The 144,179-nt window shown below is 37.9% G+C and overlaps 2 protein-coding genes, 1 long non-coding RNA gene and 1 pseudogene across 3 annotated transcripts; 2 read left to right on the forward strand and 2 right to left on the reverse strand.

The window, feature by feature from the left end:
• The first annotated feature begins 2,872 nt into the window (after nucleotides 1-2,872).
• On the forward strand, nucleotides 2,873-13,580 carry LOC134663103 (integrator complex subunit 8-like; annotated as a pseudogene).
• Nucleotides 13,581-14,417: 837 nt separating this feature from the next.
• On the forward strand, nucleotides 14,418-17,744 carry LOC134647580 (uncharacterized). The gene is made up of 2 exons (XR_010096835.1): nucleotides 14,418-14,693; nucleotides 17,480-17,744. It is a non-coding gene; the product is annotated as an uncharacterized LOC134647580 (long non-coding RNA).
• A 1,552-nt stretch (nucleotides 17,745-19,296) lies between these two features.
• Nucleotides 19,297-23,462, reverse strand: LOC134647497 (uncharacterized). Its single transcript, XM_063501848.1, has 6 exons — nucleotides 23,335-23,462; nucleotides 22,670-22,815; nucleotides 22,017-22,187; nucleotides 21,533-21,661; nucleotides 21,013-21,151; nucleotides 19,297-19,543 (listed from the first exon to the last, which is right to left on the reverse strand). The coding sequence occupies exons 1-6, from the start codon at nucleotides 23,460-23,462 to the stop codon at nucleotides 19,492-19,494; spliced, it is 765 nt and encodes a 254-aa protein (XP_063357918.1). The 3' UTR covers nucleotides 19,297-19,491.
• A 149-nt stretch (nucleotides 23,463-23,611) lies between these two features.
• LOC134647498 (cell adhesion molecule Dscam2-like) lies at nucleotides 23,612-85,707 on the reverse strand. The gene is made up of 27 exons (XM_063501849.1): nucleotides 85,548-85,707; nucleotides 71,187-71,336; nucleotides 69,386-69,503; nucleotides 67,651-67,861; nucleotides 56,399-56,606; nucleotides 42,075-42,228; nucleotides 40,219-40,367; nucleotides 30,786-30,876; nucleotides 30,226-30,407; nucleotides 29,971-30,116; nucleotides 29,706-29,841; nucleotides 29,465-29,584; nucleotides 29,193-29,369; nucleotides 28,759-28,903; nucleotides 28,531-28,679; nucleotides 28,083-28,290; nucleotides 27,778-28,003; nucleotides 27,455-27,689; nucleotides 27,107-27,234; nucleotides 26,863-27,031; nucleotides 26,431-26,557; nucleotides 25,744-25,916; nucleotides 25,469-25,651; nucleotides 24,977-25,156; nucleotides 24,528-24,716; nucleotides 23,988-24,272; nucleotides 23,612-23,748 (listed from the first exon to the last, which is right to left on the reverse strand). The coding sequence occupies exons 1-27, from the start codon at nucleotides 85,705-85,707 to the stop codon at nucleotides 23,612-23,614; spliced, it is 4,536 nt and encodes a 1,511-aa protein (XP_063357919.1).
• Between the last annotated feature and the right edge of the window lie 58,472 nt (nucleotides 85,708-144,179).

Genomic DNA, 144,179 nt, shown 5'->3' on the forward strand with positions numbered 1-144,179 from the left:
GACCACGGGGACAACGCCGCCCTCGAAACGTCGGAGGTAAATCTTAAAACTTATATATGCGATTAAGTCCCTTTGTACAATTTAATAATATGTAATAATCATGAAAGTTTAAATCAGTGTTAAACCTATTTTGACGACAACTTGACAATGTATTAAATGTAATACAATCCTTTTGACATGTACATTTCTGAGTTCTTGGCAATGTATCAAATATAATACATAACAGTTTCATGTAAAGATTCTGTGTATTAAATGTTTTAAAATGCGACCGCAACGGAAATATTTATGCACTATGCAGATAGTTGTTGCGTCAAAATGTAGATTATGTGAAAATACATATTAATATAAATTATTGTTTGTTTTGTTTGTTTTGTTTTAATCTAAGAAATAAGTGCAAAACTTCCAGTACTAAACGATATTTGTTGTTTCTGCGGCGCCATGTTGATTATTAAAGTCCGTCAACCAAATCTTGTCAGTAGTAAAAGGCGGCAAATTTGAAAAATCGCGGGTTAGCAACACTGTGTTCGAATAATTCCAAAATGCGTGTCATCTGTGTTTTATCTGTGGAATGTGGATCGTGAACGACAGCCGTCACCTTATTTGTTTTCATTTGGTTTTCATTCTGAATCGTTTCTGTTTCAAGAGATATTTCTGCTGTCACCATTAAATACCAATACATTAAATAAGAATAAGCAAAGCTAAGGGGCCTACAATGTACAATCATGCTCGTTGACGGTAAACATTACTAAAAATTGAGGTTATGACAAGTACATACTGGAATAACTCTTTCGAACTTTTAAGATTATGTTCAGTTTTTTTGTTTTAGGGTTAAAAGGCATAAATAAAATTAAAACGTATGCCTAAATCTATCCAACAAGACCATAAATTGTGTCCTGGAAACCGTCCATAGGCCCACATGTCTAATATTTTCAGCAATCAGTTGTAACTATTTACAAAGATGCAATAATACTACAGAGTATTATGCTTGGTTGAAGTGACCCGGTAACATTGGTAACTTCATTATATTTTTTCAATTAATGACCTGAATTATAGTGTAAGCTAAAGTGACCCTTATCTTATTTACCTTTAAATTAAATAAACACCCAAATATCAGTTGTTTTATTTTTAATATGTAATCCTATTGTACAATATATACCAATCAAAAAAATTACACAGGTATGTCATATTCATCCAGAAGAGTACACTAATTTACATTAACAAGTGGCATATTATATTGTAAATAACAAATATATGCACTATCTAATTATCTGCATTTTGATATGATTTTATTTTAGTAAACATAGAAGACATAGATAGGGAACAAAGAGAATATAAGCACTACGATAGGCAGTTGTTTTTGATATCTTCAAATTTGTTCATCATTTTGATTAACATTGTTTTAACATCGCTTTTAAATTGTCCGTCCATGTTTCAAATTTTTTCAATAAACCGCGAGTGACAATTTGAATTAACGTACGCAGGGCGCGCTCAGCGGAAAAAAAAATCTTTTGGTTCGATGTACATTGCTGCTATTCTTAGCGCAATACTGCTCTTTGAGTGTTGCCCTACTTTAGTTTGCTTTACATTGCTACTGACAAGATTTGGTTGACGGACTATACTAATTAATTTACAATGACACTTGTCTCCATTATTTTTTTCTATAATAAATGAGGGTAGCCCAACATATTTATGGTAGAATTATTTTGTTAGGTAATAAAGTGAACCTGCTAGATTTTTTTTAAGTTCCAGTTATCACGGGTGTTACAATGCCAAGATAAGGGTTAAAGGTATTACTGGTATTAGATAGATAATACAGGCAAATAACATCTTATAAATCGATGAACATTGGTAGCATGCACGAAAAAGTGTCACGTCGTGGACGGATCTCCATGGTAACGTTGTGGATATATCTCCATGGTAACGTTACGGCCACGTTTTCTTATGACGTTATCACGCAAAATTATCGTTCGTAAACCGACTTTACAGACAACCATGTTTTTTGCAGAAAATTAATTCTTTAAATTCGTCGCCTTTTTCTAAAATTCACCGGCCAAGCTCACAAGGTTTTGATTTATTATATTTAAGCAAATTAAAACAATGCTCCCAACGGGCAAACTGGCGTCGAAAATTGGCATATTTTCATCCACGCCTCCTCACTTTGGCCCTAGCTGCGAAAAACCAAAATCAAAATTTATTTGTCTGTCTCTGTCGCTCGAATAAATATATTTATGTGATTATATTACCTAGTATATATTCTTTGGTAGGCCCGTAGGCCCTCTGATTTGTTGATCACAGTCATACATTCGAATCAAGTGGGATTGTTAAGCCAATTCATTTTTGCGTCCATATACTTACCACACAATTAAAAGTCGTTACATACTACCGCACCGCACCCATAAGTGAGAGCGAGAAACAGATATTTCTTTCTCGCTCTCACTTATGGGTGCGGCGGATCGTGACCTAGAACGGTGCGGTAATGTGTTGTTACGGCATTAAATAATCAATTCGATCAGATAGTGCTAAAACTTGTCCCGTCTTTTACAATTACTGAAAGGTTTGTAGAGGCTTTTGTGATCATGTCAAATTTTTATTTACAAGATTCTTGATTTTTTCCAAAGATTTTTTCGTAACTAGTTTCTGAACAGATTTTGTCATGTCAGTGACACTGACAGCTATAGATGCTGACAGCACGCAGATGACACTGACAGTCGGCCGGCTTGTTTGTTGTCACTTGTCGGCAGTCGGCAACTCGGCATTTGTTCGGCGCGGCATAGCATCGTCTTTTGTCGATTAATTTATGATTGTCTTGTCGGCTCGGCTTTGTTTATTATTTTGTAGGTATTATTACATTTTATAATAAAAAGAAATATAATAATTATAAATAAAGCACACTGGTAACTGAAGTTTATGTAATCTGTCAACATGGTTGTGGATTTATTACGGCCGGGTTCTATGCCCATTTCACAAGACAAGATACAATTTTTCGAGTTTTTGTTAGACCAAAAACTTTTAAAAGAGCATCTACGATACCCTAACCCAGGTAAGTACTTGACGGGAACTTCATTCTCATGCCTTTTTAATGTGTCGCTTTGGTTTGATTATGAGTAGGTAGGTTTTCAGATTTAAATCATACTAGTAATTTTCAGAGCCCTCTGCTACTGACTTGATAGTGGAATTCCTGTCAGTGGACGTAAGCAATGACATTCGGGACGGTCCAGCCACTTGTGAGCATGTGTCCATGTCACCTTTGCAATCTTTGCATAGCTCTTGTCGACCTAATATCACAAGAAAGCAGCTTGCCCTTAAAATACTTGCTCTCAAAGTTGCATCCTCCCTCAATTGGAATTTAGGTAAGTTACATGGTAAGCTAAATGGTAAGAAATTTAATAAAATACAATGTGTAATTTTTCATCATTTCAATGAAAAATATATAACAAAAAACACTGCAATCTGGTTCTAATTAGTGTAGTATGTGTAGTATGCCTCACCCACACACGTACGTAGTGGTAGTATATAATAGCATGTACGCGTTAGTTTAACAGAATATATTCGTATTTAGACACCAACAGTTGTATCATTGACGCCACACCTTACATGGCGATCCTGCCAGTGCGGCCTCGTGCTGCACTGGCAGCGCGCTGCTCTTGCCAGTCAAGGACGTGGAGAAAAATCAAATTTTTAAGCTGAAGGACTATGTTAAACAAAATTGTGTTGGACATTTGTGATTAAAAATGAGCAAAGTGAAAATGGGATAAGTGAATATATTAAAATCGTGCATAATTGGACAGTAATTGCCAGGACTAGATACATATTATTTAAAACGAACTCTACACGCGGAAGGTTGTTGTAAAACATTGGTGGATGACTTTATTGCGGATTAGTATCATAAAAACGGTAAAAGTGGACAGTTTTGATACTTCAACAGAAAGACTCCAATAAAAAGTAAAATGCTGACGGGGGCAAAGCTAGTAATGATGGTTTGCAGCAGGGAGTTGTTGGTGTCCTTGGTCGAGTGTGGCGTCTGGAGGTCCAGGGACTACAAGGAAAGAGTAGGTTGGTGTGTGGAAAAACGATAAAGTGATAAGTGTAGTTTAGTGCTGTGCCGTGCAAAAAGGGACATTTAATTATTTAAATTGTTTATTTTTTATGTTAGCTCCATAGTTCAATTTTTTTTAATAATACTTAGATACCTACATTTTAACGTTTTTGTTGGACTTTATATTAAAGGTCCGTATGTTAGTTTTTTAATGTGACTATTGAATAAAATCCTATTTTAGTAAGTATAACTATGCCGCTTGATGACAAAACCATAATATATGGGTGGTCTAAAATACATAGTAATACATACATGTGATAGTTTCGTTTTATTATATTTCATATATCTTATACTTAGTAAAATGACATGCTTTTATTCCTTATAACTTACAAATATGGCACATAACATAACGGCGGCGCGTGCACTCCTTAAAGGGATCGGTATGCGGCGTCTGTTATTTCATCTCTAATTTCATAGTTCGTGCACTGATTTAGATTACTTAAACATTATTGTAATGTTATAATGATATTAAATTGAAAGAATAAGTAGTAAGTAATAATTAAAATATTTCAAATCTCAGATCTTAAAATATAAAAGTATGTCAGTACCGACTTTTAACCATAAGTACTTTATTTTTAATTAGAATTCGAATTGTGTTTTTTTTTTATGATAGCGAGTTACAATTGTATCGGACAAGACTTTTTTTTTAATTCACGGATCTGACATATTTAACAAAGAAAATAATGACCAAGTATTATAATTATGGATATTATGACTTTTAATAGTAGTTTATGCAACAGTGATATAATAAGGGTTCTTAAAATTCAAGGGTCGAAGTTACAAAACGAGACGTAGTCGAGTTTTGTAAAAAAAGACCCGAGAATTTTAAGAACCAATTATGAGCTGTTGCATACATTACTTTTTCTATGACAGCTGCAGCAAAAAAAAAAAAAAAAAAAAAAAGAGTTATTATTAAAAAAAAAGTTATTATTTAAAAAAAATTTAGTTATTATTTAAAAAAAAAAAGAGATATTATTGTAAATGAAAACATACCTCTTTCAATCAAGATGATCGGAACTTGTATCTTTAAAAAAAATAAAGCAGTTGTATTATACTCATAAGATGACTGCTAGCAGTCATCTTATGAGCCTATAGACAAAGCATTCAAATGACATTGCTTTAGATATCACTGTCAGTCATTTAATTGACACATTTAAGTGCTGGAGTAGAAAAAGTAAATAGTGGTATTGCAAAGAAGATCTGTGGTATTGTAGGTATGGGCTTGTTTAAGAAAAGATTTAACGTTGGTTTTTAAAGAGGGCAAGTTTCGTATAAATGTTAGTAAATGAATGTTTGTGGTAAGTTTAAGAAAGGTAAGGAATGTGAAATAATGGTTAGCATGGTTGTCGATTGTATTATTAGTAAAATGGAATTTGTATGTTATTGGAAAAGTGATAAAATATTGATGTATGGGAAAACTTAAACACGTAAGTTTTTCAAAGAACGATTAGCCTGATCAACTAAGAGTTGCTGAAATTCTTATATGTTAAAGTTTTCATGGTGTTTGAGTTATTATGTGGTTGCATTTTGAGTGATGGTTTATTTTGAGTGGGAAATGAAAGAAAGTCATTGAAAAATAAATAATTATGTACCTATCGCATCTTCGGTGGCCCGAGAGGCGGCCTTGAGCGATTAGGTTAGCAAGGGTACGCCAGGATACAAGGCAGGCACGGAATCCTTGGAGGTCTGACCATGATTCGGTCGAGTATCAATCGTGGAGACTCCTTGGACACACGGAATGATATTATGTATGGGTGTGTTAAAAGAACTGCCTGTATGAATAAATAAATAGTATGTGTGCGCGCTTAAAAATAAATATCCTTGTATCCTGAGCAAATAAATAAATAATTATAGTAAGGTCGGCCGACCACGTATGTAAAAGCGTTGCGTACCCTTGATCTTTGATTTCAGTGAAGCATAAAAGATGGCACTATAAATAAATAAATAAAATAAAATAAAACAAAGAAAATATATTTAAATGAATGACGTCATAATAAAATAACTTGCAAGGAACTGATAATGTACAATAAAAAATTTGAAATGATATTATAAGGTACCAATGACGAGTAACAAACCTATGTTTGTAACTAAGTAAGACTTAAAAGGACGAAGAAACGAATTGTATTGACGAATACACTACCAAATTTGGAAATAGTTCTTGTAATTTTTTGAATTTAGTTCAATAAATATGTCTAGTGTAGTTTTTAAGTGTTTATCTTTTTTTTTTTGTGTGTTTTCAATTTTATTAGAGTTAACATATATATAGTAGTTTTTTTTAAATAAATTTTGTTTATCATTCATTTTAATATATATTTTATAAATAAGTAAATGAAGTTATTTTTGTGTATTTAAGTAGGTATATTTCATAGAGTAAGTTATATAACGGTAATTAAAATAAAGTGGTTCGATTCGTCATTAAGGCATTCATAAATATTTGCTTATATTATAATTTTGTATGCCATAATTTTGCTATCAATTGTATGTTTTGATTGTAAGTTAAATTGTTTTGATTTAATAAGCACATTAATTTCATCTGTGTCTAATTTTCTTTTAAATTTGAGTTTATCTACTTACTGCTTTGATTGTTTTCATGTACAATCCTTTTTTTTGTAATCATTGCTTTACTACAATGTATTCAATGCTTACGTAAAAAAAAAAGATTAAGTTTTATATTTTAATCATTTTTTTTTTCTTCAAGGGGGGAGGTGTAGTATGTGTAGTATGCCTCACCCACACACGTACGTAGTGATAGTATATAATAGCATGTACGCGTTAGTTTAACAGAATATATTCGTATTTAGACACCAACAGTTGTATCATTGACGCCACACCTTACATTAGTATTGTTGACTATCCCTACTTAATATTATTTAATGTGAAAGTAACTCTGTCGGTTTGTTACCTCTTCACACTTAAACTGCTGAATCGATTCAGATGAAATTTAGTATATAGTGGTAGTTTGAGGGCGGGGGAAGGACATCAGATTATTGATATCAATCATCATCATGATTCCATGCAGGCAAAGTCGCGGGCTAAAGCTAGTACTTGATAATTAAAATAAGCCAATAAGCTTTAAACATAACCAAGTAATTTGTTATGTTTAAAACTTATTGGCTCTTTGGACATGTTTAAATTTAATTAATTGAAAAAAATTGGGTATGTTTTGCATATCATAAATTTAATGTGCAGTGTTATACTTGTCATGTCACGTTTTGTATAATTCATTATATTTTTCAGATACTTTTGAAACTAAACTAACATCTTTTATATGTACAACAGCGACTACTGCAGGATTTGGTCTTTATGGCCGCTGATGGTGCATTCTCTGTTCCCCCTCAGGTATATTCACACTAAAAGTATTAATGGGAAGTAGTGATAACATTTCTTTATTTTATAACAAAACATTATTCTACTTTCCTAATGTCAAAAATCACTCATAAATGTGCTAAACTATTTTGAAAGATGTTGAGTTTAGTTGGACTACGTGTATATATAGTTAGTATTGCAGATTTGTTTTTGTATGATTTTATGTGATGTACGATTGCAAAAACGCCTTTATTTCAAAACATTGTCATTATACATATATGTAAATTATTTTAGGAGATCTCTATGAATATGATACAGAAGCCACATATGCAGTTTGCGTTGACTTTATATCATCGATGGATCTTAAGGTACCCAGCAAAAGCAGCCTTCAAAGAAAAGTTTCCAGAGCTCCCATTTTCACACCTGTAAGTTGAAATATAATATTGATAAATATATATAGTATTGTAATAAGATTACATTTAATAATTCTAAAAATATAATATTGTATCTTTCAGCCCGAGTATACCACTGGAAAAAGGATATCCCCAAATGAATTTAAACATAAAGAAAATTTTGAGAATGAGTGAAAATGACTGCATTCAAAGCATAAAATATTTAGAGAAAGTTATCGCATATTATGATTCTCAAGGAAACAGAAATGAACCATTACAAATCAGAGTCCCAGTTATGGACACTTTTACCCAACTGTCTGAAGATATGCATAACATGGCACATAATTGGGATGCCGGCAGTTATGTTACCCAGTATGAACTTTTAATGCAAATTCATTTTGATCTCTGTTACAATTACTTTTTCTATGGACAACATGAGAAAGCTATGAAACATATTTTGGGATGCAGAAAAAACCAGAAACTGCTTGAATATGAAGTGAAAAGTAAGGGTTATGGCCATGGGCAGTATGATAAAGTGCCATGGGGAAAATTGAACTATGCAAGTGTGTCTGAAGATGACATTTTGGGATATATAAGAGCTCTCAATATGGGTCAAGATTTGTTGGATGAGAATAAGTCTTTGTTACAAAGACTACAAGAATCAGTAACTAATAGTTACAAAGGCATAATTGCTATTTTGCAAGCAGACAATTTATCTAGAGAAATACCAGTGATACATAGACAAGTTGTAGAGCTAGATATACAAGCTGCTGCTTCAACCAGCACTATATCAGTACCCAAAGATTTGGTGATCCGCGTGTCAGCTTTAAATGCAGTTAGGTATGTTTTAGAAGGTGGATTGCCTTCCACTCACCCAGATTTTCTAAATAAATTTAACACCATAGGTGCACAATTTTTCGACACACTCTTTTGGGCATTGGCTCCGGTTTTGGTGTCAAATTTATCAGAAGATGGCTGGAATAAGCTAAGGACGTTTTTTCTACATTTAGCCATTTCGTCTCAATGTAGATTGCCGATAGATAAAATAAATGAGTATTTAGAGAAGCACGTGGGCGATCGTGCTTCGGAAATCCGAACGAAGCTAATTTGCGAGGAGCATTTGAAAGCTATAATAATAGATCAGATCAACAGCAACGACAAAAATATGAACATACCTTGCGAGTTGCTCGCGAACAGTTGGGACACGACCGATTTCGAATACGATGCGCCTGAGTTGGATATAGGGCGGCTGAGGAAGCGGCTCGTGGAAGCATCCAGCACTGAAGACGTGCGAATCTGCTTGGTAAAACTGGCGGCTATATCGCCCTTATTACCGCTATGGAAGCATAACCCCTATGGTAAGCCAATTGGGAACCTGGGAGTTTCGCTAGAGGCACTTCAGCGAGGATTCCTGCAGGATTTTTGCGCGGTGATGTCTGGAGCGGCGCGGGCGCGATTGGAAGCAGGTGACACACGTTCTGCTCTCTCGCTCTTGTCAGAAGTGGAAAGCGAGGCGCGTAACCAACTAGCGGACGACAATGATCCTGCCCTGTTCGGGCTGTGCCGTGCGCTAGCGTGGGAGATGCTGCTGCTGCAGGTCAACCTGCTGCTGTCGGAATGGCCACACCATCGGCTTAACGCCACGGTGCTGACCAACAAGTGCAAGGCGGCTATCGCCGCTGCCGATAGCAATGAGGACGCTCCACGCTCACAGGTTCGTCAAACTTTTTAACAATTTATACTGATTTCAATATTTACAATGTTTCAGACGACTTGGCAGCGTAGGTATAACTTGAAAATTGCCTCCTATATTTCGAGACCGACATTGCCCTCGTGGCCCCAAAGAAAGGCTGACTAAACTAAAGTCAACAACATTAAGTTATCAACATTTTCTTTGTGAGTTTACCCGCAGTTGGTCTTGTTTATCAATTTAATGACAGTACGAGTATTGCAACTGAAGAATGGTATGTCATTGAACTGTACGACCTAGTACATTAGCTATTCCTAATTACCTAAATCTACGCCGCGCTTATTGGACGTAGGTAGGTAAAATTACCTATAAAATATTTAGCACTATAAGCGAACAAGATTCTTAGACTGGTATTATATGACAGGTGGTGCTAGCAGCGCGGCTGGGTCTTTTGAATATGTGTGAATGGGAACTGGGTGCGAATGTAGGCGAAGGTGCGGGTGCTGACGCGGCCGGAAACGCCGCCGGTGTGGCCGCCGCGCTGTGCGCTGCGTGTGCTCAGCTGCAGCGCGGCAAGGGCATGCGTAAACTGCCGCGACGGCTGTGGGATCATGGTCGGTTTATTTTGTTAACAAAGTCGTTCGCTAATGAAATAACATTTTTTTAAATTAAGGGTACACAACTTACACTATGTTATGTGTTCTACTACTACTCCTGGACATATGCCAATGAGGCTTAGGGCCACCCCACATCTGGCGTCTTTCGAGCGTCGGCGTCGGTCAGCGCTATCGAAAATGACGTCGCTGCGCAGTTGCGTCGACGTCGCGTCGACGTTGCGTCGAGCAGGGCCATAGAGTTGTAGACGCCGACGAGACGCCGACGCTCGAAAGACGCTAGATGTGGGGTGGCCCTTAGATGTACACACGACTGAAGTAGATTCCAATGCAACGATGTGACAATGTAATCATTATATTTAATTATTTAAATATAAAAATATTTAAATTTAAACACTAAATATTTCAACATTTACATTTAAAAAATGTTACTTAAATCTGTCAATATTGCAATAATAAACTACATTTTCATCTTTTGCAGTTCTGAACACATTCAACAATTCAATCGGCCAACAGAAGCGTTTCACGCACACAAGCCATCACCACTTTCCAAATTATTCGAACCACTACGTTCAAAATCTCAGCACCTATCACTTGGTCGTCCAGGGTTTAAGAGAACCGCTCGCAATCGGCGTAGTTCTATCGCTTCTCGCCAAAATATATAATGTTCTGGTCGACGACCCTTCCGTGGAACTTGTTGTGGAATATACAGACCTCTGGCCGAATAATATTGCAAATATTAATAGTTATAAACCTAAGGATGTTTTGGAGTTGCTGATTGAGCTGCTGGAGAGGAGTTTGAAATTCTACCCCTATAATATTTTTTGGTAAGTTGGTTGTCATTCGCAATTTTATACTAAAGGTACCTAATTAACAGGTGGATTTGCTGCCTACAACATTTCAATGAAAAATAAATTGAGTAACTAGTATACCTACTTAACCTAATTCAGCCTTGCAACGTCTTTTGTTGCTCTCATTTACTAAGTGGTGTTTTTCGTGTTTTAATAAAGAAACCGTATTATGTTCGGATATTTATTAAGATAAATTACAAAATATAACCTAAAGTTGCCTGGGGCATAGTCCCCAGGACGCTTGCTGCGTTTCCCCGCAGAAGTGACTATATCACCACGATCACATGATCAAAGTCAACATCCAGTGACAGTTATTAACGGTAACAGGTTGCGACTGTACGGCGACGCGGAGATGGCAGCAGGTCGTCACGCCGCCGCGCTCCGTCACTACCTATGCGCGCTCACCGTTGGCTCACAGCACTTCGCAACTCGTGCTCCCAACGAAGACGGTTTAGTGAGACGGGCAGCGCGCTGTTGCCTGGCGCTGGCCGCGCCGACCCAGGCCGCCGCGCTGTGCCAGCTACCCGGGCAGCCGGACTACACGCGCGCGTTCAAGTGTCTCACCGAGAAGGTATACACAGCTCTACTCCTTGCACCTCGTTACTCGTGCTCCCAACGAAGACGGTGTAGTGAGGCGGGCAGCGCGCTGTTGCCAGGCGCTGGCCGCGCCGACCCAGGCCGCCGCGCTGTGCCAGCTACCCGGGCAGCCGGACTACACGCGCGCGTTCAAGTGTCTCACCGAGAAGGTATACACAGCTCTACTCCTTGCACCTCGTTACTCGTGCTCCCAACGAAGACGGTGTAGTGAGGCGGCCAGCGCGCTGTTGCCAGGCGCTGGCCGCGCCGACCCAGGCCGCCGCGCTGTGCCAGCTACCCGGGCAGCCGGACTACACGCGCGCGTTCAAGTGTCTTACCGAGAAGGTACAGTGAGCTGCGATATTGCATGAAGAAATTATGAATGAATTCATTGATAAAGTTGACATGCACAGTTGCGGCTTATGGTACCTATACACCTCGTTACTCGTGCTTCCGACGAGGATGGTTTAGTGAGACGGACAGCGCGCTGTTGCCAGGCCAGGATTAGTTTTATTACGATTATGTAGGTATTATTATTTTAGTATTAGATATTTTATGACACGAAACGGATTAGGAATAAAAATATAATGCAGAAAAACTATGTTTCATTGCAAAAACCTATATTATCTAACTATACAGCAAATACTCAAAAATAAAAACAATGTTCGGTTACAGGTGAAGTTGAAGTGACGTCACAAAGTCACAACATGTCACATTTTCTTGACCTCTCCCTCCCCCTAAACGTGTGACGTAATTTTATTAATGAATGACCCCTGAGAAAAAATGCCACTAGTATTTTAGTACAGGATTTTTTTTTTCAATTGTTTCCAGTGGGAACAGGTGGGGAAAAAAATCCCAGTTGTTACCACTGGTGACTATTTGGTGGTAACTAGTGGTAAATCACCGAATTAATCAGACACAACCATTAATAACAGTATTTAAAATGTATGTGAAACGAAAATGTGTCGTCGTAACTATGGACGGAGTGATGCTACTATGGGGCTGACGCCGCACTTTTGTATTGTTATTCGTATAGCTCCTAAACTACTTTGCGGCCCACTATGAAATTTTGCGTAGAGTATAAACATAATATAAAATAACAAGCAAAAATTTTTTTGAAAAAATGCGAACTTTGTAAAAAAGTACAAATAAAAATATTTTACACTTTTTTTTTCATAAAAAAAAAGTTTTAAACGAAATCGAAATATGAGGCAATAAAGGCAATTTAAGGGTTAATTAAATGTAGCAGTTAGTTTGGTTCACTATACTTCCTCTAACTGAGTCGTGGCATTTAAAGAAATGTAAATCTCGCCTTAAGTCAAATCTTCTAAGACCCATAATTTATGAAATAGGCTTCCAATTGTAAAAATATTTTGTGGTTGTGTCGAGAACTCATACATGTGTAACATACTCGAATATAACCGAAATCGGAAACCTCAACCATTTTACCCTGTCCGCTTCACGTGAAATGCCCCCTATACAAAACGGCCAGAGGCCGTGACGTCATCGCCCATCTTGTGGTATGGACAAAACAAGAAAATTGCGTTTTTGTCGGTGAAATATTGCGTTTATGTATATAGTTGCTATACAATATTTTTTTGGATGAAGTGTAAGGAATCGAATGGTACCCTTACTTTTATCGTTTTTGGAAGTTAAAAAAAACTTAAATTTTGAAACTTTCAGGTCCTGTAAGTTTGTAATTTTTCAATATTTTATTTTTATATCCACATTATTGTGATAAATTGCTCGTTTGCTATCTATTTTACTAGATTTTGTTATAAAATTCAACATGTGTCATCATCCCTATTGCAGATTGCCAACGCGGCTGATTCGACGGACGCGTACTACGGCTGCCTATGGGACAGCACGCTACTCGAAGTCGCTATAGCAACGCACGCGCGGCGCGGCGAGGCGGGGCGGCGGGCGCGCGCCGTCACCGCCATCGGCGCGCTCGAGCTCAACGTCAACAGCGATGAGATACAGCACGAGGCTGCTGCGGTTCGACGAGCGAGGCTACTTCGCGCTCTTACTGAACAGTATGTCTCCTAGTTTTCGGCACGTGCCAATTAGATATTACATCAATATATGCCTGTTATGTAGGCCTAGCACATGTTTGGCGCGACAATATCTCGCGGCGAGATAGACTACCTGTCTTTTTCTATGTTAATGAAAGAGGGACGGGTAGTCTATCTCGCCGCGAGATACTGTCGCGCCAATCATGTGCTAGCCCGGCTGGTGTAGCGAAGAAGGGCGGCGCGACTGCCTCAGTCTACCTACTATTGGAATTAAGGCAAGTGGACTAACATTTTCAATACATTTTTGAATCGAATAAGTTTTACAATTTTTTTGCACAGTATTATACTGTTATTATTACCATAGACTATGTTATATTTCACTCTGGTTTGCCGGGTTTCAAAATCTGGGTCTCATAAGGTGGCTAATGATTAATGAAACAACTAGTATAATCAATTTCAATTTTTATTGATTGCCTTTTCATCTCTTCTCCCTTACAATCTATATTTACATTTGTATAACTAACCTCTAGGCAGTGACTGTTGAAAGATGGGCGTTTTTTTTTAAGTTGTCCCCTACACTTTTTTTCAAATTTGGGATTTTTTTAATGTTATTTCTACTCAGAATCACGAGCTCTTTCTATCCTAATAGGAGAAAAAAAGTGTCCCAAAATTTCCATACATTTTTCGATCTTTCTATTCCGCGACCGCCATACAAAGACTATGTAAAATGGTGACGGAATGGAAATGAAAACCTTAGGACACTTTTTTCTCCTATTAGGATAGAAAGAGCTCTTGATTCTGAGTAGAAATAACATAAAAAAGCGGCCAAGTGCGAGTCGGACTCGCCCATGAAGGGTTCCGTATTTAGGCAATTTATGACGTATAAAAAAAACTACTTACTAGATCTCGTTCAAACCAATTTTCGGTGGAAGTTTACATGGTAATGTACATCATATATTTTTTTTAGTTTTATCATTTTGTTATTTTAGAAGTTACGGGGGGGGGGGGGACACACATTTTACCACTTTGGAAGTGTCTCTCGCGCAAACTATTCAGTTTAGATAAAAATGATATTAGAAACCTCAATATCATTTTTGAAGACCTATCCATAGATACCCCACACGTATGGGTTTGATGAAAAAAAAATTTTTGAGTTTCAGTTCGAAGTATGGGGAACCCCAAAAAAATTTTTTTTTCTATTTTTGTGTGAAAATCTTAATGCGATTTACAGAATACATCTACTTACCAAGTTTCAACAGTATAGTTCTTATAGTTTCGGAGAAAAGTGGCTGTGACATACGGACGGACAGACAGACGGACAGACAGACAGACAGACAGACAGACAGACAGACAGACAGACATGACGAATCTATAAGGGTTCCGTTTTTTGCCATTTGGCTACGGAACCCTAAAAATCCCATTTTTGAAAAAAAAGTGTAGGGGACAACTTTAAAAAAAAAACGCCCAGATACAAGATCTCGTTTAACTCCTAACTAATGATGTCAGTCAAATAATACTTATAAAATAATAATTAAGATTTAATTGTAGTATTTTGGCAGTCTGAGATATGGTTTATATGCTACGAATTTGGCATCATAAAATTAAAAATATTAAAGTATCTATGGCAGTAAGAAGAGTTTTTTAAATTGAGATAACTATGGCAACTGTGGATCACTTTATATATTCGAGTATATTATTAAAATGTTACAATTTGCAAATGACAGATTTTTGTAATATGGTTACGATATGTATTTTTGTAAGTTGGTATAAGTAGGTACACTACAAAATTGGTGGTCGGATGTGTTTCATAAAACTTACAATGCCTGAAAAAATATTTATATTACTTACCAAAGAGATATTGTCCTTTTAATTTAGTGACCTAGTTACATCCATTGCCATCTTTAGAAATTCACACAGTTCCTAATTAATTGTATTCCATTTTAATTTAAATCTTTTTCATCATTAAAAACGGATGTACCTAATAAGTATTCATATAAAAGATACATTAAATCACGAAATAAATATATTCATCGTCAGAGTCAGTCTAAAAGTTATGCCTGCTTTGAAACATTATAACCAGTATTAACGTCATTATATTCTTAAAACGTTAGATGTTCCCTTCAAGTGGTAGGCCGTCAGCCGCCCACGACGCCCGATTACCCACGTCAATTAAATTTGAAATTTGATTAATTGAAATAAAATCAAAATTCCAACAACTCAAAAAGAACAGGTTGTCACAGTACCCCACTGCAGATTTAACTTAGATGGACTCTAACTATTATAGGTACTTATATGACTTTACTCGGCGCCTTATTGCGGCGGTTCCTTGGAGGATATAATCAAACGGAGACGCCATGTCTGTAATTTTCTGTACAAAACAGTCTGCCGATTTTTGCGGGGGAGGGGAACGTCAAATGTATGCGTAACGTAAAAATAGCCATGTCAGATAAACGTCAGTCCATACATTGTGTATGACCGTTGGCCGCCTATTTTCGACAGAGGGGAAAGCCTGTTAATGGCTACTCCGTTTAGTTGTATCCTCCAAGGGCGGTTCCTTTTATAATTACACTGTATTCGAATTTGATTTTAATAGTAAGTAACTTTTATCCAAAAATCTTTCTTATGGTATTAAATAGGTACTTAACAACTACGTAACAAAACAATTTTCGAACAATTTTGTTGTTATTTCCATTCTATCGATGATAGTTGGACTTTTTTCTCCTATTAGGATAGAAAGAGCTCGTGATTCTGAGTAGAAATAACATTAAAAAAATCCCAAATTTGAAAAAAAGTGTAGGGGACAACTTAAAAAAAAACGCCCATCTTTCAACAGTCACTGCCTAGAGGTTAGTTATACAAATGTAAATATAGATTGTAAGGGAGAAGAGATGAAAAGGCAATCAATAAAAATTGAAATTGATTATACTAGTTGTTTCATTAATCATTAGCCACCTTATGAGACCCAGATTTTGAAACCCGGCAAACCAGAGTGAAATATAACATAGTCTATGGTAATAATAACAGTATAATACTGTGCAAAAAAATTGTAAAACTTATTCGATTCAAAAATGTATTGAAAATGTTAGTCCACTTGCCTTAATTCCAATAGTAGGTAGACTGAGGCAGTCGCGCCGCCCTTCTTCGCTACACCAGCCGGGCTAGCACATGATTGGCGCGACAATATCTCGCGGCGAGATAGACTACCTGTCTTTTTCTATGTTAATGAAAGAGGGACGGGTAGTCTATCTCGCCGCGAGATACTGTCGCGCCAATCATGTGCTAGCCCGGCTGGTGTAGCGAAGAAGGGCGGCGCGACTGCCTCAGTCTACCTACTATTGGAATTAAGGCAAGTGGACTAACATTTTCAATACATTTTTGAATCGAATAAGTTTTACAATTTTTTTGCACAGTATTATACTGTTATTATTACCATAGACTATGTTATATTTCACTCTGGTTTGCCGGGTTTCAAAATCTGGGTCTCATAAGGTGGCTAATGATTAATGAAACAACTAGTATAATCAATTTCAATTTTTATTGATTGCCTTTTCATCTCTTCTCCCTTACAATCTATATTTACATTTGTATAACTAACCTCTAGGCAGTGACTGTTGAAAGATGGGCGTTTTTTTTTAAGTTGTCCCCTACACTTTTTTTCAAATTTGGGATTTTTTTAATGTTATTTCTACTCAGAATCACGAGCTCTTTCTATCCTAATAGGAGAAAAAAAGTGTCCCAAAATTTCCATACATTTTTCGATCTTTCTATTCCGCGACCGCCATACAAAGACTATGTAAAATGGTGACGGAATGGAAATGAAAACCTTAGGACACTTTTTTCTCCTATTAGGATAGAAAGAGCTCTTGATTCTGAGTAGAAATAACATAAAAAAGCGGCCAAGTGCGAGTCGGACTCGCCCATGAAGGGTTCCGTATTTAGGCAATTTATGACGTATAAAAAAAACTACTTACTAGATCTCGTTCAAACCAATTTTCGGTGGAAGTTTACATGGTAATGTACATCATATATTTTTTTTAGTTTTATCATTTTGTTATTTTAGAAGTTACGGGGGGGGGGGGGGACACACATTTTACCACTTTGGAAGTGTCTCTCGCGCAAACTATTCAGTTTAGATAAAAATGATATTAGAAACCTCAATATCATTTTTGAAGACCTATCCATAGATACCCCACACGTATGGGTTTGATGAAAAAAAAATTTTTGAGTTTCAGTTCGAAGTATGGGGAACCCCAAAAAAATTTTTTTTTCTATTTTTGTGTGAAAATCTTAATGCGATTTACAGAATACATCTACTTACCAAGTTTCAACAGTATAGTTCTTATAGTTTCGGAGAAAAGTGGCTGTGACATACGGACGGACAGACAGACGGACAGACAGACAGACAGACAGACAGACAGACAGACAGACAGACATGACGAATCTATAAGGGTTCCGTTTTTTGCCATTTGGCTACGGAACCCTAAAAATCCCATTTTTGAAAAAAAAGTGTAGGGGACAACTTTAAAAAAAAAACGCCCAGATACAAGATCTCGTTTAACTCCTAACTAATGATGTCAGTCAAATAATACTTATAAAATAATAATTAAGATTTAATTGTAGTATTTTGGCAGTCTGAGATATGGTTTATATGCTACGAATTTGGCATCATAAAATTAAAAATATTAAAGTATCTATGGCAGTAAGAAGAGTTTTTTAAATTGAGATAACTATGGCAACTGTGGATCACTTTATATATTCGAGTATATTATTAAAATGTTACAATTTGCAAATGACAGATTTTTGTAATATGGTTACGATATGTATTTTTGTAAGTTGGTATAAGTAGGTACACTACAAAATTGGTGGTCGGATGTGTTTCATAAAACTTACAATGCCTGAAAAAATATTTATATTACTTACCAAAGAGATATTGTCCTTTTAATTTAGTGACCTAGTTACATCCATTGCCATCTTTAGAAATTCACACAGTTCCTAATTAATTGTATTCCATTTTAATTTAAATCTTTTTCATCATTAAAAACGGATGTACCTAATAAGTATTCATATAAAAGATACATTAAATCACGAAATAAATATATTCATCGTCAGAGTCAGTCTAAAAGTTATGCCTGCTTTGAAACATTATAACCAGTATTAACGTCATTATATTCTTAAAACGTTAGATGTTCCCTTCAAGTGGTAGGCCGTCAGCCGCCCACGACGCCCGATTACCCACGTCAATTAAATTTGAAATTTGATTAATTGAAATAAAATCAAAATTCCAACAACTCAAAAAGAACAGGTTGTCACAGTACCCCACTGCAGATTTAACTTAGATGGACTCTAACTATTATAGGTACTTATATGACTTTACTCGGCGCCTTATTGCGGCGGTTCCTTGGAGGATATAATCAAACGGAGACGCCATGTCTGTAATTTTCTGTACAAAACAGTCTGCCGATTTTTGCGGGGGAGGGGAACGTCAAATGTATGCGTAACGTAAAAATAGCCATGTCAGATAAACGTCAGTCCATACATTGTGTATGACCGTTGGCCGCCTATTTTCGACAGAGGGGAAAGCCTGTTAATGGCTACTCCGTTTAGTTGTATCCTCCAAGGGCGGTTCCTTTTATAATTACACTGTATTCGAATTTGATTTTAATAGTAAGTAACTTTTATCCAAAAATCTTTCTTATGGTATTAAATAGGTACTTAACAACTACGTAACAAAACAATTTTCGAACAATTTTGTTGTTATTTCCATTCTATCGATGATAGTTTGAGTCCCGACTTAATTTTTAATTCCAAATAGGCCTTGATTTTTGTAATAAAATTTACAAAACTCATAGAAATATTTACAGTCCTTATTAAGACTTATCTTTATATCTATCTAGGTAACATTCTATAATTCTGATTATTTTCGCTTACAGCAGTCTTTATTGTCATTTATGTTAAACGTGTATCGTAAAATCTCTCCTTTCTTGCTCTTGGCGTTGTTGATACCTGAAAACAAATAATTTGTCAATAGTCAATAGTCAAAATATACTTTATTCATGTAGGCCTAGCAACAAGCACTTATGAATCGTAACATACTTATAAATTATCTTAAGCTAATTATCAGAGCAATTTATTGATGTTATTATTCCATAAGAATATTGGATTATTATACAAATCAAATTAAACACAAATTAAATTAAATTAAGAATTTCACAAAAGGATCGTCAAACATGAAAAAAAACTGTATAAAAAACACTAGTCTAGAATGTTTCTAGAATAAAATCTAAATGTCAAATAAATAAATAAAAAACACAAAAGAAGTATGTCCATCGGAATATCAATTTCCTCATCATTAATCAATCATACCTAAAAAAAAAAATCATTTCGAATAACAATTAATCCCAAGTTGTTAAATCATTCATGTAGTCTTGTGTGGTATAATACGCTTTAGAAATAAGTTTACGCTTTACATAATTCTTAAATTTATTAATAGATAATTCAGTAATATGGTTTGGAAGTTTGTTATAAAATCTCACACAATTTGTTTTTAATTTCTACGCCATCTCGCGTTTATGGTAGGAACTGCGAAGGTTGCGGCAAGACTAGAAGGATATAGGACTGGGTGAGTTTTCTCTCACAAGACTCACAATATCTCGGTGTGCTCTGTGTCAGGAATAGGCGCTAGATGTCGTAGCTGCAGTGATTTGACTAAGGGCCTTACACTTACACACCCATAATTTGATTATAATTTGTAGCTTATTAGGTAGGTGATATATTTATAGGTACATATTTAATGGTATACATTTAATTAATAATCGTTAACTTAATAATAGCGGAGGAGGTAGAGCGCCAATATCAATTGAATAATCGAGTGTATACTATCAATACCTACTGTCCGAGCACATGCACTTGCATGCCGCAATAGGGATGATGACACATGTTGAATTTTATAACAAAATCTAGTAAAATAGATAGCAAACGAGCAATTTATCACAATAATGTGGATATTAAAATAAAATATTGAAAAATTACAAAAATACAAGACCTGAAAGTTTCTAATTTTTATTTATTTTTTAACTTCCAAAAACGATAAAAGTAAGGGTACCATTCGATTCCTTACATTTCATCCAAAAAAATACTGTATAGCAACTATGTATATACATAAACGCAATATTTCACCGACAAAAACGCAATTTTCTTGTTTTGTCCATACTACAAGATGGGCTCCCAGAGACCTTGACGTCACGTTTCCTTGCCGTTTTGTATAGGGCGTTTCGCGAGTGAAGTGCGACTGTCGGCCTTTGACTACAATTTCTGACTTTTGTGTTACTTTAATGCAATGGGTCCCATATAGACATTTGATCCTAAAAACAAACCCGATCGATTGATACCATAAATGAAAATTAGTCATGTAGCCTGTTATAAAACTAAATAAGTTGGCGGTTTAGTAATAGTGTGAACGGGCCCTTACACACCTGGTAGCTTGCGGCGCGTGGTGTCGGCGCGGGCGCCGGCGCGCCTTGTCGTGCGCCCGCGCCGACAGCGAGCGCGCGTCGCCCGTCGACGCCGACTCCGCCGACGAGTCCGTCACGGCGCGGAACACCTCCTCCGCTACTGGAATATAGACGTTCTACTGTTTTGAGAACGTATACATAATTTGGTTTTAAAAGCGAGGGTTAAGGAACATTCAAAATAAATAAATAAATCATGTCTTATTATGTTCTTTATTGACTATCTGTATAACAGTGGTGTAGTGTCTTCTAATACATTTTGACCAGGCACAATGAAAGATCATTATACGAAAATTCAGCACTCGCATGTTACAATATATGGCATGTTATGATGTGCCTCTTAAAGTAGTTAAAGTGATCAGTTTTACTACTCTACTTGAAACTCAAATATTGCTAATAGCATTTGCCCATCTACCCAATTACATTTTGAAAATAAATGTAGATTGTAGGTATGCATTCCTGGTAGCTAATAAAATCAACGTACCTTTTGGCGTAGTTTGTGGTATGCGGTACGAGCCAGATGTGCACTCGGCGCAGGGCGAACCGCTAGAATCGGAGTCCGACTCTGACCGCCGCACCAGCAGCGTCATGGCTCGCGATAATGTGTACTCGTCTAAAACAAAAATAAATCTTAAAAATATACTGAATAAGGTAGGTAGGTATGTTACCTTAGTAAAGTTATAGACATAGTATATCTGGACGTGAACGTATTAGTACACAACCTCTAAATGGTTATTAAAATGCAGAGAGGTTTGGTTATTTTTTTGGAGTGAGATATCTAGAGAAAACCGTCGTAGGCTCAAAGGGCGTAAGGGACAAAATGGCGAAAATGAATTATGAACGCAGTTACACTTTGTAACTGCGTTCATAACTCATTTTCGCCATTTTGTCCCTTACGCCCTTTGAGCCTACGGTAATCGGTATATTTCTGTTGTCAATAAATGGGATTCGAATAGTTGTTTACCCACCTGCGTTAGTGAGCGAGCGCTGTTTGGTCGGCGGCGGCGCGGCGGCGAGCGGCGCGGGCTCGGCGCGGCCGAACGTGCGCAGCGTCGCGCCCGTCGCCGCGCCGCCGCGCGCCGCCGTCGTCGCGCCTCCGGACATGCTGAACGTTGCGTATGGGCTGATCTCGTACATTTCTGTAACCGTGCAAGCGTTGTTTGTCAATTTTGAAATCCGGACGTAGGTAGAGGTACATACTTATCAACACATAGGTACACGGATATTAGAGGAAAGTTGCAGATATATTTTCTGGGGCCTCTACAAACATGTAAGTAAATGGTTTATACCGGATCTTAAGGCTTTGAAATTGATTTGATTTGATTATAAAATGATTTGATTCTATTGACTTACCTACTTGATGATTCCAAAATAAATAATCGGGTTTTAACCGTCGTTTGCGTAGAGCGTGTTCATATCGTCGTGTTTTCGCATGGAAATGTAATGATTATTTCATTGATTTTCTTCAGACAGTCGGAGCTCATGTTCAAACTGAACTAATTTTTATCTGGCATTTTAATGATATTGTTTAAAGTTAAGACGATTATCGCTATGTTCCAGACGCTCCAGTGTATTATTTTGTGGCTTATTTTTATTAGTTGAAATGTCGATCGAGTGGTACCTTGCTGTTCTTTCGATGGTGGCGGCTGCTTGCCGGGCGACGAGGTATAAACCTGCTGGCAGTTCCGGCGGTTGTCTCGAGGTTCTATAGCTTTGTCCTCCGCTTCACCTGGTTCGTAGCCTTTACGTAAACAGGACGCAGGTTCGCTGAAACCAAATATAATATTTAAATTGCACGCCGACGTACCAAGTGAGGCTTCTGTCCAGTTATTGGCATGTTCGATTTTGATGAGGTAACCCATCTCAAAACAACTGACTACCTCCTACCTGGTTCTTCACTACTACCCCACCCTGTTGTACCTAAACTAACACACCTAATTAGGCTTCGCAAGGCAGAATACGGCTGGTGCCACATTTTCTTGAAATTTAGTGCAATTATTTATGCCTCTTCTTGTCCACGCTACGAGTAGAACAACAGCGCGGTGAGCAAAGTACAGCCCAGGCCGCGTAGCCAACATGCCAAACGCTTACGCTCCGTAGCGATCAACACGCAACTGGCACTGTCGCACTAATATGGAAGAGTGATAGAGAGACACAAAGCGTTTCGTTGTCGAAGCGATAGCGATTGTCACTTTGGCTAGGCCGGCTGGCCGGCTAACTAATGTGTGTTCGCCACCGTCGCTGCCCGGCGGGAAGTGTCCAAGTACTGGCATACGCTACGATTACCTTCGCCTCCACGCCAGTACAGTCAGCAACAACAGCGCGGTGAGCAAAGCACAACCCGTGCCAGCCATGACTAATGTGGTGTGTTCGCCGCCGCCGCTGCCCGGCGGGAAGTGTCCAAGTACTGGCATACGCTACGATTACCTTCGCCTCCACGCCAGTACAGCCGCAACAACAGCGCGGTGAGCAAAGCACAACCCGTGCCCGCCATGACTAATGTGGTGTGTTCGCCGCCGCCGCTGCCCGGCGGGAAGTGTCCAAGTACTGGCATACGGTACGATTACCTTCGCCGCCACGCCAGTACAGCCAGTAACAACAGCGCGGTGAGCAAAGCACAACCCGTGCCAGCCATGACTAATGTGGTGTGTTCGCCGCCGCCGCTGCCTGGCGGGAAGTGTGCTGGTGCCGGGATGCGCTCTGCAATTTTATAATTATGAAAGTAGTTACTAGGTGTATACTGTACCTAAAGGTAGTTATTAGTGACCTGCAAATGTAGACGCAGCCGAAGTTTTAAAAAGAAACACACACGTAACGACAAAAAGAGCTTATGTAAACTGGTATTATAAGCAGGTACCTAAGTCTTATGACGCTTTCTAGTAGGTACATATCTCAATCTTATCTTGAAATCATTGAACATTACACACATCAGCACTCACCTCCCTCCTCAGTAAGCGTAGAAAAATAATACGTCCCAACTGTAGTCCCAGCGGAACTAGTGGCCACCACTTTCAGATGATACCACGTAGCTGGATTCAGGTCGCACCACACCAGCGGTTCAGCGGGGACCGCGGAACCCGACCGCCACGCTGACTCGTCGAACCCTCGTATTGAGACTTGCAGTAGGCTCAGCGGGCAACCGTTGCTGTCCCATGTTAGGAGGTTGAGCCGGACGCAGGTGCTGTTGGTGGTGATGAGATCCTTTTCTGCTGCCGCTTTTGAAACTGGAAAGAGTAATTTTAAATGCGATGAAGGTAGTCTTCACATCTATAGTAAATTTTACTAATATTATAAAGCATAAAAATATATCCGTGACGTGGTAAACCGTTGAACAGACGACCAGCACATGACATGATTTGGCGAGATTATTGAACCACTGTGCATGCGTACTTCGCCCGGCATCGGCAGCCGCGTTACGGCCTAGCCGTCTTCGTTCACAATCTTCATTCACAAAGGAGAGAAGAAATGTGAATACTCACGTCCACCCTTAGTCGAGACGACGAGCTCATCGCTAGGCTCACTAGGCCCGGCGGCGTTGTGCGCGCGCAGACGCACCCGGTAAGCGGCGCCGCACGCCAGCCGCTCGAGCGTGTACGTGCGTACTTCGCCCGGCAGCCGCGTCACAGCCCAGCCTGCTTCGTTCGCGCGCGTCCACTCCAGCGTGTAGCCTGTGGAATGTAATGTGCCAGTTTAAATGCGCCGTTCTTATCTGCGTAGCAAATTTTTCTGTTGTTTGTCAGAACAGTCAGAACACGTACAGGAGGCGGAGGAAGATTTTCTATGCTCACAAGCGATGCTTCCGGCTACATACGTAAAGGAGGACAGGAAGTTAGCGGGTATGACCTGCTGGATGTTACGGTAGGGGTATCTACGGCACCTTACGAGTTCCGCATCAAACTTTTGTGTTTGTCAGCAATTAGGTACTTACTATGTACTGGACTAGGAGGTGCGTCCCAAGCCAATGACAATCGCGCTGGCGCAGCACCGGCCAGCCGGATCGATGGGCGAGGTACAGGACTCAACGCTCGAACCTCCCACGTCACGCGCTCCTCGCCCCAAGGGTTGCTCACTGTACACGTGTAGTTGTCAGCCAAGCTACGATCCAGTTCTGAAATAATAGTTGGCTGAATGAACACTTATTAACAAAAAAATAAATAGGTCAAAAATAAACTAGACAGTTTGGTAAGTAGTCAATCATCCCCTATTAGGTGTTGCGGACGTAAAATGCATTGTGAGTCGTGACAATTTCGTTGATAAGTAGTCAAGTTGAGATTTTAAAATCGCTTTTCCAAAGCAAAGGCGCGGAAGAAACACTAAAAAGCTGTTGAACTTAAAGATAAAAGATTACATCGATCGATCACAAAACGTGTTCGGACATGTACAGACAACAACAGCAAGAAACTCAGGCATTTGAACTTACTCTGTATAACGATGATTTGGTCCTTAACAACGATCCTGGGATCTATAGCGAGAGGTGGCGCTGGCCGCGTCCGTGACCAAACGCGCAACGGCGTTGGTGAGCCTGCAGCGGCACACCGTAGTCGAACGCGTGACCCTTCCGCTGCCACGATGCGACGGCCGAACGAGAGGATCTTTGCTGGAGCTGGAAAGTACAATGAAGTGCGGTTAGTACATAAAGTGATACAAAGAACAAGAGTCATATTCGTCAGGTTACACCGCCAATTTCCCACTAACCTCTTGGTGTAGGTTTTCTGGCGACGATGGCGCTCATCTCGCCCTCTCCAGAGGCAGTGGCGGCGGTCACCCAGAACTCGTACAGCGTGTGCTCTTGCAGTCCACGTATTTCGGCGAAAAACTCCTCTTCCTCGTCTTTGTGAATCACCATGAGATGATTATGCGGACTGACCCTGGAATTAAGCATTCAAACTCTCATATTATTAATAATAAGTACTTAACTGCTAATTATGATAGAAAAATTAATAATAGCTAACGATACATTTTCTGGTGGATTCTATGCATAATTTACCCGGATCAACCTGTTTAGCTCTGCTGCTGCATGTATAGACGGAGTTGATATGAGATGTACGGTAGCTAGCTGACGACGATCGTGCCCTCTCAGTTTGCAAACGCTTTTTTGATTACATCCTCGAACCTACCTTCGTGTTCTGGCGCATATTTCACCAACTTTGACACCTGACGCATCTGATAGCGTCAATATGTTTACTTGTTGGATCAGCAATGTACGGTGAATTGTTAATATTTCAGGTGACAATTGTCACAGTGGTGAAATAAGTGCCTGCTGTTGACGATTTAATGGTCGTCCCGCTGCGCAGTTAGCAGACAGCTCGACAAAATTCGTGCTCTTCAAGTTTGCAAACACCTTGGTAAACATAATTCTATTGAGTTAATCCTCGGACCTACCGCTGCGGCCGGCTGTAGACGGTGTAGTGCTTGATTCGGCCGTTCCGCTGCGCAGGCGGCAGCCAGCTGACAATGATCGTGCTCTCTGAGTTTGCCAATGCCTTGATGTCTGCTGGCGCACCTGGAACTGGTGGTAATTATGTTGAGTAAAAATCCATATCGTTGCTGTGGTTCGCTTAACCTTCAGAACGATAAACATTTATTTACTGCAAAACAATTTTTGTCGTCATAAACTGTTCTCTAGAAAAACCGAGAACATGTATTGTTCTATATTTTGTTCAGTATACTCGTATTAATACAAAGATGTAAAAAGCATTAACTATATGCTATCGGTCAGTAAAAGTGGCTCGCAGCACAGGTAAAAACTGCTTAACAGCCTCTTGCTCGCTAAATCTTCACCTTCCTTGATGCGATTACTGTAATCATACTAACTGTCTTCATGTGTGGTACAAGTGATTGGCGATGAAGGCGGGCCGGGCCCGGCGGCGGTGCGAGCTCGAAGCACGAGCGAGTAGTTGGCTGCCCGGCGTAGCGACTGCAGTACCGCTTCGGTACCACCTGCCCGCCGCGTCTCTACCTGTCCTGATGGGTCGTCTACTGCCTATAACAAAATGTCAGGTCAGATTACAATTTGAAACAATTATTTACTCCGTAAGTCACTACAAAGTTTTCTAACCTCGTATACAACTTCATAGCCGAGCAGCACTCCTCCCCGCAGTGCGGGTGGAGGGGGCTCCCACCACACACGCAGGGACTGTGCTGACAAAGCCTCGCATCGCACACGCTGCGGCGCTGCCTCGGGCACTATGAGTAAAAATCCGTCAACCATATATGTATTATGGAATATATTTCAATTAATTAATCACATAATTGACATAATGGAGCCTAGGTGCGTTCGTGTAAACATAAGCAACCTTCCAATTGTTGATGATGGTTTGCTGGAATGGTGCAATATTTGTTACAGAACTATGATGTAGTAGTGAACATAACCAGGCTGCAGGTAATTTTATTCATTCATTCTTACCTCCTTCCAATGTAGTAGCTGTGAGCGGCGCGCTCGCCGGCCCCGCGCCTACAGCATTAAATGCTCTAACGCGAACATCATAATGCGCGTGCGTTCGCAGCGGAGCCAGCGTGGCGCTAGTGGCGCCCCAGCCCGAAGCAGTCAGCGCCCGCGTCGCGTTGTCGCTGGCGCCCGCCTCGCGCCACGTTACTACGTAGCCCAGGAGCTGCCCGTTCCATGAGTCCTGAGGCGGTGCCTAAGGGTAACAGAATATGGCTATTAATTTTTAAAAGGGAACATTGTTAAAATCATCAAAGCTCATGCAACTTTTCTGCGGTACATACCTCCCATTTTATTAGTAACTCTCCTGGGGCCGTAGCCTGAACGTTGACATTATGAGGTGGTTCTGACGGGGCTTCTTCTTTAGTCTGCACTATAACTGACTCAGAGTAATCGCTATCACCAATAGCGTTTACTGCAGCGAGTCGCAACGCATACGCAGTTGCAGGTCGAAGACCTTCTACACGGTACTCCAACATAGTTTCTGCGTTTGGGTCTGAAGATTCTTGCCTAAAACAATGATAATTGTATTAAAAAAGTAGCTTGTCGGCATCGAAGAACTTCTTGTGATGTCCATAAACAAACTTACTTTTCGTAAACTCTGTCTGCCGGCACCTCTCTGGTAGGCGCATCGGTCCAGTCATTACTGTCAGGTCTGTGCCGGTCACCGACGACTCTGTATTGCAGGCGGTATACTCGGACCCGCGCGTTGCCGTCGTACCCTCGTCGCCAGGCGATAGTAGCGCCACGTGTGTCGGAACGCGCCACGAATAGCCCCCGGGGAGCTTCGGGGAATTCTGTGAAAAATACCTTACAGTTTTACGTCTGATTACATATCGCATGCTAATTGTGCATGTTGTAAATCAAGACTCGACTCGACTCTCGACTCGATGATAGAGGTATTTGGTGAATTTTACCCCCATTCAAAATTATATACCTACCTAAACCAATTCATATTTTTTTCAATAAAAACTGATTATATTAGAGATCGATAAGGAGGTTACATTACATATTTAATTAATCATTAGGTAATGTACCTTGAACCGCCAGGTAGATGAGCAGTTCATCTCTCCCGTAAGCGTTTTCAGCGCGACAGCGGTACACGCCCGAATCATGTCGCTCGGCGTGAGCGATGTTCAGTTGAGAACTGACACCACTGTCTGAGCGTTTCTCGGAGACAGACACTCTGAAACATAAATACGGTTTTCAAATTACTAGTCAACTATATTGCATTGCTTACACACACCATTTTTTTTAAATATTACCTGTATGTGGTCAAGTCTACACGTTTCATATTGTGTGTCCACTGCAATGCGAGCGGTGGATCACCTCGCGCTTCGCACACCAGTGTTGCTTGCCCCGTGCGCTTGACTGTCATGTTTCTTGATGAAAACTCAAAGTGTGCTGGCTCTGTAGATGTATAGCAAACACAATTATGGGGTAACCATTCAACATCAGGATCAGATAATATGTATATTCAGTAGGTACGTATATTACAGCTTTTTTAAAAACGAGAGCCTCTAAAACAGACACATGTAAAAGTAAATTTGACTATGTTAGACAAAATACATAACTAAAAACATTAAGAGACATAATTCTGTTGTTTGTTAACAAATTGTTAAAGTATGGACATAAGCAGCAGAACGTTAAAATTAAATACTTATGCTTTAAAAAGTAGCGATATTTCTGGTAATTTTACCGTTGACAGAGACAGTGATGATCTTAGATAGTCCTCTACCGATGCCGTTTTCGGCGCGGCACATGTATTGCCCCTCGTGATGATGCGCCGCCGGAGATATTGACAACGAACCGTTTGACAGGATTGAGAACTGCAGATCCAAGTTCGATACCTGCCTGAAGTCGTTTACACCGGAACCTGATAAAAGATACCGACAAGTTTGATTAATAAATTGCGTACCTATACGCCATGACAATAATATGTAGGTTTAAGTTATTAAAACAACATCTTACCATGACCTTTGAGCCAAATGATTCTAGGTTCTGGGTAGCCCTTAGTGGCGCAGTGCGCCAATATTTGAGTGCCAAGAAGAGCGGAAACATCTTGAGGCTCGTACACCCAAGACGGCGCCACTGTAATAACAAAGAACTCATATAAAAATACCTCTTCCAACACCTCTTATTTTTTAATGTTCATTGGCTTCTAAATATACATATCTAGGAGGATTCGCAAGAAGTTACCAACAATACAAACCTTTGACAGCAAGTCTCGCAGTGTGGTTCACTTCGGCAGCAGAGTTGGTAGCAACACATGTATATTCGCCGCTATGTTTTGAAGTCACGTGTGAGAAGATTAGGAAGCTGAACTCATCAAGTGACTTTTCTTGCACCTGAAACGTAAAATTGCATTGATGAAGACGGATCTATTTATACTTTCCCTATATTTTGGAACTTCTGATTTATCAATTTTCTATGGCATCCAAACACGTGTGTACCTAATCGACACATGATTTGCTGACCTGAAGATTTGAAGGGATATGCTGTCCATCTTTCAACCACGAGAAGTATACCGGTTTATCACCAGACGTAATGCCACACAGCACTTGAATTGAGCTACCTTCTACGAGGTCGGGAGGAAATGTAAATCCCGAAATCTTCGGAGGATCTGAAAATAAGCATTATTTTTTTAGATAACTGACGTTCTTTTAGTCTACTCTGATTGAATGGAAATCTTGAGTTGTTAATAGAATTCACGGTTGGCTTTTTTAACTTACTTCTTACAAAAATCTGTATATCTTTCTGCGCGTACTGTCCCGAAGGTGCTGTGACCCGGCAAGAGTAAACACCTGCATCTGCGGGTTCTGCCGGCCACAGCAATAGCTCGCCTCCCATCCCTGAGAGAGCACGCCCACCGTTGGGGCTCAAGTCCATACCACCGCGCTGCCAGACTATCTCACTGGAAAAATAGAGATAAGTCAACATTTTTGGTATTTTAAGTGTATGTTGATGTCCCCAGACATCAGTCCCCTGATCAATTAGGTCTCAATTTGGCATAATTTATAAGGTAAGAATATTTCTGTACTGCTTTATTTTATGTTTTATTGTTCTTCTATGAATATAAGTACACAATGCTCGTGCGAAATAGGTAAGTTCAGCGCTAGTATAGAAAAAAGGGACGAATTTAGGAAAATACCTAGACCAATTTACTAACCTGATCGAGAAGTCTGTAAATATAACATATAGGTAAGGGGTAACTGAAGAACAAACGACTAAAAAGGTAAAAGGAAATAAAATGAAACTTATAAGTTTACTAAGCAAATGCACCTCCATCAACCTGATTGGAAATCCAGAGTAGGGGCAGTAGACTGTAGTATTCACCCCAGCGACAACGCGCACCGGGCCCACGCTGCGAATTGACGGGTGACCTGGAAACCAACCGGAGGTCTACATTAAACATTGAATTCTATTATCAATTAAATAGTCGTAAAATATATAATTCTAGAGAAACGGCGCAGTATGGGAAAACTTCTGATAAGTCTTCTACTGGCATTTCCAAAATTAAATATTTTGCAAATCGACGAATCTATTTTTACCCTGCAGTTATTAAGGTAAGATATAGTTTGTTTCATAATCATAAGAGCTAGCGTGGGATTAGTAAGTAGGTCCTGCACGGTTAAAATTTACTATGTAACGTTAGCGTCTTGACGCTCCTTGAATGATCAATTTTGTCATAAAATACACTAAGAATAATCTTAAAACTAAATAAATTATATTAGGTAAAACTAAAATATAAGTGCCTAACTAAATAAATAATTCTATAGTAATCATGGTATAATAATATAATCCGCCTGGTACTCTCTTCCGAGATTCGCGAATGACCTAACTGTCACTTGCCTACGTCATCATGCTGTTTACAAGTTCTCAAACTTTAAAATGTGGGAGAATTTTAACCAACGGTCAAAATTATTTTAACGGCATTAATTTTAAGTTATTCATGTAGAACCATAGTAAAATAAAACAAATCTATACTACACTTTTCACTCCTACTCTTACAGTTCCGAATAGAGCAGCCAACCATTTTCGTAACAAAACATTAATTACCAAGCTTACGACGTGAAAAGTTTGGAAAACACTGCGACTGCTGACACTGAGCGAGAAGGAAATAACAATTAACACGCGTTCGACAAGGATGACGGTCAGGGACAAAATGGCGGATTGTCAAATGTGACAGCGCTATCCTGTGTTGCCAGTAGTGTAAACAGAATTACCCGAACGTCTGAAATTTCTTTGGTGAATCGGAAGATATTGCTAACGAATAATTAAAAATGACGTGTAATTGTAAAATTTAAGATAAAATACATATAAATGAAAATTATAAAGAAATATTTTAACTTATTAACCATAGATATAATGTACCCATGTAACATGTTATGTTGAAATAAAGTGGCAATGTTATTGTGACGTAGGCAAGTGACACTCTGGGAAGAGAAGACCATGTTTTATTAGACCATGATAGTAATATTTGCTCGTGTGGTGATGTAGGCGCTTATCCAGCGCGAAACACGTATGTGACGTGTGTATCGTCATCGCGGGGCGCGAGGGGTGTCCGTGCATGGAGCTCGCCCATTTGGACTTCCGCGGCGGCGCGATGTGTTCGCTCCAGCGAAATTATTAATAATGGGCTCATGCAACCTTTCCAAAATGTACCGTCGGAAAATTAATTAATTGCATCAGAAACTATCATGTTCTAAATTTATTTTGTGCGTTAGTGTTTTCCCCCGCTCGGGTGAGTATTGCAAAACTATATTTTATAGCTACTATGTGCTAATTATATCATTAGATAGTTATTTCTTCCTAATAAGGTGTGTGCCTAGCCTAATTTGTAGTTAAGATCCTTTTATTACGCTTCGCCGCTGTAATTCTGTACAATTGGTTTCCTTTGTTCCTTGTAACGTAATGAATTTCTACCCTCTTGCCTAAAAAGTGAAATCATGATTTGCAATTTCCAAATAAATGTGTAGATTAAATACAACTAGAGTATAACTTAATTGCTATAGTTTAACATTATTGTTTTTCAATATAAATTCCACTTTATATGTTTTGAATTTAATAGTTTTCACTGCATAAGTACTTACTCCATAGTAATGAGTTGATTTTGTATGTTTCTACCACATCACTGATCACTATTTAATGCTTTGAGCTTGCCTTCCTGCTTTCTGCACTTTCATCTTGCGCTTTTCCTTCACGCGGCGAAATGTTGCAGGCAGTAACGCAAAATCGGACATTTTACTAAATGTCCAATAATGATAAATTCCAGGGGTCCTACCACCTACACTACCAACACTGGCTCCGGAGTCCACCTGCTGCCCTGCTGACCCGTGAAGACCTCAAGGCCGTGACGTCACCACCACTTACATGCGCAACCACCACAGCACCAAGCGCACAGCAGGGAAGTGGCACTCGCTCTTAAGTGCGTGCAAGTGAATACGGGCTCGCTTTCAATTGTATAAAGAACCACCTCTGAGATCTACTAATCTACCTACCCTCAACTTTAGATATTTTTACAAAATCGTTTTCTTTGTTTTTAATATAGTTTTTTTTTATTATGTACTAGTTGTTTTACTGCCTAGAACACTAAACAACAGCTAAACTGTCACATTGGCGCCCAATAATAGGTTTCGAGCCGTATTCACTTGTGCTTGCTGTAGTATTATCTAGTAATCTTTGGTGTTGGTTGTTTCTTTTAGCTATAAGTCTTTCCTAGTGATCATCAAAATTGTGCTTATACACGTTAATGATTTTTGCAACTTACTAGTTTCGAATTATTCTTCTTCTACCGACATTTTGCTGATCATTGTTAACTAGCTAGTTTTTAAGTGATTTCTACTACTTTCTGCTTCTTTCTATTTCTGTGTTCTTCTGAAAATAATTTTCTGCTATTATTCTTAATTGTAATTTGTATATTGCAACACGCACCTACGGGCTAAACATGTCTTACCAAATTAAATATCTCTCATTGCAAAAGGCAGAGTTAGAGTACGAAGTTGGTGTCAGGGGTGATTGGCACATAAAAGACTTAAAACTTACTAACTATAGGTCATAGAGCCTTAAATTGATTTGTTCTAGTTCTATGGGTAAATATTTCTATTAAAAAAAACGACTGTGTCGGTCTCATTCTAGTATCACGCGATTCACGCGTTCCTATTAAAAGTATAATTTTTTTTTTATACGAATACACTAAGGGTACAGTGTTGAAACCTCTACCAGGTTCATTACTATAATCTCTTGGTATTAAAAGAAATACAGTATCTACCTACTGATTTTCTTGTACTATTAAATATATACATTTTTTAACTAACTGAGGGTACAGTGTTGAAACATCTACCAGGTTCATTACTATAATCTCTTGGTATTAAAAGAAATACAGTATCTACCTACTGATTTTCTTGTACTATTAAATATATATATATTTTTTAACTAAGAATTAATACTCCAAATAGGACCGCAAATATATAAAAGATTGAGACCGCTAAATATTTTAACATCTATCGTTGGCTATCAGCGAGTAAAAGTTAAAAAATTACAATTACTCTGTATGAAAGAGGCTGGAAGCATACTCTAATATGCAACGGCGTTCTAAAAGACGAAGAATGACAGATTGGTACAAATGTGTGAAGAATGTGGCAAATTAGTGCTCAGGGCGGGTAGCTAATGAGTCAGTATAGCGATAGAGGATTTCACCTAGGTAAAACCCTTCCCAATTAAGGGGGGTATGTAACGTTAGCGTCTTGACGCTCCTTGAATGATCAATTTTGTCATAAAATACACTAAGAATAATCTTAAAACTAAATAAATTATATTAGGTAAAACTAAAATATAAGTGCCTAACTAAATAATTCTATAGTAATATTTGCTCGTGTGGTGATGTAGGCGCTTATCCAGCGCGAAACACGTATGTGACGTGTGTATCGTCATCGCGGGGCGCGAGGGGTGTCCGTGCATGGAGCTCGCCCATTTGGACTTCCGCGGCGGCGCGATGTGTTCGCTCCAGCTAAATTTTTAATAATGGGCTCATGCAACCTTTCCAAAATGTACCGTCGGAAAATTAATTAATTGCATCAGAAACTATCATGTTCTAAATTTATTTTGTGCGTTAGTGTTTTCCCCCGCTCGGGTGAGTGTTGCAAAATTATATTTTATAGCTACTATGTGCTAATTATATCATTAGATAGTTATTTCTTCCTAATAAGGTGTGTGCCTAGCCTAATTTGTAGTTAAGATCCTTTTATTACGCTTCGCCGCTGTAATTCTGTACAATTGGTTTCCTTTGTTCCTTGTAACGTAATGAATTTCTTGTAATGAGTTTCTCGTAATGAATCTTGCCTAAAAAGTGAAATCATGATTTGCAATTTCCAAATAAATGTGTAGATTAAATACAACTAGAGTATAACTTAATTGCTATAGTTTAACATTATTGTTTTTCAATATAAATTCCACTTTATATGTTTTGAATTTAATAGTTTTCACTGCATAAGTACTTACTCCATAGTAATGAGTTGATTTTGTATGTTTCTACTACATCACTGATCACTATTTAATGCTTTGAGCTTGCCTTCCTGCTTTCTGCACTTTCATCTTGTGCTTTTCCTTAACGCGGCGAAATGTTGCAGGCAGTAACGCAAAATCGGACATTTTACTAAATGTCCAATAATGATAAATTCCAGGGGTCCTACCACCTACACTACCAACACTGGCTCCGGAGTCCACCTGCTGCCCTGCTGACCCGTGAAGACCTCAAGGCCGTGACGTCACCACCACTTACATGCGCAACCACCACAGCACCAAGCGCACAGCAGGGAAGTGGCACTCGCTCTTAAGTGCGTGCAAGTGAATACGGGCTCGCTTTCAATTGTATAAAGAACCACCTCTGAGATCTACTAATCTACCAACCCTCAACTTTAGATATTTTTACAAAATCGTTTTCTTTGTTTTTAATATAGTTTTTTTTATTATGTACTAGTTGTTTTACTGCCTAGAACACTAAACAACAGCTAAACTGTCACAACTAAGATATAAAATCGGTGTCAGCTTTCGTTACTCTACCCATACGACAAAAGATATCAGAAAATTATAAAATGCTGAAATAATTACCCAATTGGTTTCTAAAAAACACATATACCTACTTGCTGCCACGAACCTTGCTATTGGTTCAATGCGAAGGAAAATGAAACCGGCGAAACGTGATAGTGAGGGTGTTAAGTGAAATGACCTTTTTTTGCTTGATTAAAGCATGAAACTTGGCACAGTTGTTCCTTATATCAAAATAAGCCGATTAAGATCGGTAGCCCGAGGGAGCCCCCGCTTAAGCCCGAGAGGGGGGGGGGGGGTCAAGTAGCGCCCCGCCCGGCTTCATTCTAAAAATTCTAACAGGCCCCGTTTAGCTAATAGGTCATATTTGGTATCAATTTCGGATAAATAAATAACGTAGAATTCATTTCTGGTATAAAAAATTGCAATTTGTTGAAAAAAATAATAAAAAAACACAAAAAATCTAATTTTTCAAGTGTAATTTTTGTTTTTTATTTATTGTCAAAATTAAACTGCTTGGTTTTTCTACATACAAAAAATATATCAATAAAGCCTATTTAATGCAGATTTTAAAAACATAACTTTTACTAACCTTTATTAAAAGGAAATTGCATAAAAAAAACTTATATCGTCTCGCGCCGGTGAATATCTTTTTACCGACATCGGCATCGATATAGACAACATCCGAAGTGCACACTCTGGAGACCGATTAAATGTATTGTTTATTGTTGTAGATTCTATTATAAAGATAGAAAAGCGTACAATTTTTTTTAATGTGTCGTTCAGTGAAAAAGGGACCTTAAAAAAATTATCACAGCCAGCCTCGTGTTTGTATAGAAGCATACTCGTATTTAGTTAGTGCCAACCACTCCATGGACTCCATGGTCCCTGTTCTCAATTAATAAGAAGTAAACTGTAAGTATTCTTTAATATACTTGCTTATTACATTATACCACACTTTAATTTTGCGTCTTGTGTATTAATACAGTTCCTTCCCCCGACACATGAATGGGTACATTTCGTCATTCACGTATATATGTCAGTTTCAACCATATTCTGGCCACAGCAGGGTTGTCAGAACAGTTTGGAAACAGTCGTCTGCTCCTTGCTTTCATTCCCAAGAAGATGGACTGAGCAAGTTTAAAGAGGAACTAAAGTCTGACCCCAAACATATAATCCTATCCTGATAAGGCTGCTTCTATTTCAGTAGTCGATTCATGTAAATAATTATTTCGGGCATTTTTTCATTATTTAGCAACGGCTTTATCTGTAAGTATCACTTTACTTTGCTTACAAGGTTATTTCACCTATCATCATATAAAGGTATAATAAAGTTTTGGCGAATGCTATTTATTTACTGCTATTGCTCCATCCTGTAGGAGCTTGAATCCTTGTATCGGCCAGGCTAAAAAGGGTCCATGCTTAGATCTCACTTTTATACACCTTATATTAAATGGGGAACCCGGGTTCAAATTCTAGAAGGCATTTATTTGTCTGTTTATCGTGAATACTTGTTCCTGAATTACCTATGGATGTTTTGAGTGTATGTATCAAATATATATGATATATATCATGTAGTACCCACATCACAAGTCTTATTGAGCTTACAGTATTACAAGGTCGATCGAGAGAATGCTTGGAATACGAGTACGACTCCTGGTTTTTCAGGGCCCGATAGAAATAAATTAGAGTTTAATTTACCATGACGGTAAGCTTCACTTATAACCACTGATCTTTTAGTGAAACTCATTTCTTTACCACTAGGTAAATCATTTTGAGACACTGTGTTGACAAAACTTCGAAGAGTTAAAAGTCCTTATTTATGCCATCGCGAAATTGTGTAGAGAAACATGTCACAAGTAATGTTCCTCGTGAGATTCCGAATACTCCAAGAACCATGAAAAGTCCGATTCATTTAATATGATGGCCCTAGTTGCAGATGCTGTAAAACAGTCATTGCAAGGTATTGATACGCACAGTAGACACGAACGTAGTCATAGCAGCTAGACTAGATTCATGCGTACGAATATTTCCCCAACTACAGGAATTGTGGGCTCACGTTGACACAGTGGAAAACACAATTATATCACATGACACACCATTGCATCCAGGTCAGGGAATTATATTTTAAGCTAATAAAATTATCTATTCTATAAGCTAAGGAAACTATCTTTTATTTACCCTAAAAGAGCGGAAGTCTTACCCCTGTTTCGAGCATTCAGTGGAAAGGGGAGAAAAAGTGAATTCGAAGCATGGAATCTGTTCAGAGTTCAACCAAACCACTACAAGGATTCAAGCTCTTACAAGATGGAGCAATAGCAGTGGCTAAAAGCATTCCCCTAAAATACTAAAATGTTATTATATGATCGGTAATAAGTGCAATATTGAAGAAGGCAAGTTATACCGGGATATTGAAATGAAGAGTTGTATAATGTTATACCTGTTCTATGAGATTAAGTCACCGCTAAATTATTTTATTATTAAATTCCATAATGTATACCTACTTCTAACAAAAGGGAGCCATATAAATGCCCTATTACGCGCAGTGTACCAAGGGGTTGATGTTTAGGTTCAGACGTTAGTTCGTCGTCAAACTTGCTCAGTCCGTCAGACTTCTTGGGAATGGAAGCAAGAAGCAGACGACGGGTTCCACACTGGTCTGACACCTGCTTTGGTCAGAATATGGTTGAAACTGACCAGAAGTAAATGCAAACCGGAATAAAAAACGCGATGCAACTACATGAATGATGAAATGTACGCATTTATGTGTCTGGGGAAGGAACTCTATTACGACACAAGACGCAAAATTAAAGTGTGGTAGGGTAATTCGCCAGTAACTGGCCACTTTTAGTAACTGGCCACCCAAAACCAAAAATTCATTTTAGGCTAGCCAGTGGCCAGTTATTGAAAGCTGGCCAGTTTTTGGAACCTTATACTAAAATGAATTCTGTTTATAGGTGAATAGAATTCATTTCTAGTTTAGAGCGGCTAGTTATTAAAGCGGCCAGTTACTGGCAAATTATTCTATAATGTAATAAGTAAGTAGATTAAATAATACTTACAGTTTACTTCTTATTCATTGAGAACAGGGACCATGGAGTCCATGGAGTGGTTGAAATTAACTATGCTTCTATACAAAAGAGAGGCTCTATGATAAATTTTTCCAAGGTCCCTTTTTCACTGAACGACACATTTTTTTTCTAATAAAATATTATGTACGGCTTTCTATCTTTAATTATATGATCTACAATAATAAACAACACATTTAGTCGGTCTCCAGAGTGTGTACTTCGGATGTTGTCTATATCGATGCCTATGTCGGTAACAAGATATTCACCGGCGCGGGACGATATATGTTTTTTTAATGCAATTTCTTTTTCATAAAGGTAAGTAAAAGTTATGTTTTTAAAATCTACATTAAATAGTCTTTATCGTCATATTTTTTGTATGTAGAAAAACCAAGCAGTTTAATTTTGACAATAAATAAAAAACAAAAATTACACTTGAAAAATTAGATTTTTTGTGTTTTTTTTATTATTTTTTTCAACAAATTGCAATTTTTTATACCAGAAATGAATTCTACGTTATTGATTTATCCGAAATTGATACCAAATATGACCTATTAGCTAAACGGGGCCTGTTAGAATTTTTAGAATGAAGCCGGGCGGGGCGCTACTTGACCCCCCCCCCCCTCTCGGGCTTAAGCGGTGGGTCCCTCGGGCTACCGATCTTAATCGGCTTATTTTGATATAAGGAACAACTGTGCCAAGTTTCATGCTTTAATCAAACCTTTTTTTGTTACTTAAAACCTTAACTATGAGCATCATTTCAATTTAATCTTCAAAATTCAAATTGGCAACACATTCAGGAACCTGATATTAAAATGGTCACGGGTAGGAGACGTTTTTTCGGCTTTTTCAAGACAGCTAGGCATATGTGTTACTACATAATTTACCATAAACTGTCACGTTCTGTAATTTGCTTATTAATAAGAAGAAGGGAATAAAATAGGATCAATGGGAAGTTGAATAGGCGGGTGAAATCAGTCACTTTAACCCTTTGAACGCCACGTCTATGCGGCGCGTCATCGTGAACCTTGTCGGAATGCACGAAGGTTGATATTGGGTTGTAGCCGCGCACGTCATTGACATCTTTGGCGATCAAAGGGATAACAAAATATTAAAACAATAGATAGACGAATCATTTTTGATGACCTGTGTGTGACATCGTGTCTTAGTACTCTCAGGAATCACTATGCCTCCTTTCTTTCATTTAAATTGAAATACCTAATTACCTACTATTTTATTTCTTGTCACTAAATGTATCTAAATTTTAGATAAATGTTAATATTTCACATCGAATAAACTACCTATTTCTTTAAAATAAATGTTAAATAATTTACTTTCTTTATAGAGTCAGACCGAGAAAAGTCTGCATTTTGATAGCCCACGCAGTGCAATGTCATTTTAACCGTCAAACTTCTATGAATTTATGACGTGTAGGTAAATAACACTTGCATTGCGTGGGCTATCAAAATCGCTGCAGACTTTTCTTGGCATGAATCTATGGATAGGACGATCCATACTGCCGATAAAATAGCTGCCATAGAGTTTATGTCCTGATCCAATTGGCAAGATGCAGATAAGTCACATTGCAAGACACTGCTTTTATGTACATACCGTAAACGTTGAGCCGTGTGGAATGTTCAGCGGCGCCTCGCGAATTGTGCGCGCGGCAAGTATATCGTCCACCGTCTTCTGGCCGTACCGACGAGATGTTCAGGTAGCTGACCACGTCACCGTTGGCACTCATGAATTGACTAATGGTTCTGTAATTAAGAAAACATGTGGTTAAAATTAGTGCTTCATATGGTTATATTTACTTAAGAAGTTAAGAAGTATCACATTAAGGATTGGTTGCCAAGCGGACCCCAGGCTCCAATGAGCCGTGTGCATGGCAAAAAAACGCTGGAAAGACGCGAGGAAGATGATATTAAATTACAGTCAGAATACATCTACTTATGTTTATGTTATGTTGTTATGTTTTTATGTAACACTTGACTTGTCACAGTAGGTATTTAGGTTCGGTTCACAATCAAAGAGACTAGCATTCTACTTGACTGTATCTCATATCTCTCTATGCGTACTAAATTTACTTTAGATATGTGCTTTATCATGCTACCAATCTCTGTAATATATTTATGGTAACACACGACGAATTACGTCATGCTCCGTGGAAACCCCACTGTCTGTTTTGTGATTTATTGAAACGTAATGCTGATGTACACAATATGTACTGAATTAGTACATACTTAAAAAAAAATGTACCTCAATAGATCGAGAGTACAATTAACTCAACTCGGACTTGCTGTAGAGCATCTCCCCAGCAACCCCAAAATTTATTTAAAGAAAATTCACGTAAATACTTACTTTTTAGCAAATAAGACGCTGAAAAAAAAATTGTACTGTGGTTTTTAACGTTGAATCAGTTAGCCATGGCTAGTTAAATTACCTAATTGTCGCCAGGATGCAAGCGCCTCCAGCCGAATTCTCAAACGTACGAAACTTTGTATTTTTATATACAATGGGATACACACGTTTTATTTATGTTATGAACTTGGTTTCTGGTGAAAGTTCCAATGTTTTCTTGTCAACCAGCAATGGTGCATTGATCATAAACGTACCTAATTATTTTTAGGGCTCCGTACCTCAAAAGGAAAAAACGGAACGGAACGGAAACTGCTGAACCAATTAAGTTGAATTTTGGTACACATATGTAAGTCTGTGACCCAAAGACGGACATGTAACGTAATTAAATGAATTTTAAACATAGGGGGCACTTTTGGGGGGTGAATGAGACAGCTAAAAAACAAAGTTTTGCAAACTTTGCTGCCCTGACTGACCCCTGAAAGTGTGCGATAATTGTTTGAAATAAAGCCTGGAAAATAACATTGGAACTCTCACCAGAAACCAAGTTCATAACATAAATAAAATGTGTGTATCCCATTGTATATAAAAATACAAAGTTTCGTACGTTTGAGAAGTCGGCTGGAGGCGCTTGCGTCCTGGCGACAATTAGGTAATTTAACTAGCCATGGCTAACTGATTCAACGTTAAAAACCACAGTACAATTTTTTTTCAGCGTCTTATTTGCTAAAAAGTAAGTATTTACGTGAATTTTCTTTAAATAAATTTTGGGGTTGCTGGGGAGATGCTCTACAGCAAGTCCGAATTGAGTTAATTGTACTCTCGATCTATTGAGGTACAATTTTTTTTAAGTATGTACTAATTCAGTACATATTGTGTACATCAGCATTACGTTTCAATAAATCACAAAACAGACAGTGGGGTTTCCACGGAGCATGACGTGACGAATTATCTCTGCGGTGTACTATTATTAAGCTCCTGATGTCTAAATCATACATTGCATTGGCCAAAATGCCGGGCGGAGCTTTCAAACCTTGCCTTTGCGTTATTGAAGGGCTTCGTGCTCGAATGTTACAATTACTGCAGTACTCACCAGCATAAGAACATACCTTTGTGGGGTATTGAGCTCTTCTATGGGCTGCATATCCAGCAGCCAGGTGAACCGCGGTGGCGGCGAGCCTGACGCGGCGCAGTGCATTGCCAACGCCGGTCCCGGGTGCAAGGCCTGCTCGATGAATGTGTAATGCAACTCGGGTGCTGTGTCTGTGAACAATAGTCGTTATTTAACCTTTTAAATGCCAAAAATCCTATCATATATGTCAGGGGTCTGCTGTTAGGGCTGAGCTTGGCTCCCGCGGGCCGGATTGGAGCGCTGTCGGCGGGCCGGATTGGAACGCTTTGAAATTAAACGCCAAGGAAGTTTGAATTCGCGACCTTCCCTGTTTTATGTCGAATTAAGAGTAATACACGTACATTCATTAGTTATAGTATGTATGTAGTATGGATAAATGATATTTCGGATACTAGCCGCCGAGATCCGTTATCATTATTTATTACAGTCACATAAGCATAAATAAATATTCCCCGTTCATCCCCCTAATGAGTCGAGATAGGCGCAAACATTAAGCTAACCATCAACGGGAAGCCAACCGTAAATGACCGGAAAAAGGCCAAGAAAAACAATAAGACTGATGTTAGGCAGGCACATACGACGATAAAGTTTACCGACTGTTCCCATAAGGAAAACAAATACACAGGCTAGGTTTTGAGTAATCTGTCGATCAATCTGTCGATGAGTAGACAGCCATTTATATTGTATGAACATATTTGTTTTTAGGGATATATAGTAAGTATCCTACTACGAGGTTCCCTTCCAGTAAAAAAAACATTGTTACATGTACAAGTAACCTACGGATAGAGTTGTTCGGTTGTAAGTCTTGTTTTACAATCGTGCCTACCTATTGTTTATTTGTTTGTTCAGTTTTTAGTACTTATAATTGTTTTTAAAACCTCTATATTAGTAGTGTGTATATATACAGCTTTTTGAATGATACCTATCTACCTAATATTTACTTTATGATATTATAGTTATTTCCATTAGTTCATGTTTGTCTACTGTATATTTCCGCTGGTTCCGCTGTGACAGCAATCATACTCGTATCATGTCAGTATGATTGCGAACAACGGATTGTTAGATAAATCAACACGCGCCAAACACATTCCAATCAGTGTGCGCAAACATCACCAGCGATTTAGAATACTAGTTCCGAAAATACCTGATAAAAATTCAAACACGTTTTTTACTTTGTAAGAGCTTATTCATTCATAACGGGAATACAAATTTGTAATATAGGAAAATTTTTCAGTCTGCTGATTTTTCATATCAGTTAATTATGCTTAGTGAAGCGGGTATGTTGATAAAATTGGCAAATTTATAATAAAAGGACAACATTTTTAGGTGTTCAAATTATGTAGATATTTTCTGAAATTATTTGTTGATGAATACTGTCAGTCTATTTTTTCACTTTAGGTAGGTACTATTTATACAAAATGGTATTTATAAATTAATATATAACAAATGTAAAAAAATAATATAACTAATTATACAGTAGGTAATTTACAAACTACAAAACTACATACCTAAATATAAAACTAAGGATACATGCTTATATACTAAGGGTCGACAGATAGTTTTACTTAAAGACAAATTTCGTTTGTTGACTGATGCCTAGTAGTTAGGTATAGTACCTACGTATATGTAGGTATATTAAATTGCATGGTCTCCCCTATAGACAATGACACTACACTATATCAATATTCCAGTCAAAATACTCTAATATTACGAGTGTCTTCAAGGACCACACACTGCAACAATTAGATGCAGACACGCAAGTTATGGGGTCCTAAATTGCGCGCGGGCAGCGGTCGTGAGGTCTTTATTACACGGCCTGACGCCGGACGCTGCGACAGGCGATACTTTACTGTGTGGCGAATGTTACAAGCTGAAGCAGAATTAACCTTTTCGACGCCGTGTCAAACACAAAAGCTGTCACGCTGACGCCACGTCACCGAAGTGTCAAAACTGAAATTGAACTTTATAGGGTCGTTCTCGCATTTCGTGCAAATCGGTGTTTTTGGAAATTTACCAAAAATGTGGTGGCGTTTTCGAATATCTGTTAATGCAAGGTTGTAACATAGGGCCTAAAGTATATGTCTCTCCAATGAACAATTCTAAAAAGGTATGTATTTTCTTTATATGTACAATTAACACCCAATTTTTTCATTCATCTCTACATGTAACGCGTGAAGATATAACATTGACCTACATTTTAACCTTAAGATACTACAAATAGAAAATTCGTTGTTTGTTCAATAAATGACTTATTTAGTTAAGCTTTAAATCGTATAATATTAGAAGCTAGAAATAAATAATAAAAACTATACAGCCTTATAAGTGTATGGTTCAAGTAATTTCTTAATTACCGACGCGAGAAATAGATTAGCTATATTTTGCTATATAGCGAGGGTATATAGCGCCTACCACCGATGCAACACATTGTTCGTCAGTCAGTTGGCCACGTGAACTCGTAGCGGACGCCCGTATGCCGCTGTTAGCGAAAATATATACGATCTCTCCTGTCGGGAAGGAGTGTGGTTCTCGTTAGTCTTCATCGCCATCGCGTGATTTATACAGTAAGTAGCAAGTGTACATTATTATAATTATACGTAATGAAGTGTTTTAGTGTCGCCTTTCAGATGGTTTATTCTGCAAAATTAACGTCTGATGCCAACTGATGTAGGCGACAAAAACTTCCAAAACTTCATTCATATCGGTTTCATTCACTTCTTTTCCTTCGAATTTTACTCGGGAAGGTAATGAATGACTTAAGAAGGTAATGATAATATATTCGAGGCAGTGCATTTAATGGAAAGAGGCTTAGTTATTATAAATTTTACGTTGTTATAAACATTTAAAACTGTATATGATAATAGGGGAGCCCAACCGGGGAGCCTTTGTAGTCTAAGATGGTCGACCTTCACCGATATGTCTGACGGATGAAACTTACATATTATGAAAGAAAATATGTTCCTGAACATAAATAAATAGGGTTGCTTAAAGAAATATGGTCAAGACTATTTTTAATTATTTTTTGAAAAAAAAAATTCTTCAAATTTCACCGATCTGTCTGACAAACGAAATAAGTTCCAATGGAAAGTATACAACTTGTACTATATAAATCCCATATAGGTCCTATGTAGGTTGCCTATCATTTTCCGGTCACTATTATGTGGTTATAGGGTTGCTTGCGAAAATCCGGTCACAAATAAGGGTTGCCAGGCTTTTAAATAAAATAAGAAGGGAAGACTTTTAACGATAACTCATAAACGAAGTTAAGCCGTTTATGAGTTATCGTTAAAAGTCTTAAAAGTCTCTCAAGTTTGCTTTAATTTTGTTTGAATGAGTTTATTAAGCACTATTTTTATGATTTTTTTCATATTTTTTGGATCGATTTTTCAAAAGTTAGAAGGAATAACCGTTTTTTGTTCTTTCTAAATTATTATTTCCTAAATGATTCACTTTATCAAAAAATGTTGTTTGCAAACTCCTATTTATTTTTAAAGACCTATCTAACGACACCCCACACTATAGGGTTAAAACGATAAAAAAAAATTACATAGGTACAAAACGCGAATGATTGAAATATATTTTGTCTATGCTAATTTTTAAAAATTTGAAAACTATGTTTTATGTGATATGGTGCGCAGATGATCAAACCGACTTAACAAACACTTGGGGTTGACAATCTCGACTTATAATGATGATAAGTAAATGGTAAATGTACCATCTAGCTTGAAAATTATAAGTTGAGATTGTCAACCCCAAGTGTATGTCAAGTCGGTTTGATCATCTCCGCAGTGCTTAAGACACGTTTTTAATATTGTTGATTTTAATTGGTGTTAATTTTCTCGAAATAGTTTTTTTATGTTCGATTTCATAAGTTTGTTTCATTACCGTCCACTGATAAAATTACCATCTCGGCCGAATTCATTACCAGCGCGTAGTTCATTACCAGTAGCCTTATTAAATAAAAAGTAATAACGTTACAAAGGTGCCTTTAGCAGAAAAATGTTAATAAATGAATCCACAAATTGACGAAACTCAAAAGTTTACCATTTAAAAGAAAAATTACAAATCGAGAGAATCTCACCGATTTGCACGAAATGAGAGAATGAGCCTTAAATGCATATGCACGTAGGTCTATGTTGCTCTGTGGTCTGTGACCGATTAATCGGTCTTTGGCGTTGAACCTACGGTGCGGATATATCGGTCATTGGCGTCCAAAATGCCATTGAGAAATACGTCTCTATTCGTACAGTGCCTACTTATTATTTTAATTGTATTTATTTACATAGCGATCACGGTGTCGGAGTGTATCAGTGTAGATGAATGTTAAATGTTTTACAAATCGGTATTAAAGGCAACAGTCAGCAGCAACAGTTGCTAAACGGGCGAGGTGTTCAAAACCGATCTTGACGCGACTTTATTGTTAAGAGAATAAGAGCGCGTCAAGGTAATTTTGAACACCTCGCCCGCTTAGCAACTTCTGCTGCTTAATGTACGACACGTAAATACGTATAAAGCTCTAAATGTATTGGTAATGTGCGCAAACTCACATTACTGTTTACTTATCTATATATCGAACTAAAAAACAGGATGCATAATATTAGATGTTACATTCTTAAAAATACTCTATTTCAGATAGAGCAACTTCTGAGATCAAAAAAACGAACATTATTCAAAACACATATTAAAATAATAGGTTATTACATACTCAAAAGCGCTATCGCGGTAAAACCAAAATTTAAAATAAAGTATCCTGAAAACTATTAGCCTATCTTGTTACTTGAACCGTTTCCGTATATTTGGCACAGCGCCAACTTTGTTGCATTGTTAGCTTTATATTAATAACAAAATATTCCACCCCGATGGACTAATTGCGTAATTGTTGACTACCCCTTTCAGTGTAATGGTTCCTTTTAAACTGGCTTGTTTATTTCTGTTAGCGAGCATTGTTTGCAAGATTAAGATGGTATTTCAATTTCATTGTAACGTGAATCTGAAGGCGGAAACAGGAAATGTTTTGGTGTACCTGTACGGCTACCATCAGTTTGGCACTGGCATAAACGCCGTTGAAAACGTAATTTACTTTCTATACATCCCGCTCGTACTAGCATATTAGTGCTACCTGCAAACGAGACGTATAGAAAGTAAATTACGTTCTCGATAGCGTAAATGTCAGTTTTGACACTGTCAGTGACTCATGGTACGGGCTCTTAACATGAATGTAACTGATACACTCTGACATCAAATAAAGACCATAATTGAGTTGCTTAACTCCAAATTCGGGTAATCCTACCTGGCAAAAAGGTAATAGGGTAGATATTTGCTGACAGGGTCGAATGGATTTACACAAGTTTGAAGTTAAGCGACACAATTATATTACGTTGAAATAAACAGAAAATTACTTTGTTTCGTTAGTTTCGTTATAGTTAGATATTTTGTATGTGAATTTACCTAATGAAAAGTAACTTGAAAAACAAATCATTGGCGTGATCGAAGTTTTATTTTATTACGGAGAAATAAAACAGTTCATCAACTCTACGGTGTTTTGCTCATGGCTCGTGGCAATAATCAGTGGTAGGTACAACATGTAAATGTACCTAAATATTTCCGTTCACGGCAGGAATAAGTTGATAACTGGCGGGAAAAAATGGAAGAAATTTGAACCTTATGTAATTTTATTTTAAGTTCTAATTTCTTCAATAAAATATCTCGAATTATCAACTTCTTTCCGCCTAGTACGGATTTGTTCATAATTAAACAAATATTGCAAAACAAATATTCAGGCTACATGTTTTCCTGGAAGCTCCCACTAATTAATTATTGTTGTATTGTTTTACCCTCAGGTCGTCGATGCAAATGTTGAAAATCTAAAATGTTCTGCTACATTACCGCAAATTCTAATACAATTTTAATGAAGTCCCAGCCCAGCATCTGATTAAATTCTGATGTTGACAAGAAGTTAATAGCAGCTGGCATTAACATTTTGTCTGCTGTAGGTCCTAATTAGTTTATCAAATATTAAAGTTTGTTCTAATATTCGTCACAAGGGTAATTAAATTGAATAATTATTCGTCCAACAAGAGAGCAAAGTCAGTTTTAGTTGTGAGTGCTGATTTAGAGTCCCGAGGTAGCGAAAGATTTTAGAATAGAATAGAATAGAAAAACGTTTATTGCAAAAACCATCTACATACAGCACCACACATATACATTTAAGAAAGAAGATCTTATACACTAAACAGTTAAAACTATTAGTAGCTTAAACTAACATGCAATAATAATCGTAGTTTTGATGCTGCTATAGAGGCTACAAATGGACACCACTCAGCATATGCTCTAACATAATATATATGCTATAGCGCTGGTCTTCCGTGGAGCCCAGGGCAAGAAGATAGCTCAGAACAGTAAAGGCAGTGTCAAAATGTGATTCAGTACCTAATTAATATTTAACACAAATTACAAACTTATACATGAAGACAAAGAAAAAGAAAAAAAAGTGAAATTTGATATGGAAGTGAGTGGGTTGGGAATATGTAAATATATATAGTCAGGCAAAGCATGTATTTAGTATAATATTAAATATAGTTGAGCATATATACATAAAAAAGGGAACTCGAATAAATAAAGAAATATAATATAAAATAGGTGAGTTGGTAGTTGGTAGATTTTACAATTATTTGGAATCTAGACCGTAGCGAGTGACTCTAGGACACGAGATGCAAAAACACTTTGGTCTTGTGTGGCGTATACAATTTTCACCTTAGCAGTGACAATACATTAGAGGATAAAAAAAAATAGGGTAGTTAAGTTCCCTAAATACATTTTTAATTACGCAAAATAATCAGTCACAGTCCCAATCTATCGGGGAAGTACCATTCTACTCTATCTCACTACATTTCCATTCATATTCATGTTTCCGTTCCCATATCCGATTTTGTTCCCATTCACAACTGAACTGCGACTAGATTAGACTACGACTGCTATTGGACTGCAACTGGACTGTGGCTAGAGTGCTACTAGACTGAGACTGCGTCTCAAAAAACGACTCTTTCACAAGATAATTATTTCTTTGTCATCACACACACAATCATCGCCTTTTCTCATGACATGCGCCACTCAACACTTGTCACAGCGACGTGATGCATGGCCCGTCCGGTTATTGCCGCTGCGTTAATCAATAAAGCCCCACCCGGGTAGAATCGCGAGCCGGTCAATCGCGACGGGTAATTAATGCCCGGCTCATTTCGCACTGGGTTATGCCAAATGCAAGCCTTTGTTGCGTGCAGGCTAAAATGGGGCACGTATTTCGAACAAAGCCTTTGACTTGTTTCGACAGTTTTGATGGTGCCTGTCTTCCATTGATTGATATTAATGATTTTTGGCACGTTTCTGCGAGATAAACCTATACAGAAATTTAATATTCACACATTCACTAAAAATGTACCTATCTTTACATTTGGCAAAATAGCGCCGAAAAATCCGATACAGCTCGTTCTAAAAAAATACATGCATATTCGCCTATGGCTCATAAAGACATCTCGACATAATGATACACTTTGCACTAAAACGTACTGTTTATTTATCATTAATTTTTAGTGAAAATGCCTTACGTGTTTCTAATATTCTTATCACTTGAGTGACATGAGTGAGTTCTATCAACGTATCCGTATGTAAGTAGTGTCTAAATTCCGTACATATACTAGGTATTTATCTCGCCATCCTGAAACGTTATTTCCTTTGTATTTGTCCAAATTTAATCATGCTTCAGTATCCAGTGGGAAACTTTTTACATACATAGGCTCTGCGAAATTAAATCCTGGCTTTGACATGGACATGACGTATAGCTTAGCCTTTTTATCCTTCGAAAGTTACAGGTTACGTGTAAGATTGGTGATGTATTTTATTTTTTTAAGATTACTGGTTTGCAATATTATATTATACAAAATATTTTTTTTTGGTAAAAATAAATCATTTTTGGTACAAGCTGTCATCGCTAACTGTACTTTTCTTTCCACAGGCAATTAATACTCATCGAGACAATTCTAACAACTTCAAACATAATTTAGGTTGCATTGTTTTATCACACAGTTCCTATGGCCACCTCCTGTCTCCATCATCAGATCACCTCGATGGTACCATAATATTGCATTGTCACCCGACTTACATAATGTATGTACCTATGCAAATTTTCAGCTTCATCAGAAACCGGGAAGTGGGTCAAATTTAACTTGCAACGTTTGATTACAGACAGGCACACAGACAACGGGATAGGTGAAAATAAAAGCTTGTAGGTAATACTTAAATAAAAACTGTTTTCTTGGTTTTACAGCGACAAGTTATTTGTCACCATGGCCAAATAACACAAAAGTCGTTCTAGTATTTATTGCGAGTATTTCAAGCAAATATTTGTGTCACAGTAATAATTACCGACTCCAGACCCAATTATCCCCATGATTTATTGGTTATAAAAATAAACGAAGCACTCACTAATAAGGATTAGAAAAACAACATAAACCCAAACAATTAGCACGTCCCCGATAAATCCCCGAACGAAGGCAAAGCAATAAAGTGAAGTCAAAGGCAAACGATTCGATACTAACGGGATATTCCTATTTGTCGCTCTGACCTCGCCAGTTTTTGTCGAGTAACGATTTAATATACGTTCAGACGTGATTGATGAACGTCGAAACGCGTTTGATAGGTACTTTAATTTAGTTTCACGTGAAGGTTGCACAAGGGTACAGAGACAGAGCTTATCTCAAAACTTTCTGAAGATAAAGAGGTAACGGAGTAATGTCTGGTTCATTTTATTTAAAGTTGTCCCCTACACTTTTTTTAATTTGTGAATTTCTATGTTATTTCCACTCAGAATCACGAGCTCTTTCTATCCTAGTAGGAGAAAAAAAGTGTCCCAAGGTTTTTATTTCCATTCCGTTACCATTTTTCATAGACTTTGTATGGCGGTCTTGGAATGGAAAGATCGAAAAATGTATGGAAATTTTGGGACAATTTTTTCTCCTATTAGGATCAAAAGAGCTCGTGATTCTGAGTAGAAATAACATAAAAAATCCCAAACAAGAAAAAAAAAGTGTAGGGGACAACTTTAAATAAAATGGCCCGTCTTCGTGGATACATCAAGCGCCCGTAGCCGTTTACAACTTTGAATAATTATTTTATAATTCTGGCGTAAATAAGTGTTTATCAGAATATATTGTAAATACAGTTTCCATCAAATAAATCGCAGTAGCCATTGTGCTCAAAAATATGTGAACATGCACTTTAATGTCTTGATAATAGAGGCTTTGTCCAAATATTTCGAACACCTTGGCCGCTCTTATACATATATCTAATGGCGACTGTACCATCCGGTTTCCGGACAATGGTAGAAATACGAGTATGGATATTGTTTCCAAAAATAATAAGGGGACGGTATATGACGTTTTCGATTTAGAGCTCACTTTGTACAATCAATTTGTTCAAGAAATGTTTAATAACTGCATTAAATTATACGTAAATTTGTTCACGAAGAAGCCGTGTACCGGCTCTTCACGGCATAATATTTTTTATTTGCTGTAATTCTCTACAAATCGACACTAAAAGTATCCAAAAATCAAAATATGGAGTTCCGTTTGAGCAACACGCATTACAGTTTTGCCTTTAACAGTAATTGAGTTGTTGTGTGATTTTGAAAGCTAGATAACTAAACTAGCAAATTATTATCTACTTATATTTTTACTCACAAATACAACACAGAAATTCAATTCCAAATGTAAACTTTCGTACAATTTCCATACATTGACGACATCACTCAAAATTCTTCTTCGAGTCAGATGGCCGCTGGCCTTGGATCGAAGCAGACGTGTACTTCGTCGTAGCTCGTTTTTGACATTATTATAGACATTTCTGGACATTTCATCATATACGCATACGAAAATGTATACCAGTAGATAAATTGTATTTCAAAAAATAGGGTAAATAAATTTATTTAAAATTTGATTTGTTGTTATTTACAGGTCGTAACGATCGAAAACAGCAGTAAACTATCCTAAAACAATACGATTACAATTGAATTTAAGTAACTTGTTCCTTCAAAACCCGCTTAAAATGAAAAAAGTTTAAAGACTCGTTTTACTGATTGGGATTGATTTTCATTATGCTGGTATCAATTTTGCGTCATTAAAAAAAAGTATATGACTTCTGTACGTCAATGACATTTGATGTCAATTGTAATCTTGTATTTACGTTAGAGAATATTATATAATCATTTAAATATTACTTACCTATTAATACGAAGCGTAATTCGTTTAATACCTGAAAGTCTTAGTGTCTACACCTACTTTGTTGCCGTTCGTTCCGTCTATATGTGTGCGATTACGTGCTGTTCTCAATAATCAAGAAACAAGCCATAATCTTCAAGAATAAAATAACAGCAAGACCAGCATTTAGTGCTAACTAGTTTTTGCGGATTTGGAGACAAGAGATGAAGCTTACAGGCTAATACCGCTGCGGTCTGGTTATTGTATGTGTATATATCGAGTATTATATAAATTTACTATAAAATAACAATGTTTTATTTCAATGACATTATGTGCGTAGGTATGTATGTTTCGGTGATTATAAAAATTTTGTCCACACAATAATTGTGCAAAGCAGAGACTGCATCATGCTTTCTTTACGGTATAAGCGGTATGGTACCGTTATTATTTATCAATACCGGTTCGTTTTGAAGGTAAAACTATACCGGTTGAAATACAAAGTACGGTACCGGTATAAAATTACAGCAGGGACAACCATTTTTTTAGGTGTACAGTCAGCTGCAGAGAAAAGGTACGACCAGATAGATAATTGTATGCAGGGGTGGTACCTTTTTCTGCAGCTAGCTGTACCTAAACTAGGGCTTGCAAATATTCGAAACTTTTAGATATTCGAATATTCGACTTTTTCTGACGACGTATTCGAATATTCGAATAATTATTCGAATATTATAAAAAATAAGAAAAGGAACGAGAAATCGGTTTATTATCGTTTTATTCAAAAGCTTTTTTCACATATTGCTAAAACTAAGGATATTTGGCAGAAATCCACTTAATTGACTAGATTTTATCATCCTACTATTTATAAGATGCCCACAGTTATAAAAACAAGTAAAACGCCAAAATTAGACGTATTTAATATTTCTAGATATAACTTATTATAAATGCGTCGTTGCGTGAAATAATATAACTTTAACCATCCAAACACCTAGGTATGTAAGATATTTTTTTAGTAGGTAATTAATTTCATTTCATTGTATTTTGAATCTTTATTGACTTTATTTGTTTTGGCAAGTTATTATTCCTAATGGTCGGCTAATTATATAATATTGGAATATTTAAGGGAAAAAGTTAGTTGAGTACTGGGTGGATTATTGGTCAGCTAAAGGTGCATGGTTAGATTACCAAGTTGGGCAGGTTTGGTATGATTAAATTTGAGAATTGCGATAAGTGGCAAGGTTTAGACTTCAAAAATTCGCTTAACGTACGCTTGTACTGAATAACCAGAATGACCCTTTAACTTAAAACTTACGCACCGTAAAAATAACATACTTTTTGATTTCGTTTTCTTTTAAATTGAGTTAGGTTTTACTGAATATTCACGAAGTCTATCGAGAGGAATACAGTAAAAATATTATTTCCTTCGTATTTGGGTACCTACCGTTCCTCATTCACTGTAAATACCCGTAAAACACACAGAAACTGTAACTACAGCGGATGACATAGATTTTTTTATAGTAATAAAAAATATTCGAATATTCGAAACCTGAGCGGCCGAATATTCGAATATCAAAACAGGTCGAATATTCGACAAATTCGAATATTAGAATATTCGCATTGCAAGCCCTAACCTAAACCATCATTGACCGAGCGTTGGCGAAGGTCTCCGTTTCAACTTGGGCAAAAATGCTTTCGTATGTCCGAATTCTTCTCCTTTGCATATCACATTTCTCAACTGATTCTCGTGAAAATTCGGTAGTCCGATATAATTATTCGGTTTCTTTTTTTTTGAACAATTTAAAATAGGCAGAAATTGTCATAAAGGACTTAAGCGCCAGTAGGGTCTGTGACACTTAAGACCACTGCGATTATTAGGTACTTACTGGCCCCTATTTCACCACGACCACGGTGACAGGTGCGACAGTTGTCGACATCACTGTTGCTGACGTCACAGGCCTCCATAGGCTACGGTAACCGCTTATCATCGGACGGGCGATGTGCTTGTTTGCCACCAACATTTTAATAAATAAATAAACTCCATTATATTGCCACTAAAAAAATCTTATTTTGCGAAGCTAATGACAATTGTCACAAGAAACACGGCCACTGTATCGAAATTGCGACACAGAACTCATTTCCTGTCAAGACTTACCGAAAATTCTTTGAAGAGAAATGTCTGTTTTATCCGATATAATAAAGTTTTTTTTTAATAATAGGTACAATGACGGTGGCAAACACGAATACGGCCCGCCCGATGGTAAGCGGTAACTGTATTATTAAATTGTACAACGGGACTTAATCGCGTATCTAAGTTTTAAGATTTACGACGTTTCGAGGACGGCGTTGTCCCCGTGGTCTCGGAGAAGACTGGCTTAAGTTGACATCAGCATCTTCTAACCGCGCGAGTTTTTCGAACTACCCGCACTTGGTCTTGTTTATCCGCTTGAACGTTTTGCGGTTCCGTTGTACAATTTAATAATGTGTAAAAAAGTAAATCGGTAAAGATATTAGGGGTACATTAGCCAACACTGTTTCCATATATTTTCAAATTTTATTTTGTCCGCCTTAATTAAATTTTGCACCCTGCCGGAACTTTATTTATTTAAATTCTCATTTAATTGATTTTGAGCCTTATGAAAAGTCGTATAGAGTAGTAAATAAAATTTTACATCTGACTTAATGACATCTGGTTTTATTCGGTTTAACTTTAGAAAACGCGTATCTCGACAAAGCCATAATGTAGAAAATTGTCAACAACCAAATGAATTATTAGAATTTAAATACGTCACGTGTGACATGAACAGACAAGGAAAGCAAGATTAAATGTATTATTTCTCTTTCTTCTTTCAATGGAACGCTTTTCCTAAAAGGAGGCCACTAAACTCAAAACGCAATCTTAAAAAAAACTTGATGGGTCAGTGACCTATCCCAGTAAAGTGAGGTAGTGTGCGTGAAGTGCGCTTGTGTGTGAAATGGGGTAAATTGACAGAATCTGAAAATTTACCCACCTCTACCGTCACCTTAACCGTGTCTTCACTTGCAAATCGACTCGCATTAAGAGCCCATCAACGTGCACACTAGCGCCACTGGATTCGTCAATCTATAAAACTCAAAACAAAACGGCCGTTTTACTTTGGACGCATAGATTGACGAATACAGCAACATAGAAACTAGTTTGATGTATTCAAAAGGTACTTTAATACAAGATACAGTACGTAGCGGCCCCCTTTTTTTAAATATCTTTCGTTAAATTGAAATAATCACGATTATTTAGCTGTGGCGCTAGTGTGCACGTTGATGGGCTCTTAAACAGCTCCAAAATCGAAAATCCAGAGACAGTAAAAGGTAATGTGTCCATAAAATCAAATGAAGCTTGCCGTTCCACGCTGAGCTTCCAAGAAAAGAAAATCAATTAAAGGGAACTAGACTTCGGGGGCACTTTACAGTGATGGCGTTACGTTTAATCCCGCCTTTTTATGCCTTCCCAAAGGGCTGAATATTTTAATTCGTAATGAAACCTCTTTGTTTCCGGCGACTCTAAAAAGTAAAAACATTCAGATTAGATTTTCTAACTCTTCGCGTTTTATTGAAGTCGCAAACTATGTTGTTTATTTTATAGAAAATTTGCATTGTTTAAAAAATCAATTTAGTATGGGAGCAAACAGCTTGCTTGTTTAGCGATATTGTCTACAAAGATTTACCTACGTATAGGTATATTAAACCAAACAGAACACTTTTACTACTAGGTAGTAGTACCCTTTCGATTTTGTAGTAAGTACTACTACTTACGTCTTACTAGTCTTGGGTAATTGTACTAATATGGCTACCATCAGTTTGTCGCTGACATAAACGCCGTCGAGAACGTAATTTACTTTCTATACATCTCGCTCGTACTCGCATATTAGTGCAAACGAGACATATAGAAAGTAAATTACGTTCTCGATAGCGTAAATGTCAATTTTGACACTGTCAGTGACTCATGGTACGGGCTCTAGTCCACTGAAACCTTGGGTGTGTAAACGTATTACTAAAATCAATTCAACATTGCCATTCCTACCTCCGAGTCGCAGCTCTGCCGCCGCCTGCGCGCTGTCCATGTCCCGCTCCGCCACGCACTGGTACATCCCTCTGTGTGCGCGTACGACACCATGCACCCGCAGTGTCCGCTCCCCCCCTCCCACGGGCACGCCGTCGTGCAGCCAACGGACACGCGCCTCGCCCTCCACAGAACAGTTGAACATCACTGAGCTCCCGGAGTTAGCCACCTGGAAGCAATAACTTCGTATTGGAATATTAAAGACATTGAAGCAGTCTTGAAATCTGAACACAACTTACGATAATGTCTGCGAGAAAATGTAATTAAATTTCATGAAATATATTCGTCTACGTGAAACTAAACCTCTAAATTATTCCTGTAGGTATGTATTTATATTAGTAACAATTTTCTCTCAACTCTTATAGATAATATATATGATCTATCCATTCTTAGTAACTCTTATACGATATAGGCGATGCGGGTCGTTTGCTGAGGAAACCAAACTTTGTGCAGTGGAAACTTTGATATTATGCTAAAGTTTTTAAGATGCCGAAGTTTGTTTCATCATATCGCCTATTAATTAATATATTAGATAAACTCGGGTGTTTCAAAGTATATAAACATTTTCATACTCGTTTTACTTTGTGAGTTTAAGGTTATTGGCGCTTCGATTTTTTATCGCTTTTATTGAATTGTTAAATAAGGAGAAATTTATGAATAGGTTAGTACCTGAGTATTCTTAGCTAGTAGGAGTAGAAATTAGATAAGACATCTACCTGACCGGACCTGGATTTGGTCTTATCACTAGTGATCATAAATAAGTTTCAAAATGGTTTGTAAAAGGTTAATATTTCGACTTAACTTCCGTTAAGTACATAATTAACATCTTCTAACAATTTATCAAGGGAGTCACCCATGATCAGATTTTAACTTCGTTTTAAAAAGAACATCATGCAACTGCAGGTATTTTAACTCTGAAGTGGTAAAGTAAACTTGTTCTTGTGTCCCTTTGAAAACTACATAACACAATTACAGATACAATCATTCATTTGGAAAACAAATCTCATTACAACGACTGGTCCAACCCGAGCCAATCACTGGGCCATCTCGGGCACAAACAAAGGCGAGCGGGTTTGACAGGCGATCGGCGCGCACCATGCATTATTCAGCTGCCAGGACGTGACGTAACTACTGGACGGGTTGGCCCAATATGTGAATATTTCGATACCTTATTGTCCAGCGAGCTGCAAAATTGCATGGGCACATTGTGATTTCAATGAATTCATTCGTAAAGTGACTATGCAATTTTCCGACTGGTTATACTTTAAGTACCTACCCACGACTATTATTTACCCCACTGATAAAATAGGAACGTCCTATATTTATTAAAGTATTAACTCTACTTATATAATGTGGCAGGTCGTGAGTGAAAGCCGATTAGTACTCCTCGGCGAATAGTGCTAATAATTAGGAAAAAATGCAAAAACCGATAAAAGGCAATATGACCCGTTGCCGATTTAAGGGTTAAGTATACATATAATGCTTTGTTTGGAGGCTTGAAAGAAGCTGCTAAAATGTATGCACTCAGATCATCAAAAACATCAAAACGAGTTCGAAAATGGATAACTTGTGGGAACATAGGTATTATATACAAAAGATAAAAGATTTTTATTCGTGACGATCACAAAACATGTATGGACATGTACAGACAACAACGACAGAAAGAAAAGAAGAAATTAATAAGTGTGCAGCACGAAATGGACCCAACTCAGCAAATATATATATTCGTTTTCATTGGTATCTTTATAATTAATTGAAATGATATCGAATAGGTACAGTCCGTTGTTTAAATTAGTTATGTTTTTACAGACGATAGAGGACGCGCATGACGAAAAAGTCAAAAGAACGTATATTTATTTCAAAGAAACGTAAAAACTAAAGTAACATTTGAAGAATTGTTTTTGTTAATTTTTTAATAAACGGAAAGTAGATTTTAATGAAGGAGCTCACATGTAGCTAATTAATTCCAATTAATTAGGAGTTTGTTTGAATCGCGTCAAGAACTTTTAACGAACTTACGACCTTAGAATAAGGTCGATGAAATGAAGGAACTTTCAAGTCTCGTATATATTTTGATAACAACAACGTACCTAAATTACTACCACAGGCGTTATTTAAATTAGGTCTGTTTTGTGCACAAAACTTCTGCTGCTGACTGTACTTAACCCAAGAGCCCGTACCATGAGTCACTGACAGTGTCAAAAGTGACATTTACGCTATCGAGAACGTAATTTACTTTCTATACATCTCGTTTGCACTAATATGCGAGTACGAGCGAGATGTATAGAAAGTAAATTACGTTCTCGACGGCGTTTATGTCAGTGACAAACTGATGGTAGCCGTAAAGGACGAGCTCAAGCAAATCTGCAAATATAAAAATGTTTTCATATATACAGACAGATAGAAAACGTCTTCATCATCTGCACAGGTGTTCAAACCTTTATTTACGATATGAACCTATGGCAGACTGGGGCCAATATAGTTATCAGAAGGTTAGTAATATTCAAACGCTTGTTTGTAAGTACAAGAATAGAATAGCATTTTATTTACAGAAAACACGGTATATATACAAAAATCAAAGAAAGAGACATATTTACAATAGAGTGAGACAGAGATAGTTCCCCGCGCGGGGCGCGCGGAAGAGTGTGCGCGCGCGCGTGCCACTGCGCATGCGCGGCGCGAGTCGCTCTCAATAAAACTGAATTTTGCGCCGGCTGCGGTCCTTTCGCTCGCCGGCCGCCGTGGAGTCAACATCGTCTCGTCGTGCGCCGTGTCTCGCTCCGCTGCTACGCTCTCGCTGGTTGAAGACACGACGAGTCCGACGGGGATGCTGCAGGCTCCGGATATTAAACCGTCCTTCTCAGGACGATATAAAACTGCTCTTTTCAGAGCACGCAAACTGCCCTTCTCAGGGCACGTCCTGTTTCTCTGTTTAATCGCAGAGTTGTCAGTCGATCGCAAACTGTTCTTATCAGAACAATTCTGTGTTTCCGTTAAAACACACGATGTCAATCTAGTGTTCCCACAGGGTTCCCCCTCAAGCGAAGCGTACCGGCAGGCGAATAGTGCGGCCTCGGCGTGTTGTGCTCGTGCTTGTAGGTACTTGTGTGGTCGTGGTTGTGTCTGGTTCATTTCTTCGTTTCAGGATTCCTTTTTTCTGTTGTTGGTTGTTGTTGTTTTGTTGTAATGTCGGTAAACTCGGTGATACAATCGGTTGCGTAGTTTTGTTCGATGTTGTAGCTGTAGGTATACTCGTAGTTGTAGCTGTAGGTATTTTCGTTGCGATCGTAGTTGTAGTTATGTTAGGCGTTTTCGTTGAACTCGTAGCTGTAGGTATATTTGTTGCGGTCGTTGAAGTTGTAGGACTTGTAGGTATGTCCGTTGTACTCGTAGTTGTAGGTATTTCTTGCTCGGTGTCGGCGATGATGAAAGCGGGTTTTAGGCGGTCGATCGAAATATTCAACTGGCGATTAGGTAGCTGCAGTGTGAATACTTTGTCGTTGCGTTTTAGTACTCGGTAGGGTCCGTCGTAGGGTGCTTGTAGTGGCTTCTTTACGGCGTCGACTCGTACGAATACTTGTTCGCAGGTTTGAAGGTCGCGGTGGACGAAAATGGGTTTCTTGTTGCCATGCGGGATCATTGCGGTCGGCGTTAGGCTTTGTATGGTCGCTCGTAGTTTTTCGACGAAATCGGAGTCCATGGTGACATCTTCGCGCGTAGGTGTTAATAATTCGCCGGGTAGTCGTACGCTGCAGCCGTAGGTGAGTAGGGCTGGGCTTACACCGGTGTCTGTTCGTAGGGCGGCTCGTAGTCCAAGTAGAACGCTAGGTATTATGTCGATCCATGACCTCTCGATTTGTAGTCTGGCCTTGAGCGCAGCCTTGAGGCTTCTATGGAATCTCTCGCAAATTCCATTCGCTTGAGCATGGTACGGCGTTGTACGGGTTCTTTCGACGCCGAGTAAGCGGGTGAGTGACGCAAATACTCGACTCTCGAATTGCCGTCCTTGGTCGGTCGTGATGGTAGCGGGGCAGCCGAAGCGGGAGATCCAGCCTTCGTATAGAGCTTTAGCGACTTCTTCGGCGGTGATCTCGCATAAAGGTATCGCTTCGGGCCATCTAGTTGAGCGGTCGATCATGGTGAGTAGGTATCGGTGTCCGCTGGCGGTAGTAGGTAGAGGTCCTACGAGATCGATGTGAATGTGTTCGAATCTCGTAGTTGGCGGAAAACTCGAAATAGGGCTTGTGGTGTGTCGTTGAATCTTCGCACGTTGGCAGTGTACGCATACTTTTGCCCATTTGCCTACGTCGGCATTTAGTCCGGGCCAAAAGTAGCGTTGAGCGACGAGTTTTCGTGACGTTTTGATTCCAGGATGACTTATGTTGTGTACTGCGTTGAAAGCGGCACGGCGATGCTCTTCGGGTACGTAAGGTCGTAAGTGCGGCGTCGATGTTTCGCAGTAGAGTTTGACTGTAGTTCCGGGAATTGTGACTTGTTTCATCGATAGGTTGTCTTGCTGTGCGAGTGATCGGATGGTGTCGCTATCTCGCTCTTGCGCTCTTGATAGTTGTTCGTAGTCGATAGGAGATGGACTTGCGATGGCTTCGATGCGAGATAGGGCGTCTGCAGCGGCGTTTTGCGTTCCGGGTATGTGTCGTATATCAGTAGTAAATTCACTGATATACAACAGCTGACGGGTGCGGCGCGGTGATTCGTTGTTATTGCTGGTTTTGGTGAATGCGTAGGTGAGCGGCTTGTGGTCGGTGAAAATGATGAGTTCTCGGCCTTCGAACATTTTCCGGAAGTGCTTCGTACTCAGGTATATTGCAAGTAGTTCTCGATCGAAGGTACTGTAGCGAGTCTGGGCGTCTGAGAACTTCTTGGAAAAGTAGCCGAGTGGTTGCCACGTGTCGTTGATAAATTGGTTCAGTGAAGCTCCCGCGGCCTTGTCGCTCGCGTCGCTGAATATTGCTAGCGGGGCGTGATGGGAGGGGTGCGCGAGCAAAGCGGCGTTTTGGATGCTCGCTTTGCACGCGTCGAACGCTTCGTCAGCTTCGCCGTCCCAGCTAATTTCGGTCTTGTCGCGCTTTTTCGCATTGTGTAGGTATTTGCAGAGTGGTGCTTGAATTTGTGCGGCGTTTTTTATATTTTCGCGGTAAAAATTCAGCATGCCGAGGAATCTTCGTAGTTCATCGATGTTTTTCGGCTTAGGGTAATCGATGATTGCTTGAACTTTCTCGGTAGGTGGTCGAATGCCGTCTTTGCTGACTTCGTAGCCCAGGAACTTGACCGATGGCTGTCCGAATACGCATTTCGACGGGTTGATTGTGATACCGTAGTCTTCGAGTCTGCTTAGTATGGCGCGTAGATGTTTCTCGTGCGTGGCTTCGTCGGACGATGCGACAAGTAGGTCGTCGACGAATGGGAACACGAAGTCGAGGTCGCGCAGTACTTCGTGAATGAAACGTTGAAACGTCTGTCCGCAGTTTTTGAGTCCGGGGCACATTCTCGGAAATTCGAATAGGCCGAATGGAGTTATGATGGCGCTCTTTTCGACGTCTTGAGCTGCTATTGGTAGTTGTTGGTAGGCGCGGTTGAGATCCAAGGTCGAGAATGTTTGCTTGCCGGCGAGTTGGTAGGTAAAATCACGTATGCGTGGGATTGGGTAGCGGTCGGGCTTAGTGATTGCGTTAAGCCGTCGGTAATCGCCACACACACGTAATTCGCCATTCTTCTTCGGTACGACGTGAAGAGGTGATGCCCAAGGGCTTTTGCTTGGTCTGCATAGGCCCTGTTCCATCATGTTGGCAAATTCTTTCTTCACGAGTTCGTAGCGGTGCGGTGCAATCGGACGTGGTCTGCAGTGAAGTGGTGGTCCGGTTGTTTCGATGAAATGTTCAACGTTGTGTTTCGGGCTGAGCTTCATGGAGGTGAGACGAGTTGTACCAGGGTAGTCGGCAAGTATGTTGTGGTACGATTGTTTCACGTCTATACTGCGCACGGTAGGTATGTTTGCAGTACAGAGTTGTGCGTCCGTATATAGTAGGGTCTTGCCGTCGATCAGTCGTCTCCTGGTGATGTCGACTATGATGTAGTGGTAGGCCAGGAAGTCTGCACCGATGATGGGCTTCGACACTGCGGCGATGATGAACTTCCATCGGAATGGTCTTCGTAGATTGAGATCGAGCTCCAGCGTCTTCTCGCCGTAGGTAGGTATAACTGTATTATTGGCGGCGTACAGTTGGAAAGGTAGAGCTTGCGCCTTCGTGCCGGGTGTTCTTGGTAGGACGGAGATGTTCGCCCCAGTGTCTACCAAGAAGACGAGTTTGGTAGCTCGGTCTCGTACGAAGAGGCGGTGTGATTTGGTGGTAACGCCGGTTTCCGCCGCAGCCAACGTTACGCTAAGTTTTCCGATGTCGGAGTTGCCGGGATTGGTTTGAAACTGCACGGCTGTGCACATTTCTGGGCGTCCATACCAAATCGACGGTGGTAATGGCAGTACGGCATCGGCGAGCTTCTGCGGCTTCGTGGGCTTCGGTCTTGAGATTGGTTCCGTGAACGTGATGGGAAACGGCGGTTTGAGCGGCTGTAGCGTTGATTATAGTTTTCGCGCGGTTTCGAACGGAGCTCGGCGACTTCAAGTGATAGCCTTCTTATCTCGCCGATGAGGTACTGGGTGTCGAGAGCTGACGTAGACGGTTGAGGTGGTGGTGGCGGTAGCAGCGAAGGTGGTAGGACTGCGGGAGAAGAGACTGCGGCGATCTGGTGCGACGATGTTGGCGTGTGCTCCAACATTTTGTCGGCGAGCAGCGCGAGGTCCTCCAACGTAGTTTTAATTTTGAAAGCTTCGCTGACGGTAAGCACGGAGCGTATGTGTGGCGGGAGATGATCTAGCCACATCATATGTATGGTAGTCTCGGGAAACTTTTCTTTGTTGAGCGTCTTCATGCGTCGTAACAGCTGACTGGGCTTCTGCTCTCCGAGCTCGACTTGGGATAACAGCTTCTTCGTCTGGGCGCTGTTGCTCTCTTCGTACACAGAGATAAGCCGGTTCTTAATTACGGTGTAGTAGTTCTCTTCTGGCGGGGAGTAGATGAGATCGCTTATGTTCTGTATGTCTTGTTTTTCCAGCTGCGCGATCACCATCTGCGCGAGTTGCGCCTGGCTCCTCTTCAGCTCTGCAGTGGCCGCCTCGAAACTGCAGAACCAGAGTATTGGCTGGTCTCGCCAGAACGGTGGGACACGCAGAGAGAGTGATATCGCCGCTACATCGTGAGATAGGTGTGCTGCTGCCGGAGATGGGCTGGTTTCTTCCGCCGGGGCATCGCTTTTTTTCTTGTCATCGGGACCCATGTTCTTGGTTGTGATCCTCTTCTTTCTTCTTATCCAGAGTCGGTGGTCACCACTATGGCAGACTGGGGCCAATATAGTTATCAGAAGGTTAGTAATATTCAAACGCTTGTTTGTAAGTACAAGAATAGAATAGCATTTTATTTACAGAAAACACGGTATATATACAAAAATCAAAGAAAGAGACATATTTACAATAGAGTGAGACAGAGATAGTTCCCCGCGCGGGGCGCGCGGAAGAGTGTGCGCGCGCGCGTGCCACTGCGCATGCGCGGCGCGAGTCGCTCTCAATAAAACTGAATTTTGCGCCGGCTGCGGTCCTTTCGCTCGCCGGCCGCCGTGGAGTCAACATCGTCTCGTCGTGCGCCGTGTCTCGCTCCGCTGCTACGCTCTCGCTGGTTGAAGACACGACGAGTCCGACGGGGATGCTGCAGGCTCCGGATATTAAACCGTCCTTCTCAGGACGATATAAAACTGCTCTTTTCAGAGCACGCAAACTGCCCTTCTCAGGGCACGTCCAGCCAGCCTATTATGGATAGCTTTATCCATCTTTATCCACGTGATAAAATAACTGTCACTGTTTAACACCGTGGGAAAGAAAGTGACGGACACCGTTTTATCACGCTGTCACGTAGACAAGAACGACCATCATATCCGTACTGTTTCTCTGTTTAATCGCAGAGTTGTCAGTCGATCGCAAACTGTTCTTATCAGAACAATTCTGTGTTTCCGTTAAAACACACGATGTCAATCTAGTGTTCCCACAAACCTATTGTAACAATCCCACAAAAGCTGATCTAAGCTCCCTTTCATAGCTTGTGCCGCCTCACAATTCTCCATATATATTATTCGCAACCTTACCTCGCGGTGTTACAGTTCACTTCCCCTCATCTCGTATTCCAGTCGTACTCGTCAGGTGTCAGTCGACATTACACACTCAACGGCATCTTTGTACCATACGAATATACGCTGTATATCAATGCAGTAAAAACTCTGACATTTTACTGGCGAATTGCTGGATATTCCGCCGACGAGCATATGACATCGGTCGGATGTGTCTTTCGGCTAAGAATGCGTTCTGAATATTTATTTTTCAATTTTCCCGAGACGATGGGGGTTGTGATCTGAATTTAGTGTGTTCGAACGCTTTATATTTTTATCACGAGTTTCGGAAAAGTGTACTGTACATGTACGTGTATGTGACGTTCATGTAATCATTCCGTAATAAATAGGTACCTTACTTTTTTATGGAATGATTACATGAGTTTTTATAATGTAACCTACTGGTTACTGGCTTGTCGGTGAAGGAAAACATCGTGAGGAAACCTGCATACATCTGCGAAGAAATTCAAAGGTGTATGTAAAGTCCCCAATCCGCATTGGGCTAGCGTGGGGACTATAGCCCAAGCCCTCTCGCGCATGAGAGGAGGCATGTGCCCAGCAGTGGGACGTATATAGGCTCAAATTATTATTATTATTTGTATCTCCTTGGATATCACGGGCCTATAATCCCGGTTTTTTGATAGGCTTGCGTGGGGACACAGATCAAACACGTAGAGGCCCCTTGGAGAGCTTTTATGTCATGTAGAACGCCTGCTGGAACCCGTTCCCAGGTGCAACAATAGACACCCATGAACCGGTCTCAGCAGGCATTGGGACTATTGTAGAAAAAGAGAACAGTATACCTACTGGTCTATGAATTGAAGTTTGGGTGGACTATGAGACTGGGTTATTACAAAGACGTACGGACACCTGCCATAACAATGTGTTCACAAGTTATCGAGGCAGGTGGTGACTTGCCGCGCACTAGATGGGCCCCTGAAACTGCCGTCGCGAAGACGACCAGGGGCAACATCGGTGTGAGCGGCTCAGGGGTGTCGAGAGGTGTACACCGCTTTCTACCCAGTGACTGTAACTCGCGCTTACGCAAATTTCACTTCCACCCCTGGAGCATATAGCTCTAACGACTCCTCTCTGGACGGCCAATTAAGGCAAGCCAGAGCCGAGAGTCCTGCGGGTCCCCTTGGGGTTCCACTCCGACCGACGAAGACACGCCGGAGACGGAGACCCTGACCGACTCTCTGGAGCACTCGGGTCCGTGGGGTCGTTACTCCCCAACAGCTCGCCACAAGCTGCTCTGCGGGCTTATTATTATTATTATTAACCTACTGGTTACATTATAAAAACTTGAGTTCATCCTGATTAGAACATTCTTTTTTGACGTGATAACGTCTTATAAATCGATGAACACCTGTAGTAACGTATAAAAGTATGCAATTATCTTATGACGTTATCACGCACATTTTATCGTCCATAACCCGACTTTACAGACAACCAAATTTTTTTAGTTATTATGTTAATCTTACTATGTATTTAGATAAAACTTATTCATTTTTCAATAGATAACGACGAGAAAAACTATATTTCAGATCAATAAAATTCAGTTGGATCAGTTGGTCCTTAAATGTGTTTTTAAGGTACTGTTAAACCATAGTTAAAGGTAATCATGTACCTACCCATTAGGTGAAGGAATAACCACACAATGTACTTATCTACAGCATTCAAGAAATGATGAAAATGACACAGTTACCTAATTATCAGAGCGTCTGTTTGACTCACTGTGCCAAAACGGTTCAAAGGCCGAACCTTTGAGGTTAACTTAACCACGGTATCTCGCATTTTGCCGCCCGGCTGAGCCCTGTGCATTGTTAACTAGCGTTATTCCGGTTATTTGCGTTGCAATACAGCAGTTTAAATATTAGAAAATAGTAATAGAGTCTGTGCGGAAAGAGAAGAGTCGTGGAATGAATGGAGCTCAATACATTCCACGACTCTTCTCTATCCGCTCAGATTCTAGTAGTGTCATTTATGCGATTCTGGATTGGCCCACTGCTGAGAAAGATTAAAAACTGTAATTCGATCATGGATTTATTTATTTAAACTTTATTGCACAAAATATATAAAACAATGTACAAATGGCGGACTTAATGCCAAATGGCATTCTCTACCAGTCAAACAGCCAAACAGAGATACCTAGAATTTCTTAAAGAACATCTTCCTTTTAGTAGTAGTAGTTATGTAGTCTATGTAATCTGGACCCTAAAAAAGAAAGCGATTGTCTTATTCATCAAAATCAGGTCCGCTTTAAAATTAGCTGTGCTGTAGTAATATAGAAACTGTAGATAAGTAGAAGCTTAAAAATGTTACCGTATTAAAATCCTTTTAGCAACATAGTTTGCTTAATCCTGAATAAGTATTTTCTAGAACGTCTTTAGGTATTCTTTACAGCATATTTTATAACATATACAGCTCAAAACGCCTAATTTTTTACCTCACGAAAGGTTAACAAAATAGCCAAGTTTCCGAAGGTATTTAATGTATTTATTCGACCTTTACTAAATTTAAATAGGTCGTCTAGAATGTTCAAAATTCAAGTCCAGCAAACTTTACTTACTAAGATGAACTTGGTTGGTACTGACTAAATATCTGAGTAAGAATCTTAATGTAAATTCTTGAATATAAATAAAATGTAACTAGCGCCAAATATATTATGTATTTCTGCCCATCGCTATCTTGAAAGACATACCTACTAATAGTCGGAATTCAGACTGTTTTTAAATCTCGCGTAGTTTTATTAGGTTTTTTTTACTAGGTACTAATACAGTTTTCGGCCTTCCACTCAGACATACTTAAGTAATTATACCTAATTCAGTAATTCCACTCAATGATCATATGGAAAAATATGGCTAAAATTAAGTACCTACTACAAAATGTAGTTAGCTCAAAAGATAATAAAGAAAGTCAAACAGGTATATACAGAAGTGATGGCAGAGTAAAATGATGAAGAATGAAATTGTAGGTACCTGTAGCTGAGGATGTACAGAAGCCACCAGTCTTCCCCGGACCGTCAATCGAGCGTCACGTCTCTGTTCTCCATACTGATTGTGGGCACGGCAAGTCCACACACCGGCGTCCGCTGGCTGAGCCCGACGAATAATCAGGACTTGATCGGACACGGATATACGGATGCTGTTTGACACGGGACTGAGACGGCCGTTGCTGTGACGGAACCAGCTGGAAAAAATAATTTAATTACAACCGTTTGATAAAAACATCACACGAACGGTTGTTTAGGAAATTCCTGGGGAAAAACCTTTCGAGTAGTGGACGCACAGAACATATTAAAGAGGTTAGAATGGCTATCGCGCGCAGTTAGTATCGGAACCGGTGTCGCCGCTCGTTCCTCTCCACATTTACTAACACTCGCGGAACGGTAGTAAAAACTTATGTGCGTGGTGAATGGATAGGCCTCCTTTAGACAGATTTGATGTCTGGCTTCTTAATCTGAAGGTTATTGTGGCGCAAAAGGCATGTTTACTTCGTTTTTCGGTCAGCGCGGGCGAGTAGCATGCGAGCGTTTGCTCAAAACCAGCGGCGACACGTATCCTGCTCGCATCGCCATTCTAACTTGTTCTGTGAGTAGACGTCTTGGCTTTGTTCATTAAGTTTTTCCTTATTGACTTTGTACATTTCTCTAGTAAGTTAATTTCTTTATGACACTAAATACAAAGAATTTTGTTTTTGAAAATACAGAGAATTTGTTTGTAGTATAGGGAAAACGCTAGGTTGAAGAAGAACATAGTATAGGGCACAAAAGCTACATTTATTTATTAGAGACACGATGTTGTCTCAATTCTCAATATTAGTTTACACCTACAATAAGCTATTATTTACACAGAACACAGACAAGCTGGCAAATACAATTGAAACTGTCGAATTATTGTCAACATTGGTTGAATTAATTGAGTGGCCCATCGAACGGATGCTTGATTAAACTCGCCTTCTTATGGGAATCAATTTATTTCCGACCCACATAAAAACATCTATGGAAGAATTCAGTTGGAAATTGATTAAATTATAATTTCAATTTGAATAAAACTCATCAAAAGTGCTATCATTTTATGAAGTCACAAAATTTGAACGTTATAAATTAACAATTCCATTTCTGCAGTATTCTAAAGCTGCTGTACAATGGGATATCGTCGGACAATCTAAGTGACGGATCGCAAACACGTTTGCCCGTTTTAATGCTTGGGTTCTTTAGATCAACCAACTTATTAATTAGTGCCAGTTTGGCCTTATGCCGTACAGCTAAAATGATTGCTCGTATCCATTTTTCGTGTAGGCGCACGTTGCACGTGCATGCTAAAAAAAAAGTGATGTCCTCAGAAAGTGACGTAGGTACTCAGAATGTGACGACCTCAGAAAGTGACAAACTCAGAATGTGACGTTCTCAGAAAGTGACGTCCTCAGAACGTGACCTAACTCGAAAGTGACCCTCCTACTCCGCCTAAACCGCGCTCGTCACACATGTTAGTCATTTGGAAGTTAATTCATTTCAAATACTTATAAGTCGGTACATAAGTAGTTTAACTTTGAGCCTACGAAAGATGACATTTTTGATACGACGACGGCAATCATGTCGTTCAGCTATCTTAGCACCTACATTGCACATATTATATAAAACGCCGAGTGACATAGTAAAGTATATATTCAGAGGAAAGAATTTTACTCGCAGACATTTGAATTTAAATATACCTGTATGTCGGAGGTGGGCTTCCAATAGCGCAGCATACTAGTCGAATGTCTCCTCCCTGCACGACGGTCTCGTCCTCTGATATCATCAGCATTCGTGGTGCCATGCTTCCTGAAGGATCTGTTCACAAAAAAATACTTGATCGTAAGTCACATAAGTACCTACCTCTATTTAGAACTCTGATTTAAACTTTCACGATTTTTACACAATATCATTTCTACACACACAATATATTTCTAGGCCAATTTAAACGTACACTGACATCAGAATTATACCTGACAGATATAATTTAGTTACCTATCGTGGGTCTCGCTCGCACCAATAAATGTACGAACAAGTACGACCGAAATACACGATAGCTAAATGATGTCAGTGTACGTTCGAATTGGCCGGTATGAGACCCGAAACCTCCTACCGACCCTATCAAAATAAGATCAAAATCGTAACAAAATGTTAGATCAGAATTGGCTACCGTGATAGTGAGTAATAAGAGTAATGTTGCTAAGGCCATAGAGAAATATAGTAAGACAAGAGTGCTAGATGTTGACACTGAAAATAATAGTCTTTTTGGTACCAAAGCTGATGTATGGAGTGAGCAATCTATGTTTTTTTTCTCTATGCTAAGGCTAAACTTGTACCTATATCGGAAAAAAAGTTGTTCGTTGACGATATTGTTTTACAACTTTTACATAACTGAGGATTCGCCTTAAGAACGGAACTTCACAAGAACACATAAAAGACACCTACTAATGGTATTGTACTCATACTTAACTGCAAACTCTTTAAGTGCTTTTATAGAGAAATAAATATACGTAACTGGCTTAATCGGTAACTCTGTACCATAAAAAACATACCTAGCAAGCGAGCGAAATATAAACTTAAGTGTTCTCCAAGTTACCATACCGCCGATAAAATGTAAAATTGGTCCCAACGAGCCCGCAAAGTGCGCTGGATAAAGAAATCGAGCAACAGGTCTGTATTGCGAGCGAATATTGGACGGAAAATATAGGGATTTGTTACGAAAACGACTGAGAATTGGAAAGAAGCATGAAATCTTTTTACTCATAGCAGCCCAGGTTTACACGTCAGCGCGAAGAGTAATGTGTTTACGTTATCGGCATTCTCGGCAATAACCCATTTGGGAATCGTTTTAATTTTGAACAAATTTAAGTGCTGCAAGATTTTTTTTGTCTTGTTTTCGTTGATGTAAGCCAAACGGTCCTCACTAGAATTACCGGCGACCGGTTGCTCTTTGTTATGTAGGATTGTTAAGCTTAATCTAATACCTTTAAACGAGCAATTCTTGTTTATTTATATACATATTTATTTATTTATATATATATATATATTTCGGGGATCTCGGAAACGGCTCTAACGATTTCGATGAAATTTACTATATGGGGGTTTTCGGGGGCGAGAAATCGATCTAGCTAGGTCTTATCTCTGGAGAAACGCGCATTTTCGAGTTTTTATATGTTTTCCGAACGAAGCTCGGTCACCCAGATATTGATTATTATATGGAACAACAACGTAGTACGTCAGGTTTATACGTATTTAGTTAAGAATGCTGTCTGGGGTTCTAGCCAAGTGTCAGTGGTTTCTAGCTCTTTAAAATATCTATATATACCGTAAAATTATAAAACTTTGCCATTTAACATAACTTTGCCCACCGCGTTTGTTTCTGAAGAAAGTGAAGAATCTGTATCTGTAACTACTTAAGTTATTTCGGTTTTACTCAACTGTGACGCGGTGGAGAACTGTTAAAGGGCAAAGTTTTATACTTTTTAACGTTTGTAAACTCACGTGAAACAGCCAATAAAGCTGAAGCGCTCCGTCTTTTCTCTCCCGTCAACGTGTGTTGAGCTTCGCAGGAGTATGGACTGGTGTCGTCGGGTCTGGCGTCACGGACCACGAGAACGTCGCCTCTGCTGCCCGCGACGATGTAGCGGCCACCTGTACGATAATAATTTAATAATTATGTTCTTTTAACAATCTTCTCACATATAATTCAAATAGTATTTCTACCGTTAATAACGGTTAATGTTGCGTTGTTTTTCCCTTTTGTAACAGAGCAAGAACCGGCTCTTCCTAATTTATCTGGTTCATAAAAATAGTTTCATTAAACACTTAAGAAAGACTGTCAAAATATTTACCGCCGTTATGCCACAGGTCGCTAAATATTAAAAGCCAATGCTAGACATCATTGGAATTGTCTTGGTAATTAAGGGCGGGTTATTATATTCAGATGCAGGCGTTGCAGCTATAATTTTATAGAGAACTGTCGAATTTTCCACAATTTTCCATATATTTAACTGGAAGAGATCCCTCATAGGGATAAGTTCGCCTTTGTACTTCTCACTACTTGTCTGTTATTTTTAATATGTCTTTTTGTACAATAAAGAGTTTACTACTACTACTACTACTACTACTACTACTACTACTACTACTACTACTACTACTACTACTACTACTATTATTTATTTTCAACCGTCTCAGTGGAAATACTGATAATCTGTTACATTTTAGTCGAACATTTCAAAGAGCAGACTAAAATATATAAGACTGTGTGTGACGTGCGAGAGTGGACTAGGAAGTGCTCATGACTTGGAGATTAAGGTGCCGATAGAACGGCTCGTATTAAACAGTAGCTAAAGTCTAGTATTTCCACTCGTCATATTGTACTGGGGCATAAACTTTTGAATTTTTTAAATATAATCTAAAAATTGAACATGTTTAATCCATGAGGTCTCGGAGAAAACTCTGTTGGCCGTAAAAATGGCATACATAACTAGCAAAAAGCAGAGCTTTGTAAGGGCTCGCGGAGTTTTTCTACCTAAACGTACCGGACCGCGACTTTGATCCAGTCCGAGGCTTGTTCCATGTTCAATCGAGTGGGTAAGTAATAAGTCCGTTAAGGACGCAGCTATAAGTGAGAGCAAGAAAGAAATATGCCTACTAATTGGCCCTCGGTCGCTGTCCGGTACGCCTGTCTGATACAACTTTTACTTTGTCCATTAAAAACGTGTCCAGACGACAGAATCAAATTGCCAATATCATCCACACGTAATATACAATTTCATAAGCCCTTATACATCCTACACGGTCGCCCAGTACTTCTTGTAAGGAAGCCAACTGGCTTTTCTTTTCTGGCAATGTTGGGTCAGCGAGCCAATGTCCTTGAATTTATTTATGCGTCCACACCACACAATTGAGCGTAAAACTATCCCGTCTGGACACCTACTGGCGGTAATCATGCTGCTCCGCACATAAACTTATGTATAATTTGCTCTCTTAAGTGCTCATCAAGACGAGTGAGATGACCAAAACAGCGTGTGCCTATGTTGCAACAAACGTGAGTTCCATTAAATACTGCCAGGGTTCAGCTACAGCTATATCGTGAGTATCTCCTAAGTGCTCAAAAAGACGAGTCGGATGACCAAAACAGAGTGAGCCTATATTGTATAAAACCCGAGCTCTACTAGGTACCTACTGCCAGAGTTCAGCATCAGCTACCTTGGGTACTACTCTACCAAGTGATCATCATGACGAGTCGGATGTCCAAAACAGCGTGTTTCTATGTTGCACCAAACCCGAGTTCCACTAGGTGCTGCCAGGGTTCAGCATCAGCTCTATCTTGGGTACTACTCTCCTAAGTGCTCATCAAGACGAGTCGGATGTCCAAAACATCGTGTGCCTATATTGCAAACCTGAGTTCCACTAAATACTGCCAGGGTTCAGCTACAGCTCTATTTTGGGTATCTCCCAAGTGCTCAAAAAAAACGAGTCGGATGACCAACAGCGTTTGCCTATGTTGCACCAAACCTGACTTCCAATAGGTACTGCCAGGGTTCAGCATCAGCTCTATCTTGGGTATTGCTCTCCCAAGTGCTCATTCTGACGAGTCGGATGTCCAAAACAGCGTGTATCTATGTTGCACCAAACCTGAGTTCCAGTAGGTACAGCCAGGGTTTAGCATCAGCTCATCAGCTCTATCTTGGGTACTGCTCTCCCAAATGCCCATCAAGACGTGTCGGATGACTAAAACAGCGTTTGCCTATGTTGCACCAAACCTGAGTTCCACTAGGTACAGCCAGGGTTCAGCATCAGCTCTATCGTACTGCTCTCCCAAGTGCTCATCAAGACGTGTCGAATTATAACATGACTGATCAGTTCATCGGCATCACAGAACAGAACATACGAGTAATTTGACCTCCGCAGTGAATATGTCGTAGTCCGATCGTATAATCCGCCGTATTACATTACGGCTAGACGTTTTCAAAAACAGGAGCGTTTTGAAATGCGGCGGTTCGACGATTAGCCGGATTGTCATTGCGATACGTTCTTCAATAAGGCGGCCTACGTGTAGCCGCATTGTATCTAAGTACTATTTAGATTGTAGAGTGACCAGTTCTTTCGGTCGCCTACGTAACCGGAGTTTGACAATGTTTCCCATTTAATTTATTTTTACTATGGTCCCACCGCACTACATGTTTCTTTTTCAAAACATTTCCTTCACAACTTAAATAGACGGAGCCCCGCAAATGCGGGGCTCCTATTCCTGGGCGGTTTGCCCTTCGGGCATCTGAAGCTACCTAACCTAACGAACCTAACCTACTTACCTACCTACGCTTTTTTCCCTAAAGTGTAATGTTTTCACGGACGTCTCACTAAATCAATAGGTAGGTAAGTTAGGTTCGTTAGATAGCTTCAGATGCCCGAAGGGCAAACCGCTCAGAAATGGGAGCCCCGCGAGGCCGGGCTCCATTTAGTTGAGTTGCGAAGGAAATGTTTTTTTGAAAAGAAACAGTTCGACGAACTCCAGATTTGATGGACACCCCAGCGTTTTTCATAGTTTGTTGTAGCGCCACGAGTGTTAAAAATGGGAACTAAAAACTGTCAAAGCGGCGGCTAATGACTCGCTGTATTACATTACGGCTAGCCGTGTTGAAGAACGTATGGCGCCGAATACATTCCGGCGCATTTCAAAACGCCCCTTTTTTTGAAAACGGCTAGCCCTAATGTAATACGGCGGATTATACGATCCGACTGCGACAAATATACAGCAAGATTATTGTTCCAGTATTGCTAAATTGCTAAATTGGGAATCACACCGAGCGAAGCGAAATGGGTCTGAATCCAAAATTTTAACCCTTTTTAGGGTTCCGTACCCAAAGGGTAAAAAACGGGACCCTATTACTAAGACTTCGCTGTCCGTCTGTCCATCCGTCCATTCGTCCGTCCGTCCGTCCGTCCGTCTGTCACCATGCTGTATCTCATGAACCGCGATAGCTAGACAGTTGAAATTTTCACAAATGATGTATCTCTGTTGCCGCTATAACAACAAATACTAAAAATAAAATAAAATAAATATTTAAGGGGAGCTCCCATACTACAAACACGATTTTTTTGCTCTATTTTTATTGATGGTGCGGAACCCTCCATGCGCGAGTCCGACTCGCACTTGGCCGGTTTTTTTGTGTTCATCGTTGTTAACACATAGTACATTGACACGAATTTTAATTCATAATTTTTCTAACAGATGGCGCTAGTAGTCATACAAAGTGTTATTCCTTTATTTTATTTTATTAAGTTGATAAAATGATATTTTTATGTTTTATAACACATCTAGACATTAATTTAAATTACTATGTTAAATTTCAAACCTATAAGTGCGATAGTTTTTCCGTAAAGTGTACCACAAGAATGCATAGTTTGTCGAATAGTGATAGGGCTCGCTTCGCTCGCCCTAATAAGTTAATAACGCACCTACTTATATTATTATTGTCATATTATGCGTAAAAGAGCGGCATCCCTAATATCCCTATTGCATAGAGTGCAGGACAGCACCAACAGTCTCCTGAGCGCATTTGTCGACAGAGTAGACTGCTCACTGATGAGGCGTTGGGATCAATTACACGAACCCAACGCATCATCAAAATAAATAGTATTAAGTAGTTTTAGGTATTTATTCTTTTACAAATTGTACACTAACATAGATATAGGTAGTTAAATTATATATATATACTCGTATTTTTTGTACTAACACTATATGGGATTTGTGCCTGAATTAAATAATGTTCATTTCATTTCATTTCATATAGGTAATTATGTATGGCCTTTATGTTCTAATATTTACAACACAATCAGGAATAACAAAAAGTTTGAATTTATAATGATGGAGGCGCTATAAAATATTTGTATTTTATTGAATAGGTACCTACATATTAAAATTTAGCTAACAATTCACCTGAAATTGAACGATGTTTACACGTAAATTCAATTTTACTTGACTATGAACAACCTCAAAACGCTCTAACCCCGAGCTCTAACCCACCGAACGCGATGCCCCTTCAAACTGGCAGCCCATAAAACAAATAAAAAGAAATATGGATCGTCGTTTTTTATACTCAATAAAACAGTCTACTTAATACTTGGCAGTAAAGTTGTTCCCTAGCGCCCGTCGTGAGCTCGGGCCATTCGCTGTTTGCTCTCCTACCCCCGGTTTACGATCAGATAACTTTCACTCGCGAGTTTTTCAATGAATTCTAAATGTGGTACTACGACATCTTGCGTCTCATTTTGTTTAGGGATCCACTTATATGCAAGGAAAAATAAACGAAAAAGTTTTGGCATAATAACAAGTCAGTTTTGCAACTGTAATGAGGACATATTTGTGTTAAAGCGCCATTTATACAAAAATGGATGTAAGAAAATAATTTGTTTTGCAATAATAATAGCAGTAGCGGTGGTGGCCGAGTAGATATGACGCCCGACTTTCAATCCGGAGGTCGCGGGTTCAAATCCTGGCTCGTACCAATGAGTTTTTCGGAACTTATGTACGAAATATTTGATATTTACCACTAGCTTTTCGGTGAAGGAAAATATCGTGAGGAAACCTGCATACATCTCCGAAGAAATTCAAAGGTGTATGTGAAGTCCCCAATCCGCATTGGGCTAGCGTGGAGATTATAGCCCAAGCCCTCTCGCGCGGGAGAGGAGCCCTGTGCCCAGCAGTGGGACGTATAAAGGCTAAATTATTATTATTATTATTTTATAATAAATTACATATATTATTGTAATTCCGCACGTACAGCAAAATAATTATAAAACTCGTCCCGCGCCATGCCCCTTCCATAACACGTACCTAATTTCCTAGATATACATATACAAATGTCAAACATATTGTATATTGTATTATAAAAGCGCTCTAAAGCAGTGTTGATTTCCCGACTTTCAAGAACTTCTTCCCAAGATTTTCTTTTATTCTTAGAACCCTTCTCATAAAATGTTTTGCGCGCCTGCTCGATCAACTGGCCGATGCGACGATAATGTCCACTTTGTCGTGCGTCGCCTCACAGACTAGGTTTCACAACGCTTTCTATGCTTACTCAGTCTGAAGATCAAGAGGCACAGATAAACTGACGTTCAAGAGTCTTGTTTGGCGAGTGTTTTGACAAGTTCGAGTTATCAATAATAAAGGGAGAAAGAGCTATACCTATTAGTGACAACGTACCTAATATTGTTGGTTAGATAGAGTCTGTGCGGAAAGAGAAGAGTCATGGAATGTATGGGGCCCAATACATTCCACGACTCTTCTCTTTCCGAACAGATTCTACCCGGGTTTCTCTGTAATTAATTACCCGGTCAAATTTTAACGGATTCACATATTTTCGATATTTTTCATAAATTCATCTATAAAAATTGAGTCATTTCGAACTATCGCGGCTTATCGCTCTTTGAGTTAAATGTAACTTTTCTATTGTTAATACATCATTACATACAGCACACGGAATTTAAACTAAAAAGATTTATCATAAAATCATAACCGAGCAATACAAATAAAACTTTGTTTCGCTGGCGAATTAGCTCTTCCACGTCCTTAGTTCCCTGCGGCACTATTTCTCGCAACTGCATCAAAGACGGACATTAAACTTGCATTAACGCTCCGAGTTTTATTGAAACTTTTAATTTTGCATTCATTCGGCAGCCCCGCGAAGTTTGCCGTGCGATTTAAGATCTTTATTCGATTCTTCGTCTTTTTTCTGGAATAATATAAGCTTCATCAAGTTCTTCGATATTTTATCATAAATTACAATACTTTAAAAGCGTTTCTTTAATGTTCACTAATAGCATAACTTGAAAATCTTTTTATGTTTTAAGAAGGTAATTTCGCCATTGTTTTTTACATTGATAATATATATATTATAAAAATATTGAACTAATTAAAAATCTACTTGACTTCCCAATTCAAAGGCTACTTATTACCTCTAGTCTGTTATTGAAGCTGAAATGGTAAACTAGCTTCTATAAAATAGTAGGTCGGACGGTAAATATTATTTGACATTCTACAAGAATGTATCCACAATTTATCAACAGATAAGATAATATGACAAACATTTGTCTTGGTAACAAAGTTATTTGCTTAGTCCTTCATAACTCAATAGCGGAATAGCAGAGAATATCCAGTCGGATGATTTTAATATGGGCTCAATTGAAACAACCCTCGTCAACGCTATCACTATTATAATTCGACCCACCTTTAGTTATGTCTAGGCGCTAAGGTATAGCATGAATTTGATTATTAAAAGAATAATTTTGACTTAAAAGCGTATTAATATACCTATTACTTATTAGTGCAAATTAGGCGGTACTATAATAATATGTACCTACCATATTTTTAAAATTTGAATATTCATGAAAGAGTGCAGGTGGACCTTCTAACTACTCGTATTGCTTTAGAATGCAAGGAATTCCTCCAAATAAAAATCAAGGTGACACGAATGATAATTAATTGGTGTAAAAGTAATCCAGTTACTGGTAACAGGGCAATTAAAATATCCAAAATAACTATTGAATCGAGCGTATAAAAATCCGAAATTATCAATCAGCTTTAACAAACACTGTCAATAGGTATTAATATTTTAATGAAATTTAATATTAAATACCCCAGGAATTACTCGTATTAGGCGGGTCAATTTATCTATCACCAGACCGTTGGTCTACCTCGTTTGACGCATCCGTGTTGCTTTTTGGATCAAGTGGTTCCCTTTTCTGCCCTATCGATCAATTTTGTACCGCGGTGTACCAATCGTACCTACCCTATATCTGTATAAATGTGGCATTTTAATCCCATTGTGCGTAGCCACAACCATCGAGGCGTGATATCTCTGTAAGTCTCTCTATTAATTAAGACATTACATTATACATAAGATAAGCCATATATCCGATTATAGCAGACAAACACACCTGAATACATGTTCTAATAATTACTCAAACTGGATTACGGAGCAAACAATGACATTAATTATGTCTAGGGGATTTAAGTTTTAGGTGATATTGGTACACAAGGTATGGTATAGGGTATAGGTAGTATTGATCTGTGAAACGAGATCGGTAATTTAAACGTCAACAAGATACAAGACAAGATATTGTACCTATTCATGTTAATTCTCATAATAGAATAATAACCCATCATATTAGGGACACCACACTAATGTAACTTTCCGATAATCAGGTAATTTACGAGTAGGAGTTTACAAAACTATGCATAAATATGCGTGACAAAAAAGGCTCTTATTCCCTACGAGCGTAGCGAGTGATTCGAAAATGGGATCTTGAGCGTTACGAGGGTTTCAAGGCCCGAGGGTTAAATAAACTTTGCCACAGAGGGTTCCGTTTTTTTCCTTTTGAGGTACGAAACCCTAAAAACAACCCTAAAATCAGGGCACAACCCCTTATTTGGAACGCTTTCAATAGTCTAACAGTAAAACAATATAAATATTTCGAACATCTCGCAATTAAATTACCTACTTTGTGATGAATATGGGTGAGCACACATTGAGTCCGTAAATGATTCAAATGACAGTACCTAAGTGCCCAATTCAAGAGAACTCAAGCGGCGTATCCTAAAAACAAAAGCAATCTTCAGAAAAGCGTGTAAATAAAACTCGGTCAATTCCTCCGCTACAAAGGAGCCAAATTGAAATTGAACATTTCTAATTACTCATTAAGTGTCCCGTAATCGAAAAAGAAAGGAAACCTCCCCGAAATGAAACGTTAATCGAATTTCTGAAGAGAATTAGAACACATAAAGAAATCGCTTGTTTCTGCTCGGGACAGCTTTGTCGCCGTCGTAAAAATCCTCTATTTTCGCCGCTTCACCCTTGCTCGCCGACAATAATTCGCGTCTTGGCGGGAATTTAATCCTGGGTGCTTTGGGAAATCGTGCAATCAGCTTACACATTTTTCTAAAGAAATAGATTACATGTAGTTTTAGCTTAAGCAATGTTAGTTTTTCTTTTTAACTCATAACATCTATGCGTTTTGAACGACATTCAGAATTATCAATATTATACGACTTTGACACGACTCACTGTGCATCTCGCGCGCTAATAACGGAAGCTATTGCATCATATCAATATAGATTTTAAAGTCTGTATAGGCCTCTTTTTTTAAATCCCATTTCTGAAGCAAAATTGAGACTTGACTGACTGTAATGATAGATGAATATTCTATTTATGGTCAGTTGCACCAAACTGTTTGTCATCGTTAAAGAGTTCGTTAGATTTTATCATTGGAAAGTTTCATAGTAAACCGCCGCAGCACGCCGGGTGACGTTGAACAGTTTGTCTAGTGCGGGTGGTGTACTGGCACTTAGTGCAGTTAACGTACAACCATAGAAATAAAATGTAATAGAACAACTGTCAATGTTCAAAAGTGCGACCAAAAATGAAATGCAAGTGTGTGTGTTTAAATTGTCTATGTGAGATCAAAAATAGTGATGTCATGTTACAACATATTAATAATCTGTCGATGTTTGATTGCTTTATCGACTACTTTTTCAAATGTGTTATTTTAAACGTTAAGATTCTACGACATTATGACGTATAAAGAACACTTGCACTGCGTGTGCTATCAAAATCGTTGCAGACTTATCTTAATGTAACTCTTACTATATTGGAAAGTGAAGTTTAAATTTACCGCTAAACATGAGCACCTTCAAAAAGGTATAATAATCGTTATTATTTGAAGTCGGTTATAAAAGCTAATATCTTAATGATGTCTTGTGAAGAAATAATTACATAGCGACATTAATATACCTACCGACAAGTTATCGATACTGTCATATGAACATTTTGTCAAGCCCTAACGTAAAGTAACAGGTTATGTTTTTACACAAACTATTTTAAATTATAGACTAATATGATAAAATATTAGCACACAAAGGAAGAAAAACTTATAATGAACTGTATAAACCGGCTTCTTACACTTTTTACGCTGTTAATTTGACAAAATATCGTTAAGAAAATTTCGCTTGGAATATCATAAATCCTCTGAAATGAGTACCTATTTGCTTGGATTATTTGGCCCTGTAACACTGAAATCCGGCACACTACAAGACACCATCTTCACTGAATTACTTTATTTAATACTTTTCGTTCTAATCCGTGTATATTTTTCAATTTGAAAATTACCGTGATACGCTCTTGGCCGTCTGCGGCCGTCATCAAACTCAAAAGTGGTCACGTTTTCTCATTGGTAGTCTGACTCTTTCGCACTCATGGGATGTTCATATACGCGATGGCTTCCCTTTCGCACACTTCAGCTGTCTGTCAAGCGCGAGCGCGAAAATGACAAGTCTGCGTACAACTGAGCCCGTACCTTACCATGAGTCATTGACAGTGTCAAAACTGACATAAACGCTTTCGAGAACGTTATTTACTTTCTATACATCTCGCTTGTACTAATATGCGAGTACGAGCGAGATGCATAGAAAGAAAATTACGTTCTCGCGATAACGTTTATGTCAGTGCCAAACTGGTGGTAGTGGTACTGGTGAACCATAAGGATAAACCGGATCACGTCAAACAGGTAAGTGCTCAGAAATAAGGAAGAATTATTTTATTGTAATAAAAAATGTATTATTAACAATTTAATTTATTTTTATAACATAACATAAATATATTTAAAACGGGTCACTCACGTATTTTAAGTCAAAAACGCTCGACATGTTTCACTCCGTAACGAGGAGCGTCGTCGGAAGCTTGCGTTGGCGGACCTTCGCAGAGCGTTTGTCGACTTAAAATTCGTGAGTGACCCATTTTTAATATATTTAACAGTATTAAAATATGTTTAATTTGCTACATGTATTCTTAAATTTGATAAGTATTTAAGTACAAAGTAACTAGTCTCCGTTACACTGACCAAAAGTATATTCTGCGTTCACAAAGTTAGCAGAAACTGGCAAGTTGCCAGAACAACGGTGGAAGGAGCCGTTTTACGGCGATCCGATCAACTCGACACCGAATCTAAATCAATTTGTGCTGCGCTCAGATCTAATCATTTCTACTTTTAGTCTAGAATTTCTAAAAGCGAAAAACTAAAGAGATTCTTTGACAAGATATAAAATGGCTGACTTGTGCTAATAGGGATCCTATTTTAAAATGTGGCGCTTTTTAACTTCAAGTAAAACTATGACAAAACCTAAATAATCGGCACCTAACATAAATATATGGTATAAATATTATTTATTTCAAGTTGGAAATATAGTTTTCGTCTGTACAGTAAAGGAATTTAATTTCCGCACCATTTTCTGTTTAGTACCAAGTGACAACCAATATTATAGTCGCTAGGGACCTGATACTATTGTCACTGTGCAACGTACGAAACGGTACTGAAATTATTACTTGACAGTGCGTTGCGGTCGTTGAATACACGACGATCTCACTAAAGTGTCATTCAATAGAACTTGCTAACTATGTAAACAAAAGTTACTAGTAAATTGACATTCAGTGTCAATTTTAGTATGGCGGTTTGTTTACATAGTTAGCAAGTTCTATTGAATGACAGTTTAGGTAGATGTATCTTGGATCTACTAGTCTACTAGTTCTTCTACAGAGAAGGAAGGAATTCGGGACTAGCAATAGTATAATATATATCGCTCTTGGTTATAGGTGTTCGAGAAACATGTGTCAAGCTGGTATCATAACAATAACAAAGTCAAGTTAGGATTTAAAGTTCGAATTGGTTTTCTGGAATACATGTATGTATGTATGCTATGCATTTGATAGTTACAATACTGATACGGATATTTATATTCAGGTTTAAATACGCCGCTAGGTTTTATTAAAAATGTTCATAAATATTAGCTTTAATAAAAATCTTGAATTTCAATTATTATACCTAACAGGCATTGTTGGTTTATAGAAACTCATTATTACTTAAATTGAATTTAGTATCCTCTAAATGGAATTAGAGAAATATAATTTCGCATTCAAAACAAATACTTTTGATAATAATGAAATTATTATAAAATGTTTCAATGCTTAGTAAAGGTAAATTTGAGAGGCTCGACGGCGATTCAATTTAAACTTATTAAAGAATTATTTGAAGAAGTTTATCGCCACAAACTCGATCGAATTAAATGTATTTCGGAAATGGTATCGTTTTAGACTTATATCTGTCGCAAATAAAGATTTATGATTATGATTTAGATACTTTTATAATGTCAACTCATTTTGTGATTATTAAAATTGCGAGAAATAAATAAATAACTTAAAAAAAACAAATACGAGTACCTATAACGATCTGAGTATAGGTGAACCAGGATCTATTGAGGGTGCGCCATGTTACGGAAATTTGTTGGTACTAATTTCTAGCAATGGCAACAATTTTAATAATAGACAACATCTACCCTCTATGATAGTTGTCAATATTGACAATGTAAACATTGCTTTGTCTAGTTTCGTGTGAATTATTATTAGACTGCAATAATCATGCCGAAAGTTTTAGATTTTACAGAGAAAAAAGTTGTAAATAGTGTATATAGTTATTTAAATATATTAAAAAACGGGTCACTCACGTATTTTAAGTCGAAAAACGCTCGACATGTTTCACTTCGTACCGAGAAATAATATATCTTAATATGTATATGTATATGTTAATATGTCTTTGTCTCACGGAAGTTTTGTTATTAAAATATATAGTTATTTATTGGAAAAAAAAAAAACGTGCGGGAGAGAATTTTTTTTCATTAGAAAACATAACGAAATTAGCATCTGAATTGACGGGTAAGTTTCAAACTTATGGACAAATGTCACTATAGTCAGGTCGTCACGATTTGGTTGATGTCTTGTAATAATTTGATTTGTGTATTAGGTGTATTGCATGCATCGGTATCACGGATTGCTAGCGAAGGGCGTAAGGGCGGAATTAAACGACCAAACCTAAAAAAAAGAAAACAAAAAAAGAAAATAGATTTGGATGATATTCACGCTATTCATTTTATCTAAATCGAGTCAGCCATTTAAGCGTAAAAACTGAAGAAATATCCAAACATCAAACTTCGCACTTATTAAAGTTGTCGGAATAAAACAAAAATCATCTGCCAATTTCCATTGTCCCCACTATACAAATTGTTGCTATATAAAATTCAAAACGAGTGTCCTCTTGACAATACTCCCAAAGTTCTGGTTTACCTATAACAATTTTCAGTTCTCGGACACGATTTTATTTCTTTTTGGCATACAATTTTTTAGCTTGAAATATATTTAAGAACATAATAATATCGAAAAAAGAAAAACGCATCCTAGAAGAGAAAAGTGCCCCTTTGATCCCTCCTAGCAGGAAAGAAAAGTGCCACTTTAATCCCTCTTAGCGGTGAAGAGAAATCCCTTTTTAGATTAGGTAATTTGAAGAAGTATATAGGTATTACTTTATCAACCTGTATGTTCAGTTAATATGCTTGTTTCCAAGCAAAATTACTCTAAACTAGTTAGCCTGCTATGCAATATTCAGCTAACTCTGAATGTCCGCGGAACTATTAAGTACCTACGCGAACTAGTAACTGAAGCGGGAACTCGTGCAATTACTTGTGTGTTGAGCGACATGATTTGAAGCCTGATCCTGATGCATCGCCCTCATCAGACATTGCTGGGTATAATGGCTATTATGGCTTTATGTGTAGGCCGGCCACATAGACTAGGAATCCTCTAGACGGAGTTTAGAGCAATTATTTCATGAAACCGATGCTGCCAAAAATACGGGGGTGCGGGGGGACGAGGTGAGCGAATCCCGTGCCGTGATTGGTCCGTTCAAAGACACGGACCAATCACGGCACGGGATTCTGACACTTTGACTCGAAGATGGAGTAAAACTACCGTATATAGTGGCAGAGGGGGTAGCGTTACTATGCTCAGTGTAGAGGATGTCTTGTCTGCGGCCGGCCATGGTAAAAAGGTATATAAATGGTATAGTAGAAATATGAATGTGGAGGGGAGTACGAGGAAAGGAAAACCGAGGAAAAGGTGGATGGACTGTGGACTGTGTGAGATGACTGTATGAAACGAACGCAAGTGAATGATGAGATGACGGGTGACAGAGAGAGTATGGAAGACCTACATGCTGCGCTGACCCCAAGTGAATGGGACAAGGGCAAGATAATGATGATGATGATCCGAACCCCGTTATCAATAATGCGGTTCAATGAGTTTGCGTGCACTGCCCTGGAAGTCGCCGGGTGGTGAACGTAGATCGGGTCGTCCTGTGCATACATGGCGGCGCTTTGTTAAGGAGCTGAACGCCATACAGTTAGGATGGAGTGAAATTAAGAGCGCGGCTGGGTGAGAATAATAAATAATAAATAAATATTATAGGACATTCTTACACAGATTGACTAAGTCCCACAGTAAGCTCAAGAAGGCTTGTGTTGCGGGTACTCAGACAACGATATATATAATATACAAATACATAGAAAACAACCAAGACTCAGGAACAAATATCTGTGCTCATCACACAAATAAATGCCCTTACTGGGATTCGAACCCAGGACCGCGGCTTCACAGGCAGGGTCACTACCCACTAGGCCAGACCAGTCGTCAAAAAGAGAAGGATCTCAGTACCTCTCTAAACAATAGTTACCTATTTACGATACAAGTGCGGAAAAGAGGAAACTCGTAACGAGTGGCGATAAATTAAAACACGACCGAAGGGAGTGTTTTAAATCGACACGAGTTGTGAATTACCTATTCGCACGTGTATCGTACAACGTTTTACAGTACATATGGCCCTTTAAAATTTCGACATAGACACGGAAAGTGCTAATTGCCGCATTAGTTCGGGAAAGTAGCAACATAAGTATGTACTGTAAATACATTTGTTACTCACCAGCTTCCGCAGATACGTGAGTCAGCGGCACTCCGTCACGGAACCAGCGTGTAACGGTGACGTGCGCCCGTACCGGCGCAGAAGCGGCGCAGGTCAGCACCGCCGCGCCGCCGGTCACGCCGTGCGTCGCTTGGACTCGCACTTCCCAAGACTCGTCCATTACTGTAACAAACGCAAACAAATTTTACCAATTCAGATAAGGGCTGGTAAATAAGCAATTTGATTAAAGAAAAAAACCGGCCAAGTGCGAGTCGGACTCGCGTTTCGAGGGTTCCGTACATTAAGTCCGACTCACGCTTGACTGCACAATTCTGATAGGTTTTCCAGTCATCTATAGGTAAAGAACTACCTATTTTGTGTATTTTTTTCAAAAATTTAGACCCAGTGGTTTCGGATATAAGGGGGGGGGGGGGAATGGTAATATTTTGCCTATTTGTTTGAATAACTGCGAAACTTATAATCCTAAAATTATAAAAAAATATATGTGAGATTCTTACAATGAGCTCTTTCATTTGATATGTAACACGATATAGTTTAAAAAACTTTATTTTTTAATTTTCTCATTTTCCCCCCAAAAATGGCCTCCATATTTAAAATTCATTTGTTTACGTTACACCAACCCTAAAAAAGGTTGTATTGTGTTGTAGATATTACGTGACACTCATATTTGAACCTTTTGACCACATCGAACATCCCTTCGGTCATATATCGAGACGCATGCCTTATGTAACATTCCAAAATGTCCGTATTCCCAACAGATCAGCAATATTGCAACAGTGACGCAACATCGTTAGTGTGTCACTGTCCCACTGTACACGTCACGAGACGAGTGACCTAATTAATTATTGGGATCTGGACTAGGGCACTGCAGCCCGATTTACAATAATAAAGTAACGGAAAGGATCAATGAAAGTGCAGGATATTGGCTATAGGAAAAGGATCGTGTTTAATATTCAACGTACCTACACACAAACACATACACACGACGTGCAGTTTTATTATACTGTGTAAGTACTCGTATGAGATAACTTCATTGGTAATATGAATACTTACTATAATTTATTGTTCATTAAAAATAACGCACAATGGCGAACTAAGCCGACAGGGTGCACCATATTTCGGCGGATACCACCCACTAAATATGATATCAAAAGGAGCTGTAATAGTCGTTTCACACGAGAGGGGTAGGCGAGATTTTGTGAACGAGGTCTATAAAGGAGCATTGATTAGCAAAAACAAAGTCCAACTTTAATCAGGTGATAAAGGTGACAGTGTGGATATAATGAAATCCACCGCGCCATGAATAATAAGCGGTCGGACTCTGATTTCCCCTGTTGCCGATGGTCGAAACGGATGGCGAGGGTGCCATAAAATACAAAATATAGCGGTAAACATTAATAAAACAAAAAAGTGACTGTGTACTCGTGTACTGAGCTGCTGATGATTTTGAGATTATTGTGTGTATGATACGATATACGAGAACAATGACCTACTGGAAACAAACAGATAAGGTAAACGTACTGGTGCTCAACGCGGTCCCAGTACATGTCATCTTGAAACTTAAGCCATTGTCAATAGATGTGACAGCAGGGTGTCATCTATTGGGCATTAGCATGTCGAACACTAGTACATTTACCTTACGCATACGCCTGTAGGGAACGGGCGTAGGGGGACGCTACGGCCGAGTTTGCCCTGACGCCTAATTTTTGGCGCTGACAATACTGATATTGTATAGTTAAACCCATATTCTCTCCATAAAAACGCAATGAAATTTGTATAAAATAGTCTACGTAAGTCGCTCAGCGCTTTATGTTATACCACAAAATAAGTGCATTTTTTATACTCAGTTAAAATTAATGTTGTTATTAGAGCCGGGGCGGTGTCTAGACGGCCGCTAAATGATTTCATAAATAAATATCACCACCACAAACAGGATAAATTGAAATATACACAGAATTGTGGTAGTAGCTAGTAGTAGTAATTCAGTTAGCAGTAGGTATAGACGTAGGATAGAGAATGCTCTATGTAGTGAGTATATATGTAATTCTATGTATAAGATATCTATAATTTTGTTTTAAAATGAGACATCTGCTTATCAATATTCACATTCTTAAAAGAAAAGTAGGTACAATATTGTTAATTTAATGCAGAAAATCTCTACTTCAAGTGATAAAGATTGCATAGTCTGAAATGTATGGGCTCTTTTCCTGGCTCTTTAGCTCCTGATACGATATTAGACTTGGTAGAATTTTCTTTAGCATTATACGTGAACGGATGTTTCGCTCTAATCCTATTTCTCTTACGTTATCTAAATTGTTTTAGTATTGTACCTTGAAATACATTGTAGTTCGATTTAGCATCTTGATATTTTTAAACTCTACCAATGTTACTTAATATCAGAATTATTATTTTTAATCTCTATGTAACTTAGTAATGCATAATATGCATGTTTAATCCTAGAGATAGTTCGAAAAGTGGATAATGTGTGTAATACAAGTGTACTAATTTTATTATACTGACTACATATGTATTAACAGTATAAGTGTCTTGGCTATAGCTGTAAACTTATACTTAGTGTTTACCTGAATAAAGAATAAAGAATATATATATCTCTTAGAGTATGAAATATAATCATTTATTTACAAACAAGATATGTACAGTGGTATTACTAAAAGAAATTAAAAACTAGCTTAAATCTAAAATAGGCCCTTGAGGCATTGTACCAAGGATGCTGGCGACATTTCCTCGCTGTATCGCAATGCTGATACGTTGTGCGAGGTAGCCGCCAGCTCTTCGGTCACCAGTCGAATCTCTTTATAACCGAAATTATGCCCCTTATTATTCCTCACTACTGCGTACAAAAAAGATTTCTTCATGTGTAGCTCCAGGATTGTTGGATGAAGTAATAAAGCTCGGTCTTCCTTTGATTCGTCCTTCACTGAATGCTCTTCACTCAAACGTAATTAATACGGCTAAAGTATACTATTCAGTAATAATGAAGCATAATCGACTTCTATAGAACGAATCTTTGTTCTGAAACCCGCAACATTCTGAAACTGCCGAGGTACAGTAAGCTGCAGAGTTAACTGATCCCCCTGCAAACAAATTTCTATGCACGGGGGTCATTTTACTCTGCAGCTTACTGTACACGTGTTTAAAAGTCGCGTCGACATTAAAGTAATTTGACGTTATACTTATTTGTGTATAAACTAAATATTAACAAAAAAAACCGGCCAAGTGCGAGTCGGACTGTCGTTCCAAGGGTTCCGTACATTAAGTCCTACTCACGCTTGACTGCACATTTCTAATAGGTTATCCTGTCATCTATAGGTAAAGAACGAATTGGGTATTTTTTCAAAATTTTAGACCCAGTAGTTTCGGAGATAAAGGGGGAATGGTCGGACAGACAGACAGACGCACGAGTGATCCTATAAGGATTCCGTTTTTTCCTTTTGAGTTACGGAACCCTAAAAATCATATAAGTACATTTGTATTACGTAACTATACCTACTAAATACCGATCTATTTAATTGCTTTGATTTTTTTATCTAAGCTTAGTTCCTGATGATTTTACTCACTAGCATTACACACTAAAATATTATGTTATGCGTTTATTGCTTATGCGCGAGCCAGACCGTAGTTATACCATAAGTGTACTCACAGGCGAAACAATGCCTCGTTCCGCTGATAAAAGACTCGGCACGTAATCAGATCATCGATGCATAAACCTTAACTAGTCACTTGCGGAAGGGTCCTCGATTCTTTTATAGGAACAGCGTGAAAGAGGTGCTCGAGTGTTGACACAAAGGCGCATTGTTCTGGGGTGCGGCGGGAATTGCTGTCGATCAAAAAGCCACTTAAAAAGAATCAAATGAACTTTGTTTTTAGCATTTTACATTTCAATGTGACGTGGTAAGATTGAATTTTAATTGCTACAGGTTTTTGACAACATGCTTTTAAGGATACGATTGAATTAATAGTTTTTAATCGATTTCAGTTCACTAATTCAATATGATGTTAGTAAGTGTACGTATTTTACATCTTTTATTAATAAATTTATTATTCTTCTGGATTATTGAGTTCTCGATCAAGTTTTTCGTGATTATTTCCAAACTGTTATTTCAAGTTAAACATTCTATTCCATCTACCTAACTTACTAAATATAAGTAATATTATAAACATGAATTAATGTAAAAACTAAAAAAAAGTATTTATTTTTTAGGTGTTAGTTTTAGTTTTGTAGGTAGTTTTAAATTTAGGTTACTTTTTATTGTAAGTTTGTTATTAATTATGTTTATGGTTTTAATAAATAAAAAAGTGAATGTTTATATATTTTGATGTTTGTTCCTCCATCACAAAAAAATGCCTTTCCTACCTAGGATGAAATTAAATATTTACCTTGTTCGATTAACATTGAGTAAGCAGAAAATTTGATAAAGGGAATATAAATGGAACTAATTAAATAACCGTTATCATCTTTGCTTACCTGTGCTTCTACAAAGAGCGCAAAAGTAAATTGGGAAGTTCGAGAAACCTTACTGCGAAATGAGAAATATAATTGAAAAACGATTGCATTTCCTTTAATCGGAATCTGATCGCATTGATTTGTTCTTAACCTATTAAATATTACGAACTTAATTTGCCGGGTAACTTGAGCGGAGGCGGAACGGCCGGATGGTCGGGAGACTTAATAAATTCTGTTTTTAAGGTTCTGTTTGTCGTTTGTGTTGGTGCGAAATTAAAAACGTGTTTCCGCTGACGGGATACAGATTTGGTTATTGAAACTTTAGGCAATATTTTTTGGACACAAGCGGACGTGTCATTTGGAAATACTTTTAAATTGTTTATCGCTTAAAGTTGTTACATTCGAATTTAAACTGTTGTGAGACATAGGTACCAACATTGAATAATTTTACGGTTTAGACTCACTGTTAGTGCTTGAGAAAGGAGACCTAGGCTCTCCGAAACATGTCGCGCGAGTGACTTAAAACAAGTGAGTCTAAACCGTAAAATTATTGTTAGGTACATTCGTTTTGGAACACATCTTGCTAAGGCCTCCTGTGGCCGAGGCCTTCCGTAGTATGTTACTTATCTAAATACGTGTACTAGAAAAAAAGTAGAATTTTCACGCTTTTCTCTATTACCTATTTATCCTTACTTACAATAATAACTTACAGACAAAAATCCAGTTGCCAGTTGCAGTTGTACACTTTCATGTGCGTCCATTTCTTTTTTGCACTGCAGATTAAAACATTACACTCCCAATTTAAGCGTGTAAAGATAATTTATGTGGGCCGTTTTTTTGGCATATTTCCTTGAGGAAAAGTTAATTAGCCGGAACGGCAGCAGCTGCCGCGGCCATAGCCCCGGCCCCATGCACTGCTTTACATAATGCCCGACAGACTTTTAAAACGGAAAGTTTATACCCGGCCGTAAAAACTGTTGATAAAATTAAAAATAGACAGTTGAAAGTGGACCTGGACTGTTTGAATAATAACGAAGTTTGAGTATAGTGTTGGATTTTGACGCTGATGCTCAGGTATATAATTCTGGCTTCAAACTATTAAACTCGTATGCCTTCTAACTCATGAACCGAAGTCCTAAACCCTTTAAATGACTTTTCGTAACGGAAAGATTAGAGAACCCGATATAAATAAAGTAGCTTACGGTCAGAAATATAATGGACAATTGGACAATGGTTTTATCTCAACCTCGAGCATACTTTAAATAGTGGATATTGTGTCAATAGAAAAGAAGGAAGAAATAAACAAGATTATTTCGGTCGATTATTATTATATTGCATTTATTTTGTTATATTGGATGATATTTATCTACTTTGAAGAGCTCCTTATTCTAGGTGGAATAAATATGGAATTACATCTTGTCCTGAAAAATAATTTATATAGAAGAAGATAATTTTCCGTTGAGTTATGAAAAAAACATACTTTTTAGGAGGATGGTAACTCTGTTGTACAACGCAAACTATTTGTGTTTGGGATTGTTTCGATGAGTATTAGTTGCCTGTGGTAAGAAGAGTACCTAAAGTCAGCGACAAAAATAATTTTCTTGCCAAAAACTTATTTTCATTGTAAGGTATCAGACCTGTACATACAATTAACACAATACATGTATGTTTGTCGCAAGTTGATCGCACTAATCCGCCGCCCTTTAACTGTTTGTCACGTAGGCCGCGTGACTAGCCTGCTGATATTCTATAGACGTGGCTTGACTGACCACGGTATTCAGAAAACAAGATCCTAGAGAAGAGAACGATACGATATGTACTAGCTAGATACCAACTAGTTTAGATTTCAACTAGATATCTTTTGCAGCTCAATTCGGGCAACCAATGTCACTTTTACGTTAAATTATCGTTTTAAGATCGTTTCAAAATCGTTTGGAGATTTAAAAATGCAGAACGAGACGTTTTAGACATTGTAAAAATCGATCAAGAGTATCTCCGGAATCGCGGAAATGTCAAATTTGACAGGTTAGATCCTAAAAATATCGTTATCGTATCTTGGTGATGTCTAATAGATATCTATTTCAAAATCCGAATCGGGCCCTAACTTTCGGGACGGTCCTTAAGGCCCGATTCGTATTTTGAACTAGATATCTATAAGATATCTTTTAGACATCACCAAGATACGATAACGATATTTTTAGGATCTAACCTGTCAAATGTGACATTTCCGCGATTCCGGAGATACTCTTGAACGATTTCCACAAGATATGACTTAGAGATCCAATTCACATCTAATAGATATCTAACTCTATCTAACGTAAAAGTGACATTGGTTGCCCGAATTGAGCTGCAAAAGAGAAATAGTAGAAATCTAAACTATAACGTATCTAGAATGGATCTAGTACGTGTCGTCTCTTGTGAATATCTTGAAGTTAGAATACGGCAGTTAGTCTCGCACCGTTAAAATCTACCAGAAATAAAATTTGTATTACATTGGCTATTTGTACCTCTTTCCTGTGCATTTGGTTATGTGAGAGTGCAAATCTAATTTACAGTATAAATTATTTGAGCTTACTGTGGGGCACTGTAAGGTTAATTTTTGTAAGGATGCCTGTAATATTTATTTAAATATTTGTAAGTTTTTATTTATATATTATTTTACTTGTGTTTTTTTTTACATTGTGATTAAAAAGTCCCTGTTCAAATGATACCTATTGACATCATTTGGATATCAAAATGTACGTTCGAATTGGCGTCCAGAAGGCAAACAACAAAATCAACGATTAGCAGCTAGCTGTCCCCGTTTAGAGATTTCATTTCAACAAATTGTTTTAAACAGGTAAAAAACCCAAATTCAATATACGTCGAAAACGATTTCAGTCCAGCCTTACAAAGCATTACTCGTGTTTAAAGTGAACTGAACCTTGCTGGATTCAGGTAAGGTTCCCTTTCGTTTGAAGGGGGTAACCCTTGACCCGGCGTATTGACATTTGGAAAGGCAAGTCTGGATCAATCTCGAGGCGAGAATGCAAATACGATTCTTTATTGGAGAAGGTCGGAGGGTCCAGATTGAGGTCCGGGCCTTTGTGGGTCCGTTAATGGAATAAAGGCTTGACGGCGCTGCGGGCCGAGCGAGGGATACAGCGGAATCCGCATACAACCATGTATATTTTATGATTTTCTGATGTTGATGTTGTGTACAAGGACCCTGAGCGTATTTTTGGAACGTTAAATATAGAATACATTGACATCAACATATTGTGTGAAAATCGTAAAGTGATAAAGCTAACAATTTTATAGTATATCTCAATTAATAAAATAAAAATATGTCAAATAACTTTATCAGATTTTTGGTGTCATTGTAGTTCAGTAGGTAAAATAGTAATCATTTTATATTTTTATTGGTATACTGAAAATTTATCGGGAAAAATTAGATTTAAGGCAGGTTTAAAGCCCATAATCCTGGTGGAGTTTAAACGATGTCATTTGTAAAAAAGTTTACCTATTGCTAAACCATATGAAAACTAAAAGAACTTCGGCGTATAGTAAAATAAAAAATCATAAAAAGTGAAACCACTCATATGCTTCTACAACACGGTGTGCTACGCAGCTACGAGAGCTACGAGTCTACACGTCTACGAGGCTACGAGACCGCTCACGGCTCGTTGAAGCTGTTGTCAGCAAAACGTTTTCACTGGGTCATTGACTTGCCATTTCCTTGGCTTTGCACGTGTAATATTGGAACCGTGGCTTTTTAGCTTTCTGTGACAAGGAACCACACATACACAATTTTTTTACGCATCGTTGTTCGTAGGTGGTTTTCACTTCAAAGCGGAAAACCCGTAGGTACGTGTTATCAGTGAATTCGTTAAGTGACCCCGTGAATCACTAATAATCCGCGGACCAGCAGTTAAGAACCACGGTCTAGAAGTTGTAAAGTGTAAACTTAGAATTTCGTAATGAACTCATAATAACCATAATCTAGGTATTAATATTACCCTGTTTTATTTTCAAACCTTATAATCTTTCAGATAATCTCACTCTGGTCAAAGGTATGAAAAGGTTTTGCAACTCGAGTGCCCGAGAAAAAATCCCGGCACACTCAAGCTCGAGAGCGCATTGTTCGAGCGATTAGGAGAGACGAGAGCGCCTCGAGACGAGCGCTGCAAATCGCGTCACAGCCCAAATTGCTGGCCACTTCAGATGCGTGCGGATTTTATTGGGGTGAAAATATAAGTGGAAATGCTTCGCTATTTGGCTTTACCACGGCTAGTTTATAAAGTAGGAGAGAACGTGAATGGGATAGAAATGGAAATGAAAAATATTTTGGTAATCAAAATTCGATAATGTAGGTGCTAGATTAAAATCATGGAATGTTGGATAATGCACAGACATATACGCTGGTAGGAATGACATTATTAAGTAGGTAGATTTGGATTTCTATAAACGTCGTATGAACCTTAGTATGGCAGCGTTATGGCATTGAGATATAATATCTTTTGGATAACAGCACAGATAGAAATGGTATATTAGTATTAAATTTTATTTCTATAAATGGGTTACAAATTACAAACTTTCATTACACATTCTAACATAATAAGTAATAAAATACACACATTAAAATTAACGTATAACTAGGACAGTTCACACACAATAAATAAATAACTTAAATATATCTAACTAAATAAAATCTTACTCTAACAGACCTCCGCGAGCTGTACCGGGTGCAAAGGCGCCCATCACACTTGCCGCGTTACCACGCTGGATAGCGATGGCCAACCTTTGCACCAGGTACGACCCCGCGCGACCCTCGGAGGTCTTCTCCCTCATCCTACGTCCCACCTCCCTTATAAAAGCAATGGCGTCAGACCCCCAACACCCCGTTGTCTCGAAGGCAAGGGGTAGAAAATAATAATTCGCCTCAAGGACAGAGTATTTTGCCCTCTTTTTTAACGCCGCCAACTCCGCAGCAGCTCCGGCTGTCTGCACTGTCCGGCTAAGGTGTGAGGCGGCGAAAGTGCTGACGCACGTGGCGTCCCACAGTAGGCACTTCCCCTTCTGCCATGGCACCAAGGCTAAGCCGTCCGGCCGTTTGCCATCGGTGCGGCAGAGGCCCGGCGGTTCCAAAACACACGGGATGTTAGCGGATACCAGGGCCCTCCGGACGATGTCATTCAGCGCGTGGTGTCTAGGAAACCTCCCTGAGCAGCGACCGCAACTCAATGCGTGACAGCACAGATTATTATTTATCTAGTAATACGTAATGTATAGAATTTTCACTGTCTAGCAAAACCAATGATTGACAGCGAAAGTACACGAATTTCGTCGTCTCCGTAACTCAAGGCGCTGGTGATGCGTTCTTTTTTTCGCTTACTAGAATAAAATGCGCCCAAACAATTGAGTGGTACGAGTATACAAACAATTACAGTAACGTCAATAAATGGAAATGGCGTGTTGTAACGTGTAGTACATTCAGTATTCTTGATTTGAATGTCAGTATGGCGATCCCCGTCACATTGCTTTTCAGTGTCCCATAAATAGTTTAGCGGGACATTGGCAGAACTAAGGACACTATTGACGAATGCAGTTGCAGCACTCCTGGAATCCAATATTTGAAAAGTTTAAGTAGAGAACTGTAAGCCATACGATAAATAAATATGTAGGTAACCCGCTTACCAGCTTCAACCCGCATGTCCCGCGACAGAATCGCGCCGACGCTGCTAGCTGCCCGGCAGCGGTACGTGGCCGCGTGCACGTCGCTGCGGTACTGCGCTGCGCTAAACGCGCCCAGCCATAGCGTGCCGTTTGGAAGAGCACCTCTGTTGAAGAAAAAATATTTAAGTTGATAATTTGGTTGTCACAGGTCATTGAGGTAAAATTCAGAGAGGAGGGAAAATAATGTTGATAATGTCATTCCTTAAGGATGACTCACGCAAGATGGGGCCAGAGCTTCTCGCGCGTCATTTTCTATGAAAAGCATCGTCACTAATCAGCCGTCAGAGAAAATGGCATGTCGGACGCCTCGGCCCGAGCCCGGCCCGGTCTAGCGTGAGTCAGCTTTTATAGTTCCATTACAAATTTAATTTATGATTTCATTCCGATCACTACAGCAATTAATTATTTAAAAGTAATTTAATTCTTACAGATGCTGTCTAGTTCAAAAATCTATCCACTTAACCTTTTAAACTAAGCTTCCAAATAAATGAAACGTTTTGTTTCAAAATGACATTTTATTTGAATGGTAACATAAAATAACAATATAGCAGATTAATACAAGTACCTAAACATCCTCCTCCTTTTTTTGGGAGCCGATTAATAGTTATTTGTTTTACAAGGGGGCAAAGTTGTTGTTTAACCGCTCGTGCTAATAATTATTGAAACCCGAGCAAGCGAAAGATACCAAAATTGGAATCTTGAGCGTTGCGAGGGTTTCAAAGCACGAGGGTTAAATAAAATTTGCCCCCGAGTGAAACACAAAATTTTTCACCACACCAAACCGAAGCAAATATTAAATGTAATATATCAAACAAAATCAAACCAAATCAAATCCAAATGAATGTTATTAAATATTTATCATCCAAACTCATCATTTAAAAGTCAATTCTACCAGCAAACATAAGAACCCAAGTTATCATTATTGGCAGTAGCAAACTTACTCCCAGAGTCAACCTGTCGAATCTTCCTCCCATATACTTTGACGGTGTCCAGATTCCTTTCTCACACCAGGTGAAAAATCTTGGTGTTATTATGGATAGCTCCTTATCCTGGGTGCCTCAAGTGGGTGAGGTTAGTAGGAAGATGTTTGCTGCTGTTGGTTCCCTGAGAAGACTAAGTAATTTCTTACCAATCGCCACCAAAATTGCACTTGATCAATCTCTCCTCCTTCCGATTCTTGATTACGCCGACATATCCTATCTTGATCTCACAGAAGAGCAACTAAATAAGCTTGAGCGAATTCAAAATCTCTGCATCCTATTTATATTTGGGTTGTGTAAATTTGACCACGTTTCTCACTTTCGCGTCCAACTCAAGTGGCTCAAAATCCGTAATCGTCGTAATTTTCATATTCTTTGTCTTCTATATAGTGTACTCTTTAATCCCACCAGTCCCCGTTGCCTAAAAGAACGCTTTAGTTATTTAAGTTCCACCAGATCCTTACAAAATTTGCTCCTTGCTGTCCCTCCTTCCTCTTCAAAATTTTATAACTGCTCTTTCACCTTTCGGGCTGGCGGGCTATGGAACTCTCTTCCTGTCGAAATCCGACGCGCTCAATCCCTTGCGATTTTTAAATCAAATCTTAAAACATATTATCTGTCCCTTCCTTAATATGCCCGTTCGCGTTACTGGTTATCACTTTTGGCAAGAATTATAGTATTATATATATGTATTATAATATATGTATATGTGTTGTGCATATATATGTAGGTATAAATAATTTTAGTAGTATGTATGTTTATGTACTTATTGTATTATTGTTGTAGAATTAAAATTTAAAGGTATTTTTTCTAGTTTAAATTTAGTTTTTTTGCACCTCCTAATTATATCATTTTTCATTTCTCCACTACCTAAAGGTTGTCTGGAAGTTGTTTACCTCTGTCTTCATGTATTATTTGTGTTTCCATGTACATTTATTCTGAGGTTGTGCAATAAAGAGGATTTGTATTGTATAAGAAAACAACTCAAAATTAGCATTTGATTACTTTGCCTCACATGTGAATAAAATGCAACTTTGCTATCAGTTTTTGAATTGCAAAGTAAGCCTTTCCGAGCTGGTGTGGTGAAAAAATCTTTTCAGAAACCGTTTCTTATTTGTTTGCACAGAAATAATCCCGGTCACGAGTGGCGAGAGATAATCCGGCACGTAATTAAACTTGGCGGCGAAACTCCGCGAACTTCCCAACTTCGCTGCATTATCATACAAGTCGCTTTCCACAAGTGGCTACACTAGAAATTTATAGTTAGTTTTTGTACGTTTGGATATTTGGTGCTCAGCAAAAAAGTTTGAACAGTCATGGCTAAATAAGTTTTTGGCAAAATTTCATTTTTGGTACAAGCTTTTATCGCTGAGTGTACTTATCTTACGACAGACAACTAATACTCATCGAGACAATTCTAAAAACTCTTACACAATTAGGTTGCGTTGTTTCATTACAGAGTTCCTATGGCCACCTCCTGTCTCCATCATCAGATCAGCTCGATGGTACCATAATATTCCATTGTCAACCGACTTACATGTGTATGCAAAATTTCAGCTCAATCGGAAACCGGGAAGTGGATCAAATTTAACTTGCAAGATTCCATTACATAGTTACTACAGGTCGACCTAATAAAAGCTTATTAAAAAGAGAAGAGAGCGGATCAATTATAGCCTGGATAAAGATGTAAGATACTTTTCATCCGGGACATCGTCCACAAAAGAGCTGAAATGGTACTGTGGTGATAAGGAAAATGCAATGAAAGTAGGTAGGTACTGAAAGGGTGACATGAAGGAAGGATACTTACAGCTTAAGAACTTCTAGATGGACATGGACAAAGTCGTGACTAAGTTATTAAGCATGCGACAGAAAACGATTGGATGATATTAAAAGGTTTATAACATTTAAAAATGTAAGAAAGAAAGAGAAGCTTAGAAAATATTGGCAAGGTATTGTACTGTATAGGACATTTTTTAACAATTTACAAGATGGAGGACAAAAATGAAAAAAAAAAAAAACTATGGTTTCAGTTAAAGAAAGTAGATATAAATAACATACATCAACCAAAATATCTGATTAGGAGTCGAAAGGACACAAAAACATTTGTTTTTGCCTTGTATGACTTTTTTGAATTTGGCACGTATCCATAAGACGCTCTAAGTTGACATAATGTTACCAAATAAGGGATTTTTTTGGTATCCAATCCTCAGTTTAATCCACAAAATATTACTTACGCGTACAGTATTAACAATTAACGAAATTAGTCACAGTTTGAAACTGTGTGCTAACTTGACTCGAAGCTCTATCATTAGTCTCTCATTACAGGTACTAATTAGCCTACGCAAGCGTTAGTACCGCTGATGAAGCTGACGTCACACTAAAAGACGGAGTATAATTGGAACTATGGATTCCACAGGTTGAAAACAGATATTCAGAAGCTAGCAGGTTCAAAGACGAAAAACTTGGATCCTAAGCCTAAGCACAGAATAAATAATAGTACTAGGTACAGAAGACTCACTCTCTAACAAAACGCGTCTGTTATACGATCAGCACAAATATGGCTGCTAGGTGGCGACAGCGCCACGCGCGGCTTATGGCTATTAGCCACCAAAATTGGTGCGGAACGGATGTACTTGTAGCAAAGCGACGAAATCGCGGAGTGAGCCACGCCTGGCCTAAGGAAGCGGTAAAATGTGCACTGTGGCATTAGGCGCAAAGGCGTGGTGCCAGGCGGCGCTTCATTTTGCTTGTTCAGCGTTCATTTGCGGATTGTAATTCAATGAATCCGTTTAGTGATTTCTACATAAATCCTATTAATAGGTTTGGGAGCATGTCCACTCGGAAAACTCTACTTTTATTTAAAAAAATACCTGACTACCATTAAGACGTTTGTGGTTTAAATTAAGTCCGTACATTTAAAATTTAAATAAATTCCATTAGACTCTGTTCGGAAAGAGAAGAGTCGTGAAATGTATTGGGTCCCATACATTCCACGACTCTTCTCTTTCCGCACAGACTAGCATGTTAGCATTCCGATAGAAAAAAATATAAGGCGGTGTCATACTGTCACGCATCCGAGTGGAAAAACGACGCAAAACCCACGTCGAATCGAACTTTTGTATGGTCGGTTCTGTTTAATGCTCCTGTTTTAAGTTCTGATGATGATGCTAAGAAAATACTTTGTACTGTAACATGGATATGATGAACAAGTGAAAGCCCTCACCAATATATTTACGCGTGCAAAATAACACGGCATAATATAATACGTAAGGAACATGTAACAACAATATTATCGTTAAAATTATTATCTAAAATTTCAGCCTACTGTTATTTGCGAGTACCCAGTTTCTCTGTTATTAACTTACCGTTGTTTTGATACAATAACAACGTCAATCATTAATTACCAATATACTCAAATACAATGAAATTAAATTACCATCTCCATTACAAAAGATACCATCAATAATGTTTTGTGTTCTGTGTTCCATGTAATATTCTGAAACAAAGTTCGTACTGTGATATTATTGGATCAGCCCGCGAATGATCGCCCAATAACATTACATGCTCAGTACAGAGCGAGTTGCCAAGTCATCACGTAACTCATACATTATTCAGTCGCATGATTGTTCAACTAAACTTGCTACTTTATTATAGCCGGGGAAGCAGCTAGGTATGTCGTAAAGTAAGGGAATTGTTGGCCGCTTTGCAGGATATTACTACAATAGTCAACTTAAAGAAGAAATAGTATTATGGGGAGCAAAAGATACTTTAACTATTAATACTATGGTACTTAATTGGGTATTTGACTACTAGTCAAATCAGTTTCTTTTTTCGAACTGTCAAAACGATTTTGCTACTATGGAATTTATATGAAACACTAGCATGTGACGTCAGAATCAAATGGCCTACTCTTTATAGTTTGATAGCGGTTTTAAAATAGAAGTTAAGTCAAAAAATAACTGCTGTCTACGTTTCTCTATTAATCTTTTGGTGCTTTATTTAATGCATGGTGTAAAATAATTTATTTTAAATACAGTCAAATACCCTATTGACGTCAATAATTCATGTCTGACACGCCCTTATTTACGCGATAAAATTTAAATATCTTGTGACCGTTACTATGTAATTTTATAGAACAATTATACCATTTGATACAGTCAGCAACAGTAGTTGCTAAGCGGGCGAGGTGTTCGAAATTACCTTGACACGCTCTTATTCTCTTAACAATAAAGTCGCGTCAAGATCATTTTGAACACCTCGCCCGCTTAGCAACTTCTGCTGCTGACTGTACCTAACATTATATAATACGTAAGGTTGATGATGGTGTGACAATGGGTCTCTATTGTTTCCCAAATAGTTTTAAGCCATAATGTAATGTTTGCCCGCATTTTCGTTAGTCATAATTCATTTGTTTCAGAAACGCGTCACTTTTCAGGATTGTCATAAAACAAACCTAACCTAACCTAACCTATCTATAGGATAACCTAACGGAAATCCTGCAATGTTAACGGTTTCAGTTTTATGACTAATGATAATATGACAAACAATACATTATGACTTAAAACTTTATGGGAAACAACGGGACCCCTGGGACAATAAATGAAAATATGACAAATATTAAATGCAATCTTAGTGCGGCGCATGTGGGAAGCTCATATTCGAATTGATTCATATTTGGATTGCAAGTTACACGACATACCTACACGAGCATATGTACTTGAAAACATTATCTTTTTAGCAATGATAAGAATAATGATATAGAGTAATTTGTAACTGGTACTTGATTATCGGTCGGTAGAAATAGTATACAGTAAAAGATGTTTAATTGAATCGCTCAAGCGGTAAAATTGTTGTTAAGTAAAAACTTAACAAAAATTTTGTTTCACGTTGTAACATAACATACCTTCGAAATTATGACGAGTGTCGAACGGGATTTTAATATCCTCTCAATATTATCAAAGTACAAACAAAAATTGTTCAATGTCATATTTATAAAAAGAAATTTCATTTCAAGAAACGCTTCAAACCCTCTTTTATTGAAAGACCGCATTAAAGCTAACTCGCCACCGAAAATCCTTTTACCCAACTGGCCATCGTTAATCCATCTATGTACTTAGGAACAACCGAATGAAACATGAAGTGCCGGTGGCGCCTTTTATTTCTTTCAAAGAAAAGAGTCCAATATCTCATGTATATTTTTAGCCCTTTCATTGAAAGAGAATCCGGATATCAAACCTTTAGTTGAACAGAGTATTAAGGCCCAGTAGGTTCGTGTATTCTTTCACTCTCACTGCGCGTAAGCGTGAGCGCGTTCAGGAACGCGGATATCATGTTTTTGAATTTAATTTGTGTGTTTTAATAATAAAAAAGTAATCGCTGAGTTATCGTTATCAAGCATAAGATTGCTCATTTAAAAAAAAAAAATTCGTGTTTTTAGTTTTTGTGTAAAATGTATTATTAATTTTATAAAGTGTATTTTAGACCTAGGTTCGTTATTTTTTTCTATCAAGCCAATGTCAAAATCTCAGGATTTGAATTGCTGAATTCCCTAGAGAAAGGCCTCAATTGTAAATTAAATTTTTGGTACTTTACCGTATTGTGATGTAATAAAAAAAAGCGCTGCTACTTTTCAAAAACTCCGTTCTCTGAGCCTACTGCACGTTAATGCCGGCGCCACACCTAGTGATGTGTCAAACATTTTTTTTCTGTTGTATCTAAAACAAGGAGACATGGAATGCGATTATAATATGAAAACAAAATCTTTTTTTTGTTTTACACCAGATGTAATTTTTTTTAATGATATATCAAATTATGTAAAATAAAAATGCTTTCCGTATCTTATAACTGTAAACGAGCAATTTTTGTATATTTATTTATTTATGTTATAACTTTAAACCAGAAATTTTTATATATTTTACTTATTTATATGAATATATATATATAAATATAAATCGTAGTTATAATACTCCTGACTTCACGGAAAATATTCTCAGAAAAATTGGGAATATTCTATTTTGACCAACAGAGATAACTGAATTTTTTTCCATGCTTTTCCGGAAATCCATTGAGAGTTTTAATATAGAAATATATTTTTAAAATTATCTGTCCCATTTTTCCGCACATCACCAAATAGCCACCCGCCTAAGGCCCGGCTCGCCTCTTCAAAGCCGCTTATTCTAAACCGAAAATCAACCATTAATCTTTCTCACGATTGTATTAAAACGATTTGGTATTCCAAAACTGGCCACGGCTGGTGAGGGTTCTCTGACTATTAAATGACTAGGCTTTTTTGCTTTAATGTGCTTTATATTTTACATTGTTTGCTTTTTATTTCGTTAACGTTTAACACTTTGATAAATGGCGTTAAAATATTCTTTAGCATGCATTTACAAAGCGGATTAATGGTATCGCTCAAAAATTATTTATTTAGGTACGTAAAATACCGTATCCATTGAGCTTGTTCTACTCTGCATGTAGACATGTAGACTAACACAAAGTAGCTTTCTGGATGTACATGTATTGTAGCGGAGCTCTCTGAGCACGCAGTGGTTAAATAACAATACTATTTAAGCATTTTATAGTATATATTGAAGAACGTATATCTCAATGTAAACAACCAGGGGGCCGATTTTTGAAATTCGACCGCTCGATTTCGTGTATTTCGTTTAGTAATATCTCCACTACTAGGAATGTAAATTCTACTAATAGAATTGAAAACGAGTGGTCAATACCACTAGATTCCCAATTTCTATCGCTCGTATTTCTAAAATCAGCATATCGCCGTTTTTCACCGATTTTCGAGTGACGAAATCGAGCGATCGAAATTCAAAAATCGGCCCCCTGATCGAGTGACATGATTAGGTATGTCAAGCAGACATAAATTAGAACATATGCGAAATACAAAAGTCAAATAAAATTGAAATCATGCTTTAACATGTATCTCTTGGAGGATACAACTAAACGGAGTAGCCATTAACAGGCTTTCCCCTCTGTCGAAAATAGGCGGCCAACGGTCATACACAATGTATGGACTGACGTTTATCTGAGATGGCTATTTTTACGTTACGCATACATTTGACGTTCCCCTCCCCCGCAAAAATCGGCAGACTGTTTTGTACAGAAAATTACAGACATGGCATCTCCGTTTGATTATATCCTCCAAGATGTATCTGGATATAAAAAAAAATCATAGTGACAACGGTTAAGTCATAGTTACTTGTACACGGGATTGTTAGGCCACTTAGGGTCCTAGCTAACTTGGTTGTTCCATACTTACGCTATGGAATGTCCAATTTGGCTAGAACCCTAAATGGTGTAACAATCGCGGAGCGTGATGGTACAATGGCATAATCAGAGGAAAAATGAATTTACAACCAATAACATTTAACAGTTAAACAACTTTTTTAAAGCTTTTTTTAATTATCTATATCACACCATTTTGTCCTTAACGAACATTTCAAAATTTACGTCACGGAACCCAACAAAAACGATCTTGTAATTGACAGAGGCTTTGATTAATAACCTTGGATACCGGGAAGTGACGGCTCGGAATTGTGAAGGTGATTGAAGAATATCAATAATTTTATTCCAAACACTCCTTCCTTCTGCTCATGCTCTTAATATATTTTAGATGGTAAAACAAGAAAAAGCAGAATATCTTATCGGGATCAGTGTTTTCTGTTAACGTGCTTTGGCTGTAGATTAAAACGGCTAAGTGCATTCCGTTGCTGTATGCAATACCCACTAATATTCACTAATATTTTCTCTTCCTACTAATTTCAAGTCCCCACTCAAATTGCTTAGTATATTTTTACACAATTTTCAATCGGGGCTGAATGCCGGACGGGTCAATGCCTTCGATGCCTAACCAGTCAAAAATGACCATATGGCGGAAAAATGTCTGAAATGTTTTTAAGACTTATTTCTCTTAATATTACGTTTTATTCGCAAGTGTGATGAAAAATATTGTATGTAACGTTCTCCAAGGGTAAAAATATTGGAAATTCAAGTCTTTAATTCACTCCAGCCTATCTATAGACTTCGTATGCAAAATGTTACCTACTATTGTTGTTTCACTACGTCATTGACATTGCCAGCGATTTGATCCTCATTGTATCATCGATCCAATTTGTATTAGTAACGCCAAATTGCTGCCAAAATACCGGTTACCCTTGGCTTTCGGAGACTCTCGGTTAAACTCGTTGACATACGTGAAAGAGATAGGAATACTTATTATTTCTATCTCGCTTCGATATTTTCAATTTAACCGGTTAATTTCGTTCCACGAAAACGGAAGGCGAACGAATTTGGCAGAATTCAGTATCTCAATAGAACAGTTCTTTAACCGGTAACCGCAAACGGAAACGATATCCTTTTCGTTCCCGGGTGAATGAACGTAACCGGTTTGAAAAATAAAACGGTATTTATTTATTTATTTATTTATTTATTTATTTATTTATTTATTTATTTATTTATATATATATTTCGGGCATCTGGGAAACGGCTCTAACGATTTCGATGAAATTTGCTATATGGGGGTTTTCGGGGGCGAAAAATCGATCTAGCTAGGTCTTATCTCTGGGAAAACACGCATTTCCGAGTTATTATGTGTTTTCCGAGCGAAGCTCGGTCACCCAGATATTGGTGTTAAAAAGTGACATGTTTTGTATCACGTGGATAAAGGCATCCATAATACGCCTGTTAATCAAATTCATATTCTGTTATTACAATCAGAATACGCCTCACGTTTACGAGTCTGAGTTAGCTCAAGTTATAAAGTACTTAAACAATAACTCCCAAGACATCAAACTGTTCCTGTCGCCTAATACGAATTAAATTCCGCATTTAAACTAAGTTAATTATATAAACTTCTCTAAATATTCATAAAGGTGTGAAATTGTGAATAGTCTTTGCAAATAAGGTAATCCACAGGATCAGCTAGCACTTACTTTTCAGTCTCAAAAGGTACTTTGTATCATAAATTCTCTTACACAGTTACGACTCTTTCACAAACTGCTAGAGTTTATGAAAAGTTTAAGAAGGGCCTAACCTACATTTGCATCGCATATAAAAATAAGCCTTTGTATACAAGCCAGGTGAGGGTTATTTTGTTTGAGATTACACAGCTTAAGCAGGCTTAGGAACTTGCTTAATTACTTGATGGAGTTATAGAGGTCCCGTTTAACAGCGCGACCCATAAACAGAATAGAGGTTGTAGAACCCTTAAAGGTTAATAATAAACGTTGACCTACTTAAGGCTACAACTTGTTGTGAGTGAGAGTATAAAGAGGTCCGAGAAATTCAAACTGTAAGTTTGGATGAGTTCTTTAATTTTATGAGAACAGATGAATACAAAATACTGGCCAAGTGCGCGCACGAAGGGTTCCGTACAATTACGCAAAAAACAGCAAAAAATATTTATTTTATTTTGTTTTTAGTATTTGTTGTTATAGCGGCAACAAAAATACATCCTCTGTGAAAATTTCAAGTGTCTAGCTATCACGGTTCATGAGTTACAGCCTGGTGACAGACAGATAGACGGACGGACGGACAGCGGAGTCTTAGTAGGGTCCCGTTTTTACCCTTTGGGTACGGAACCGCTGTGGGCGGCTGTGGTCTTATTTATCGTCAACCAAACATATTCGGCTGATTTAGGTAAGTTTTGTTTAAATTGAAATTTGACTGAAAATGCTGTTTGAGAACCCTATTATTTACTACTCTGTAGACAAAATGGACACGTGTCTTGTATTGGGTTCATTACCTTAGAGTAAGGTATCTGTAATTTTACTTTAATACATTGTTAATACAGTTAATCCTTGTAAACTAAGGGTCTAAAGTTTATTAACCCACAAAGAACGCAACCTTTACCTAAACTCTAAAGCCTTATTATACTGTGGAAAGAAACGGTGATGAGCCATCAAAGTGAATGGCCCCAGTGTGGCCATCGAGGCGCATGTCAATGTGTGGTTTGAACTACGTGCGGGCAATGAAAGCGGACGCTACGATCGGAGAGATGTTCGGTTCAAGTTGTGAAAATTTGCGAGTATAAATTACCTAATGGCAAAAAAAAATGTGACAAGTGAATTATTGTTCCTATTAAAAAATGTGTTAGCTCCGATATAAGGTAAACGTACTGGTGCTTGACGCGATACCAGTACATGTCATCTTGAAACTTAAGTCATTGTTAATATAGGTGACAGCAGGGTGTCATCTATTGGGCATTAGCATGTCGAGCACTAGTACGTTTACCTTAAAACATATTAAACAACATGACACTATATTATGTGAATAGACTTATTAATTTTCTTACATTGCAGATACTATGAAATTACTAAATACACTTCCACTTACGCATATGTAGGATTTTTTCTTATTTTCTCTTTAAATTTAGATCCATAAAAAAATCGTAGGCTTTGACGACGGGGCAGCCCTACCGCAGCCCTAGCCACCCCAACCATTAACCAACATGTATTGCTGTCTCAAAAAAAAACCTATCATTAAAGAGCAATTTCTTTCAAAACAACAAAAAAAATCTTAGGTGTTGCAAGATAAAATCATGATATTGTAATAATAGTTTGTCACTTGTACCCCACATCCCGTAACTGCACGCTGCCTTTACGAGCGAAGGGCGGACATTGTCTGACGACTGTTAGGGCCAGTGGCCAAATTGAATTGCTTAGCACCTTACCTTACTTAGCTAATTGACACAATAGTGGCGAGGCATCCATAAATATAACTCGATTCCCATTGGCTTGCTTATTCTATATGCTCTTGAAGGAAGGAAAATAAGGTGAAATAAAATTCTTCGAGTTAAATTTTTGTTTTCAGGAAATGTCTGACTTTTCTTTGTTTTATATTATTAGTTCCTCAATATTAACATATCTTTGAAGTTAACGAAAAACACACTGAGAATAAGAATAATGTGACACTAGCCTGTATAAAATCTTATTGCACCAATCTATTCAATAAAGTAGAATACTCGTAGAACTGCACTGTCCCGTTTTTGCAAAGTAATCACATCAATGATTACAATTCCTTTATGTTCTCTCGTTTGGAAAAGCATTCTTTTGCAGGTGTATTCTGGTTTTGGTGTTACACATTTACTTCGCATTTTATTGCCAGAAGAGCTCTTGAAGTGGCAAATAGTGTATGTCGCTAGTAAAAACTTTATGATTAAGATAAAAAAAAAGTTAGAAAAACCAATGTTTGAAAACTATTTTTTATGATTGTTTTTATAGAACTAATAAGAAGGAAAGATTATACAGAAACTTGAACTAAGATCAAATGTTTTTTAGGTGCGCGCGCCCTAATATATTTTTATAATAATTCCAGGAAAAATAGTAACGTTAATGTAAATTAAATGACAATAAAAGTTACATTGTTATAATACACATTGTGTTACGTCACAAAGTTTTACGGCGTTTGTCACAAACACACCGAGTTTTCTGATTAGATAAAGATAAAAAAAATATATTCAAGAGTGATCAATTGTATCGTTTTTGAGTCGTCAATATCTATATTTTATCTAAAACGTGCACATTAAAATAATTAATTAATGAAATCAACTGTAAAGAAACTTATGAATAATTCAACTAGGTGATGGAGCTTGATTAAAAGTATAACACGATAAATAGCTCTTACATAGTTATGTAATGATGTCATGTCAGTAGGAGACAAGTCAGTATAATACATTTTAGTTTCATAACGAAAAACACATCTAAGTCATTAGAATCTGGTCCGCGAAATATTGTTAGAACTGTTAGAAGCCCGAGTATTGTAAATCAGAATAAGCTCGCCTCTGCTGACAAAAGCAGAGCGCAATTATTCGTGCGCACCATTTGAAGTCGGTTGATTTACGGGTCGTCTTCTTGCATTCTATGATGTTCCGTGCGAGAATTGTATTGACTAGCTTCCACCCGCGTCTTTGCCCACTTAGTAGAAATAGTCAAAACATTTATCTCGAACTTTTTTTTTATTTGTATATTATATTAATCGGAAGAAGAGGAAGTTTATGCCAAGGTAGGAAAATCGCTCGGAATAATAAATATATAATTAAAACTTAAAAAAAAAGGTTACACCATTAACATAATACGTATTATATTATGTATATAGTGACCCGTGCTTGCTTAAGATCGTGATTTGAACATTGTTTCCAATGGCCTGTATTTTAATGAACGTTCTAGGAAATAAACCTACAATACGCATGCAAGCGCATATCGCCCGCCCTAAGGGTCACTTTTAAAACATAATGACGAGGTATTTTAAAAGTGGAAAAGAGTGCTACAGCTCAGTAATCGGTATTTTATTACAGTGACCACTGCTTCATAATCAGCCGGTTACAATCGGCAAGCGGTTAGTTGACGCCATCTTTAATTTAAGTTCCGCCCGGGCCCTAATTTGAGTCACTGGTGCGTGAAATGGCCATGGCCTGTTATTTACCTCGCTGACGACACAGACGAAAACTTGCATTCATTTCGCTACGTAGCGTTTTGTAGAAAGAGGTTTAATTACACGAAATACAAATTTATTTGGGAAGTAAAATAGGATTAAATTTAAATGCAGCCATACGTTGTCCTGACTTGAATGTACATACGAAAATATACATTAGTGCACTGCCTTATGGGAATAAAGTTCAGATCCGGAAACCTTTTTCAAATTTTAGTGTGTTTTTTGGCATGGTATTGGGTCACCCAAACTGCCGGGAGACAGCGGCGCCGGCCATCTACTTCAGCGGAATGATTTCATCAAAATGACTCCCGCCTCTTTGCGAATATTGCATATACGTATGTAAATTTTTAGCTTCATCGGAAACCGGGAAGTAGGTCAAATTTAACTTGCAAGATTTGACTCATACACACATACATACAGTTAGTTACATACAATGCAAGTTAAGTAAAAGCTTGTAATAAAAAGTACTTGCTTCATACTTTCAATTATGTCATTACAAGGTATTGATTGCATGATGAAATCTGTTAAGCCATTTACGTACACACCTGTACCGTTATACATGTTATATAAGAGTGGCTTTGGCCTAAACAAAGTTCTGACAAACATATTTCTATTACAAATATTTTACAGCTTTGAGTTTGTGCAAAACATAACTTTATGTCGATCCAGTAAAGTCAGATCTCACAGCCCGACCGTCTGTTTATGTTTGAAGGCAGATGAGTTTCATAATTAACTCTCGTTTAAAACAAACTCGTTTTATATAAAATCGTTGCCAATGTTTTTCAGTTTGTTTTTATGCACTGTTTATTTATTTTGTGTTGTAATTAAACTTAAACTCAAATTGAAATAGTTATTTTCGATACAAGTGCGAAAAAGAGGAAATTCGAAACGAGTGGCGATAAATTAAAACACGACCGAAGGGAGTGTTTTAAATCGACACGAGTTGCGAATTACCTATTCGCACGTGTATCGAACAAAGTTTTACAGTACATATGGCACTTTAAAGTTTCGACATACGCACGAAAAGTGCTATTTTACGCACTAGTGCGGAAAAGTAGCCCCATATGTACTGTAAACTTATTAACTCTCTTATTAAGAATGATTCACTTAGTTTCGTAGGTATCGATTAACTATAAGCTGCCTCCTTATAAAATATTTCCCATGTAATTTTGATATGTAACGTGTTTTCAATACTTTCTCGGAAATAGAATTGTCGTGAAATCTATAGGATCCAACATGGACATTATAGGTTCATGGGATCCAATACTCAGATTGGATTTTTGTATCTATAGTATTAATTAAAATTAACAAAAAAATATAAATATATACTTTGTATAAGACTGACAAGGCTAGGATTCGTACGGAAAAATGCATAAAAATAAATAACAGAGTTCCAATTTCCGAATAACACCGGCAAAGAAAATTTCAGCGAAAAACGATTCAACCTTTACAAGACCGATCTTTTAAACCGTGATATTTTTTTATTAAAACTCACAGCATTATATTATCCTATTTTCACTATATCAAGAAAAAAACGCGAGCTTATTCTTGTCTTAAAACATATTTAAAATAATCGCGGCCCTTATCCGCACATAATGGGAAATCCCGGCTCCCAGGGAAATTGGTGGTCGCACAATAGCCAGGTAGGCGGTGTTTCATGTTCCATTGAAGCGTGGCTGCCCAAATTCATAACTGTGAAAATGAACTTTTCTTTTTTATGGAGGCGGCAGACGCCTTTATTATCATTATTAAAATATCAGTTTATGTTTCGATGTAAAACAAACACACAATACAATATAAATTAACGTATTTATGAAATAGGTATCTATAGCTAGGTAAAACCTACAAAAGAATGCAAATTGTAAGGCACAGGAACAAATGACGTTAAACTAGTAGTCTTTTTTACCCGTCATAACGTAATGTTTCACCCCCTTTTTGCGTTTTTCCATATGCAAAATTATTACAATAAAATTAAACGTCGAGGCGGTTTGAACTCACTACCTTGGCTATTATTAAGGGGCCCACTGATTACCAGTCCGCCGGACGATATCGGCCTGTCAGTTGTTCGGAATTGGCAACTTTTTATTCTAACTGACAGGCCGATATCGTCTGGCGGACTGTTAACCAGTGGGCCACTTTACGCTTTAAAGTTTTGACTCATGAAATATTTGAGCATTATAATGAAAAAAAAAAATGCATTTCGATTTAGTATTGGAATATCTTATGCAAGATTTTGATCCTGCACAGCAGCACATGTTTTAAGGGTTCTGTAAGAGCCCGTGGGACAAAGAAGGTGTATTACGGAGCTTGGTTTTCAAGAAATGCGCAGTTAAAAGTATAACCATGTGTATGAAGAAAGGCAGGCGAATATCTTTGAAATTAAAATTGAAGTATTTTTTGCATATACGCCAATCGGTTTTTATTCGGGCCGTATTTTATAAATGCAACGTCTTATCTTAATTTGTGTGTTTAAGTAACTTTTAATTTTAACAAACTTAGAATTCTAAGTTTGTTACATTGATAGGGACAATTAGTTTTCTGAAATGGAGCATCAGCATTATGTTTAATTAGTACCTTGCCTAATGAATCGACTACAAAAAATCTTATTGTTACCTACATTGTTAGTTGTAAATGAAGTAAATAATTATGTTAAAAATCGCCAACAATTCACTGCTCCTGCGTAAGATACCAAGAAAAAAGTAGCATACCGTAAAACGCAGGGAGAGGGGGGTTATGAATGGGGAGAGAAGGTTTGAGAGGGGGGTGAGAAGGGATTTTAAGGCTACTCCTACGAAAATAATGTATTCCAATTTAAAATGGAGCTATAGTAATACGCATAAAAAAAATCGATCCAACAATCTTCCAAAATCACCTTTGTATGAAAACCCCTCTCACCCCAAATACGAGACACTACGGGGTGAGGTGGGTTTTCCTCTTTATCGTCAAAGTTATGAAATGGAACTACCCAAAATAAAATAAAAACTAAAATACAAACGTCCGGAACAGTTATTATATACACCATTCAGTTTTCATATGTAAAAATAAAATGTTATCGAGTTTTGAATATCAGTTTTGACCCTACTCACCCCATTTTACGGTAACGCGTAAAAATATTAATCTGGTCCCGTCCAAATGTGCTCAGTAAAGATTACATTATTTTATGTGGTTCGTGCCCAAGAATTCTGAAAACGGAACCAGGTATCCTTTATATAGAACATAGTTCTTTAAAAATGCTTGGGCATAACAAGGTTAAATTAGCTTGTCACAAAGCTTCATCATACTCATATTCATACTCATTTATTCATAATACTCTTAAAATATTACGTCAACATCAGAAAATAAAATATTATCATCACATAATTGAGAATAATAAAAATAGTATGTCTATAATTAAAATTACAATAATCATTATATTCATTAAATTAAAGATACAATTAAGATAATAATTATGTCAAGATTAAATTATCATGTCATGTTAGTAGGTACATGGTTATCATCATCATTATCATTAATTAGTTATTGCATTTTTCAATGTCGAATAATTGCATTACAGTATGAAAAGTTCTATCAAATAAGCCATTTTTTAAGTTTGTTAATAAACATATTAGTACTATCTAACATTTTGATGTCATTGGGCAGCGCATCACACAATTATTGTGTAATGAAATAGAGCTGAGTTTTAATTAAATGTAAATAGTAAAGTTTTGACTTCGACGGGTGGTGTAGGGAAGCTAATTCACGTCAAACTTTACTAATAAACAACAATTATCTGAGATTTCAATAATGTAACACTACTATTATACACAATGATACGGACAACATAAAATGAGACTTGGGGCCCGATTCTGATTTTAAAATAGACATCTATTAGATATCTTTTAGACATCACCAAGATACGATAACGATATGTTTAAGATCTAACCTGTGTCAAATTTGACATTTGCGCGATTCTGGAGATACTCTTGAACGATTTCCACAAGATATGACTGATCCAATGATGATTAGAGATCCAATTCACATCTAATAGATATCTAACTCTATCTAACGTAAAAGGGACATTGGTTGCCCGAATTGCGCTGCAAAAGAGAACTAGTTGAAATCTAAACTATAACGTATCTAGAATGGATCTAGTACGTGTCGTCTCTTGTGAATATCTTGAAGTTCGAATACGGCAGTTGAATAGAATATTAAAGTGATATTCAGGTGTAAAACGACAAATTTAATGGGTCATTTACATTTGGGTACTAATGAATTAGGTACGGTACATTTGATATATGTCATTACGGATACGATTGTTGCATTTGTCTACTACTGCATACGCCTGCAGGATGCAGTCAAAAAGTGATAAGACATATTCATATAAACATGGCGATGATGTAATGACGTTGCATGATCTTCAAAATGGTTTTACTAGGAAAAAAATGTAAAGTATAAGACTCTTATGTAAAAATTCAGTTGAAAGCTCTTCTGAGATTTCACAATTGTTTTTAGATATACTAATAGCCAATACCCATTCCACAAAGGCTTCCAATTAACTTAATTAAGAATTCCTCTCGGACGTAGTCTCAAAGGGCAAAACGCCACTCTATTATAGTTTGGACATTGGCGAAAGTTGGACGTGTTGACCAACTCTGGCCTTTGTGATGGACAATGGCTAGTACAGTCACTCCTTCAAATTAATTACTGATTTTGTGTCGTACGCAGAGGAGATTGAATTGAATTTCGCAGTTGTTGTAGCTCCCGAAACAATATTGGAACGGTTGCAATCAAGGCCCAAGGAAGCTTCGTACATGGGCTGTATTTCGAAACAAAAACTCAACCAATATCAAAAAATACCAATTCAATGCGAATATCATACATCACTCTTGCTCACATGTGGCTACGCTCGAGAGCGAGTAGTTAATGGAACGTAACGAATTTTCTTTAGATATGAATTTGATAAGTCCCAGAATCAACCAGGCCTAAAACAATACTAGGTAGGCAATATACTCGTAGTGTAACTTCAGCCAGTAAATAATAAAATAATCCAAATAATTGTTTTTGTGCAAGCCTTGTGTTTAACTTATAATTTTAGGAATAATATAAGCTATGTTAGGAAGGTAATAGTTTAATGTGTATTTAATAATAACTACTTTATTTTTGCGAAGAATTACTTTCTCAGACAAATTAATAATTTGTATTACTTACAGACTATAACATACACTTGTGCATAATATTACTCTACTTGATCTAAAATTCCGTTGTTATTTAAAGCACTAAACTAAAAAATGCACACAGATTAAGTTCGTCTATTTTTAGGTACGCTAAAAATACAGGAAAATCAATTGTTTAAATATTAAAACAGGAGTGGTGTTCGATTCTGTTTGAAGATAGCTTATGACTATTTTGTCACCAGTGAACGTATAAACCGGATACCTATCTTACAAGCATTATTTTTTTATAAAATATTGAGAAAGAAAATTCTTCGACATAATCATAATAAATTACCGGTAGATCTCATCATCATTTAAAACGAGTCATTAAACTTTACCGCAATTTAATTTTATAATTGAACTTACAAGAAGTACCTAATTGAAATTGAAACTCAATACGATTTAATATTAAAAATCGAAGTCGATTTACAGCTTTTGAGTTCGACGCGGCTCTACTGTATTTTTCCGCTCGTTTGCGTCTGTCAAAAGGCCCATGGTAATAACTTACAAAAAAGCCTCGCTTCCAATTTAAACGTCATCCGGTTCCAGTCGGTTTCCATCAATTATCGCTGGCATTAATACAATAATATATATTGTTTGTGAGGGCCATGCGTCTCTGTCGGGCACGTCGTTGTTTATAGCTGGGCGCGTTTACAAATGGCCGTCGGTTGACGCCTCTATCAAACGGACTTTCTCATAGCTTGTCCTTGATAAGTAAAAGATTTTAATTTTGATTGAAACAAGAATCCATTAAGACAAGCATTTTAGGCTCACGTTTTTATATTCTTTTAAAAAGAGTTTTTGTCAAAAAGGGTTTTTAATTTTTGAATAAGATAACGTGAAATATGACGATCTGTCTAAGACGATGATACTGGGTTCAAATCCCGGTAAGGGCATTTATTTGTTCACGAGTCACGGGTGTTTTCTATGTATTTTGTAAGTACAAAATCATGCAAAACTCATATAGAAGCAACTTTTTTACTCGAAACCAAATCAGTTATGGTTTGCTCCGATTGCATCAATGAGTCATCAGAATTTTTAGTCAACACAAAATAACGACTTTGAAAATTGATCTTTGGGGTATATCTTGTTTAATTCAGGAAAAATATTTTTCTATTCACCAAAGAACCGTTTTAAAGCATTCGTGTGTCAATAAAGCCCAACCCGACGTTACACGTAACACGGCTATTATTGCAGCCGTAAGCCTGCCAGAGATCGATGGCCGCCACAGACGCATGGCCGGCGGAGGAATGGCGTCCATTCCTGTCCAGCTGCCGACAAATTGCCACAACTTGCAACTAACATGGCATTACTATTGGGTAACTCTTTTGAGCAATTATTATTGACTGGATCAAGGAGGCCTCACGTTACTCTGTATTTAGCTCATAACCTACCATATTCTCCAGGCATTTACATGGAATATTACTTGGTACATTATAGCCCTCATATATTTTTCATATTACTTACCTGAGTTACCTGATTTAAAAAAACAACGGGTTGCACTCAGGGAGTGCTGGCAGGCAACTCAATGACTAGTGCAAAATGCACTATGTATAATTGAGGTTAACGCCATCTAGCGTTAGCGTTAATTACTTGAAACCCCTAAGCACATCACTGTTAGTACTCGAGTTATATTAATACCAGTTAGAGCGAAACACTAGATGGCATTTAAATAAATAAAGACAAACTCAATGATATTACATGTAACAGTTTTTCATGTAATGTAATTGAGTTTTTCTTTATTGATTTAAATGCCATCTAGTGAGCCATCTAAATCTTACGGTCATGTGATCGTCTTACGCTGTCTCGAGTTAAAAAAAAAATCCCCACCTCAAAAAGAGCGCGCGCTAAAGAAGTTTTCACTTCAAAAATAATAATTAGGTCCTGTTTTAGTCAAGGGACAGGCCGCAGTATGGTGTATTCTAAAGTGAGTGATCATGAGTAGGGACATCGTCTCATGTATTATACCAAGCTATTCTGAATGTTCTCTCTCTCTGAATAGTTGACGCGTGACGAACCTTTTACGGGGTATACAAACTTATTATTATGGTAGATATTACGAGAATCGATTAATATATTAATTTGTTGCATAACACGGTTGAAACGTCATTCTGCATTGGTAAATTGAAACATCAAGTTGTCTACAACACGCTAACAGGTTGTCCGAAATATTCACTAGCGTTCAATATTACGAAGCACCGAATTAAAACAATGCCTATGCACATATTTCATGAAAACTTTAGGTAGGTACACTAAAACGTGTATTCAAACAGCGGTCTAATGTTAACCGGAAATGTATTTAAATGTATCATTTAGAGTTTGATACGGTCTCAGTACGTTTTAACACTCATTTACAGTATATTTTACACCTACTAAAAATAAACACTTGTATAAGTATATCGCCTAGTTTGCAAAAAGGATTCTGAGTGCCTATCTCTATCGCATGATGCAGGTGGTCAATGACCCTGTGCGAACGGGACAGCAATATAATTATACGCGTGCGATAGAGATAGAAACAGGCGTGTCAATGTACTTAATTCCTCGTGCTAAACGGGATCATAGGTCTATACCTATGATCCCGTAACACGCGTATACTATTATACGTTAACTCACTACTCAAATACAAAAAACACTGGGTGTATTTTGTCCAGTCCAGTATAATTACGACGCAAAGAGTATAGCGTCTGTCAGGTTGCCAACGTGTCAGAATTCGCGCAGCTGGACTGGTGCTGCCAGTGCATTATATATCAACTTTGGCAACTACGGCAGTAGCCAATGGGTTAAGCCTTAAGTGGACTAACCTCATATTCACCGAAAATAATCTATAGCAAGTAAGTAGAATTGTTTCCATCTAATTTATCAGAATTTTCAATGTTTTCAAGTGTTTGTACAATGCCTTAATCTCACCTGAATAAAAAAAGTTAAACAAGACTTATATTGGAGCATTAGATTTTCGTAACAGTTTTGTTATGTTATGTCTAGTTATGTCGTAAGACAATTAAGTAGCGGTTCGTCTGAAATGTTTAAATTACGTCCAATGTCAAATGTCATTATGAACTCCCGAGCACTACTAAGCACAAAACTTCACGTTCCCACGCTAGACGCTCTTCTCCACCGGAAGAAGTCTGTTATTCAAAATCGCCAGTAGCTTTTGACTTAACGGTTTTTAATTTTATGAGGAATTTTCAGGATTCATCTCGCTAAAAACAGTTTTTTCAGGCCGAGGTTTATATGAAATTTAGCCCAAACTGACGTTCAGTTCAGCTGTCGCTGCCTGAGTGTCATCGGTGAGTACGTTTTTATAGCAACTGCATATTTTTTTTTAAATTATCATGTTAGAATATAGTTTTCAAGATGGTACCTACGAAAATGGTTACTTATTTAGTACTGAATAACGTTAGGATTTTATTTAGTGACAATTAATGTTCATGTGAAAACTAAATGTGTAATTATAGAAGCTCAAATTAAAAATGCTCTCTTAAACTTAAGAGTAATAAAGTATAAAGACATAAAAAATTACGCAGATTAAATTATAGGTTAAAACTTAAAAGTCACTATTTAGATAGCTAAATTAATTGAAGACACTCGCGAATTAAACTATAACGAATATTTAGTAACGAATTCTCGAAGTAACGAATTAATATTGCCAAGGAAAATAACTCAAAAATCACCAACTCAATTTTGCCCTCTAAATATTTGAGTTAGAATATCACGTTAAATTAAATTGATTTCAAAAGTGATTTCAAATAAATCTGAAGTAAGTAACACTGAAATACAGAAGTAAAGTAAATAGGAAAGAAGAGAGAACGGTTGTCTAGATATAACGAAACACCTAGAAGTAGAAGAAATGTGTTGATAACGGTGTCACTCCTTATAGGCCATGCACAGAACAAGTAGAATGGCGATGCGAGCAGGGTACGTGTCGCCGCCGGTTTTGAGCAAACGCTCGCATGCTACTCGCCCGCGCTGACCGTAAAACGAAGTAAACATGTCCTTTGCGCCACAATAACGTTCAGATTAAGAAGCCAGACATCAAATCTGTCTAAAGGAGGCGTATCCATTCACCACGCACACAAGTTTTTACTACCGTTGCGCGAGTGTTAGTAAATGTAGAGAGGAACGAGCGGCGACACCGGTTCCGATACTAACTGCGCGCGATAGCCATTCTAACCTCTTTAATATGTTCTGTGGGGTCATGCATGTTATTATGTGTAATAAAAAAATTACTTGTGTTTGCTCTTGCCTTAAAAAAATCCATGCTCTATCTTTGTGCTTTGGGGTTTTGTGACAAAGTGTTAATTTTACTACAATTAATGTAGGGTAAAGAAAGAATGGTAAACACAAATAATTTCGTACAATGACACGCCATTTCTTTATCTCTATCGCACGCGCATAATTATGTTGCTGTTCCGCTCGCACGGTGGCATTGACCGCCGTCATTATAACGCGATAGCAATATAATTATGCGCGTGCGATAGAAATAGGCAATGTATCTACGAGATTCTATTCTTAAGAGTTCTTACGAAAGCCTATTTTAAGTTCCGGTCTAATCGATAAGTGCAATAATAAAGTGTTTTGGAAATTTTAAGGGTAAATAATAAACTAAGCTTATTTCCTAATCAAACTAGATACATCATTCAGAACGTCCCCCGGGAACGAACCGTTCCAAACTCGATAACGTTGCTTAACGAGCAGATACGGACGGACGAACCAATGGCTTAGGTCAACTGCACTAACAAAATCCCAAATCTCGCATCTCGCCCCGTTTTTCAGAAGATAAACCTTATTTTGAGGAATAAGAGTCAAAAGCTTTCTCCATACGGACATTATGAAATAAATGGACTCCAAAGCCCAATTTTCTTAAGTATAATCAGCCTAAGTTTCTTGAGGTATTTTTCCTAAGTATAATATGTAAAATTAAAATTACTTGTTTTCTTTTTAAATGGAAAGTAACATCTTAGAAACATAGAACATAATTAAATAACTAACCTTTAAAACTAAGTCTAAAAATAAATAAAACTAATTTTAAAATAAATAACTAAAAACTATTTCCCTGCGGCATGTGGCACCTGCAATTTCTTCCGATACTTCCTTAAATAGCGTGGACGCGTTCGGACCGAAATTAATTGTTGAAGTAAAATGTATTGTTTAATATATAACCTTCAATTATTAAAAGCAGAACTATGGAATCCTTCGTTGGATGTGCCCAAATTGTTTATAGAAATTACACCTGTTTTCTGAAACATGTTTGAGCCATGAATGGTAGAAGACACGTACCTAGAATGTTCTATACATCTCCGTCAATCAACAATAAAATACATGTGTATTTAATTAACTAAAGAGCGGTACTTAGCACAAAATAACATCCAAACAGAACAAAGGTTGCTAACGACGTGTTATTTAATATATGGTGTATCAATAGACACATTAGCGTAGGTGTGGACACACATTAACGGCAACAATGGGAAATCTGGGGTGTGGTGGGACCCGATGTAGAGGGAAAATACTTACGTACATAGAAGATTAAAATTATGTTAGATATTTGAGTCGATATTTTCGTGTATAATTTGGCATCGTAAACATCGTCAATACTTTTGTAATAAACGTCATGCTCTCTGGCAAAATGCTGGCATTTTTTTATTATATGAAGATTAAGTACACAATTGGTACTTTATTTGTACTTAACTACTTGAAATAAAATGTACCTACTAAAGAGTTTGGGAGTACAAGCTAAATTAAGGTGAGATTGCTGCATCTCACCAGCGACCCCTACCGAATGAAAATAATAATTTATAATCATATCACATAGATATTCATTTAGATGTGTATTTAAAAAAATATTACAGTACTTGACTAGGTACTTAAAAATATTGAATTCGTTATTAAATAATGTTGGAATTTCTAATTGCATTCTCGTAAAAATGTCTTCGCTAAGCATTATTTTCTCATTATTATAGTTTAAATTTGTATTTGTGTCTTGATTCTTGATCCTAAAATTGACATTAATAATTTTCTTAAAAGCTCCGCAGAAAACTTCCTATTCTGTTGCTATGAAAACAGCCGGAAAACAAAACTAGATGGAACCCACTAACATATTAAAGAAAAAAGTCAATATTCACATCACACGTCCGCACAAGAAATATGGGTTCTGAATGTGACGTGGGTCAAACAGAAATACCGAATTGAAAATACGCACACGACCAAATCGATGCTATCTATCCCCACAAATCATATCTTGTCACAACTCCACGGGTCCGTATTGTCGGGGTCGGGGTTCCTACATCAATCAGCGGAACCCTACAAGGGCCAGCGCTATCGGTTTGACATTTTTCCGCAAGAATGCGCTTGTGACGTCAGCAACCAAAGATGAGAGCAGATGAATCATTAAATGAAACACGTTGTACAGAATTCTTGCTTGGTTTCTCAAACTCAATCTCATCTCAAAAAGAACCAGTTATCATAAACAAAATTTAATCTACTTATTTTTTTCTTAAATTACCTAATTTTAATTATTACTAACAGTGAAGAAAATTCCAATTTTATAATTTCATCAAAACACGAACAAATTTATAGCGAATCCATTAATCTACCAGCCATAAATATTCGAACTTTAAGATAGATACATCAAATATTAGATATCTAAACGATATGGATCGGATGGGAACACCCAAATATTCCGAAATATGTTTTTCCGACTTTCATAAACTCGATTTTCATAATCCCGATTTTTTATATGTCCGAAATATCGAAATGACGACTTTGAAAACCACGAAAGAAGAAAATCACGACTGTGTTATTTCCGAATACTTAAAATCCGATTTTCATATGGACGAAAGCTTAAAGTTCCGATTTAGAAGAAATCCGAAAATATTTTTTCCGAATTTGTCTATTCCGAAAAATCATTGACCGATCGGAAATAAAGTAATTCGGTATTCAGAAATTCGATATTTTGTAAACTCGGAATAATGAAATTCGTGATTTTCAAAATAAGACTTAAACGCACTTTTTTAAGTCTAACTAACCAAAATCCGAATCGGAGCACCCCACTATCCACGTGGTCTTGTCTGTCCTACCCCTACACTGTATGTCCTCCGGAGGCGCGGAGGGGAAGCAGCCCTCGCCCGCCGTAGCAAAGTGCAGAGCGTTAGTGCCTGCGCTTTGCTACGCAAGGGCGAAGAGGCTGCTATGCCCGTAGCGCCGGAGCAGATGCTCCGTAGAGGTCCGTAGCGCCCAACAAAAAAATTGTTGCCAGAAAAGTGGCTTAGGTTAGGTTAGAACTGCAACCCCACGAAAACAAACTGTTGCCAGAAAAGTGGGTTAGGTTAGAACTGCGACCTCACGAAAACAAACTGTTGCCAGAAAAGTGGGTTAGGTTAGGTTAAAACTGCGTCCCCCAAGAAAACGAACTGTTGTCTAAAAAGTGGGTTAGGTTAGAACTGCAACCCCCAATAAAACAAACTGTTGCCAGAAAAGTGGGTTAGGTTAGGTTAGAACTGCGACCCAACGAAAACAAACTGTTGCCTGAAAGGTGGGTTAGGTTAGGTTAGAACTGCGACCCCCAAGAAAACGAACTATTGCCATAAAAGTGGGTTAGATTAGGTTAGAACTGCGACCTCACGGAAAAAAACTGTTGCCAGAAAAGTGGGTTAGGTTAGGTTAAAACTGCGTCCCCCAAGAAAACGAACTGTTGTCTGGAAAGTGGGTTAGGTTAGGTTAGAACTGCAACTCCCAAGAAAACGAACTGTTGACAGAAAAGTGGGTTAGGTTAGGTTAGAACTGCGACCCCACGAAAACAAACTGTTGCCTGAAAGGTGGGTTAGGTTAGGTTAGAACTGCGACCCCCAAAAAAAACGAACTATTGCCATAAGTGGGTTAGATTAGGTTAGAACTACGACCTCACGAAAACAAACTGTTGCCAGAAAAGTGGGTTAGGTTAGGTTAAAACTGCGTCCCCCAAGAAAACGAACTGTTGTCTGGAAAGTGGGTTAGGTTAGGTTAGAACTGCAACCTCCAAGAAAACGAACTGTTGCCAGAAAAGTGGGTTAGGTTAGGTTAGAACTGCGACCCCACGAAAACAAACAAGGCGACCAGCAAGCCGAAGCTGCGGAGGCGAGCATTTATTGTGCCTGCGCTTTGATACGCAAGGGCGAAGGGGCTGCTTTGTCCGTAGCGCCGGAGCAGTTGCGGAGCACGAATCGATAAATTCGGAATTTAAAGAATGGGGATATTTAAAATAGGAGTCACGTGGAATCGGAATTCAAATTTTCGGAATAATGGCATTTCGGAATTCGTGATTTCAAAAATCGTAAATGTTAAATTCGGTGTTTATCACTATCGGAATTTTTATATTCGGAATTATGTGGTTCGGAATTTAATAAAATCGTCTTTTTTGCTATTCGGAAATATATCACGCTTTCGTGATTTTCATCATTCGTAATTACGACAGTCGGAATTTTGATGGGTCGAGCATTTAAAAAACGGAATAATAAAATTCGATATTCTAAAATTCGGCATAAAATATTTCGGAATTATGTAGTGTACCCGGATCGGATACGTCAGTGTCAAACAAGTGTCAAAAGTAACGTTTCTTCAAACAAAAACTTCACTTTTCACACTTGTTTGACACTAACATATCCGATCCATATCGTTTAGATATCTAATATTTGATGTATCTTAAAGTTCGAATATGGCTGTAGGTACGAAACTGTCGGGCTTTTGCAAGCAGCGCCCGCCTGACACTTTTCCGCAAGAGCACCCTGACATGCCGTACCGATTAGGCAACAGCCACTTCATTTTAATAAATAATAAATATCAAAATGTATTAACCATAACAGTGATTGTGTTATGAATGTCATTATATAAATATATCTAGACTTACCTGTATTCAGATATTAAAACCACACAAGCACACCAGTAAAATTTTGCGTTACCAAGTTCAAGACGTGTTGTTTTATGATTATACCTATTCGATACATCCAGTTCAAGTTACTAAAATAAAAATAAGAGGTTTATATTTTTTAGAGGCGAGTTGATTGTCTAGACAGTTTGTCGCCGACTAAAGCTACCCATGCATTAAATGTTCCTGACTTTTGTACTCGTACCACAGAATAAATAATAGTATTACTAGGTACAGAAGACTCACTCTCTAAACCAACGCGTCTGTTACGATCATCACAGATATGGTCGCTAGGCGGCGACAGCGCCACGCGCGGCTTATGACTAGCCACCAAAATTGGTGTGGAACGGATGTAATTTTAGCTACCTGTAGCAAAGCGACGAAATCGCGGAGTGAGCCACGCCTGCTCGTACCGAGACGTATTCTCAATTTACTCTCTCTACCCCACGCCGACCGATCGTGGCCTCATGGCAAAAAAAGAAAAATAAGAACTGCTAAAGTTGATTCATCTTTCCACCTAAGTCTGTGCTCGCCTGCCACAAGGCGATAGGTTTGTGTGAACATTTCATTCAACGTTTACTTGACTCATTTTCCGTTGTTACATTTCGCCGCTGCTTTCTTGGCGCTCGATAGTTCCAACTTCTATGCACACAACGTCGTATGCGGCAACAATTTCATTTGAAAACAAGCCGTTTTATGAATAAAGAATGTTATGTTCAGTTTACGTAGTGAAAAGTAGATTGTGAAAGGACTTAAAACGCTTCTAAGCTCACTGGTTACAATATCATGAGTGTAGTATTTGATAATAGTTATATACCCTAAGCTTTCTCAGACTTGTATTGTCACTAAGACGGTATTGTTGACTTATTTTAAATAGTGGCATTTTAAAATGTTAGGATAGCTACTCTATTGACAGCCTATAAGACTGTGGTTAATCACAAAATAGTACACAAAACACTGGAGCAGGTACAAAGGGTACTTACTACGTATTTTCTCTCGAATTTATAGACCAAAAAAGGAATTAGGTACTATTTGTTGCTGACAACCTTCGAGTAACTTGGAAAATAGTTAAAGGTAAGAATCTGTTTTACAATCACGGTTTCAGTACTTTCAGCCACAAAATAATATGATAAAATCCAATTTACAGCACATTATGGAATGCTGAAATATATTATAATATATTTTAATAATATTAGAGAGATAAAAGCAGTTATTCGTGCGGAATAAATGAATTCGCTTATTCTCCGAATTACATCTGCTATACAAAAGTAACTCACAGACGTAATCTAATCAAAACCATGAAAATAAGATATTGCTAATTCCAAATATATATCAAAAGAAGCCTTTCTTTGAACCCAAGTGAATTCCTTTAAATAATTTGTTATTTGGAGCGGGAACTGAATCCCATTACGCCTTTCCGTTTCCGTAAAACGATATCTGCCGATGCCGATTATGAATGTCGTTGTCGATGCTACTCGTAAAAATCTACACGCGAATATTCGCTCGTGTCATTGGAAACGAAACCTTATTACATTTAACTATAGTATAAAGTAGAAGAAAAAAGATTGTTAGGCTCCAAAGCTTACATTCCGATTTACGGTTTATGTTAATACACCCGCATTGTGATGTTATTCGTATGAGAAGAAAGCAATAGAGATAAACTATCCGTTCTCCATAGTAACGATTCTCATAACGGACTGGGTATGGCTGACAATACGATTGTCATAGTTATACCGTTATATATTAATTATTACCGAGCGTTAGCGAAGGTCTCCGTTTCACCTTGGGCTAAAATGGTTTCGTATGTTCGGTTGTTCTCCCCCGCAGGTCGCAAGTGTTAGTTAACCGATCCCTGTGAAATTTTGTGACCGTTCGGTCATGGTTCGGTACATAAAATTATCCGTCGTTTCGTTTTTTGATAAATGTTCAAAATGGCTGGGACGTCCTATATACGGGTATGTTTCTGGATTACTGGCTAGTCCGTTGTGCTGACGTTTACGATATGACGGAATTACCATATCGTTTGGCACACTTATAGCATTGATAATATCGATAAAGCGGGCAAGTAAGGACTGCTGATCTAAGATATTATTTTGATGGATATGGGAATACTATTGCATTGTTTTACTTGGCGTCAGTTTTTTCGTAATATGTACTAGGGTGACAGTACATATAGTTATTGGCTACTACATAGTAATTGGCCTTTCCTAAAGAAATCAGAAAGAAAGAAGCCAATTGAAACCTTATTGTTAAGAACGGCCAATAGGGAGTATTACTGCAATGTTACTAAGTAACATAAAAAAAAATTAGAAATATTAGTCGATCATGCAAATACGATTGAAAGTTAACATTTGAGTGTAAATGCCTATGCACTTACCTCTTTGTTTAAAAGGTGAAAAAAATCGAGGCAAATGCGAGTTCATAATAAAAAAAGCAACCAGCTATTTTTAAAGTAAAGTGTAACCAATGGTCAAATCATAACTCACTGGTTCGAACCATTTTAAATTTCCGCTCCATCGCAGCTAAATTTCTGAGTTACATACGGTCGGACAACTCTATTTTAGTGTCATAACTTACAATAAAAGAAGCAAAGTAAATTAAAGATATGATTGACGATGAAAAAAAGGAAAGAGACGAAGTAGGTTGTGGTTGGTGTAAATAATAGAACTTTTTAGCTTGGGCTGGTGGATTGATAAAGTTAACCTGAACTATATATTTTTATTTTAAAATAGACTATCATATTGTGTACCTACAGTTATTGGCGAGAACTTTTTGTAAGTATGAGTATTCTAAGTGTAAGGCCTGAGTGGACGCTCGAGTTGGGCGTGCAGCGGGGCGGGGCGTGCGGCGTGCTTGTTAAACAAATGCAAACGTATAGGAGCGGCCTTAGTGCACGCTGCTTAAATTACTTGTGAGCCCGACGCCACGCTGCACGCCCCGCCGAACGCTCCGCTTCGAGCGTCCACTCAGGCCTTACACTAAGATGCGAGCCCCAGCTGAGACTTATGAGAATTGAATAAATTATATTTGTCGTGTTCGGAAAATGCCGACTTGCGGGCGAAGCAATAGAGGAAACCTCAGCGCTATCTAAATTCACGGCTCACTGACGAAGCAACCGTAAAAATATGAGCCGTAACATGGCCCTTTTTCAGCCGTGACGTTAATGTCATTAGGCTATTAAAACAGGCGTATTCAGAAACGTATAGTATGATCAATTTAGCGTTGCGTTACTTACGCTATAATGTTCAAAGGTTAATACTTGGTCAAAGGTAAAAAATAATATTGGCCAAATAAATTACGTTCATACAAAATTTAATGGAGTAAGAAATGTAATAAACTGAACCACGGAACGCACCTAGGAACCCCATTACGTACATAATCCTGTGAAAAAATGAATTTATCGAGCGTTACTCTTGATTTAGCATAATATGCGCCGAATGAAGAATCCTCATTTATCCATGCCAAATGAAACCTTATGTGTTTACTAATAAGGTGGTGAAAAAGTGGAAAGTCGGGAGACGAAGATACATCATCCACAATTATCGTCGGAGCGAACCGAGGGGTAACGAAGACAAACGAGCGCTGTACGTGGCCGGCCGCTGCCACATTCGAAACGATATTAAATTTGTCTATCACAATTTATAGAGAAAGAGAAGTGAGAAAATGAAGCAACAGTAATGGAGTTCACAAGCATCAAGCTATTTCGTATAAAAAAAGCGGCCAAGTGCGAGTCGGACTCGCCCATGAAGGGTTCCGTATTTAGGCGATTTATGACGTATAAAAAAAAACTACTTACTAGATCTCGTTCAAACCAATTTTCGGTGGAAGTTTACATGGTAATGTACATCATATATTTTTTTTTAGTTTTATCATTCTCTTATTTTAGAAGTTACAGGGGGGGGACACACATTTTACCACTTTGGAAGTCTCTCGCGCAAACTATTATAGTATACTAGTTTAGAAAAAAATGATATTAGAAACCTCAATATCATTTTTGAAGACGTATCCATAGATACCCCACACGTATAGGTTTGATGAAAAAAAAATTTTTGAGTTTCAGTTCGAAGTATGGGGAACCCCAAAAATTTATTGTTTTTTTTTTCTATTTTTGTCTGAAAATCTTAATGCGGTTCACAGAATACATCTACTTATCAAGTTTCAACAGTATAGTTCTTATAGTTTCGGAGAAAAGTGGCTGTGACATACGGACGGACAGACAGACGGACACACGGACAGACAGACAGACATGACGTATCTATAAGGGTTTTTTGCCATTTGGCTACGGAACCCTAAAAACCATGTTTCTCTTTCAAAGTTAAAATTATCAATCCCCTATACGTCAATCATCAAATGTGTATAGTTTTGGTTGATGAGGGTTTGGATAGAGCTGCGTGTGTGTCAAACTGTTCACAGCAACCAAAGCATATATACGCTAAACACGTATCCCACGTGGGTACATTGGCCCACTGCGGCGCACGCGGCCCACGCTAGCACGATACAGGCCACTAGTTCGCACGCGCCCGCACGGGGCGGGACTGCAACCCACGGGCACACGCTCTGCATGTTAACTCATTTTGTCAAATCAGTCATCAGAAGTTTAGCAGTGTCGTTCGTCCGTAGCGTGAATATAGTGGATCGCAGTAGGATTCGTGAGTAGCGTACTCGTGCACTGTACCTACATTTTGTTACAAAGCGTTTTTGCGTGCGTAGCTCGACCGTGCGCAGCAGTGGGGTTCCGGCTTTACACTTATTGTCGCCAAACGTCCGTCTTCGTCTTGTCGTCAAATTGTTTAAATGACAATAACTCAAACGTTTTTAGTGACTCTAGGACAATTAAATAGAGTGCAACAATGGAACACACATACCTACACTCCTATACGAATTACTGATATACTGAAAAATATATTACCCTCCTTGGAGTCAAGCAGTCGGGTAAAAATACTAAAAAATAGAACTACAAATCCAAAACCTCGCAACGACTGGGTGGGTGCAGCTGGTGCTTAGACAAGAAAGATTTTAAAATCCACTTCGGTTGATGATGGCCATTTGAAGCGGCTTTAACCAAAAGTTAATCAAATGAAACTTAATCACATAAAAAAATGCTGCTTTTACAGCCAGTATCCATCATCATATTAATTATAATATATGCATTGTATTCTATTCTGTGCACTTTTTACAGGATATAATATACCTACCTAAGACGAGGCGTAAATAGCTATCCTGAGAAATTTTTATTACTTTGGGATGGAGTTTGAAACTCCTATAAATATTAACATCAAAAACCCGATTGCACTAAATTAAACTTGACTGGCGGCGAAAAGGTGTTAAGTGACCTTTCGAGTTTGACGGGAATTCGTGATAAAGTGTTGTTCGTAGGTGCGAGTAATAAAGACGGACGGTTCTGGAAAGTGGGGTCACGTCGGGAGCCGGGGGCCATGCCTCATGCCAGGGGGTCGGGAGGGGTTACGTGGTCGAGTAAGTGTTAGTAAAGTTAACAAACTGATATTAAATAAGTACATATTTCTTTATGATATCCTTAAGACATGATCATGTAGGAGGCATGGCAAGTTATGTGAAGTTTTCGAAAGTAGAAGTGTAGGTATATATAAAATTTTCTATAAATCGTTTCGGGCCCGGGTCGAGGTGTTCGACGCTTCATTTTTTCTATATTAGGCAAGCATCACGTCATCCGATCACCTGTCATAGAAAACGAAGTGTCGGGAGCCTCGGGCCGGGCCCGAACCGTCCTAGCGTGAGTCATCCTTTAGTCGCGTAGGTATAAATAAGTTTTACAATTTACCTCCAATCTCTAACATTAACAACAACAACACGCACCCCCGACGCCGCCCTCGAGACGTCGTTAGGGTCAATTTTAAAACCAAACTTATTTCCTTAGTTTATTATTTGTTTTTATACTCTTTTTCTACTCCCGTACTTTTATTTGTCATTTAAAGGGTCGTGCACACACCTTTAAACCCCTATCTTATAGTTGTCAAGACAAGTCTTTAGTCTATTCTCCAAAAAAGTATTTGTGCATACACACAGTATCTTTTTGGCACTTTTACGATACTTCGTGTAATCACCACTTAAAAAATATTGTATGAAATACATTGTTACCAACCTAATTTTAATTGTCATCTCTGACAGATGAGTGAGCCATGGACATGTTTTTTAGGGTTCCGTAGCCAAATGGCAAAAAACGGAACCCTTATAGATTCGTCATGTCTGTCTGTCTGTCCGTCTGTCCGTCTGTCTGTCCGTCCGTATGTCACAGCCACTTTTCTCCGAAACTATAAGAACTATACTGTTGAAACTTGGTAAGTAGATGTATTCTGTGAACCGCATTAAGATTTTCACACAAAAATAGAAAAAAAAACAATAAATTTTTGGGGTTCCCCATACTTCGAACTGAAACTCAAAATTTTTTTTTTCATCAAACCTATACGTGTGTATCTATGGATAAGTCTTCAAAAATGATATTGAGGTTTCTAATATCATTTTTTTCTAAACTGAATAGTTTGCGCGAGAGACACTTCCAAAGTGGTAAAATGTGTGTCCCCCCCCTGTAACTTCTAAAATAAGAGAATGATAAAACTAAAAAAAATATATGATGTACATTACCATGTAAACTTCCACCGAAAATTGGTTTGAACGAGATCTAGCAAGTAGTTTTTGTTTAATACGTCATAAATCGCCTAAATACGGAACCCTTCATGGGCGAGTCCGACTCGCACTTGGTCGCTTTTTTTTTATTTCATTCATTTTTTTCCCGCCCGTACCCTCCATTCTTTGCTACTTCTTGAATGAAAAATATTTGTTAAATTTACAATTTTATTTCAAAGTAAGTGCTTGGTCGTAGAAAAAGTATTGTATGCAACGTTGTTTAACTGAGTCAAAAAATACTCGTGGCGTATTTATTACGCGCCTCAAATTGTTACTCACGCCACTCGCCTTTTTTGACCTCTCTTAAACAACGGTTGCATAAAATACTATTAATCACATTCTTCGCAAAGTAAACATGTTTCTCATAAGCAGTAATGAAGTCGTCAATTTTACCCATTGAATTTCATTTGCGAGACAACTCTGGCGGGCGCTACTTGTGAGATAAATGATTGATAAATTATGTATATGAAAGCGGGAAGCTTTTGTCGGGGACGGGCGGTAGCGGAGCTTCGGAAAGAAGCTTAAAAAGCCCGTGGTAGAAGAAACAGTGGGTAAGATGTTTCTTCGTCTGTGAAAGTTTAAAAATATACAAGAAATTTGAAATAATATGTAACATTTATTGTCATAATTGTTTACTATGTTCCTAAGTATTTAACCATGAACTTCCATTTTGTTTTAATTTTTTTGCCAAATAATATAAAACATCACATTAATAACGAGTTAACAGTAACTCAGTAGATACAGAGCTAGAAATGTATTAAAAGTAAAGTTATCTAAAACAATTAAACTGAAATATTTATTCCCGAAATACGGTTCTAACATACTTTTGCAGGTATGAATTGCTAGTTCTTTTAAAACTTATAGCTGTCAATTAGCTACTGACCCCGCAGCTCGCTTAACGACGCATCATGAACGTACTCGACCTCAACCTCCGTCCCTTAGAGACAAGATGCGAGCCTATACAAATTCCCTTTGATAAAAAAAATAAGGAGAAGCCGCTGAGTACTGTCGAGTGCCTTCTCGAAGATACCAACTTAGAACACCCGCTCCATCGTATTATTTAGGCCGGGGTTCGCGCGGTTCATATTCGCGTGCCGTCCGCAGTTTGTCTTCGTTACCGTAATAACCTCCTGACGCGGCATTCGCCACGCTCCGTCACCGTCCCGGCTTGCGCCACGTTACGAACACGGCAATGAAGAATATGAACGTGGAGGTAATTGGGATTGGTATCACTCAAATCGCTATTGTGCGGTATTTTATGGGGGCAATTACCTACCTATATGAGACGGCTCGTATTAAGATTGGTTTTAAACTAAGTACTAGGGAATCGTAATTCGCAAGAGCGTTCACTCGTTTATAATCACGGGCTTATTGTACAAACATACAGCAACACTTCTTACTGTACATCGGTAGACCTTATTACAAAAGACATAAAGTCCACCGATGTACAGTTAATAGTGTGACATGGTACTATGGGTGATAGACGTCATTATCATTCACAACTCGCGCTTCATCATCATCATATCAGCCTTTTATCGCCCACTGCTGAGCATAGGCCTCTCTTCGAGTACGCCACTTATACCGGTCCTGAGCCAATCTCATCCAGAAGTGACCCGCAATCTTCCGAATATCGTCTACCCAACGACCCAACGGACGCCAGGCACTTCTTTCCAGGAACTCGCGCTTATATTTATTTAAGTTACTTGGCAATATCAATGACCGGTACAAGATCAGTATCATTTCGAAAGTTCTGTAAAAATGTAAGTGACTCTTTCAACACTACTTTGTCCCTATTTATGGAATACCTAACTAAACTGCTAACGCGCAGTCCTTTGATCTGTCAATTATATTTAATTTTGCAGCACGCAGCGCAGACTTGGTTTCAATAAAATTTCTAAATACCTATAAACTTTTGATAAAGTTTCATATCACGCTTATTAAGCACGCGGTTAGTTGCCCTATCGTGCAATATTGCCGGCCCAGTGGGCAGCGTGGGCGTGGGCAGTGGGCACTGGGCACTGGGCATTATTCGGGGCCAATGGCGCGGAAGGGACAACAAGATTGATGATAGGTTTAAACTTGTAGGTCTCGTGTTGGTGCCAAGTTTTAATGGCCGATATTAGGGGTATGTTTTTGTTAGTACAGCTATTTAGAACGATAGTTTTGAGTTTAGATCTTTGTCATGTTTTCTAGCTGGAACAACCTTGAGTCATATAGGAGTTTTTCACTACGAGATATAACAGTTCGTTTTTTATGTGATCAAAAGCTCGAATTGTAGCATACTAACAGATAAATAAAACATTTGTATTACAAAACAGCCTTCCCACCCAAAAAGGATGTAATTCTCAACCAGACAAGTAAAAAGGTATTAAAGAAAACGTTCTTTAGGGGCCGTAATTGAATAAACATTGTTTCATTAAGCCGTCCCTCTGGGTACCCAAAGACCTACACTGAAACAAATTTAATGTACCTATGCATAACCATAACAAAATGTGCCCACAGGCCGGCTAGTATCAAAAAGAAAAATGGTTTTAAGATGTGTGTTTTGAAGTGAAAACTTCTTTAGCGGCGCTGTGCACTTTTTGTGATGGGGAAAAAATGTTAAACTCGCGACAGGTCACGTGACCGTAAGATTCGTAAGACGTAAGACGGACACGTGACCTGATCGAAAAACTGTTACAATGTCATTGAGTTTTCACTTCTGCCGGCACTCCCGTAGTGCAACCCGTTGTTTTTGAATGACTTGATGAGTTTGGCTAGTTATTATTGTTATTATTTTGAGTGTAAGTTTTTTCTGTCATACAAAAATGTCGTATCTTGACGTATTTTAAACTTACATTCTCGTGCATTAAAATGTTTCCATAGAATACACGGTTATGCCTAACTTTACATAATGTTCTTAAGTCGTTGGAAAAAAGACTAGGTTTTGCCTAATGTGGGTATAATGAAGTTGGAACATTGTAAGGCGCTTAGAGCCATTATGGTTTCGGGGCTTAGCTCCGCGAAGAAAATACTCAGACGGAACAAATTAAGATGATTATGGAGACAATCGAGCACCGTGAATGGGGAATCACGACGAGTACTTATATCCGATTGTATTTTTATTTGCACTGTTTATTCCTCGGATTTAGTAGGTAAGAAGAACTTTATCCTTTACACAGAAAAGTATTTTTTTCCTATTTTGTCAGTGACGTTAATACTAATGTAAAGTAAAGTTTGCTGTGTAGTGTGTACAGTTACCTGCGATAAAAATATATGTTACACAACGAAGGCCCCAAAAATATCTGACACGATCTTATTTGTAGAGCCATAAGAGTGTGTTACATATTTTTGCGGCCTTCGAAGAGTAAAAGATTAAAACTGTTAGAACGCCATTTGACTTTGACCCTTATTCTTTCACTGATATGTGTTAATTTGTTAAATATAATGAATTTACTGTGGCTACATAATTTACTTTGACAATCCGCCTCTATTTCAAATTCTCTTTGGTACAGGTATATGGTTTTAATTTCAACTACCTCTACGTGTTCCCGAGAACGGTCTTGACAGACAGACAGACGGACGGACGTACAACAAAATTGGCCTATAAGAGTTCTGATTTATTCTTATGAGCTACGGAACCCTAAAACCAGTGATGAATATCTCTTCTTATTTACAAAATATTTGACAAGGATCCAAATGTTATATAACTTAGGGTCATATAGATAGGGTTCACTAAGTTCAAATGTTTAAACTTACCACTAAGTACACGGCGTAACTTTTGATTCAGTACCCTTAATCAATTAAGTTCAATACCCATATGCCGGTCCGCGCCGACGTGAACACGGCAATTAGCTGGGTCCTACTAATTTGATGCTGTAACGGGGGCAAGATTAACGACCTATCTCCTTCCTGGCAAATAAGGTCGATAGTTATTTGGCAAGAACTGGCGCTTAAGCCGTTTTAAAAAGGTGTCGACGTTGGACCGACCTTATAGTTGTAACTTATTCAAGAAAGGCTCAGTAGATGATTGAGTTTGGGCTTAAGCAAGTAGTTTGTTTTGATACCTTGTAAGGATGTAATTGATACGTCGGTAGATAGCGATATGTAATGTAGGTATTATTATTAGTTAGCAACTACAGTTTAGTTACATATCACTTATCGTATAACGTGTATCGTTATACATATACACTTATTGGTTAGCAACTAAGTACCTACAGTTTAGTTAACTTATTGATTGTGTTAAATTAACGTTGATACATTTTGAGTTGATACATGTATGCAGAGGTTCTAAGCTAATAGTTTGGCTACAGATTACATAGTATTTTATTTACAGACCAATTCGAACGCAAATAGGTAGGTAGACTGATGTCATTTAATCAGGGGGGGGACACTATGAATATAGTAGACGTCAGTAAAGATGGCGGATGACGGCGTCAATTTAGAAAGAAAGAAAAAGTGCGTAAAGTTGACCTCCGATTATGCAAACTCTTTGCAAAACAATTTTAAGGCATGAATACAACATTGAGAAGGTTGCAATACCTAGTTTGTCAATACCTTTCTTTATTTATAATGTTGGTTACCTTAGCAACTGTTGTTAACTGTCACGCTGTCAAACAAATTAAATGTCGTAAACAGATACATACCTAAGTTTTCTCGATTAAATTTAAAGTGTAACCGAGTAAAATTGGAGCAAGCATTAAACACGAAAATAGGGAATTTAGACTCTCAATATTACAACACCTGGAGGCTTAAATTTTTAATAGTGCTCAAGACAATGCCGGGAGGTTTAGATATTCTCGAAGGAAAAAAGAAAAATTCCATAGTTGGCGCTCATTGCAAATAGCAATGAAAAAGACCTTTATAAGTTCGAAAATATAATAGCGCAATTTTAATTTGGTCACGACAAACATGTCCTATGACATTCTGCAAAAAATCGTGCGATTTGATTCCGCTAAAGACACGTGGGAGGAACTAGAGCGCATCTATGGAGGTACCTGCTTAGACAAGTGATATCATTATTGTCATCAATGATTGTAAAGAAAATGGATATTGAGTCAGAAGCTGCAAGCGGTGGATTCCTGCTCTTATTAGGTACATACTATCTTTGTATACCAAATTGAAGGCAATAAAATACTTACTTTACTATGATGTTTTTGTTATTTTCATTCCACTCTTCAAAACCTTTTCTACATAATATTAGGTCTACTTGGGCGGTTTACGAGTCATTTTTTTGTTTGATATCTTGTAATCAAAAATCTTTTATAAGTTACAAGAAATCAAACAAAAAATTGACTTGTAAACCGCCCAAGTAGACCTACTATTATGTGGGGCGAAAGTACACGTATGGATGCATATGTAGTTGTGCACGCACACATACATACTTAGTTTCGGCGGAGAATCAGAGATGGTGCTTTCAAATGAGTTTCCATAAAATGCTTCAAGAGGGCTCTCTTTACCTATTATACATACTTTACTCTTTGCATTTAATTATCGTATATTTCGCTCATACTTGTCCGTACTTGTATTGGCACGACAACTAAATGACATCTTTCAGGAATCATTCTGATTCAGTGTACATTCGAATCGGCCTCTTGGTTGGAAGAAAAAATCTTCTAAAATCGGATTTTTATTTTTAGTTTTAAGTAAACAGCAAAAAGGCATACCTGTTCTATTATTTTCTCTCAGTAATTTGGCACACCGTTTCCCTCATTATCGCGGATTAACCCTATTAACGTAGCATTTTTCGCAACTTTTTGCCGCAGGTCGCCTCGCCGGAGTCGTCGGTAATCCTGTCGTCGCGTAAAGATTAACTTTTCCGGCTTCCTCCCGTGTTCTGACACAGACTTTTATAACCTTCTTACGTTTTATATTACTTTTTTTATGTAATGAAATATATCTGGGGGCACGGCAGTGCCCCCGCCAAGTCGAGCAAAACAAAGAGGCACGGCCATACCATCCTTTTCTCGAAGCGATTCAGGCCATTTTTGACGTCCTGTAATTTTGTGCTGGCTGAAGCTAGAACTCTGAATTTTCAGTAATCTATAGGGCTTAACATGCTAGATATATACGTGTTACAAATTAAAGATATCTTATTGATACGGTTTTAACACCCCCTGGCACTGATTAAAATAACCGACTTGGTTTCACATTACATCTCAAAACTTTTTTGTAGTAGAAGCGTTGCGAGACTTGCACCTTTTTACATGTAATGTTTTTGATGATTTTTATTTACGGATAGTATTCAATACAGATGTTGCAAAAGATATGGCGGATGGAAACTTAAGACCACAGACGGCCCAGGACCGAACGGCCTGGCGACGCATGATTAGAAGAGCCGACCCCAAGTAAATGGGAAGGAGCCAGGCAAAAGAAGAAGATTCAATACAGATGTTAACTGATATTGAATTAAAAATTACGGTATACTTAACTTAAGCAGGTTAATTTACTGTAGCTACTCAATAAAGTTACAGAAATAATAAAATGATTATAAAAACCGGATTTGACATATTATTATTTGAAATTTGATAAATGTATAAATTTCCTAGTGTTAATAGGTAACTGAGCTTCAATGTAAACTGAGTTGAAAGATAATGTAATCATTTCGATAAGTAAAACGACGAACTCTGGATTGAATACCCCAAGCGGGATAGGGCCAAGAGTGCCAATACATATTGGTTGACATTGCAATTGCGTCTGCAGATCTGCCTACAACAAAACAGTTAAAGAACGTTTTAAAGAGTCGACCCTGTTGTAACGATAATCCTGAAAAATCGACTCTTAATTGAAAAAGAAAAACAAAGTCGTTAACGCGCAAGTTTAATGAAAGCTTGTATCTGTGTGAGTTCACTGGCAGCGCCGGGAGATGGATCTGCGGCTCGGAATGAATGATGTGCTTTTATCGCTCGCTGGACTACGGGACGCTATTAATTTTTGTCACTGGACGGCACAAGAATAAGGCACTTTGGAACGGATCATTTGAGCAATTCATTCTAGTAGGATGGTATATGGGACATACTTAGTCTGATGTGAAAAAAAAACTGATTACTACGACTAATTCAACTTGCCTATTATGGTTACAAAATCTGCACTTACTTTTTGCTGTTGTTCCATCGTATTTACATTTAACTACTAGTGGACATGTGAGAGCGGTTCTCGCGATCTCCGAGACCCCGCCATTTTGAATTTTTTTAAAGAGCTGTAATGTAATGTTTTCATATGAACAACATCCATATAATTCTCGAAACTGCTCACAAATTTCACAAGAATCCGTTGAAAAATGCGAACTGTTCAGGAGAACAGCCGAACAGACATAGAAAAGCAAATTTGCCCTGTAACAGAGATGCGCTCGTTCGGCTAAAACTATTTTTATTTATAGTAAGTAATAGTAATTTAATATGAAAATAAAAGCTCATCATCCAAGTTTCTTCGTTCAACATAATTTGAATACAATAAAAACATGAGCGCAAGTGCAAGCAAAATAAAACGCGCGGTTATCGGTGCACAGTAAAAGTTGCGAAATAAATCGCAGCCGCGGGACTCGGTGTTGGTCCGGCGCTAAACACTTGGACTTACTTCAACAGTGTATAGGACGATAACAGTAAGGGCTCATATAGACGGCACGCGAACTCGTATACGATTTTAGTTACATTGCGGACCAGTGAGGTTACATCAATTCAGCCGACCGATCAAATAACGCAATGTAAATAAACACAAGCGGTGTGAGCAAATGTCTTGTACCGCATCGCATACTTATCTCGCATGAGAACACCTTTTTGCAATGAAAATTAGAAACAACGCAATTATTTCTCTAGTGGAACATACCTACTTATACGTACCAAAAATAGGGGATTTCAAGCATTATTTATTTATAATACATAAGAAATCAGCAAAGTTCAGTTGAAATAAAGTGTTCATCACTAGTCAAATGTTTCGTTCGAATTTGTAAATAAATATGGAACAGTTGGTACCAGATTCTTTTTTGGTTAGAACAGCAAAACGATATACAACGGAATTATCGGATTCTGCAAGCTCAAAAATTTCACAGGCAAGGTTTTTTTGTTTTTATTTGATGCCATTTATAGGCGACCAAATATAACAATGTATTTAACATACATCTTCCCCAAATGATTAATCTTCTATGACATATTAAGTTTCATTACTGCAACTAAGAGTTTACTTTTCCTTACTGCCCGTGCTTATTTCTGTTCTGAACTCGTGTTTGTATTGCGAGTGGTAATAGCCCAGTAGGGGGTTACTCGCAGGCTAGCGCGCTTTGAACTTCCGTGCATTTATCACTTTAGCCATTGGTTAAGGAATGAGTGTGAAGTTTAAGATTTATTGAACAAATGAAAATGTATTACAGTTTGCGTTTGGTTCAAGGCTATTACAGATCGCAAAAAATGTATGGATGTCCTTTGCTGAAGTACATAAGTAGATATTGCTGTGATTTAAAACTTGAGTTTTTTCTTCGCTTTTGAAAATGTAAGGTTTGGGTTCAAATAATGTTAATGTATTTCAATACATTCAAGTCAAACTCTCATAAGGTCATAACGGCAAAAAATGCAGTTATTATTGTACAAACGATGACTGTAAATGTATGTTTCCTATATGGGTGTCGGTATTTGACAAAGGGGTTAAAGGTGACATGCTCCAAATTTTAACCAGAGTAATTAAGACATTCGGAGCTAAAAAAGCAGAGAATTTTAATTACTTGCGGTAAAAAAAATTATTAGTTTGATAGTTACATTTTCAAAAAATCAAAACGGTCCGACGCAGATAATTTTATAGTCATCTAGATTTCCAAATTTGGTTACGATTGGTTAAGTTTTAGAGGAGGAAACAGTCGAGTACAAAACCTCGATTTTTGAGATTTTTACGCAGGATTTTTCGCCTTGTCCTTATCGCACTAGTTTTAGGAGCCGCTTCTGCTAGCGAGACGGGTATATTTACCTAAAATATTTAAATCTCAGCTCCTGTTTCGTCTAAATCCACTGACTTACCTCAATCCAGGAATATCGGTGAGCGGAGCCCCATCCTCTCCCAACCAGGACATGACAGGCGGGGGCGTGCCGTGCGCTGCGCAGGCGACCCGGGCGCCTGTACTGTTGGAGAATGCCAGGCGAGCTGGCGGCTCCATCAGGAACATCAACTGGCTCCAAGCGGGCGCAGCTGAAACAAAGAAAAATCTGAGGTCAGATGTGCCTCCTAGAGGTCTTGGGTTCAAATCCCGGTGAGACTTTTGTGTGTTTATCACGAATATTTGTTCTCGAGTTATGGAGATGACATGTTTTCTATGTATCTATTTGTATTTATTTGTATATCGTATGCCCATAAAACAAGCCTAAACGAAATTAGCTTCCTGGCCCGTGGAAAATATTTTTTCCCTTGTTTAATTCTGATTCTGCTTCCCAGTAGTTTCATAACTGGAAGCCTTTTAATACTGGCTTAGAATGTACCCCCACATTTATCAGTGAACGTAATAGGTATGTGGGAGCCAGGCCTAAGATCAAATGCGGTTCAAAGCGGATTCCACGCGGGATGCCGTAGGGACGAGTGCGGTGAGTGCAATAGACTGCGAGCGCGCCAGGAAGTAGGTTATACTCTTATTACCTTTTTTTTTCATAACGGTAGCAAATAAGCATGCCAGCTGCTAACTAGCCTATAGCAACTCTAGAGCATGCGCGTTATCACGCCCTTGACGTATGTGTTCACTGTACCTAATTCTTACAAAATACTCGTAATGCTAGAGGCACGGAAAACATTTGGCATAGTAATATAGGTAAGTAATTAGTAAAGACAATATTAATTTATTACCAATACTTACACGTACTTAAAACGAACTTACGTAACAAATAAAAGACGAAAACTCATCATACGTATTTTAAAATAGTAGGAAACTTTTTGTATTGTGTTTAAACTTCCGTCATGGACACTTCTAATGACAAAAACGTATTTTCCTAGTGCAATTAATAATCGCAAGTTTTTTGCAGCAGTTTTGAAATAATAATAGCAAACATCTGCCAACAGCGTTAACAAGCTGTGTGAAATCGCAGCCATCACTCGGCCAAGCCGTTGACGACGACAAACCGTCGGATCGCAGGAATTTCAATAAAGCCGGCTGTCGGCTAATTACGACGACAGTTCCGCCGGTTAGAGAGATCAGCCCGTTGTCGGTTCAAAATTAGGCGTTTTTAGGGTTCCGTAGCCAAATGGCAAAAAACGGAACCCTTATGGATTCGTCATGTCTGTCTGTCTGTCCGTCTGTCTGTCCGTCCGTATGTCACAGCCACTTTTTTCCGAAACTATAAGAACTATACTGTTGAAACTTGGTAAGTAGATGTATTCTGTGAACCGCATTAAGATTCTCATACAAAAATAGAAAAAAAAAACAATAAATTTTGGGGGTACCCCATACTTACAACTGAAACTCAAAAAAATTTTTTTCATCAAACCCATACGTGTGGGGTATCTATGGATAGGTCTTCAAAAATGATATTGAGGTTTCTAATATCATTTTTTTCTAAACTGAATAGTTTGCGCGAGAGACGCTTCCAAAGTGGTAAAATGTGTGTCCCCCCCCCTGTAACTTCTAAAATAAGAGAATGATAAAACTAAAAAAAATATATGATGTACATTACCATGCAAACTTCCACCAAAAATTAGTTTGAACGAAATCTAGTAAGTAGTTTTTTTTTTAATACGTCAAAATCCCCTAAATACGGAACCCTTCATGGGCGAGTCCGACTCGCACTTGGCCGCTTTTTTTTTGCGCTTGAATGTCACGACTTTTAGTGGGTACTTACAGTAAATAATAAATAAATAAATATTATAGGACATTATTACACAAATTGAAAATCCCACAGTAAGCTCAATAAGGCTTATGTTGTGGGTACTTAGACAACGATATATATATAAAATATAAATATTTATAAATACTGAAATACCTACATAGAACACACCCATACCTCAGGAACAAATATCCGTACTCATCACACAAATAAATGCCCTTACCAGGATTTGAACGCGGGACCATCGGCTTCATATCATATTTTTGTCACTGTGACGAGACGCAGATTTGTTAATAGTTAAGTACGTATCATCAATACAGTATATGACATGTATATCCTATTGGATTTTAGGGTTCGTACTTCGTACCAAAAAGGTAAAAACGAAACCCTTATTTATTACTCTATGATAAAATCTAACTTGATTTTTTTATAATTATATCTTAGGCTTCCGCAATACTTAAGTAATCATGAAATAAAGTTATTTGAAAGATTTGCTAGGTGGATGGATGTATTTTTTATTACCTAACAGAAATTTTTGCATGTATTTTTTTTCTGTAAGATCACTTTGAATGTTAATTTCTGTCAAATAAAACTAAAATTAGTAATCGGTTCAAAGTTTATACGGAGACCTGTTCCTTATTTTATTTTTAAAATAAACCGTATTAAGGTTCTATAACAACCAATCAGGCTGACCTCTCGAACCCGACGACGTAGACGCGGAACGTATGTAATTTGTTTTGCATAATGAAAGGTGCTCTAATTGACTCCGCGAAGTCGAATTGTTCTGTTCCGTCGGCAAATATGCTTTGTGGGTAACGAAAATGGAAAATAAACATTCAAAGTATATTTTACTTTGCTAATTTTCTTGAACTGTAAAGATGTAACGCTCGTGTGGCTTCTGCAATGAACTTTGTGACTTTGAAAGATATCTCATCATTCATCAAAAACATAAATGTGAAACTGGAAGCCAAGTTAAAGTTTTACTTCACGGACAAAATAATTGAGCCTGCCAATTCCTTTAAATTTTAATTCATCTTACATAATTATTAATTGCTACAACTTAAAGAAGCTTGCAGCGCCATCTATTACAAAAACATAGCTTTTTACATATATATATATTTTTAAAGATATCCAAAAAGCTCCGGTATTTTCCGATGTAGGGAAACTTGATGCGATCAACTCCTTAACCAAATGGCGCGTGCGTAAATTTGCTTACGACGTTAACTTAATGAAACGGTATTACACGCAGCGCGATGGGCACTTAAATTTTGGCGTCGCCTTATGGACTATAAAAGAGCATTTTGCCGCGTTAGACGCGTATAACAGACGAATATGGTGTTCTGGCTATTGTACGCTACTAGTGTAATCCGGTAATCCGGGATAGTAAATTCTGGTTAAGTTATTGGGAGTTATACCTACCACATACCAGTATACAAACATACTCCGATCCGGCTTCGATCACATCACAGTGAATTTCAATTAAAATCGACGACGATATTATAATAAATCTATACCTAGTTTCACATATTTAACTTTTACTTAAAATATTCAATCTTACTTAATAGTTCTTCTAATTATGTTGCAAGTTTATAAAACCAGTGAACTTTATACTGAAAACATTTAAATGTGTAAATATTTATACATCGATTCATTTGGAAAACATTTCCGTTATACATAATATATTGTGAGACAAAGCACAATCACACCGTTGAGAATGACTTCAAAATTAAATAAGTGTACCGCGAACAAAGTTTTGTGCGGTACAAAAAACCACATATTTTATCAAATGCTGAAGTAAAGAGTTGAATATGAGATTGAAAGTTTTAACGACTTCCTTATTAAGTTGGTAGCAGTGTACTTACGCAGACGCCAGTCCCAGCCGGCAAGTGCTCGATAACAGCACATGATACGGCTCCTTTATTCCTTCATCCGATGATACTTTAGCGATAAACGTTTCATTGCCGCGTTACAGAGTTAATGCTTTCTACATTGCCTACCTCGCAATCAATAATCAATATGATAATATTGATTTCTATTACACTTCCATTCATTTATGGGTATGTTTCAGTGGCGGCGCGTCCATAAAAGCCGATTCCCACCGGCTTGCTGGCTGCTTTTTGGACGTTTGAGCAGAGTTGTAAAGGAAATATGTAACCAAATTAGCCCCGGCTTGCCTATGCCTGGCTAGAATATGTTTGACGCGCCGCCACTGGTATGTTTAGAAAGGTCTGCTTTTGTATAATTGTAAATTACTTTCATTAATTCACATGAATCAGATTTAGAACAGAGACGAAGCGAGGTAATGTGATGTGTTGCTATGGACTATGGACAATAAAGCGAGCTTAATATTATGAAAGCCAGGAAGAGACAAGGTATATAGTTGGTGAAACCAATTTGTCAGTAAATAGGAATAAAAAAAACTATACTCATCCTTTTCTTTTGGGTGCTAGTACTAGTGTAAGACAAAGATAGTATGATTCTCTTTGTCTATGTTTAAAATAAGACAGTCCTTTGACAGACTATACCTACTCGATAGGTCGTCAATACTTACGGCGACTGTATAGGTAATAAGTACCTAATGAAACGCATGCAATCTGTACCTATAATAATGTATTTACGTTGACATAAGTTATATTTACCTACATATTTTTCTGTTCACAGTCATGTTTAAATCGTTAAATCCATAGTCATTTAGCGCAATAATATGAAATCTGCAAGTCGTAAATTGTTGGATTGATAGGTACTCGTACTTTCTAGAATGTTTTGCTTTTTCTAGTATCCTGTCTTTACTATCTCTTCATATTATTATTTGAAGTTGCTTAGCAATTTACACAATTATTTTACAACCCTGAACTATCAAACTACGTCGTCTCATAAGCTGGTGGGTTCTGCATAACTTAGTAAACGTTAAGTTTCTCAATTCCAGGGTTGACATAAACCACACAAGAACACGATATTGAGAATAACTATTTACCATCGTCTTATATCTTCGTAAACCTTATCTTATTAAGTTATTACAAAAGGCATAAGGTCCAAGTTTTGCTGTTTGTACCGCAACGCAGTTAATATTATATAAGTTATGCAGAAAGTAACTCGCTGTAACACTCCATTGATATCACCGTGATAAACCCGGTATGTACCAGGATAACAATGAAATGGGAGCCTAGCAACGTCAATCATTCCTGTAACTATTAATATCTCACTGAGATTCAAAAGGCCTTAAAGACCTACCATCAAGCTCATGTATATTCGTGATAAAAATCTGAGCATCAACAGATCTATCGTTTGTCGTAACAAATACAGGTCGCGAACCCACCGCGGAGTTGCGGCCCAATTCGAAAAATGCTTACAAGATGTCACAGGGATACGATACCGATCTGTCAGTGTCAAAAGTGACGTTTTTGGTTAATAAAAAATATCACTATGACACTGAAAGATGTGTATCGTACCGCTATGATATATTATAAGCATTGTTCGAATCGTGCCGTTACTGTGAAAAATATTT

This window comes from Cydia amplana, chromosome 4 (genome assembly GCF_948474715.1).
Source record: "Cydia amplana chromosome 4, ilCydAmpl1.1, whole genome shotgun sequence".
In the NCBI taxonomy this organism is placed as follows: Eukaryota; Metazoa; Arthropoda; class Insecta; order Lepidoptera; family Tortricidae; genus Cydia; species Cydia amplana.

Bases quoted from the DNA above. Each gene is read 5' to 3' on its own strand.
- LOC134647497 (XM_063501848.1), bottom strand. From the start codon at position 23,462: ATGCCAGTACTTGGACACTTCCCGCCGGGCAGCGGCGGCGGCGAACAC. The intron at 21,662-22,016 runs GTGGGTAAACAA...TTTTTGTTTTAG, and splicing joins GCGCTCGCTCACTAACGCAG to ACGAGTACACATTATCGCGA. The intron at 19,544-21,012 runs GTGTGTAAGGGC...ATTTGTTTTCAG, and splicing joins CACGCGCCGCAAGCTACCAG to GTATCAACAACGCCAAGAGC.
- LOC134647498 (XM_063501849.1), bottom strand. From the start codon at position 85,707: ATGGACGAGTCTTGGGAAGTGCGAGTCCAAGCGACGCACGGCGTGACC. The intron at 40,368-42,074 runs GTATGTTCTTAT...TCTTAATTACAG, and splicing joins GAGCTCAATACCCCACAAAG to AACCATTAGTCAATTCATGA. The intron at 28,904-29,192 runs GTAAAATTACCA...ATACATCTACAG, and splicing joins CATCACTGTCTCTGTCAACG to AGCCAGCACACTTTGAGTTT.